Here is a 144,179-nt window from a genome sequence, read left to right as displayed (position 1 = left end):
GCAGGTGCATACATGAGGAAATGTAATTCTGTAATGTTTACTTCTTCTGCTTGGGCTCTCTCTCCCTCACTCGCACACTCGCGCTCTTTCTCCCTCGCACACTCAACATTTATTTATTTTTTATTTTATATATATATAGCACATTTTCATACAAACAGTAGCTCAAAGTGCTTTACATATTAAAGAATAGAAAAATGAAAGACATAATTATAAAACAAAATAAATCAACATTAACATCGAATAAGAGTAAGGTTCAATGGCCAGGGGGGACAGAAAAAACAAAAAAACTCCAGACGGCTGGAGAAAAATAAAATCTGTAGGGATTCCAGACCATGATACCGCCCAGTCCCTCTGGGCATTCTACCTAACATAAATGAAACAGTCCTCTTTGGATTTAGGATTCTCACGGAAGGGCTTGATGATGATGATGGTCACGTAGACTTCTGCCTTTTAATCCGTCCATCATTGTTGGAGCATCATGAAGCTTTGAGTAGGTGGAGGTGGCGCAGACCACCACAAAGAAACCGGAAAAAGAAACAGAAAAGAGAGTAGGGGTCAGTACCGATTTTAGAGCCACCATGAATAGTTGTTATGATGAATTGAACATACAGAGTATCAGGATTAAGTTAAATTACGATTAAAATGAAGTTATAAAAGGCCATGTTAAAGTAATGTGTTTTCAGCAGTGTTTTAAAGTGCTCTACTGTATCAGCCTGGCGAATTCCTATTGGCAGGCTATTCCAGATTTTAGGTGCATAACAGCAGAAGGCCGCCTCACCACTTCTTTTAAGTTTTGTTCTTGGAATTCTAAGGAGACACTCATTTGAGGATCTGAGGTTACGATTTGGAATATAAGGTGTCAGACATTCCGATATATAAGATGGGGCGAGATTATTTAAGGCTTTATAAACCATAAGCAGAATTTTAAAGTCAATTCTGAATGACACAGGTAACCAGTGTAGTGACGCTAAGACTGGCGTGATGTGTTCTGATTTTCTTTTCCTAGTTAGGATTCTAGCAGCTGCATTCTGCACTAGTTGCAAACGATTTATATCTTTTTTGGGTAGTCCAGAGAGGAGTACATTACAGTAATCTAGTCGACTGAAAACAAACGCGTGAACTAATTTCTCAGCATCTTTCGGTGATATAAGAGGTCTAATTTTACTTATGTTTCTTAAGTGAAAAAATGCTGTCCTAATGATCTGATTAATATGGGATTTAAAATTCAGATTACAGTCAACAATCACCCCTAAGCTTTTTACCTCCGTCTTGACTTTTAATCCTAATGTATCCAGTTTATTTCTAATAGCCTCATTGTATCCATTATTGCTGATCACTAAAATTTCAGTTTTCTCTTTATTTAACTTGAGAAAATTACTATTCATCCATTCTGAGATACTAGTCAGACATTGTGTTAGTGAATCAATAGAATCAGGGTCATCAGGTGCTATTGATAAATACAGCTGTGTGTCATCAGCACTCGCGCTTTCTCTCCCTCGCGCTCTCTCTCCCTCACTCGTGCACTCATGCTCTCTCTCTCTCTCTCTCGCGCACTCACACTCCCTTGCTCACACTCTCTCTCGATTGCTCTCTCTCTCTCTCTCTCTCTCTCGCGCACTCACACTCCCTTGCTCACACTCTCTCTCGATTGCTCTCTCTCTCTCTCTCTCTCTCTCTAAATGCTTCCTATATAATCACAATGCACGTCATACACGGGGCAAAACGATTTTCATGAATTTCTTTGTAAAAATTAGGGTTTTGCGTCTTACACAAGGGCGCGTGATACACGAGTAAATACAGTATTTTAGACTCTTGAATTTTCTTTGTGAACCTTCTGATATTTAAATCAACTGCTGTTTTTTCGTTATGCTCCTGTTTGTCCTTTTTGGTTCAATCAATTTCTTTGACTTTAGATTAGTATTCCTTCTGTTACATCTTGATTTCCAAAATTCTTTACAGCTATGCAGCATGTGTGATGAATCACAAAGTCAAGAGTTGTTAACGGCCGTTGCATGCGTTCACATTGCTCACATAATTAGTCATGTGGCTATTGTGGTGTAGCGCCATAGCACTTCACCACAATATCAGCCAAATTGAAGGTTTTATATACGTATAATGGTAACTATATATAGCCTACACTTTTTGTAAATAGCTAAAGGGTACACCTACCCTTTGTTTTTTGAGTTCTTGCAGCAACGGCTTTGCTGCATGGGGCATGCATTTCAACACAGCGTTGCATTTCTATAGCTGCAATGTAGCTACTGCCAAAGTGGTAGTCTGTGCTGGAAAGGGAGCTAGGAGAGGCCTATCTTAACACAAACTACTGGGCTTGCAACCATCATCCTTACAATGCTCCACTATGGGAGAAAGGGCCGTGTTAAATTTGCTGGAAGACACGTACTGGCTGCGAAGGTTGTCGGAGGGAGAGAGTGAACCACGGTGACAGACAGTGCTGCAGAGGCCTAAGAGAGCTCATGAGACTGCATGTGGAAACTTTGGGAGCTTTTAGTAAGCAGTAGGTATGCACGCAGTTGTGGCTTGTGTCGTTATGCATGATGGGAATTAGAGGAGCTCACATCATGTTTGCAGAGATTGGTTCCCTAGAACCATGAATTGATATAAAATGCTGTCGTAGACGCAAGAAGGCGTCTTGTCTTCAGGTGAATCTAGACTACAGATCATTTAGAAGTGGAATGTGGACAGAAACAAGGTTTTGGAGAGAACCTCTAAATTTAAATCAATGTAAAGGCAATCTGGGAAGGAAAAGTGGTGAGCTGAAAGGAGGAGCACTGTTAATTCACTTTACTTTGTAACTAGTTTATACATATATTTTTTCTTGTCCTTGAAGAAAGAGCTTCTTGGACTGGGTTATTTGTAGAATAAAGAATCCTTTATTTCTTTTTGTGTTTTATTTTTGGGTTCATAACATACAGTGCAAGGCTTGTAAATATCTGTAATAGTCCTTTATTTTCCTCCTTTGAGTTTTTGCATATACACATTTTTTTTTAGTGTGTTAAATACCTTTTCCAAGTGTCTATGTACATTTCTCACTCACTACTGGTTTGTGTTTGGTTATGAACTACCAGGAACCCAGAGTGCCAGATCGTGCTAAGGGTCCAGGAGCACAGGGTTCCACAGTCATGACTCCATCTTGTGGATACATTCAGTGTACTTCCATCTTTATCTTGAAATCCATCCAATGTGAGGTAAAATATTAAAGATCAGAGACCATCTGATCTGATCTGACCATCTATTGTTTTATGTTGTCATTAAAAACGAATGCATTTAATGAACCAAATTAATTAGTTAAATTAGCTTTATCTAATGAAACATTTTTAAAGGTTTAAAGACATGGCTACTGTAGTGCATGCTGTTTATTATCAGGTTTTTACTTTTTACTAAACTGAAAAAAAAAATAAAATGCAGCCTGTTTGAGAAGCAAGGCACAGATAATATTAACTGGAAAAATCATAACTTGCAATTTGAAAATGTTCATTTAAAGTAATTATAAATCATGCATTATACTTATCAGCATTAGCACCAAAATATAACACATTTGGGCAGTAGAGTTAGCAATGGAGAAAAACACTCTTATTCTTTTCTTTTTCAGGGATTTCAGGGTACAATAGAAGACAGGCAGAAATGACAGCTTTAATATGCCTATATGAGCCAGCAATCTGTTGTAAAGATTAACAACTGAACATTGTTTCCATCTATTTGCATCACCATGGGATCCATAGCCTCAGACGACTTCGTCATTGCTTTGACTCGTTCATCATTAGACAAAAACGTAGACATCACTTGCTGATTGGCATACCAATGTTGCCTGCTGTGTGGAAGTACAATTTGACATGTCTTGCCAGAAAATCCGAAAAGCCCTGATGATATCAGTTACAAAACCCATTCTTGGGGAAATAGATATATATGAAGCTTGGATTCAGACTTAATTTATGTGGTTAACCATGTCACTTTCATTTAAATGTGAAATGAATTAAAACAGGAATGTCACTGCCACCTCCACGAGCAACTAGAAGATCGGGCCACCTTGTCACCTTTAATTTATCCAAAGCAGCCCGTGGAGGGCCTTACATGCAACTGCAAACTGTTCCATAACTTTCTATAGCTTGGAAAACACTTGGCTTAATTTTAATGATAATTTATAATTTATTAGCAGGAAATCATTCTATTAAAGTTTAAATGTGCTTTGACTGACTTTAAAGAACAGGCAAGCATGGGCCTAATGAATATTAAGAGGGCTTTTAAATAAAGAGAAAATGAAAACTCTGGGCCCAACAGCTCCATTTACCAGTGGACAAATTGATGAGGTAAAATAAATTGAGCAGACACTCTCCTGGTAAATTGTAAGCAAAGGACGATTGTGTTTAATTAAGTTATGACATGAATGATGTGATAAGGGTGATTTAAAAGAAGGGAGGTGGAAATGTACAAAGAAATAAATGACTAATAAAAAAATGAAAGGGGACTGTTGTAGCTGTTCTTTGCACATGTGTATTTTATCATCGAGATGAAAACACAATCAGTTGCTTTATGCATAATCACATTCTAGAAAAGAAAAGAAGATAAATTGATTTACCACAGCCAGTGCTGGTAAATGCCTGCCACTTCATGCCTTTAAGATAGGGAAAGTGTGACATAACCAAGGCCTGGTGAGATTTGGGGCCCTGGTTAAAGCACTGTTATAGGGCGTAGGGAGATTTCAAGCATGGGTTTAGATCTTGTGAGACAGTCTGTGGGAAGTAAAATTAAAATTTAGAGAATTTAGAGCCAAGTGTTTAATGATATCTAGTGCTAGCTAATCTGGAATTTTTGAAGGCACTAATCTACATAGTGCCAAAATAATGTATTTGCCAATCTTGGATTCTGTTGGGGAGCAATAAGGAATCCTCACATATTTAATTGGGATATTTAGCAATTCCTCAACATGAACACATTGTTAGGTCACTGACAAGTGGGGTTACTCTGGGTTGAGTCACCACCACTAAGAACTGGCATTCTATCATGTAAATGAGCAGCTTCAGAGCCAGCTGCAGGGGTACCTATAAAAATGGTAAACCTGCAAAGTCACAACTTAATTAGGTTTAGTGTTGCAAACAGTAATGTAAAGAAGAAAGCATACACATTGGCTCTCTGTGTTGGTACTACATTGGTGTAAGAAGTGGGATGAAGATAAAACTTACTGTGCAATTTACCAAACCACTGAGTGCACAGAAACCTACAATAGAATTTCTGGGCTCTTCTGAGGAGATCCAGACTTGAAATGTGTTTTACAGCATTGGTTCAGTGAAGGAGAACAGCCAAGAAAATTCTATATCTGAAGCTTCACACAAGAAGGTTTGCCTTCCCATATTAAAAACATATCTCTGTACAGATGTGCTTTGTTTCACATTTGCTCCATCACATGACAGCACAGCACTCAACATCCCTGCTGCACCCACTGACAACACAGAATTTACATCCTTCCTGTGCCACAATGTGACAATGAAGACCCCTGCTGATATGACTTTGTCCACAATAGTAAACAAAGAACATTCTCCTGTTTCAAACAGTTTTGTGCTGCTGGTTGAAGGAGTTACAAGTGATCACTGGGGACAGCATCTTCAAAGTGAAGGCTATATAAAGGTGTCGTCAAAAGGCATCAGCCTAGGGATGAGTCACTACTGCTATGAGCTAGCATTCTGCCATGCAAATGAGCAGCTTCAGAGAGCCAATAAAAAAGGCAAGCCTGAAAAGTTACATATAAATTCCATCTAGTGCAACAAAAGAGACAGGACAAAGATCTACCTAAAACAGCCACGCAAAGTGCAAAGAATCAACACAGGTAAATAAAAAAATGTAACTGAGTTTGTAAGTATTGATACCCTATCACCCCCTGTATTTGATAGATGTGTATGTACCAGAAATCAGAGATAAAAGATATTATTATCATTTGTGTACATCTGGACCCCAGAATGTTTTACATGAGGCCTCTGATCTGCTTTGTGGCTTATTTTGGAGGCTTTATTCCCTGTTTTGCCATGTCTGTGACTCATAAACATAACATGCTCCTTGTGCTATGTACTGTATGTTCAGCCTAGGAGGGCAGAGCCGTGTGATGTGTCAGCTGGAGGCCAGCCCCAGCTCTGCTTAACTGAGGCATCGACTACTGCAGATGATTGTTCAGCTCACTTTGGGTTTGGGATTTGACAATTCAATTTTTTTTTCCAATTGTTTAAATGATGTTCTGTTATTGTTTGTTTTATGTTCTCTGCTATTGTGTTTGTTGTGTTTTGACTTTGCTAACTTTTTTTCTAACCTCTTATAGGCAAAACACTTTTATATTTATTAATTTTTATTCTTATTTTTGAATTCTCGATTAATAAATGTATAAATGTAACAAATCTTTGGAGGAAAGTTCTGCGAAGCTCAAGGAAGACGTAGTTGCAAGGGTGCTATAAAGCTCTACAGCCAGAGCTAAGTGCTGTTGGCGTAGATTTTGCTTTGCTAGAAGCAAAAAAGGGAGAAAAGAGAAGTAGAGGAGGAATGGCATCCTGAGTGTCCCCTACTTAGTTTCAACACTAGCACAGCTCAGTTAAAGGGTCCCCCACAGACAGAACAGACAGGGGGTAGGCACTGTACACCATTCACAATTAAATTTCTTTTCACCTGTTCTTTCCTAGACAATCCTTGTTTCTCTCCTGTTTTGAGCCTCAATTCTTCATACAGCCTTCTTCCTTTGGTTGTCTATATTAGCAACTCGTGTGTCTTCTTTACCCATGAAGAGATCACTACAAGACAACCAGAGGGAGAAAACAACCCCAGAATTTAAAATGTTTAATTCATTGCAGGAACAGTGTATATGTTCATCCTGTAAACGTTTCCATTGTTTGTAGTAAAGTAAATTAAAGTCATGTAATGTGCCATTGTCTTTTGCAATGATGGTCAACAAAACAAAACTCAGTAAGAAAAGCAGGAATGGATCTATGACAGCAATGTTTTACTGAGCAACTGTTTGTAACATGTTCAATAGTAAGGAGTTCCATGTGGACTAATAATATTAGTCCCTGGGAAAAAAACAATACAACTATTGTACACAGAAAAGCACTTACTTAGTTACATAGTACATCTGATACCCCCAAACAGAAGCTCATTGTCTTCGAAAATTTCCCTATGCTAGTTACACAGCTAGTAAATAAGAAAATGTTTAAGTAAATTTTACAAAATAAAAAGGATTAGCTGCTGTGGGCTGGTGCCATGCCTGGGGTTTGTTTCATGCCTTGTGCCCTGTGTTGGCTGAGATTGGCTCCAGCAGACCCCAGTGACCCTGTAGTTAGGATAGAGCAGGTTGGATAATGGATGGATGGATGGAAAAAGGATTAGCTTTAAAAACAATAAAACACACAAAAAAGCCATGAAAAACAATTCACTGCCTCTGTATGACTTAGATATTGATTTTTATTGAGTGTTGCAACAAACAAATTGCATGCGAAACGAAACTCGCCTGCTTTGCTTATTTTCCACGGCCCTCTAAATATCCTGGCAGTTTCAAAAATCCTGAAAAGTAAAAGGCACCCGGTCTTTTTTTACTAAACATGCACACTGCAAACTGAAGAAGCATTTAAAAGATATTGTACCTGTGTCTGACATCTCAGTAACATTCCAAAAATTAACAAAATTGTTCAAAATTAGGGTTAGAGTATTACTGACATGTAGCTTTGAAAAGCAGATGTATTGTTTTGATGCCCTGAGGCTCACAGAGCGATGAAGAAGTGTAAATTACAGTTCTGTGAAATATGCAACTTTTTTAAAAAAAATATTTCTTATAGTTTTGCAACGCAGTATAAATGTTAGGCATTTAATATGTACTGAACGTCATTTTTACAGCTCATGCTTAAACTCTCAGTTTTGGTGTTATCATTTTGCAATGTTAAAAAATACTCTTGCATGAAAATGTTGCCCTTACAAAAGTGTTGTCTTAGGTGATCACCACCTCACCACACAAGCCAGCAGAGGAAGCATATTTACACAGATTTTAATACTTTAACACAGTTTTTGAAGACAGGAAGGAAGGTGCAGTAAATACCCACTGTTAGTACAAAATAAGTTAATCAGTATGAACATGAGGGCACAGATGGGAGCTGGGCAAAGGTAAAATTCTGCCCTTACCAAAGTGCTGCCTGAGACGTTTACCATCTCAACCCAACCCAGGCGGCAGTGTTGGCAGCACTTTAACACAAACTACAGTTCAGAGTAAGGAATGTAAATACTTTCTGTAAATTAAAAATGAGTTAATTAATATGAACATAAGGGCAAGGGTAAATTTCCTGGAAAGTTTGGAAATGTTGCTTCACACAGAGAACTATAGCTTTGTGTAAACAGCTGCTAACTAGTGTTGTTGAAATAAGTACTTTGGGAATCTTCACATCTGCATATGTGCAAAAATGAGCTGAAGAGGAGTTGACAGGTTATACAATATAAGCTATTCCAGTCAATTTTTTTGTATGTTCTTATTTACAGTTGTTAACTAACCTAAATGAGTGTCTTTAAAATGTGAAAGCATATGTATGTGGCAATTCTACAACAAAGAGAACTTAAACTGAAAACAAGCAAAAATACCCAATTTTTCCAAATCAAAGTTATTTGACAATTTTTTACCTGACAAGTAATAATGAATAAAACACATACACATACACAACCCCTGCAATCTTCTTCACTTCACTTCATACCCTGTTGTAATAAACAGAGAGCTGCACTCACTGCTTATTGCGTGAGTTTAGTAACAAAGCCATAAGCTGTAATAGATGCAGAACCTTTAGATAATTTCAGTGACTGATGCTTTTAATAATTAAACCAAGCAACAATTACAGTATAATTAGAATATTGTAACCAATAAAGAACATGCAATAAAAATGTTATGAAAGTCTCCAGGTAGCCTTTATGTGGTTAAGCATAAATTCTTTGCTGTTGATCCTATCACAGTACAAGGTTCATCGCAGTTTTCAGCAGCACTAAATATGCTTTTGAAGAAAGCATCATATGACTCACCTATCTTTTATAAGATTATAATTTTTTCTTTATTTTTAATCTTCTGTTTTACTGAAGGAAAATATTAACTCAAGCAAACAGTTATTTTGGACCTTATGTTCATGACCAGAATCTGCACATTTATGTATTATGACCATTATTTATATGCAGCATATTTTATCCATGTTTCTGTTTTCCAGATAAAGATAAGAACTAATATTAGTAAAGCAGTTTGTTTCTTAATATACAAGACACATATTCCAGAATGTGGACTGTCTATTTTTTTTTGGAGTTATTAGAGTGTACAAAATGTCAGTACAGTCCTTGGGGTTTTCTTCACCCTAGGAAGAGTATCAGCAAATTCTTTGCAAAATACAAACAACAATGAAATGACTATGAATTAGAGCAGGGAAGGAAAATTTTAAAAATCAAAGATCACAGGTTGCTTAAAGATCACTTCAAGACAATAGATGAGACACTGCTGTGATTTGATTGATTGGTCAACTGACTCTTCCTTCTCATCTTCTTCCTTTGTCAAACCAATACCACCATCATCTCACTACACATTACATGACTTTTTAAGTGAGTCTCAGTTTAAGGGTGCATTTTCATAATCTTAGCAAGTTGGAGACAATTTCGGCCCACATCAGTCATGAAGTCTGACATAACCAGCAGCTTAGAACAACCAGTCTGCAACTCACATTGCCAAACTCAATCAGGCTTAATTTTGTGTTAGTCACAGGGTTGGGCTTTTGTGCACTGGGGCTGTCAACCAATGAATGCTTATTATATAATTCATATAATGCAGCAACAAGAAATAAGGAACACAGGTGTTTTAAACTTGACGAACAGAAGGGAAGCTCTGAATCTGTCTGATGTGTCAAGTTTTACATACCACAATAGAATGGAAAAAAGTAAAAGGGGCAGAGACTTTGTCTGAACTTGCCATCCTGGAAATCATTCATACAGCACTGGCTCTATCAGGTAGCACCATAACAGACTGTCAAAAAAGGGGCAAATACTATATATGAAACTGTGCTGGAAAAACATCATAGAGTCGTGTAATCTGTATTTGTCAGGCCACAAGATTAGCAACCACAGTCATCAAGTTTGATATCTACTCTGAATAGAAGTCATGTAATGTGCCACCGGTTTAATGTAACTTGTGTCTTTCACCTAACTGGTAGCACAATGCACAGCTTTCCAACAGAACCTGACAGTGTTTTTTATCTTTATGGGTTTCAGTGCCCATGTTTTAAAAATTTCTTCTTCTTTTTTTCCTCTTCATCTCTTCCCACTTCTATTTGGGGTTGATGTGCTTGATCAATCTTCTCCAATCAGCTAATTTCTGCACCTCCTCGTATCCTTCCACCTCTGCTTTGGTCTCCCTCATTTTCTCTTCCCATGTACTTCCAATCCCATTGTATTCATTGTCTCCATTCATCACATGTCCATACCACTTCAACCTGCTTTCCTGTACTTTCTTAGATATCTCTCCCAGTTTTGTTGTACCTCTGATTGTATCATTTCTTATTTGGTCCTTTTTTTGTAACTCCATGCATACATCTACACATTCTTAATTACTTAATTATAACAATTGTATTCAATCTTCCCTTTTTATAGGATGACCAGATTTTAATACGCCAAATCAAGGTTTAGTTGGCATAATGGCATAGTCAGATAATGGACATGGCTGTGACCACCAAATCTGACTGTAGTCACATGCTTCTCCCAAATGATTTGTTCCCTAAAAATTACTGCTATGTCCTTCTCCAGCATTTTAATGCTCCTGGACCTGCAAACTTGCATGCTAGAACTGCTGCAAGTAAATACTTAATCTAGATTAGACAAGAGGAGACCATGGTGTCCATTAAGCTTTTCGTTTACATAATATCTATAAGAACCAATGTTAGAAAGTTAATGCTTAAGGTTAAATTTATATAGGGTTTGCTTGACTCCTATAGAAGTATACTATTAGAATACGGTATACAGTTGACCCCTGAAATTCGCGGTGGTTATGTTCCTAGAGCACCAGCGAATTGTGAAAAACTGCAAATTTTGGATGTGGTCAAAAAATGTATATGAATGCCTATTTTTATAGTTCAAACCCTAAATATGCCCCTAAAACACTTTAATTTAATTTCAAACTCAGCTTAATACATTACTCTAAAAAAAGAATGTAAAGGTAAACCCGTATACTGTATAGTACTGTGCTGCTATGTCTCCCACAGTGCTAGAAAGTAAAATACCGATGTTACCCTTATACAGTGCATCTAGAAAGTATTCACAGCGCATCACTTTACCACATTTAGTTATGTTACAGCCTTATTCCAAAATGGATTAAATTCATTTATTTCCTCAGAATTCTACACACAACACCCCATAATGACAACGTGAAAAAAGTTTACTTGAGATTTTTGCACATTTATTAAAAACTAGCAAAATACCGGTGCTTCGCAGCGGAGAAGTAGTGTGTTAAAGAAGTAATGAAAAAGAAAATGAAACATTTTAAAAATAACGTAACATGATTGCCGTTAGGTTAGAAGAAGCAGATCTCAGTCGGCCATGAGCGGCCACCCATCCCTCAGAAGACTCCAAGTTCCAAGAGCCTTTACGCGACCCAGCAGAACACGTGCCCCGGAGAGGACGTGCTTATTGACTTCCGGCCGGCAGGTAAGGAGTAGGCGGAAGCAAAATTACCTCCGGCCGAGTTAAATAACTTTGTGGACATGCAAGATCTCAAGAAGTACCTCGAGCCCGTATACAGTTTCTTTAAGGGCTTAAAGGAGCTGAAGGATCAAGTGGAAGAGTTGGGAGCAATGGCTGAGGCGGTCTAATAAAATATCTACGGTGACTGGGTCGAGAAGCTCCGGTGATGATCGATGCGGGAATACAGGTGAGTCCGGCCCATATGGTACAGTATAAAGGGACACAGTGCGAACCGTCACTGCGGTTAATAAGTGGCAGGTGCCAAAGCACAGTGTGCCTGACAGTAGAGTGGGGAACGATAACCGAGTGGTCGTGGGAGGAAACAAACAAGCCGGGGCAAGCATATGATGCGGCCTCCCGGAGCAAGTTGGACCTCAAGAACCCGACCTATGTTATGAGTGATGTAGTTGGAGGGGCGGGGGAAACGCCGTTCGAACCGGTAGAGCTGAAAAGTACTGTTACCCAGAGTGATGTGGTGCTGATGACGCCGCCTCCTAAGAAGCATAGATCAACGGGCATGCAAACAGCAAAGGGGCTCTCTTTTCCCAATAGAGAGACTCAAGCTGTGCACCGGCCCCAGAGTAAGCAGGAGATCCCCAAAATAAACAGTAGGTCTCCTGACAAGGTGGAAAAAAGGGAGGAATATATAGAGACGGCCAGTAAACCTCTTTTGGCGGAGAAAAGGGTGGAGATGACGGAGTTCCTGCTGTGTTTTCAGTCTCATGGAGGAAGACTACCAGGAGGGCAACGTCGGTGCTACAAATGTCGTTGTCCGGGTCACGTGTGGTGATGCTGTCCTCAGAGGACAGGAGATCGGTGGGACAGAAGATTCACTGGTACCCCAAGGTTCCCTGGGGGGCCTAGACACTAGACAACATAGCCAAGGTCCGGCTGAAGTGTCCTCCTGGAGGAGTATGTCCCTCGCGGGGCTGGACGATCTGCCCCAGTTGGGCTCGCTAAGGGGGTATTGTGATGGATGTCCGGCAAGAGTTTCTGGCCCTCATCCCGAGGCTGCCAGGAGGAGCTCTCCCAACCTCATGGACTGTAGTTTTTATACACAGCCCTGCTGGATACATTGGGGACCACAGGGAGTCGCTGTAGGGAGGCTCGTTGACTCTTATGTGCCCTATAACCTGGAAGTACGTCCTAGTCACGTGTACAAAAGAAATTACGTACTTCCAGGTTGAAGAGAAAGACTTTTACCCTGATAGTGATAAGGACTTGTGGACTGTGGGGCAGGAACACCTCCGGGTCAGGGGGTATAAAAGGACTCTGGGAAAGCCCAGACACTGAGCTGAGCTGGGAGGAAGGGTGGCTTAGTGTCTGGGAGTTGGAGGATTGATTGCTTAATTGTATTGATTGTTTATTGAGAATAGTGGAGTGGTGGTGCTTGGTGCACATTATTATTATAATAAATAATAATTATTGACTTTTAACCTGGTGTTTGGCGTGGTACCTGAGGGTTTAAGAGGTGGAAAAGAACCTCTACTGCTACAATATATATACCAATGTAATAGTTTTGTCGCTGATATGAGTGTTGCTGTCATCAAGGATTTGATTATCATTATTTATTTCAATCAGGTTCGTATTTGGAGGATGTGTTGTGTTCAAGTCATATTCCATGTTTGTCAACCGTTGTAAAAATAACAGGTTTCATTCATCGAAGTGTTCACTACCCAAATCGGTACTCGTGAATCTAAGATGTTTAACAGGCATTACCGGTATTAAGTTGTGGATTTTCCTGCGAATATTTAGCGGTAGTGTGTCTATGAACTTAATTTAACCTTTCCCAGTCCTGCAAAGTCAGTTCACGTGAGCCGCTTGGAGTATATGCATCGAAGCTTGTCCACGGCTTTATTTAATGTTAGCTCAGACCTGAAATACCAGCAATTTAAACTCCGTTACAGCAATTTTAACTCTGTTACAAAGTGATCAAAAGTCTTGTTTAAATCCTGCGTCTTCTCATTAAACTTATATCTCGCGAATATTGTATTCGTCATGGGCATGACAAACGCCAGCAACAGCCTGTCTATGAACTTAATTTAAACTTTAGGTTTACACTGTGCTTTGTTTCCGAAGTAGCTGCACTCATGAATATGCCTTCTCAATTGTGTAATGCGTTTTTTGTTCAGCGCTCTTTGGAGCTCTTCCTTGTTCTGTACATACTGCGTTCACAGTCAGTTCACTTGAGCCGCTAGTCCTTCACCCGCGAATATTTACCTTATATGTACAGGCACTCAATTACGTGGCAGGCGTGATGATGCGGTATGCAACTCTGCCTCACACGGTGACCGATCTGCAGGCTATGGCTATGGCTGTACATATGGACGAAAGTAGGTTCCAGTTATGACCGTTACGCGTAGAATTTTGAAATGAAACCTGCCTAACTTTTGTAAGTAAGCTGTAAGGAATGAGTCTGCCAAATTTCAGCCTTCCACCTACACGGGAAGTTGGTGAATTAGTGATGAGTCAGTGAGTGAGTGAGCTGTGCAGTACGATGAAGGTATGTAATGAAGATAATGAGTGCACAGCAAAGCAGAGGATTTATAGCTCCTCGGGTGGCAACACTGCTTCAGGCACTTGGGCTGCATCTTAGGGCTTTAAGAAGAACAAAACAAAAAACACAAGAACACTCCGCGAAAAACTCGAGATAGCTACACGCGGTAAACTGTTATGATTCGGGAATGCTGGGCTGCATCTGCCGGAGATACGTCACAGGGCAGCAGCAAGGAAAAATGAATAATGCTCTCGGATTGGCTACTTTCAAACCTCCCGCCTCTGTGTACAGGGGTATTTCACCATCCTGTTTTCCTCTATGGTTGCTTTGTGTTCTCTTTACAGTACAGTATTGCCATGAAAAAAGCCATAAAAAATTGCAGAGAATATTTGCGGTTTCCGCAAGCAATTATTAGTTAGGTTCTAAGGAAAAATCTGTGAACGACTGTGGCCGCGTATTCTGAACTGTGACTTTGCGAGGGTCGACTGTAGTCTTATACCCCTTGTAAAGTAAAATGAGATAGAACTTTCATGCTAAATCTGAGATACAGTATGTTAATTAAGTCAGTTGTAGTTGTTGCTTAGAACAGGTCCCATAGCTAGCAGGGAACGAAAGACCAATTTTCAGCATGAAAATGGGATAAGCATACAGTTTTCTGACTGTTTACAATTAGTCCAGCTGTATAAGCAAACTTAAAGGAATGATACAAGATTTATAAGCTTTGAACTGAACTTTTTTTAAACAAAAACATTTCTTTTCTTTGCCATATCATTTTCTTTTCTATTTTTGTGTTAACTGTTTTACTAGAGTTTTTAAAACAAAGATAATTTGTCTTTTGGAATCATTTTAACGAGTCAAGCTTTTACCAGAATCCCATGAAGCATGCTGAAGCTGCAGAACTGTGGTAATTTTGGGTTAACACAACTACAAAACCTAAGCTGACCCAATATTTAATTTGTATATTTATAAAAATAACTTTCAAGGTTTCTAATTCCAGCACAGCATCTTAAATAGTTTTACCCTTCAGGTTTACATATGATAATAGCTTGTTGCTACCTGTAGCATTCTTACCCACTAATAAAAATTAGATTTTTTTATATTTAAAAGAATAGATATAAATAGATATCAGGCACACAATGTTTTATCTCACTGAAGCAATAAATAAAAGTTGCAATAGATGAAACTCGATTAATTCTGGATGAAAAATTCTGCCATCTGTGTACTGGCGAAGCTGAAAGTGATGTTTACGGACTTCCTAGTGGTAGCATGTAAAGTGTGAAGAGTAACGGACGAGAACTGAACACTTGATAACACCATGTCTAAGAACAGATGGCCTTTAAATAAATGTGTGATATTTTTAGGCTATTTATATCTCAATATTTTGAAATCTCCTCTACATGCTTGATTTAACCCCTTGATTCATACAACCAAGATCCTGAAGTCTGCAACATGTTTGTGCCTGATATCATTCTTCTTTATATTCATTAGTGGTTTCTATTGGAAAAATGTTAAGCTTGCATGCAAAACTGGAAAATCACAATCACATTAAATTTAACAAAGCAGTATGTATTCAAATCGTGTACTTGCACACAACAAGAAACATTTCAAAACATAAATTTAGGTGAACTTTTTGTGCATGATGTTTGTCACAACAGGTCATTTCACTGTGACAAATAGCTCTGCAAAACAATAACAGTCCTACCACATACATATGTATCAATTGTTTTGTGCTTTTTTTTCACAACCAATTCGTGGGGTGCCATCATAAGAAACTTGACAAAAAACTCACTTTCGCACTTCACTTCTTTCTCATTCTCCAGACTCTTTCACACTGCAGATACCAAAACACTCACCTATATGCGTCACACACATTTGCATAGGAGAGTGATCTGGATGGGCGGTCGAGTATGTGTGACGTATATATATATATGTACATTTTTTCAATTATGTTTCTGTGAGAAGGAGGGAGAAGTGAAATGCCAAAGTGAGTCTCATGACAGCATCTTCAAAAAATTACAAATTTGTATTTGATATGTGTGATATAGTCATTTAGTATATCCCACGTAGAATAAATCATGATATATCTTTATATATAATACGCTACCTTGGCTGTCCGTTTGTCTGTCCAGGATTTTAAATCACCTGTAGCTCGCAAACCGTTTGACCTATTGACCTGAAATATGGTACAAATATACTACGTGATATCTACTATCTGCTTACGGGGTGTTGATTGACATCCAAGGTTATTCTTCTTTTTATTTTTTTATTGTAGAATCAACTCTCGGCAGCGGTCAGCAGGGTGGCCGTGTGGCACATGCATACGGGCGCCATTCTCATCCTTACCACCTTCACTGTCACTTCCCCCACCTCTTCCTAGATTAAATCATTCTTGAGGCAGATTGAAGACTTAAGTGCCAACTTAAGTGAAAAATTAAAGAAAACATACTAAGTAATTGCAACACAAACACTGACTTAATCAGTTTAAATGCAATAAGATGCAGATGAAAGAAGAGATGAAGCGGGCCACTAGGTGGAGAAAAGAAGAGCTGCTCAGGAAGCAGCAATCGCATCAACCTCTGAGCAAATGAATACTAAACATACAGAGAAAGAGTATTAAAACTGAGAATGCTCAAGTCAAGTGTATTCACTGCACATTATCGTGCAGTGCGCCGTTACCGGTCTAGTATATTCTATGTATTCCCCAGCACTATTTCCATACATACTGTAATAAGACATAACTTTATCAAATTGATTTTTAAATAGTAAGAACAAAATCAGACAGGAGTGCCTGAAAACCAGTATAGTAGAACAATATGGTCAATGGTGTCATAAGCTTTGCATAAAGTTAACATTATATTAACTGTAGCATTCCCACCAACAGAAGATGTTAGGATATCCTGGACAACTGGAATTAATTCTGTGTCTTCAGCAAAACACTGATATAATAGGTTGTATTGAGATATACTCTGTGAGGTTACTAATTTTTCTGGCACATTAAGAAGAAAAGGTGTATTTGAAAACAGTCCATAAATTGGCTTAAATTAAAATTGGTGTATAAATACCAAAATGCATATTTCTGTTTCGATCAGATTTCATTATTGCTTTTATTATAGCCATAATTACTGTGTCAAACTTTTTGCCAGTCAATTATAATTTTAAAAATAGTTATAGCAAGAATGGTAGTCAAGTATTACCGTAATTTGTATGAATTGGTTTGAGAGACTAGTGGCTTGGTTTAATTTAGAAATCAGTTTTCTGTCATATATGGTAGGTGAATATTTAGCAGTGCACATTTTGTTTTCATCCTAATTCTAATAATCACGGAACTCTTTGAAATTTAAAGTTGAATGTTATGTATATATCATTGAAGAAGTTCATGTAATCACTGCTACTAATATAAGAATGGATTTCCATCACAATACAGATTTTCCATTTGTTAAATACAGCCCTATTTCAAACAGTACCTGAAGGTGGTTTCCATTTTTTATCTACTATTCATTTATTAACTATTATCTTTGTTTACCAAAAATCATTAGTGTTATTATGAGCTTCCCTTCTAATTCACTGATCATAATAAAACATCAACAGAAAACATAAAGTAGTAAAATATAGTCTTGCTTGAATAAAAGCAAGATTTGTTTGGATCAGACTATAAATATGTGTTAAAATATACAGTACATACAGTATACTATGCCAATAATTATCTCAGCAGTCACTTACTCATTGTTGCATGATACATCTCAGCCAAAAGCTTAAATTGTAAAGGTTCTTGATTTTCTACAAATCTGAATATTAACTGGATTTGTAGTTAAAACTGAAACTTGTAACTGAACTTTTATTTCTATTTGTTCCAATTCTGTATGGCACAGTGGCACAGGGAAAGATGGGTTGACTTCAGTAATCCTGGAACCTGCCTTAATTCCATTACTCATTTTAAATGAATACATATTTTTTTCTAGTTAAATTACAAAATGGACGTGGGGATACCAGTTGAATATAATAGAAAGCTGAGTCAAGACAAACACCTAGAAGGATGTCTTTGTATGCAGGTGTAATATAAGAGAACAGCAGTAGATAAAGAGTTGTTTGTGGTAAACTCTGTTGTTTTATTATGGTAAGGTCTTTGGATGACCTTATTTACCTTTATAATCTTTATTTTCCAGACCATAACAGAATACCCCAAATACCATATTTTTACAACACCATCAGGATTAACTGCTGCTGTAGTTCAATACTTCCCTATTCATTTTACATCTGTAACCTCAGGAACCAAGATAGAAAACCAGAATAGGCAGGTGAAGAATCCATCCATCCATCCATCCATTGTCTAACCCGCTGAATCCGAATAGGGTCACGGGGGTCTGCTGGAGCCAATCCCAGCCAACACAGGGCACAAGGCAGGAACCAATCCTGGGCAGGGTGCCAACCCACCACAGGACACACACAAACACACCCACACACCCAGCACACACCAGGGCCAATTTAGAATCACCAATCCACCTAACCTGCATGTCTTTGGATTGTGGGAGGAAACCGGAGCGCCCGGAGGAAACCCACGCAGACACGGGGAGAACATGCAAACTCCACGCAGGGAGGACCCGGGAAGCGAACCCGGGTCTCCTAACTGCGAGGCACAGGTGAAGAATGTATACATCTATTCATTATGTATTATTGATAATATGCTCAATAAATAAGCAAGCAGAGTACAAATGTGACTGCTGGCAAAATTATATTAATACAATCTAGTAATAGACTGTTAATCTTGCTTAAACTCCAGCAGGGCCTTTGAATGTAGACACTAATGACTTGGCCACTTCTCAGAATGGAAAATAGCAGAAAGACTTAGTAGCTTTTTCTGGCGAATTTACATGTGCTTAAATAGCCTGCTTATTCACGGAAACCTGATTTCTAAAATGCCACGTAAACCCTTATTCCAAATAAAAAAATTGGGTTATTGGCCTTGGAGAAACCTGATTATGCTATGTAAACCCCTAACTGGGTTACAGTTATGGATTTTGTATTCTGCACATGTCTATTGCACTCTTTCAGCCTGCACATGTACAGTATTTACTTTGTACACACTTTTAGCAACACAGGTAGGTGTTCCTAAAATAAATTTCCAGAAGCAAATATTTGGATGGTCACTTTATTCCTTCTCCTGGCTGAAATAATCTGTTTCTAAATTTTAGAAATAGCTACATTTGAGTTGATGGGCTGAATGTTCATCCATCCATATCCATTTCCTGCAAGGCAGGAAACAAACCTTAGGCAGGGCACCAGCCCACCACAGTAAGCTGAATGTACAGCTACATAATCTTGAGAGCAGTAGTTATGTTACTGAAGTAAACAATATCTGTGTTATTATTATTCCAGCGGCACTGAGTGTAAAGCAAAAAAGAACACATACCAGGAAATTTGTAGGAGTCAATCACACAGCCAAGTAGAAAAGCATGCGCTGCAAGCATTACAGTAGCAGAAACCTATAAATATACCATCAATTTGACTAAACATTTATAAAACGAAGGAAAATAATCACAGTCGTCACACTTATTTTCTGATTCACGGTGGCCATTGATGACGTTGAACTCTTATTGCCCGGATTAATGGCGTTGGTGCGTTCTGCCAATGGAGAACTACAGAAAATTACTTATACATGTAAACTAGGACTAATGAGAAAGCAGGCTACTGACTTAATTATTCACATTAACCTAATTATGTATGTGTATGTAAATGCACCATTTGTTACCATCCATCCATTCTCTTCCGCTTATCCGAGGTCGGGTCGCGGGGGTAGCAGCTTAAGCAGAGAGGCCCAGACTTCCCTCTCCCCGGCCACTTCTTCCAGCTCTTCCGGAGAATCCCAAATGCGTTCCCAGGCCAGCCGGAGACATAGTCCCTCCAGCGTGTCCTGGGTCTCCCCGGGGCCACCTCCGGTTGGACGTGCCCGGAACACCTCACCAGGGAGGCGTCCAGGAGGCATCCTGATCAGATGCCCGAGCCACCTCATCTGACTCCTCTCGATGCGGAGGAGCAGCGGCTCTACTCTGAGCCCTCCCGGATGACTGAGCTTCTCACCCTATCTTTAAGGGAAAGCCCAGACACCCTGCGGAGGAAACTCATTTCAGCCGCTTGTATTAGCGATCTTGTTCTTTCGGTCACTACCCATAGCTCATGACCATAGGTGAGGGTAGGAGCGTAGATCGACTGGTAAATTGAGAGCTTTGCCTTACGGCTCAGCTCCTTTTTCACCACGACAGACCGATGCAGAGCCCGCATCACTGCGGATGCCGCACCGATCCGCCTGTCGATCTCACGCTCCATTCTTCCCTCACTCGTGAACAAGACCCCGAGATACTTGAACTCCTCCACTTGGGGCAGGATCTCTCCCCCAACCCTGAGAGGGCACTCCACCCTTTTCCGGCTGCTCTCGGATTTGGAGGTGCTGATTCTCATCCCAGCCGCTTCACTCTCAGCTGCGAACCGATCCAGAGAGAGCTGAAGATCACGGCCTGATGAAGCAAACAGGACAACATCATCTGCAAAAGCAGTGACCCAATCCTGAGTCCACCAAACCGACCCCTTCAACACCCTGGTTGCGCCTAGAAATTCTATCCATAAAAGTTATGAACAGAATCGGCGACAAAGGGCAGCCCTGGCGGAGTCCAACTCTCACTGGAAACGGGCTCGACTTACTGCGGCAATGCGGACCAAGCTCTGACACGGTTGTACAGAGACCGAACAGCTCTTATCAGGGGTCCGTACCCCATACTCCCGAGCACCCCCACAGGATTCCCGAGGGACACGGTCGAATGCCTTTTCCAAGTCCACAAAACACATGTAGACCGGTCGGGCAAACTCCCATGCACCCTCCAGGACTCTGCTAAGGGTGAAGAGCTGGTCCACTGTTCCGACCAGGACTAAAACCACACTGTTCCTCCTGAATCCGAGGTTGACTATCCGACGGACCCTCCTCTCCAGAACCCCGAATAGACTTTTCCAGGGAGGCTGAGGAGTGTGATCCCTCTATAGTTGGAACACACCCTCCGGTCCCCCTTTTTAAAGAGGGGGACCACCACCCCGGTCTGCCAATCCAGAGGCACTGTCCCGATGTCCATGCGATGTTGCAGAGACGTGTCAACCAAGACAGTCCTACAACATCCAGAGCCTTAAGGAACTCCGGCGATCTCATCCACCCCGGGCCCTGCCACCAAGGAGTTTTTTGACCACCTCGGTGACTTCAGTCCCAGAGATGGGAGAGCCCACCTCAGAGTCCCCAGGCTCTGCTTCCTCATTGGAAGGCATGTTAGTGGGATTGAGGAGGTCTTCAAGTACTCCTCCCACCGACCCTAACGCCCGAAGTGAGGTCAGCAGCGCACCATCCCCACCATATACGGTGTTGACACTGCACTGCTTCCCTCCTGAGACGCCGGACGGTGGACCAGAATCTCCTCGGCCGTCCAAAGTCGCTCTCCATGGCCTCCAAACTCCTCCCATGCCCGAGTTTTGCCTCAGCAACAACGAAGCAGCGTTCGCTTGGCCTGCGGTACCTATCAGCTGCCTCCAGAGACCCACAGGACAAAAAGTCCTATAGGACTCCTTCTTCAGCTTGACGGCATCCTCACCGCGGTGTCCACCAACGGGTTCGGGATTGCCGCCACGACAGGCACCGACCACCTTGCGGCCACAGCTCCGTCAGCCGCCTCAACAATAGAGGCACGGAACATGGCCCATTTGGACTCAATGTCCCCACCTCCCTCGGGACGTGGTTGAAGTTCTGCCGGAGGTGGGAGTTGAAGCTACTTCTGACAGGGGACTCTGCCAGCCGTTCCCAGCAGACCCTCACAACACGCTTGGGCCTACCAGGTCTGACCGGCATCTTCCCCCACCATCGAAGCCAACTCACCACCAGGTGGTGATCAGTTGACAGCTCCGCCCCTCTCTTCACCCGAGTGTCCAAGACATATGGCCGCAAGTCCACGACACACCACAAAGTCGATCATCGACCTGAGGCCTAGGGTGTCCTGGTGCCAAGTGCACATATGAACACCCTTATGCTTGAACATGGTGTTCGTTATGGACAATCCATGACGAGCACAGAAGTCCAATAACAAAACACCGCTCGGGTTCAGATCGGGGGGGCCATTCCTCCCAATCACGCCCTTCCAGGTCTCACTGTCATTGCCCACGTGAGCATTGAAGTCTCCCAGCAAAACGAGGGAATCCCCAGAAGGTATGCCCTCTAGCAACCCTCCAGAGACTCCAAAAGGGTGGATACTCCAAACTGCTGTTCGCGCATACGCACAAACAACAGTCAGGACCCTTCCCCACCCGGCGGAGGGAGGCCACCCTCTCGCCCACCGGGTAAACCCCAATGCACAGGCTCCAGTGGGGGCAATAAGTATGCCCACACCTGCTCGGCGCCTCTCACCGGGGGCAACTCCAGAGTGGTAGAGAGTCCAGCCCCTCTCAAGGAGATTGGTTCCAGAGTCCAAGCTGTGCGTCGAGGTGAGTCCGACTATATCTAGCTGGAACTCTCCTGACCTCGCGCACTAGCTCAGGCTCCTTCCCTTCAGAGAGGTGACATTCCACGTCCCAAGAGCCAGTTTCTGTAGCCGAGGATCAGACCGCCAAGGTCCCGCCTTCGGCCACCACCCAACTCACACTGCACCCAACCTCCTTGGCCCCTCCCATAGGTGGTGAGCCCATGGGGAGGAGGACCCACGTTACCTCTTCGGGCTGTGCCCGGCCGAGCCCCATGGGTGCAGGCCCGGCCACCAGGCGCCGCCATCGAGCCCCACCTCCAGGCCTGGCTCCAGAGGGGGGCCCCGGTGACCGCGTCCGGGCAAGGGAAAACGTCGTCCAAGGTTTCACTCATCATTGGTTTGTTGAACCGCTCTTTGTCTCATCCCTCACCTAGGACCAGTTTGCCTTGGGTGGCCCTACCAGGGGCATAAAGCCCCGGACAACATAGCTCCTAGGATCATTGGGACACGCAAACCCCTCCACCACGATAAGGTGACGGTTCAAGGAGGAGACCATTTGTTACCTCTTTCTTTATTTTGATGTACTTCCCAGACCAATGGGATAAGCTGACTCTGTGCATTAAACCAATCCTATTCAGCCACAACTCCAATCATAGCTCCATTCTAGCCCAGGCTCTCTCCTCTGAACATGGTGAGCAATGTCTCAGTGAGCGAGACATTCTGTTTACAAATTCGGTCTGTAGTTAATGGGTGCCTGTGAGGTGACACTCCTCTGGTCATGGGTGACTTCAATACGACCACTGGCCTTGACAAGGCTGGCTATATGTGTCGGTCTCCATGGATCTGGCAACTGTGGTAAAAGTGGCTCCATGTTCCTAGACTTTGCAAATGGTCAGGGGCTGTGAATTGCTGGATCCTGGTTCCAGTGCCCCGAGCTGCATTGTTGGACTTGGTACTCCAATACTGGTGGTGCGGTGAAGGATTTTGATCACATCCTAGTGGGAAGTTGCTGGTCACTCTTATAAAACTGCAAGGTCTACAGAAATGCCCAGTTTTTGAATTCTGACTACAGACTTGTTCTTGCTACTCTGAAGATCCAGCTTAGGTCCAGTAGGCTACAACCTAAAAAGAAAATGAGGATGGACCTGGCCCGACTCCAAGATCAGGCTGTCTCTAACTAGTTTGCATGCAGTTTATGTGAGGAACATACGGACTTGGGTACTGCTGATCCTAATGTGATGTGGGAGACCTTCCATGACAAGGTTGCTGAGGGTTTTGTTGGTGTTACCTGTGTTCCCATAAGAATATGTTTCATTTTGCAGGGCACTCTGGATATCATCGACAGGAGTCACAGCGCATGGCTTGATGGCAACTCCGGTCTGTATCAGGAACTAAGAAGGATAGCTGCGAGGGCTCTGAGGGCAGATAAAGAGGCCTTTATTAAGCATTATGAACATCCAAATCTGTTCCTCAGAGAGTTGAAGTCAGGGTGGCTGATGGAACGGTCCTTACGGATGACACTGCACTTGTAACCCAGTGTGCTGGCTTATCAGCTGTTTAAAGCTGATCCTCCAGCTAGGATGTTGGATATCTCCGGGTCCACGGTTCTTGAGGCTGAACCTCCAATTAGCTGTGAACCGCCCAGTCTCAATGAGATTGCACAGGTGGTGAACCAGCTGAGGGTAGGGTTCTGTAGTATCTGGGATGAACTTCTCCAGGCTGGTGGTAAGGTTGTCCTCCTAGCATTGCAAGGAATCTTTGCTTCCATTTCGGAGATGGGCGTTATCCCAACTGACTAGAAAACGGAACTTGTCATCACTATCTGGAAAGGGAAGGGTGATCTCCTGAATTGCGGCAACTACAAGGGGATAACACCGCTTTAGGTGCTGAGTAAGGTTGAAGTGGTATTACAGCTTGATTCAGAGCATTGAAGAGGCTCCTTAAGCACACATGGCTGAGAGAGGGTAATAGAAATGTAGCAAACTGCTCGTCCATACAGTTGAAGCAGATGTCCTTACATTACTTTTGAGGTAATTGTACAACATACAGTACTTTGCTATTGGCTAATCCAGTGAGTCAGATGGAGTGAATGGCATCCTTTCATTTGTAAAATTGTCTAGGTTCCTACATACAAAGCATACCTTAGATAACTTAGAAAATGTATTGAATCTTAAGTATGACTACAAAAAAGAAACATGGAGTCTAATGTAATATTGGCTTCAGAGTTTTAACCACATTTTATTAATATAATCAAAAAATAAATATGTAATAAGTATGTCAACATGTAAGAAATAATCAACCCAGTAGGCACCTAAAACTCACCCTAGCCACCCTGTCCCACGTTCTACACCTTATCACCATGAACAAAGATGACATGTTCACTACACCACCACACCTTTAATGTTTTGTTAATTTCTGGCTGCTTTAACAGTCAATGCCAAAGTAATGAAATAAGCAACACCAATCTAGAAGCACCCCATGGTGCACACACACAAACACATCCATCAGGCAGAAATAAGTAGGAATCTCACCCACACCTGCCTAAATATTTTTTCCATCAACAGAAAGATTCTTTATCTTAGCACTGTGAGTCATTCTTTCTTTCAATAGCAAACACAAGACACACAAGAGGAAGTGCTTACTTAATACATTTTAGATGTGATGTACACATAAGAAATATTGGGATTCTTACAGCAACTTCGTCCAGTGCCCATTCTCATCCAACCTACAGTGCTGCACTGACTTTGGTTCCCTTAAACTATAATATGAGAGCAGTGGCCTGGCCATGAAAAACACATCTTTGTTACAATAAGTTAACATCCATGGCTAAAATAAACAATTGCATGTATGAATAATCTGTCCTGCCCTAAGTCAAAGGCAGTAGTTTTTATTAGGAGTTGAAGTCTTCTACAGTGGATACTGCAGGGATGTTGAACTACTTGGCAGCCACTCCAGTCAGGTTATAAACAAGAAACTTCGGTCAGGTTCTATGTGTGTGCTTAGATGGTTGGGATAGTGTGGGCAGGTGGTTCACTAAAGATATTTCCACTCGAACATACAAAGCAGTCTGATGATTACCAATGGTCATGAACAAAAGACCATCAGGTACAGGCCCTGAAATAAAATCATTATAATTTGTCATTAAAAGAACTTCATATATAACATTCTTCTCTTAGATTTCTGCTACAGTTCAAAAATGTGGAGCAAAACTGTCATCATAGATAAAAAAATGTTCACCTTTTTAAATAAAAACATATATATGTGAGCATAAACCACATAGAGTTTGACCTTACTTTTACCATTCAATGTTGAAGAAACATCATTAATCTTTTCTTTTTGCTTTGAATGCAAACTAGCTAAGCTGTTAAAATTCAGTTCCTTACCATTGAGTGTAGCCTGAGCATGTCATCCCAACTCTTATTAATCCAGCACTGAAGAGAGCAGCATCAAGAATACATCATGACATGAAGTCGCGAAGACAGTTTAATATCCGGATCTCAAACCAAAATGTGGATTTTGTTTTGTTGAGATGTTATGTCAAAGTGGCAGTTGTAAGAGAAATCTGCTGTTCTCTGTAACCAAGAATTTGAATGCCCATCGCCTCCAGCGAGTTCACCATGAAGATAATGAGATCATATAACTCTTTACTATTAACTGAAGTACTTACAGTATATATAAGACACTAACTGTGCTACCAGTCTAAGATGGGTTGAAATCTAAGTAATCAACACAGACCTCAGCATTAACGTTTGCAGTGCATATTTTTCTGTAATGTGCCATTTAGTATGGTGTTTGTAAAAGTAGTGTTAATGTTTGTGATGCACCATCCTTTGGAATGAAAGAGACATAACAACTGGGCCGACACACAGACAGGAATGTATCCTTTCATTAAGATGGACTCTTGTTTAATTGTAAGATGTTTGATATACTTTTAATTTATCTTGATAATGTTGTTACCCTTCTATTTTAATAAAACACTGAATGTTACTGTAGATGAGATAAAGCTTTCTTTTAATCAAGATTGGTGTAGAAATGTGCATTTTATAGCTATGTTTTGCAAAATATCCTATTCCCCAGAAGCTAAAAATCCCCCAGATTTCTTTAGCGCTTTCACCATATTTCTTCAGACTTGTCATAGTGAAATGAGGCTCCCTCAGGATTGTTGTAATAAGGGATGTTTATTCAAACTATTGCAGTGGTGATCTCAGCCGTTATTTAAGGACATATTTCCAGACAATGGCATTGACAAAATATTTAGAATAATGGAACAAATATTATTACTTAGATCATAACACACAATGACTTATAACAGATGCAAGGCATCACTGTCTGCTTTCGTTCATAAATAAAAATCAGATAGGATAATTTTATGTGTATATCATATAAAACCAGTAAGTAAAAACAAAAATAGATACGAGTGAGTCAAAAAAAAAAAAAAAACTGAATCAGCATTGTGTTTGTCATTCATTTCTTCATTGTATGAATGAATATAAAAAAGCGAGTGAAATGTCTTTATATTACAATTTCTGCACTCTTAATATTTATAATAAAAAAATGAAATGCATGAGTTGCTCGTGGGATCTTTCTCCTGGGATCTCATTTCTTCACTTTTTTTATAAATGATTCATGACTACAACATTAGATGATGGCAATTTGTTAGAGAATATTGCCAGAAACATGGAAAAATAAAACAGATTTATGAAAAAGACTTCAATTACAGCAACAAGTATTGTAGTCCTAGCAAGACTACCAAAATAAATGAATAAAATAAACATACTTTATAGGGTGATGTTACAGATGACAATATTGGGATCATAATAACACTGGTGATTTGGTAATTTGCTCTTCAATGTGGAGAGTGCAAGAAAAAGAATTTGGGGGCAACTAGCTAACCAGAGTAAAGTTGGAAAGTGGCAAATAAATTGGTAACGATCATCGTGAAAGAAATTTACTTTTGTGCAATAGGACTCAGCAAGTTCTGGTAACGAAACTTGACCGCAACTATACATCCGTCCTTGGGGCTCGAATATTATTTTCATTTTTTACAAGCACTTTCTTGTACTCTTTCTTGTACTTTAGATCTGACGTCTGTACCTTTAGAGCTTTATCTGCTAATATAGCTACTACGCTGATAGCGCTGTGCTTTCTGCGTCTACAAAGACGCAATTTAATGTATTTTCTAATTTGATGTCAGAACAGGCACGGTGCTCTTCTCCCTGCATCAGATGTCCCCTTTAAATCTTGTTATTTATATTGAATATTACAAAGCACCTTATGATGCTTTCTGTAAAGGTTACAGTGTAAAAATACAGTTTCATAATTCTATTCACGGCTCTCATTAAAATGCTGAAAGCGCTATATAAAACATTTGACTCCCAGGCAGCTTTAGTGTTACATTTGCGCATTACATCTCTTGTAATTAAAATGCATGATGGCGTTTCTTTGGAAGTCGATTACAATTTCTTGAATTATCTTTTCATGAATATAAAGTGCAGCTTTGGAGACAATTCGAAGGGCATTAAAAGAACGGCCGTGCGTAAGGAGAACTGACAAAACAGTGCCGGGCTATCAGAGAGGAAATCACGCCGCCCCCGAAAGCGAGGGGGCGGCAGCTAATATAAGCTCCAGTCCGCTCAGCCAACAAATCGTCAGGCTCTAATGAAACAGCTTTAGGTGGACGAGAGCGATTGAACTGAAACGTAAGTTCAAACTTACTTCATTATCACCATTTTTAAAATACATATTACAGATCGAGTGGTTTTAACAAGAGTTGTTTTCTCAAACAGATAAAGTTAAAAAGCGTATCCTGGATAGTAGGAACGAGTCGTAACTTATCATGCCCGTTGTTACAACGTCAACCTGAATGCTGCGGTATGTGGCCGCTCGCTAATTTCAGTTTTACTTCTGTCCAGAGTCACCGCCACGTTATTCCCTTTTTCACAATCGGTATGAAAACGAACGAGCACATAAATACCCCTAATGGCCAAGTGCACACACGCCTAATGCCAGTACTGAAACAATGAGGCCGCTTTCCAGTTAGCAGTTCTTTCCCCTCAATAAGTTAAACGTCTCCATGACAACGAGATCTCCTTCATTACGTGCCGTGTCATCCGTATAGTGAAACTGACTTATTGAACCTCTTCGACAGGTTTTTGCTAATTTCAGTAGCTTTGGAAACGCTGACAATTTCATTAGTTCACAGATTTATTGTTGCGACCGTCTAAAATGTTCCGCATCTGTCTACTAGCCAATCGCCTCCTTAAACTCGTTGCCAAAATGCTAAGCTGAAAGATAAAACATCGTCTGAACGTAGTCAGAAGTGTACAGCTGCGCAGCAGTTAGTGATATTAAAACATAAGCTATAGAGCTGCCAACTGTCCTCATTTTTAACGCGCCTGAAGTGTCCGGGAGGAATGTATACAATTTTGAAAATGTCCGGAATGTTGGCTACTAAAATTTGAAAAATCATATTCATATCATTGTAAAAAATTGAAAGCCGTACACCAATCAGCACTTGCGGAAGTAGTGCAGACACTTTTTCCCAACATAATTTTCACTTCCATTCCGGTAGTAAACAACGCAGATATTGACAAGAGAAGTCTGTCCAAATTGGCTTTTTCACTTCCTCTTTTGAATTCGGCTTTATCTTCTTGGCGACAGTGGACAGTTAATTATAAATGTTGTTCCTTTATTTGTAATCCTAATTCACCGTAACAAAGTGAATGAATTCAAAATCGAAATTACAATTTCACGTTTTCTATGTGAGATCTTCGATTCTTTCAGCAGTTTGGCTAATCTAAAAATTTCATAATCCAGGTACAGTCCGTCATATTTAAGTGCGAGTAATTACTGCTTTGTAATATTTTAATGGAAAATATTATTACCACCCGTTGTTCCAAAATGGATTTGTATTTCTAAATGAACGAGTCAACTATTAAAGTTCCAGGTAATTAAAAATAAAATCACAGGTTTATTATGTCATATAAATGCAATATGTTTAGTTGTTATTTGATCAAGTAATAAGTCACTTCTTCCTGTAATTTAATATTTTCATAATTCTTTCATTTACATAAATTCAGGAATACCCATTATGCCGAAAAGAATGTAAAAGTACACAGATTACTTGAACAACAAATATCCTTGTTTTTGACAGGGTAAAACGGATTCAATTAGGGGGCTAATGCTCACAAGATTCAATTTCAGTAGCATGCCATGTAAAGATTTCTATTCATATTTATCCAAGAACCCAGATTTACTGAGAAAAATAACTTTAGTGGAAAAATATAAAAGAATGCAGATAAATGCATATAATTTTTCTTTTTCAGTTTAGTTTATTTTTATTTTACTAGAAGTGAATTTACCATGTGTTTTCATTTTTACAGACTTATGACAGTTAAGCTATCCAAATAAGAATGGAAGGAATTAAAGTCTGTTAATTTAAGGGGCTTGACAAATTCAAAATATTTAATGGGTTATTAGTTTGTCAGTGACTGTGCTTGTGGGCATCATATCATAATTTATAAAGGTGTACAGTATATCATTTTAAAAGACCCTAAGACAGTATAAAGGCGTATTATGATATCATAGGGAAAGGAGTCCTCTAAAGTCCTCATTTTTCAACCCAGATTTCCTCCTTTCCAGAGAAAGAGAGTTGGCAGTCATACACATGACAATAAAGGTTATAGCTAAATAAGTATCATTTGGTTTAAATAATAAATTAGTTGAATGTCATCAGGATATCAGAGATGGTGTTATTTTCCTGGATTATGTTGCCAAATGTCAATATCCGAAAGAGAAAAAACAAAATGAATTACACCTCAAAATATTGAGGCACCACAAGTTTAAAACGCATCCAGTCCACATTGTTAATTAAATCAAAATTAACTTTCACATAAACTAATCTAAAGAAAATAATTTGAATAATTCTAAATTTCCCCTAATCTAAGATAATCAGGAGCCAATGCCAAAATTATTATTTACTTATTTAACTGAAGCCTTTCTCCCAACAACTTACACCATTTGAGATACACTTGGTTACTTTTGTTATTCATGTTGGAGCACAAGAAGGTGAAGTGTCTTGCTCATAGTCACAAAGTGTTAGGGGCAAGATTTGAACCCACAACCTCAGGGTTTGCAGTCCAAAGTCTTAACCACTTCACAGTCTAAACAGTTTCCTCATTTTAGAAAAAAAAAACTTGAATTTTAAAGTTCCACGTGAATTTAGGACTGTGTTGGTGGACAGGTAACATACTTCATGGGTATGTGTGTGTTGTTTTTGCTTTGCGCCCTCCTCCACTATAATCTCTCATCTGTGGGGGATGGACAAAAGCTTTATCTTTGTCAAAAATTTCGATCTCCAGTTATTTGACGGATCTCAACATTTTAGGGTCCCTCGATACCAAAAACATGAATATCACAACGATAAATGTGTGTCTGTGTGTGTCTACCAAACTTGAACCTTAAGCCTGTTATAATATGATGATATGCTGATTAGTTTTTGAGCCAAATCGTGCAAGAGAAAGAGGCACTTTAGAGGAACACTCAAATACCGTAACTCTGCAATTATGAAGTTTTCTTGTCGATTGCTATTGTAATGACCTATTTTATGATCAAAAAGATCTGCATCAGAGCAGTGTGTAAATACTGAAATGTTATAGAATAGTTCAGGTGACTTGGTTTCTAGTGTGCTACTGATGCTCAAGTCCAAATTATTTAAAGCAAAATTAGAGCATCGAATTACAGCACCTGCATTGGAAAAATGTAATCAGTTAGTAGCATTTGAATTATTTGTTTCAAAAATAAGCAGGCGATATCTATACTAATAAAAGGCAAAGCCCTCACTCACTCGTCACTAATTCTCCAACTTCCCGTGTAGGTAGAAGGCTGAAATTTGGCTGGCTTATTCCTTACAGCTTACTTACAAGTTAAGCAGGTTTCATTTCGAAATTCTACATGTAACGGTCATAATGGTCGACAATGTCTGCCATGTTGAACTTTCTTATATATGGCCCCATCTTCACGAAATTTGGTAGGCAGCTTCCTGTGCTAACCGAAACCGATGTACGTACTTATTTCGATGGTATGACTCCACTGTCGGCCGCCATATTGAACTTTCCAACGTCACTAATTTTCAAACTTCCGTGTAGGTAGAAGGCTGAAATTTGGTACTTCTTTCGGGGTATGATGCCACTGTCGGCCGCCATATTGAACTTTTTATAACGGTCTTTGTTACTTATGGGCCCATCATCAAGAAATTTGGTATGCGGGTTTCCAACGCTAACTGAATCCTACTTACGTACATATATACGTCCATAGCCTGCAGCTCGGTCACCGTGTGAGACAGTGTTGGGTCCCCCATCCCAACGCCCCCCACGTTGTTGGCTGCCTGCCTATATAAGGCCGCCCGTCGATCCAGTCTCTACATTCCCTTCCTTGCTTCGCCACAGGATTCACGTCTCCCTGCTGATAACTATAGCCAATTTGCTGACTTTAGTGATGGATTTGCTACCAAAAGTACTACTGAGTTTGCTGGAAAATCTACAACCACCATCAACCGTCAAATGTCAAAGGATTGGCCGTGTCACGTATTTGTCTAATATACACAAGCCACAAAGGCAATCAGTATTAAAGTTTCTGACTTCTGTTCTAGTTGTTAAGGCACAGAGCCTTTGAGTCATGGATACAACAGATAACTGCATGCAATTTGAAACATGGGATATCAAAAAATCTGAATTTGGCTTTTTTTTAATATCCTAATTGAGGGCAGATGCACACAAGTATTCAGAGACTGGAAATATACAAATCAGGTATTCATACACAAATTGCAAGGAATAGTACAACGGTATCTCATCTCTTTGCGGTTATATAATTCTGTTCTGGTTAAAATTGTAATGGATATCATTTGGGTGTTTGTACCTCACGTTGGGCTGGTATGTGTTTTCAAAAGAGAGGCAGTTAGTTTATCTTCTACATTTGTAAGCAGATGTGTATTAGTGTTAGCAAAAAACATGTCAATAGACATAAATGCTATTTGCAGTTTACGTTGATATAACTGGAGTTCTATTTTTTTTTATTTTTAACAAATGAATATTTAAAAAATAAAAGTTACGTTAGGCCCACTGGTGACAAATTCAGGCCCACCCTTTTATTTAAATCCAGGCGCTGCAACTGTTTTGAAGCCAGATGAATCTTTGACTCGCTTCAATATCAAAGTAAGCAATAAAGGGGAGTCAAAAAAAACTGCTGGCTTTACTTGAAAAAGATGTTCATAAAATTGTCGAAGTTGAGCAATTTGTGAGCAAACTTAAAACATAATGTCCCCGATGTTTAGCTCAGTTGATACCCTCCTTTCCTTTGTCACGACCTCGCTATCCACAACTACACACATTACGTCTTTAAAATATCCAGTTGTGCTTTCGGTATGATTCAATTGTATAAGCAAATAGAACCTGTAGCCTTTTTTTTGCCATTTGTTATTTGCAGGCTAAGTTTTTGTTTAAATAAAAATCACAACTTGCTTAAATGGAAAAAAGTCCCTTATTCTTCAAGAGGTTCTATAGGCGGCTTTTTGTATTGAAGCAATTTGTATTGTTTACAAAAAAATGCAGACTTTAAAGAAAAATGACAACATCTTTATATAAGATGAATTTAAACTGTTTAAATGTAAAAAATCAACAGTTGGCACCCTCACCACCTGCAAACAATGCAGATATAACTCTTTACCATTTGTATTGTGTTGTTAGTTATTTGACTGAGATAAATTACTTTATATAAAACTGTGCATGATGTGAAGCACAGGCCAGTGCCTAATGCTGATTCTGCACATTAATTGGTGATTCATGTTAAACAAAGCCAGAAACTCGCATTTAATATTCGCACAGTGTATAAACCAGTGTACACTGCAACTAACTTTTATAGCTTTGTGGTCCTGCATAAAAAGCAGAGTCTACAGCACTGGGTTTCAGCCAACAGTTTCCTGGATAGTGCGTGTCATTTGCCAAGGATACCAACATGCATGTAACACAAGGTAACACTGAGCTAGTTTACTTTTACAGGTCAGCCTAACTTCATTTCCATGGTCTATTGAAGAAAACTAGAGTACAAGGAGGAAATGCAGGCAATCCAGAGTTAGGTCATTCAGGCTATAGACAGAAGGCAACTGAATCACCATTTGTACTTGTTCAACTCCTGGCTGCTGCACCTATAGCTGTGCTTGATTTTATCCAAAGCTAGAATCGTAATACTAAGTGCAGGTTGGACCACTGCTGTGCGACTAGTTGAATGTGTTTGTTCAGGTTTTGACACACACTCTTTTTAGCTCAATTGAGAACAATCAAATATTTTTGACTTAAACCTATGATTTAATTGTTTATTGACATAGCAACTACAAGCATACTATATTAATATTTTCATGTAAAAGTAGGTCAAAAAGGTAATGTCAAAGTGTTGCTTTTATCAGAAGCAGTATAAGAGCAGGTCTTGGAGTGTTCCAAGCATGTGGCAATAAAATATTGATTTGTTTTCCTCCAGACTGAGCACAGAGACATATTCTGGTCCAGCAGAAGTAACTGCACATCCCGGCAGGGCTATAAAGTAAATACCACACAAAAAGAATAATAAAGAAATATGAGGGCAAACTGGGAAACTAAAGGACATAAAACTGGAGATGAAAAGAAGAAAATCGCATTGTATAGCAGGATTGGCCCAGTGTATTGATTTCAAGAGCCTGAAAGTACTAGCCATATGGGTAAAATAATCATGTTGGTTGCTTCTTATTATACAGTAATAGCCAAAAGCTAGTGAAACATCTGCAAAAAATGTGATTGTACCATCTCAAAATAGTTTCTAAAATGCCTTTTTTTCTTCTCAAATTGCTGAAGGACTGACTTGCAAATAAGTGGGCGAACACGATTTGTGGCACTGAAGTCTTCAGGCCGTTAAACACAGCAAACGGCTTATAAATATAAATTATGTAATTATCATTTATGCAGCACTTCAGTTTCTATTCATACATAATTAAGTAAACCTTATTACAATTTGCCTTTTATTTTTGGTTGTGAATTGTCCTAACTTACATGATTCCTCAAATAATTAGAGTTGCCCTAAATTCAAGCCAGGGCTTGGAGCCCTGTTACTTATGAAACAACAACATTTATTTATATAGCACATTTTCATACAAAAAAAATGTAGCTCAAAGTGCTTTACATAATAAAGAATAGAAAAATAGAAGACACAATAAGAAAACAAAATAAATCAACATTAATTAACATCGAATAAGAGTAAGGTTCAATGGCCAGGGGGGACAGAAAAAAAAAAAACTCCAGACGGCTGGAGAAAAAATAAAATCTGTAGGGATTCCAGACCATGAGACCGCCCAGTCCCCTCTGGGCATTCTACCTAACATAAATGAAACAGTCCTCTTTGGATTTAGGGTTCTCACGGAAGGGCTTGATGAAGATGGTCACGTAGAGTTCTGCCTTTTAATCCATCCATCATTGTTGGAGCATCATGAAGCTTTGAGTAGGTGGAGGTGGTGCAGGCCACCACCACAAAGAAACCGGAAAAAGAAACAGAAAAGAGAGTAGGGGTCAGTACGGATTTTAGAGCCACCATGAATAGTTATTATGATGAATTGAACATATAGAGTATCAGGATAAAGTTAAATTGAAGTTATAGAAAGGCCATGTTAAAGTAATGTGTTTTCAGCAGTGTTTTAAATTTCTCTACTGTACTAGCCTGGCAAATTCCTATTGGCTGGCTATTCCAGATTTTAGGTGCATAGCAGCAGAAGGCCGCCTCACCACTTCTTTTAAATTTTGTTCTTGGCATTCTAAGGAGACACTCATTTGAGGATCTAAGGTTACGATTTGGAATATAAGGTGTCAGACATTCCAATATATACGATGGGGCGAGATTATTTATTTAAGGCTTTATAAACCATAAGCAGAATTTTAAAGTCAATCCTGAATGACACAGGTAACCAGTGTAGTGACATTAAAACTGGAGAAATGTGTTCGGATTTTCTTTTCCTAGTTGCAAACGATTTGTCTTTTTTGGGTAGTCCTGAGAGGAGTGCGTTACAGTAATCTAGTCGACTGAAAACAAACGCGTGAACTAATTTCTCAGCATCTTTCAGTGATATAAGAGGTCTAACTTTACTTATGTTTCTTAAGTGAAAAAATGCTGTCCTAGTGATCTGATTAATATGTGATTTAAAATTCAGATTACAGTCAACAATTACCCCTAAGCTTTTTACCTCCGTCTTGACTTTTAATCCTAATGTATCCAGTTTATTTCTAATAGCCTCATTGTATCCATTATTGCTAATCACTAAGATTTCAGTTTTCTCTTTATTTAACTTGAGAAAGTTACTATTCATCCATTCTGAGATACAAGTCAGACATTGTGTTAGTGAATCAAGAGAATCAGGGTCATCAGGTGCTATTGATAAGTACAGCTGTGTGTCATCAGCATATCTGTGGTATCTTACGTTGTGCCCTGAGATAATCTGACCTAACGGAAGCATGTAGATTGAGAATAACAGCAGACCCAGGATAGAGCCTTGTGGAACACCATATTGGATATCATGTGTCTTCGAGTTGTAATTCCCACAACTAACAAAAATTTTCTCCTGTCAGGTAGGATTCAAACCAATTTAAGACCTGCCAGAGAGGCCCACCCATTGACTAAGGCGATTTCTAAGAATATTATGATCAATGGTGTCAAATGCAGCACTCAGATCTAAGAGGATGAGAACAGATAAATGGCCTCTGTCTGCATTCACTTGCAACTCATTTACTACTTTAACGAGTGCAGTTTCTGTGCTGTGATTTGTTCTAAAACCCGACTGAAATTTATCAAAAATAGCATGTTTATTAAGGTGGTCATTTAAATGCATAATGACTGCCTTCTCTAGAACTTTACTTAAGAAAGGCAGGTTAGAGATGGGTCTAAAATTTTCAAGAGCCGAGGGGTCAAGATTATGTTTCTTAAGAAGGGGTTTAACTACAGCAGTCTTAAGACAGTCTGGGAAGACCCCCGTATCTAATGACGAATTTACTATGTCCAGAACATTATCAATTAGCACGCCTGATACTTCTTTGAAAAACCTTGTTGGTATTGGATCAAGGACGCAGGTGGAGGATTTTAATTGAGAGATTATTTTTTGTAAATCAGGTAAATCTATCCTAGTGAAAGAGTTTAATTTGTTTATAACAGAATGCTGGGGTTTAGGAGGATCCTTAGTGTTGGAGGGATATACTATGTTATTTCTAATATCATTAATTTTTTGATTGAAAAATACAGCGATAGCCTCACAGGTTTTACTGGAAGAACTTTGGAGGCATTCCTTTGAGTTACCTGGGTTTAGTAGGCGATCAATTGTAGAAAATAAGACTCTGGGATTACTAGCATTGTTATTTATAATCTTGGAGAAATAACAGCGTCTCTCAAGACGGACAGTGTTATTGTATTCTGTTATTTTGACTTTTAATATTTCATGGTGGATAGTAAGTTTAGTCTTCCTCCATTGACGCTCAGCTCTGTGGCATGTTCTCTTTAAATCAGACACTCTTTGGGTCTTCCATGGTATAACAATGCTAGAAGATTTTTTCACTGTCTTTTCAGGTGCAACTCTGTCAACAGCAGCTCTCACTTTAGTATTAAATCTTTCCACCTTACTATTTACATTATCCTCGCTATTATAGTTGGCACTATAAACGGACTGATTGCTTAGAATGTTTGTAAGTTTTAAAGCTGCTGCCGAGTCAAAGAAGCGTTTTTTAACAATATGCTTCTCATGAGTGTTTTTTATCATTATTTCTATATTAAAAAGTAGAAGAAAATGGTCTGATAGACCAATATCAATGATCTGTTTTATATCAACTTTCAGTCCTTTAGTAATCACTAAGTCTAACGTATGACCTGCTTTATGTGTAGGCTGATTAACGAGCTGTCTCAAATCAAAAGAATCCAGGAGGTTCATAAATTCTTTTACTTTTAGATCACACTGATTATCTATATGAAAATTAGTCGCCAACTATTAGGAGTGTGTCATAGTAAGTAATTAAAATTGACATTAAGTCAGAGAATTCCTCAAAAAAAGACGCGTTATATTTAGGAGGTCTATACATGGATAATACTAGAATACAAGAGACCTACAGCTCTGTCTTTCACACTGGTTTTTTAATGATAAACTTAGAAATGCCTTAATTTGAAGGTTGACTTGATAACAAAATCTTTGTGTTTACTTGAGAGGTGGTAGCTATGATTCAATGGATAGAGACAAACTTGACATGGTGCTTCTATTCACAGAAGTACGTTTACTGAAGAAGATGTAAATGTGAGAGCTATTTATTAGTTATTTTATGTTAAAGTGATAGAAGTATATTCCTAGTTATGTTAAAATGTTTGTGTGTGTGTATATATTGGTGCATAGTCAATGCAAGATTATATCCCCGACAATCTAAATTGTCGGTGGAATATTCTGATTACTTCTTGTCATTCTGACTAGAGGCAAGTTCAGTCTATGATCTGCCTTGCAGGTGGTAAGCCAAGGAGGACAAACTGATTCAAACCGTACTGAACATGCAAACCGTACTGAAGTGAAGCCTATGCAGATTTGCCACAATCTTTAAGTAGTGAAAGTAATTGAAGTTTAACATGAAAAGCTAAGATTGTAATGAAACAGAGGAGAAAACTTTTTTCCCTTTTTGCCTTTTATTCTGCATGTATAATAACGTTTTCTTGATTTTTTTTTTTTTTTGTGATTTTGTTCTTTTTCAAATCTTCACTTAACTTCTTTAAAAATGAACTTTATTATTATTTAACCCAGAAGCTTCAGTTTGCATCAATTACATTTGCTCAGACTACTTTAAACTAGAACGTGGCACAAGACAAGGATGCCCTTTGTCACCACTGCTGTTTGCAATTGCCATTGAACCACTGGCAATACATTGTCGAAATACCGATCAGATAAAGGGGATTAGCAGAGAAGGACTGGAACAGAAAATCTCATTATATGCAGATGACATGGTACTGTATATATCGGACCCAGAAAATTCTGTGCCTGCAGTCTTAGCAGCACTCACAGAATTTCAAAAGCTCTCTGGTCTCAGAATTAATCTGAATAAAAGTGTACTCTTTCCGGTGAATTCGCAAGCATATAATATTAGATTAGACACCCTTCCTTTTATCATTGCAGAACAGTTTAAATACCTCGGGTAAACATCACAAGTAAACATAAAGCTCTTTATCAACAAAATTTATCGTCTGCATGGAAAAAATTAAACTTGCATAGATGGTCAACCCTTCATCTCACACTAGCTGGAAGAATTAACACTGTTAAGATGAATATTCTTCCTAAGCTCCTTTTTTTATTTCAAAACATACCAATATACATTAATAAATCATTTTTTAAGCAATTAGATTCAACAATAACCTCATTTATTTGGAATTCTAAACATCCACGCATCAAAAGAGCGACTCTACAAAGACAAAAGGTAGAAGGCGGCATGGCTCTACCTAACTTCCAGTTTTATTACTGGCGGCAAATATACAGTCGATAAGAACCTGGACACAAATAGAAGAACATACACAGGCATGGACCGCAATAGAAGTAAAATCCTGCAGTACTTCTTTGTATTCCTTGCTTTGTGCACCAATAAACACACGTTATCGGCAATACACTAATAACCCAATTGTGCTCCACTCACTTAGAATCTGGAACCAATGTAGAAAGCATTTTAAGACGGAGAAGCTTCTTTCTGTGGCACCCTGCAAAAGAACCACCTCTTTCAACCCTCACAAACATGTGCAGTTTTTAATATCTGGAAAAATTTGGAATTAACTTGCTTAGGGATCTTTATATAGACAACGTCTTTGCATCCTATGAACAATTACATTCCAAATTTAACATTCCAGCTACAAATTTCTTTTACTATCTTCAAATCAGGAACTTTGTTAAACAGAACCTTCCAGATTTTCCTCATCTTGCACCCTCATCCACGCTGGAAAATTTATTGCTCAATTTCAAGGAGTTAGACTCCATCTCTACAATATATAAAATCCTTTTACAATCCCTTCCTTTCAAAGATCCAAGAGGACACTGGGAAAATGATCTCTCAATTAATATATCAGAAAAGGAGTGGAAAGTAGCAATGCAGAGAATTCACTCGAGCTCCATTTGTGCAAAGCATACAATTATACAGCTCAAAATTATATATCGAGCACATCTGTCTCGACTAAAACTCTCCAAAATGTTTCCAGGACATGATCCAACCTGTGAACGCTGCAAATTAGCTCCAGCCTCACTAGGTCACATGTTCTGGGCCTGCACCAAATTAACATTATTCTGGACAAAAATTTTTAATTACCTCTCAGACAGTCTTGGACTCACAATCCCTCCTAACCCATTAACAGCTGTGTTTGGGGTTCTTCCAGAGGGTCTTAAAGTGGAGAAAGACAAACAAATTGTGATTGCATTCACTACACTTTTGGCACGCAGACTTATTCTGATAAACTGGAAGAACCCAAACTCTCCTCTTTTAAGTCAGTGGGAAACTGATGTGTTATATTATTTAAAATTGGAAAAAATCAAATACTCAGTTAGAGGATCTGTGCAGACTTTTTCAAAACATGGCAGGATCTAATCAGTAATATTTTGAAATAAGTTTATAAAGCACAGAGAATTTGTTGATTTAGGTATTTTTTAAAAGCCTTAAATTTTACACCGTTTGGCTTGCTCTCTCTCTCAAGGGTGGGGATCGATCTGTTCTTAGCATAATTTTTTTTTTTTTTTTTTTTAAAAATGTGATTGCTATGTTTTGATTGTAATAAAATTAATAAAAAAAAAAAAAAAAGAACTTTATTGGACTGAGGAATTTCTTTTGTTACACATATGATAGATCATACCTTGCCAACACAGTAGCTTCTCGGTTTTGGGAACCTGGAAAAGACGCATCTACAGTAGGTGATATATCACTGATAGTGAGATATGATAGCAAGACCGAGCTACAGTAGGTGATATATCACCGAAATACCTGATGAATTAAAATGGAGGTGAACTGTGTTATTTAGGTTGGGGAGGGAAAATGGTTGTGCTTGGGGAGGTTTCCACATGATCATTTGCATCCTTATGCAGACATGCAATAGGTGACTTGCTTCACATTAATGATAAGCAAAACAATGTGTATAAAGTGGAATTTGCAGAGAAACTTAGTGTTTGCTTTGCAAAAAAAATAAAATTGTGAAACGTTTCACTTCACTTCCAGTTAAATTCATGGTATTAATACAAGGAGAAAGGAATTTAGATCCTGTTTGGAAGTGTTTTCAGACATAAGTTTTACACGCATCTGCATGTCATTTAGTATTTATAAACTGATCTCCACTTAAAAGAAAACAAACTTCAAACTCATCTCTTGAAATATAAAGACATTTCGTTGAGCCATTCACAATGCTTTGTGGTGGTTTGTGTATGAGTAATGTTATGCTCACTTTGCTGTTTATGATAACATTCTGGATCAGAAAAAAAAAATAGTGGAGCTCAACAACACATGAAATGTAAGCATCCTCCACCAGGATAAGATGGGTGTTACGTAATGGTGGGACAGCTTTCCATGTTATTATTTAACATGCTGCTGCTGCCTGTGTTTCTGTTTAAGTTCTAGTGTTTTTATCAATATGAGAAGCTATAATATGATGATCTTTTTCATATCAAATCGCTCTTCTACTCACCTGAGTAAATCAGAAAAGTCCAAGTGAATAATGGGGTAGCCAACTGGACCACCCTATTTAATTTTATAACTGTAGAAAACCTGTGCTTGTTAGCACCACATAAACAAACAAATGTTGCCTTTCCACGACTGTCACTTTAAACCATAGTAGGCTGCACCTTTACAAAGTAGTTCAGATTTAGAGCAGGTCGGGTTGGGAGCTCTGTCCTGCTGCAAGTTTGGGTCGAAGAATGATGCCTCAAGGGGTGGGGCCTTCTCTTTCCACTTCATATGCTGTAATTGGGCGTCTTCTCGGGGCTACAGGTGCTGGCTGATGCATGACGCTCCATACTGGCAAAGGGAGAAGTTTCAAGTATTTAATATTATGATTGATGGATTTTAACTGTTTGAAATCTTACATTGGTTGTGTTTATAATTGCACTGTTTTCTCATATAGAAGTGAGGATGTGTTTGATTGTTTTGTTATAAAATAAATTTAATAATAGTGTTTTAAAATTCAAATAAACACATTTTCCATAGTTAAGAATACAGTTTATTCAAAAGTAAAAATCATCCTGTTTTTTCAGTACCAGGGTTCAAAACATTGTAGGAAACTTGTGGAGGTGGGGGCTTTAATTGTAATAGCATAGTTTGTGTATTTATTCAAAGAAAGCGCAACTTATATTGAACACAATATGTCAATATTTTTAACTGCATTATCTGTGCTCAAAAGGTCCGAAATGTATTGTGTTGACTGACAGTGAACTTTAAATTTATTCTTTCTTACTTTTTGCTTTTCTTGTATAACATGTTAAAACAAATAACATAATAATGAAAGTAATAATAGTAATCTTAGTTGGCTCTCTTAGCGATTGGGTGAGAGGCACAGACATCTGGAAGAGGCTTGGAGTAGAGCCTTTGATCCTCCACATCAAGAGGAGCCAATTGAGGTGGTTCGGGTATCTAAAATGGATGCCCCCTGGACTGCTCCCTGCAGAGGTTTTACAGGAACAGCCAGATGGCAGGAGATCACTGAGAGGATTATACCTCCCAGATGGCCTGGGAACGAACTCCTTGGTGTCCCACAGTCAGAGTTGGCAAGTGTGGCTTGGGAAAAGGATGTCCCTGCTGAGACTGTTACCCCCATGACCCGGTTTTGGATAAGCAGTGGAAAATAAATTAATGGGTATTATTTTTATTTATACAGCACTTTCTCAAAACCAAGAACACTTACCACAACATTTAAAAACCTAAGAAACCAGAAGCAAATTATAATAACAAAAAAAGAACAAGTAAACGGAACAAAAATATAGAAACACATTGTACAGAGGTTAAAAATTTAAGACTGAAGAAAGTGAAGAGCAGTTGGACAAATGTTGAGGTAAGAAGTTCCATGTTGGTGGGGGGAGCATGACTGAATGATCAGTCACCTCAAGAAAAATGTGTGATCTGCAAGATCATTAAGAGCCCAGTACCAGAGGACCTAAGAGAATGTGGAGGACTATATTTATGAAGGAGGTGGACAAGATATGTAAAAACTAGATAATATGTACTTGATACATAAAGAAACCAGTAAACCATGCAGATGGTGAAGGACAGGAGTGATGTTTTCTGTACACTTGGTGTGTGTGTGAGTACTCTAGCAGCTGAGTTCTGGATATATTGCAGTGTAGTGATTGTTTTAACATTAAGACCAGTAAAAATTTGCAATAGTGGAAGCAAGAAGTAATAAGGTATGCACAAGTATTTCAGCATCTCTCCTATTAAGTAATGGATAAAAACAGTGATATTGCAGAGGTGGCAATAAGCATTTTTGACAATTAAGCTTATATGAGACCCAAAGTTAAGTAATTAGTCAAAAAGGGCAACTAAATTACGTACAACTTCTAATAATTGAGTCAATATGCATAAATTTTAAAGCTGAAGTCTGGAATCTTAGAGGCAATCAGGATGGAGGCAATTAACAATTACTTAAACTTCTCAAAATTGAAATGAGCATCCAGCCAGATATGTAAATCTGAAATGTATTAAAGCAAACATTGGGGTGTCAGGTCAGTGGTGGACTTGATATAAAGTTAAATCTGAGTGTCTTCTGCATACAATGAAATAATAATTTGTCTTAAGGGGAGCACATATTAGAAAAAGAAGAGAACAGATCCCAGAATGTAAACAAGATTTACATTTACAAATTTTAACAAAATACTTTGTTTCAAGATGGATAAAAATTTTAACAATGATACAACTGTGCTAGAACTGATGAAAAGTGAGGCAGAGGACTATTATGATTTACAGTGTCAATGGTTGCACTAAGATCATCACACCATAAAGTGCTTGATCCAGCTGAGGGCTGTGCAGTTCCATATCTTATACTGGCAACTTACAGTAAGACAAAAGACATGACCCAAGTCTGGACAGGGTGCCTGTTGATCACTCCCATTCACATCAACATTCACATAGACCCAACATAAAATTGTGAATTGATCCAACATATATGTCTTGGGATGTGTGAGAAAAGCAAACAGCGACAGAGGGAGAAAGCCCAGACATAGGAATTGAAATGCAGGGTGGTAGATCTATGAAGAGTCAGAACTAACTCCAATGCCACTTTGCTAAAAGACCATAATAAATGATTTCATTAGAAACTCTGTTTTAATCAGTGCTTCTTTCGCAATCATTTTAGTTTAACTATTTTCAGTGCCCTAAATTGTGTTTAACTGAGGTATGATCTTGCATTTTATTCTTTAGTTAACCATCATTTAAGGTAAGTCACCTCTTTTAGGTCAAGTTCCTTTGAAGTGTATTAGGTGAACTTTGATAGGTACTATGTGTCTTTCAGATAATGAATTGCCAAGTTATGCAGGGGAAGTCACTACCAATAGTTTACTCTATACAATCTTGACTAATGTTTAATTCTATTTCAGAAAGGCAGTGATGGCATCACCTTTGAAGTGTTTGCTGGGCAGTGAAAGCAGTTACACAAAGTCTTTCCAGATTTTTTTGGATTACTCCACTGAGCATCAATGCATGTATGAATTTATCGACACAATTCTCTCAGACCACTTATCAAGGTAAAAGAAAATTAAAGGAACATGAAGTCAACTGTATATAAACTTAGTATTTACTGTTGATTTTTGGCTCTGTATTTGCTGTTATGGTATAGCATAGTATACCACGTTCCAAATTATTATGCAAATTGTATTTAAGTGTCATAAAGATTTAAATATTTTGTTTTTCAATTAAACTCATGGATGGTATTGTGTCTCGGGGCTCTTTTCATCACTGAAATCAATCTTGGACACCTGTGATAATTAGTTTGCCAGGTGAGCCCAATTAAAGGAAAAACTACTAAAGAAGGATGTTCCACATTATTAAGCAGACCACCATTTTCAAACAATATGGGAAAGAACAAGGATCTCTCTGCTGCCAAAAAGCGTGAAATAGTTTAATGCCTTGGACAAGGTATGAAAACCTTAGATATTTTACGAAAACTTAAGTGTGATCATAGTACTGTTAAGATTTGTGGCTGACTCAGAGCACAAACAGGTTCGTGCAGATAAAGGCAAAATGAGGAAGGTTTCTGCCAGAAGAATACATCGGATTAAGAGAGCAGCTGCTAAAATACCATTACAAAGCAGCAAACAGGTATTTGAAGCTGCTGGTGCCTCTGGAGTCCCGCGAACATCAAAGAGCAGGATCCTCCAGAGGACTGCAGTTATGCATAAACCTTCTATTCGGCCACCCCTAACCAATGCTCACAAACAGAAACGGCTGCAGTGGGCCCAGAACTACATGAAGATTAATTTTCAAACCGTCTTGTTTACAGATGCGTGCCGTGTAACCCTGGATGGTCCACATGGATGGAGTGGTGGATGGTTGGTGGATGGCCACCATGTCCCAACAAGGCTGCGATGTCAGCAAGGAGGTGGCGGAGTCATGTTTTGGGCCAGAATCCTGGGGATAGAGCTGGTCAGCCCCTGTAGGGTCCCTAAAGGTGTGAAAATGTCCTCTGAAAAATATGTGGAGTTTCTGACTGACCACTTTTTCCCATGGTACAAAAAGAACCACCATGCTTTCCATAACAAAATCATCTTCATGCATGACAATGCACTATCTCATACTGCAAGGAATACCTCTGCATCATTGGCCGCTTTCAGCATAAAAGGAGAGATGCTCATGGTGTGGCCCCCATCCTCCCCTGACCTCAGTCCTATTGAGAACCTTTGGAGCATCCTCAAGCAAAAGATCTATGAGGGCAGGAGGCAGTTTGCATCCAAACAGCAGCTTTGGGAGGCTATTCTGACATCCTGCAAAGAAATTCAAACAGAAACTCTCCAAAAACTCAAGTTCAATGGATACAAGAATTGTGAAGCTGCTATCAAATAAATGGTCCTATGTTAATATGTAACTTGACCTGTTAAGATGTTTTTGATTGAAAAAGCTTTTGATTTCAGTAAATATGACCTCCTAATGCTGCATATTCAACAAATGACCATTTTAAGTTCTTTACAACCTATAAAATGTTTTGAAACTCTGTTGTGCGTAATAATTTGGAACAGTGCATTTTAAGTTTTTTTATTTTTGAAAAACATACCGTTTTAGGAGGTTTGCTCAGTAACATTCAAATTGTAATGGTTGATGAGTCAAAAATGATGCTGACTGCCACTTGCATCAACTAACGTATTTAGGAAAATCAGAGAAAAAAAATGATTTACATAATTTGAACATGGTGTACTAGTCCTGAGGTCAATGTCTCTAATAACGAATCATTAAACTTTAAGTATTTCTGTTAAAAATTTTCTATTTCCTGTGGTGCACATTTTTGTGGTGTCGGCCTGTGCTGATTAGAAAAATGTCTAATTTGTACCTTACCCTTATTGCCAAGTCGTAGGCTGCCTAGAGCCATTATTCCTCATTTACAGTACCAGTACTTCTTCCTCCTTTAAATATCTGTAGGCTCTCAGTTATTCACTTAGCTGAACGCATTTTTATCTTAGTTAATATTAACTACCTCGGAGTCCATAGTCTAGTGAACGCATTTTTATCTTAGTTAATATTAACTACCTCGGAGTCCATAGTATATAACTGTTAATCAGTTTTAGACATTAGCTAAAATCTTTACATGGTTAAAGACATCATGATTATGCCTCTTATTTTAATGTAGTGTGGAACTTGACCCGGACACAGATTGACGGACATCGTTTTTGCACCCAACACACGTTTATTTACAATGATTATATTTACAACCAAGTTCAGTGCACGTCCCAGTGCCTCCAGCACCGATCCCCCAAAGTCCAGGCCTCACAGTCTAAATGCCTTTCTGGCCCCTTATATAGGAACCCGCATGGGCTCCAGCTGCTTCCCGGCATTCCTCCGCAGACACGCCCCAGTGTGGCGGAAGTGCTTGCTGCGCACTCGGAAGCCCTCCGGGTGTCCCCTGTCTTCTTCCCCCGCAACACTTCCTGGTGTGGCGGAAGTGCTGGGCTCCAGGTTTCTTCAGGCACCGGGGCGCCGCCTGGCGGTGGCCATGGGCCTCTACAGGGTTGGGCTTCCAAGCCCTCTACCCGTGGCGCCCAATACAACCAGGGCGGTTGCCCCCTCACGGTCTGGAGGAGGTACAAGCCCTCCTCCGGTCCTCCTGGGCGTCCCGGCTGAGCTCCACCCCAGCCTCATGCGACAGTAGCCATGTTCACACAAGAAAACATGGGATTTCCTTTCTATGGAATCTTAAGTAGACAAGAATAAAAATCACACAAAGGCAAAATATATCTTTCATTAACTTCAATCAATTGAACAGTAGCCTTTTTTGATGGTAAGGGGTAAGACTTGAAGTGGGCCGATACGCAGCACTACTGTGTGCTGGCTCTTTTTCATTTATTGCTGCACACCGGCATCTCTCTTTGAACTCCAAGGGACCCCCTCTCACTGTTGTCTGATCAAATGTACAAATATGATTCTAATCGAAACTCCTGGCATGCTGTAATGGTCTAGGTGGGTAGCTAGAAAAAAAAACAAAAAAAAAAAAACATTGTCATGCTGTAAAACATTTAATTCATCCAACTATATCATGACAAAACATACACCTACAGTAGACACTTATGATATTGTGAACACCAAAACAAACAAAAAAGAAAAAATACTCAAAATTGTACAAAACAAACAGTAAAATATTCCACAAACATTTTGAAAATGCAAGACCAGAAAGTTGTTGGTGTAGGCTCTGGCTCATCCTAACCACGTAATGAAAAACCATGCCTTTAAAATGGATATGTGTTTTGTTGATTAGTAACCAAAGTGTTAATATTAAGACAAGAGAAATAAAATACCAAAGAAATAAATATATTCAGGTTGCTTTAAAATGCAGCTTTCGCTTCTAATATTCATTGCAGTATAATCATACATACAAATACAGCTGAAGGGAAACTACTGAAAAAATGCATGTAGCAGTAGTTCTTCAGTTGGGTTTTTGATGACTGCACTTCCATCTTTTGGTAGGAGCGGAAGTATGGTTCTTGGCACAGAGTTGACGTCACATCTTGTCAATGGGGCTTTTGGCTTGAGACATCTTTTAGCATATTCAGTGAGCTATTTTGTGCCCAATACCATGTATGGATTAGGCTCTCTAAGACCCCAGTGTAGTACATTCTTTCAAAATCCATGAACATTGCATCTGCTCTAATCACATAAGGATCCTCTCTGAAAGAATTATATTTGCTTCAACTAAAAAGAATGTATGTATGGCAAACAAAATTAGGTTCACAAATCACAGTACCAAATATTTTTTTTTCCAAATCTGGTTACACCATTGTTCATAATTCGAGGGCATGTCAATCCCTGGTAACTATGTCAGTTACACATTCAGGAACTCCCTATTTAAGTCCATATTGTAAGGTAATCCTCATAACTAACTTGCCTAGTTAGTCAGTCATTCTCCAACCTGCTATATCCTAACACAGGGTCACGGGGGTCTGCTGGAGCCAATCCCAGCCAACACAGGAGTGCAAGGCAGGAACAAATCCTGGGCAGGGTGCCAGCCCACTGCAGGGCACACACACACCCACACTAGGGACAATTTTAGATCACCAATGCACCTAACCTGCTTGTCTTTGGACTGTGGGAGGAAACCCACGCAGACATGGGGAGAACATGCAAACTCCACGCAGGGAGGACCAGGGAAGCAAACCCAGGTCTCATTACTGCGAGGCAGCAGTGCTACCACTGTACCACCGTGCCACCTGCCTAGTTAGTAATTTCAAAATAATAACAAAATATGCTTTCTTTCTTTTTTCTTTCTACAAAACCGGGGAATCCCAACCTGGGGTACCCAAACCCCCAGGGGATGCAAGATGGTATTTCAGGGGGTGCGACAAAGAGGAAGGTGGTGCAATGAATGGCTGACTTTATAGTGTTCCATCATTTGTAGGTCATTTATTAGTTAGTCCTCCTGTCCTGTGATATGAAACTAATCAAGCATTGCACATGCAATTATCACCTGTGAATGAGCCACAGAAATGCTTGTTCTTGTAGGTTTCTTGCTTTAAGCGGAGTGTTCGTAAAGGCAAATAACTTTTTTTTCTAAGAGAGTGGAATTTGGCCATTGTAATGATCAGTAAAGAAAGGAGAGGTTTAGTATTGATGTTTGTGCAAGCCCTGATGTGAAATGTCAGTGATTTCAATGTTTGTTTGACATTTTTTGGGATAAGGGGGACTGATTGAATGTAAAACCTGCTGCTCATCTCTCATGCTGGCAGTCCTGGAAAAGTAGCACAACATTTTTAACTGTGCAGCGCATCTTTTTTGAACTGCAGTGTAGGTGTTATCGGGAGACCGCTTATAAACTGTGTTTTATTGGTTAGCAGGGTGCTTGCACCCATTGCTTCATGGGGTCTCCAATCCCCTAAACGTCTTGACCGTTGATCGTGTGTCATTTCCTTGTGGCACTTGATGCTTTGCAGGGTACCCCAACCCCCAGATCATCAATCCACTGTCTAAGCTTCACGGGGTACACATTTACAAGATGATTGAGATTTATAATGTTAAATTGCTTGGTTTATATTTTAATTTTATGCATTTTATATGTAAATTTTAAAGCTTATTTTTTTGAGTTAAATTTTTTCATCCTAAGTACTGTAAGTGGTCCACTTTGTGGTTCAAAAATAAGAAATTTGACTGTCATTAGAAATTAAAAATTTGATTAATCTTTAAATGTGATATTACATTTGTAGGGGTTGCAAACACGAGTAAAAACATTTTGTAGGAGTGCAGGGCATAAAGGTTGGGAACCACTGTTATAAACCATTGCCCCTCTTCACATTCTCACACTCAAAGTTGCTCTTGCAGTGAGTGACCTTTAAAACTCATTTGTGATTGCGTTGCATGGATTCTCCTCTAGTGGCCACTGAAAGTCAACATAATAGAGCCAACTTTGTTTAGGGATTTCTTTTGAAACAAGCACTACAAGATTAGGTTATGAAAATTGACAGAAAAAAGGGAAAAATGCTCAAGACGTTATAAGTGTGCATCCATTAATGCTAATAGTAATGCTAACAATAATAATACATTTTTAATTATATAGTACCTTTTCCATGGTCAAAGCACTTGTAATGGACAGCGCACATTGATGGGCATCCTGGTCCAGCTTGGAGCATGATGCCTTAACTGGACAGGAGACCAGCTACAAGAAACAGGGTGTCTCAACTAGTAGACGGGTGGAAGATACCAACACGACAGTAGGTACACTGTCACCCCAGCTGGGCTTGACTCAGGAATGATACCTGAATGGTAAGGCAGTATGATGGAAGGACGGGGGACTGATCCCGGCAAGACTTAGGCTTAGACAATAGGAGACAATTTCCTTGGGTGATGATACACGTAAGGCAATCTGGATATTGTAGGTCCATAGAACAGCCTTGTTGGGTTCCTCATCCCTTCTTTATGAGACTTCCATGTTGACCCAGAAGTACTTCCATTGGGCTATGCCCTTGCACCGGAAGTACTCCTGGGTCTGAGATAAAAGAAACCGCTCAACCACATCCAGGGAGTCCATGTCGGGTGGAAAGAGGACAAAGCTCACCTGGACATGTGGAGGAGAGAAAAGGGAGATTTAATAGAGAAATTGTGTGATTGAGAGCCATTGTGAAGGTATTCTTGTTACTAAATTACTTATTTGAACCTGGGACTTGTGTTTTGCATGGTGGTGTCTGAGATTTCTGAGGCTGGCGCATCTCACTTCACAGAAATTCAAGTGATCTTCAGGGAAATAAAGCAGATAAAAAGGTCAAATATGTAACATTAGATATAAAATAATACAGTATCTGCATAAAACACTCAGTAAAGATAAATACAGGTAACATAACACTTTGAAACAGAAATCGAGAGAATGAACCAGAAATAAAATACCGATATTACAAGAAAACCCTGAATAAAAAAACAAATTTTGTGCTACAAATGCAAGTCATCCTGAGCAGCCGGACAAAGAGGGTAAACTGAGAGAAAGGATTAGAATGTCAGGGTAAGTTTAATGCCTTCTTGAACAAATGACCTTTGAGTTGTCTTTCAAAAGAATTAATCGATTTGGCTGAACTTTATTAATTTAGGGAGGTCATACCAAAGTTTGGGCACTACAGAGCTAAAGGCTCTGTCACCCATAGAGCGCAGGTTAGTTTCAGTCAGTGGAATCGGTGGACCTTAGTAGGGGAACAGGAAAATAGTGATGAAGCAGGTAACTGATGTAGTCCAGTATAATGCCATTTAAAGCTTTATAGCTTAGAATTAAAATTTTATATTGAGTCCTAAGAGACACAGGGAGCCATGGCAGAGAAAGATGGGTGTTATGTACTTGCTGTTGTGGTTCTCTGTAAAACCTCTCACAGCAGAGGTTTGAACCAACTTTATCTATGATAAAAGATCAGAAGGACCACCAGCTAGTAGTGAGCTACAGTATTTGACGCAGTTGATATAATAAAAGCATGGACATATTCATCAGCCTCAGAAAAAAAGGAATGAGTGAACATGCAAAGTTGGAAGAAAGAAAGTTTCTTATTGTTATTTATTTTAAAAAGAGGAGGAATCAAAAGTGACACTAAGATTACTTGCAGAACAAAAAGATCTGATGATATCATCTCCATGAGCAAATTGAAAAGGAGTGCATTTTCTTAAGCTGAGCCTTAGTGCCAGTTAACATGACTTCAGTTTTTTTTAGTAAACCTTACCTTAACTACAGAAAGAACCTAGAATTAAAACAATTAGCAATTAGAAAGTTGATCTTGATGTGTTCTACTAAGAGGAGCCACTGGAGTGATCTGAGAACAGAAGTGACATGCACCCATTTTGACTGGTTGAAAACAATTGTGCTTTATAGTGCTAGTTATGATTGTGTTGTCATGTTTTGAATTTTCTGTATTATCAAAAAAAGAATGATTTGAACAGTCTGACAATAAAGCATTACAGTGATCCCTCCTCGATCACGGGGGTTGTGTTCCAGAACCCCACACGAAAGGTGAACATCCGCGAAGTAAAAAACATACGTTTCTATTGTTATTTTTATATTGTCACGCTTGGGTCACATATTTGCAAAGAAACACAGGAGGTTGTAGAGACAGGGACTTTAAAACACTGCAAACAAACGTGTCTCTTTTTCAAACGTTTAAACTGTGTTCCATGACAGTTCCGTCTCACAATTAAAGGAATGCAAACATATCTTCCTCTTCAAAGGAGTGCGAGTCAGAAGCGGAGAATGTCGAAGAGAGAGAGACAGAGAGAGAAAAGCAAACAATCAAAAATCAATAGGTGCCGTTTGGGCTTTTAAGTATGAGAAGCACCATGCAGGAAGCATATTGTATATCATTGAGGAGTTTTATTTAATATGTAATGTGTGCTGTGATTGGGTAGCTTCTCAGCTCTCTGCCAATAGCATCCCTTGTATGAAATCAACTGGACAAACCAACTGAGGAAGCATGTACCATAAATTAAAAGACTCATTGTCCGCAGAAATCCGCGAACCAGTGAAAAATCTGTGATATATATTTAGATATGCTTACATATAAAATCCGTGATGGAGTGAAGCTGCGAAAGTTGAAGCGCGATATAGCGAGGAATCACTGTACACCAATTCTTCTTGAGAAAAATGAATGAATCAATTTTTAAAGATCCTACAACTTAAGAAGCCACTATAATATTTCTTACCTGGGTAAAGGAGGTTTTAGAAAGCACAAAAACATGAATTCATCTAAACCAAATCTTAAAGCCTTTCATAAAGAGTACTATTGGTGTACTTGATGCTTCATGACATGACACCCACTCTATTAGACAAGGAACTTAACCTGTAGAGGCCAGGCCATTTCGTGGTGGGGTTTAATTTCTATTTTATATGTTTTTTTTATGTGTTTTCCCAATTAAATCTTCTCTGAGAGTTTTTAATATAATTAAATATATTTTTTAAATTGTTTAAAATTTAGCCATTTTTGTTCAGAGGCAGTTACTTAAGGTTACTCAAATTAGATTTACTAAATTTAATACATGAATAAAATGGAAGATACGTGTATTTAAAAATGAGTTTGTACTAATTTGTATATAAATATATATATTAGAGAGTGTGTGTGTGTGTGTGTGTGTATGTATGTGTGTATATATATAATAAATAAAATGTACAGGATAGCACGGTGACACAATGGTAGCACTGCTGCCTCATAGTAAGGAGACCCGGGCTTGCTTCCCGGGTCCTCCCTGCGTGGAGTTTGAATGTTCTCCCTGTGTCTGCATGGGTTTCCTCCGGATGTTCCAGTTATCTCCCACAGTCCAAAGACATGCAGGTTAGGTGCAGTGGCGATCCTAAATTGTCCCTAGTGTGTGATTGGTGGATGGGCGTGTGTGCCCTGTGGTGGGCTGGCCCCTGCCCGGATTTGTTCCTGCTTTGCACCTTGTGTTGGCTGGGATTGGCTCCAGAAGACCCCCGTAACCCTGTGTTGGGATATAGTGGGTTGGGAAATGACTGAAATCTCTCTACAGAGAGAGAGAGTGGGAGGGAGAGAGAGTGAGTAAATGAAACACAGCAGAATGATAAAGGTTTGGGAAACCTTTACGCAAATCCCATATATTAATTCACAAAATAATAAATGTGAATTTAACTTGTGTTGGGAGAAACTTCTTTCCAGACACATGTCTGTTATTTGACTGGAGAAAGAAGGGGGTGGTGCTGTTTGTGTAATCAGTGAGGTGGAAGAAGTGGGTCCAGGAGCCCTGGAATCAAAAGTGGTTTCAAGATGGTTTCTGGATCTGCTGAGGGAAGGAGAGCAGAAGCATTACAGGACAGCGCTACCATTTGCCTCGATGTGGAATTGCAAGTTGACAAGTCCTGAAGTTGCCTCCGAGGCACACATGTATGACAGTAATCTATACTAATAAAAGGCAAAGACCTCACTGACTGACTGACTCATCACTAATTCTCCAACTTCCCGTGTAGGTAGAAGGCTGAAATTTGGCAGGATCATTCCTTACAGGTTAATTACAAAAGCTAAGCAGGTTTAATTTCGGAATTTTAACGGTCATAACTGAATCCTACTTGTGTACATATATACGTCCATAGCCTGCAGCTCGGTCGCCATGTGAGGCAGAGTTGCGTCCCCCATCACCACGCCTCCCACATAGTTGGCTGCCTGCCTATATTGCATCCCCCATCCCCACACCTCCCATGTAATTGACTTCCTGCCCATATGAGGCCGTCCGTCAGCAGCAATCCAAGCTGTGAGAAAACAGTAAAAAGGAGGCGTGTCAGACATCGTGGTACATTTTCTGATGCAGCTAGATGAAAACAACTTTGTGATGCTGCTGCCAAATACTCGCAGAATAATCCACATGTTAATAGACACGCTGTCGCTAAATACTCGCAGGCAAATCCACAAGTTCATAGAGATGCTGTCGCTAAATACTCGCACAAATGTCCACAAGTTAATAGACATGCTGTCGCTAGATACTCTCCGGCAAATCCACAAGTTCATAGAGACGCTGCCGCTAAATATTCGCAGGCAAATCCACAAGTTAATACTGGAAATGCATGTTAAACATCTTAGATTCACGAGTAGCGATTTGGGTAGTGAGATGTCTATCGAGGTGATCACCATCGATCAAAGAACTGTCACTTACCGAGTGGTTTCCATGCCCGGAGATGCTGCTTGCCTTTTACATTCTCTGTGTTACATATTGCACGGCCATATCGTGCTCAATCTTGATATCCGGAGGAACATTGTGTCTTATGTATTGAATGACTGGGACAAGTTCAAGGTGTGGACTGATGACAGTACAGGAGATAATTATACTACACAGGGGCACTATAAGAGTGAAATGCTTAAGCCCTTCACCTATGCTTCTGCATGCGAGTTGATGGCGGCCGCTGAATTGTTCAGTTGTCGCTTTCAAGTGTACTGAAATGGCCAAATATTTTACACCTTTGGACAACCGCCAATGCCTCTTAAACATCTTAGATTCACAGGTGACAATTTCAGTAGTGGAGACTTTGATGTTTATGAATGTTTAAACTCTCAAATGCTGGATTAGAAGTTATCGATGAAGCCGGTTATATGCTTACAACGCTTGACAGATGCCGAATGTCACTTCAACACAAGTCCTACAAATAGTAACATACAGTGGTGTGAAAAACTATTTGCCCCCTTCCTGATTTCTTATTCTTTTGCATGTTTGTCACACAAAATGTTTCTGATCATCAAACACATTTAACCATTAGTCAAATATAACAAAAGTAAACACAAAATGCAGTTTTTAAATGATGATTTTTATTATTTAGGGAGAAAAAAAATCCAAACCTACATGGCCCTGTGTGAAAAAGTAATTGCCCCCTTGTTAAAAAATAACCTAACTGTGGTGTATCACACCTGAGTTCAATGTCCGTAGCCACCCCAGGCCTGATTACTGCCACACCTGTTTCAATCAAGAAATCACTTAAATAGGAGCTGCCTGACACAGAGAAGTAGACCAAAAGCACCTAAAAAGCTAGACATCATGCCAAGATCCAAAGAAATTCAGGAACAAATGAGAACAGAAGTAATTGAGATCTATCAGTCTGGTAAAGGTTATAAAGCCGTTTCTAAAGCTTTGGGACTCCAGCGAACCACAGTGAGAGCCATTATCCACAAATGACAAAAACATGGAACAGTGGTGAACCTTCCCAGGAGTGTCCGGCCGACCAAAATTACCCCAAGAGCGCAGAGACGACTCATTCGAGAGGTCACAAAAGACCCCAGGACAACGTCTAAAGAACTGCAGGCCTCACTTGCCTCAATTAAAGTCAGTGTTCACGACTTCACCATAAGTAAGAGACTGGGCAAAAACGGCCTACATGGCAGATTTCCAAGACGCAAACCACTGTTAAGCTAAAAGAACATTAGGGCTTGTCTCAATTTTGCTAAGAAACATCTCCATGATTGCCAAGACTTTTGGGAAAATACCTTGTGGACTAATGAGACAAAAGTTGAACTTTTTGGAAGGCAAATGTCCCGTTACATCTGGCGTAAAAGGAACACAGCATTTCAGAAAAAGAACATCATACCAACAGTAAAATATGGTGGTGGTAGTGTGATGGTCTGGGGTTGTTTTGCTGCTTCAGGACCTGGAAGGCTTGCTGTGATAGATGGAACCATGAATTCTACTGTCTACCAAAAAATCCTGAAGGAGAATGTCCGGCCATCTGTTCGGCAACTCAAGCTGAAGCGATCTTGGGTGCTGCAACAGGACAATGACCCAAAACACACCAGCAAATCCACCTCTGAATGGCTGAAGAAAAACAAAATGAAAAAAAAAAGTCCTGACCTGAATCCAATAGAGATGCTATGGCATGACCTTAAAAAAGCGGTTCATGCTAGAAAACCCTCAAATAAAGCTGAATTACAACAATTCCGCAAAGATGAGTGGGCCAAAATTCCTCCAGAGCGTGTAAAAGACTCATTGCAAGTTATCGCAAACGCTTTATTGCAGTTATTGCTGCTAAGGGTGGCCTAACCAGTTATTAGGTTCAGGGGGCAATTATTTTTTCACACAGGGCCATGTAGGTTTGGATTTTTTCTCCGTAAATAATAAAAACCATCATTTTAAAAGCTGCATTTTGTGTTTACTTGTGTTATATTTGACTAATGGTTAAATGTGTTTGATGATCAGAAACATTTTGTGTGACAAACATGCAAAAGAATAAGAAATCAAGAAGGGGGCAAATAGTTTTTCACACCACTGTAATTGAAACAAACCATGAAACTCAAACCGATTATGACAGCACCAATCCAAGCTGTGAGAAAACAGTAAAAAGGAGGCGTGTCAGACATCGTGGTACATTTTCTGATGCAGCTAGACGAAAACAACTTTGTGATGCCGCCGCCAAATACTCGCAGAAAAATCCACAACTTCATAGAGACGCTGTCACTAAATACTCGCAGGCGATTCCACAAGTTCATAGACACGCTGCTGCTAAATATTCGCAGGCAAATCCACAAGTTAATACCGGGAATGCCTGTTAAACATCTTAGATTCACGAGTAGCGATTTGGGTAGTTAACACTTCGATGAATGAATATATATATATATATCTTTTCCTCAGAATTCTACACACAACACCCTATAATGACAATGTGAAAAAAGTTTACTTGAGGATTTTTCAAATTTATTAAAAATAAAAAAATTGAGAAAGCACATGTACATAAGTATTCACAGTCTTTGCCATGAAGCTCAAAATTGAGCTCAGGTGCATCCTGTTTCCCCTGATTTTCCTTGAGATGTTTCTGCAGCTTAATTGGAGTCCACCTGTGGTAAATTCAGTTGATCGGACATGATTTGGAAAGGCACACACCTGTCTATATAAGGTCCCACAGTTGACAGTTCATGTCAGAGTACAGACCAAGCATAAAGTCAAAGGAATTTTCTGTAGACCTACGAGACAGGATTGTCTCGAGGCACAAATCTGGGGAAGGTTACAGAAAAATTTCTGCTGCTTTGAAGGTCCCAATGAGCACAGTGGTCTCCATCATCTGTAAGTGGAAGAAGTTCGAAACCACCAGGACTCTTCCTAGAGCTGACCAGCCATCGGGGGAGAAGGGCCTTAGTCAGGGAGGAGACCAAGAACCAGATTGTCACTCTGTCAGAGCTCCAGAGGTCCTCTGTGGAGAGGGGAGAACCTTCCAGAAGGACAACCATCTCTGCAGCAATCCACCAATCAGGCTTGTATGGTAGAGTGGCCAGACGGAAGCCACTCCTTAGTAAAAGGCACATGGCAGCCCTCCTGGAGTTTGCCAAAAGGCACCTGAAGGACTCTCGGACCATGAGAAACAAAATTCTCTGGTCTGATGAGACAAAGATTGAACTCTTTGGTGTGAATGCCAGGCGTCACGTTTGGAGGAAACCAGGCGCCGCTCATCACCAGGCCAATACCATTCCTACAGTGTAGCATGGTGGTGGCAGCATCATGCTGTGGGGATGTTTTTCAGCGGCAGGAACTGGGAGACTATTCAGGATAAAGGGAAAGATAACTGCAGCAATGTACAGAGACATCCTGGATGAAAACATGCTCCAGAGCGCTCTTGACCTCAGACTGAGGCGACGGTTCATCTTTAAGCAGTACAACGACCCTAAGCACACAGCCAAGATATCAAAAGAGTGCCTTCAGAACAACTCTGTGAATGTCCTTGAGTGGCCCAGCCAAAGCCTAGACTTGAATCCGATTTGAATATCTCTGGAGAGATCTTAAAATGGCTGTGCACCGACACTTCCCATCCAACCTGATGGAGCTTGAGAGGTGCTGCAAAGAGGAATGGGTGAAACTAGCCAAGGATAGGTGTGCCAAGCTTGTGGCATCATATTGAAAAAGACTTGAGGCTGTAATTGCTGCCAAAGGTGCATCGACAAAGTATTGAGCAAAGGCTGTGAATACTTATGTACATGTGATTTCTCAGTTTTTTTATTTTTAATAAATTTGCAAAAATCTCAAACTTTTTCACGTTGTCATTATGGGGTGTTATGTGTAGAATTCTGAGGAAAAAAATTAATTTAATCCATTTTGGAATAAGGCTGTAACATAACAAAATGTGGAAAAAGTGATGCACTGTGAATACTTTCCAGATGCACTGTATTTATGTATATGTGTGTGTGTGTGTATATATAATATATATATGTATATACACATACACTATTCATGGCATTCGTAGTCTGAATCACAATCTGATTGTATGGGTGGTTACCAGCCAGGTAACGCTTGTGGTTGGTCAGCAAGTCGGCTAACATCCGCCACGGTGCCCTCTTTCAGTTGCGAGAAGCAGATCATAGAATGGTTGAACATAGTTTTACTGTCAAATAATGCAGAGTACGCGACACGTGTTTCGCTCATCTGGCTTACACACTCACTGCACCCCCTCTCGTGAATTGAACCTTGGACGTCAGCGGTGAAGCCTTATACGTTGCGCCACAGCGTGTGGTTCATTTATATATAAACGGCATGCAACAGCCATGTCCTGGATACGCATGCCACTTTCATATTTTTCAACAATCGATTCAAATTTACACGAAAAAACAAAATCACATTGTGACGATGCGGGTTTGCTGTATGCTCCCATCTGCTGTCAGGGAGCCCTTGAACCCTACACCGTTGGTAATGTTACCGATGAGCTTAGCAGTGAGACACAACAAAGCATGGGGATGGTGAAAAAGTGCTTTTATTAAAACAATCAACAAAACAAGGTTTTTAAATTAAAGTGCAGTGTCCAAAGTTCCAATAAATAATCCATAAAATCAGAAGTGAAACGTGGAGGTTAAAAACAATAGAAAAAAGTCTGCTTAAAAACAAGAAGGTTAAAATACAGCAGGATGCATTCTTTAACAAAAACCAAAAACAACAAGGAGCCCAGTGCCTTTTTACCTGGCGGTCCCCCTGCTTCCCAACAGAGGAGTCGCCCTACTTGCAGCTGACCTTCACTTTGCCTACTTCAGCTATTTAGTTCACCTCTCCGATCCCTGGCTCCGGTAGGCTCCTCCTGACAGCGACTTGGGATCCACAGCGACCAGGGTGCCTACGCTGGGGAATACACTTGCCCAAGTCCTGACTCCTGCGACTTTACGCAGAGAGTCATCCTCCTTCCGGTCAATCCCGCTCCATGATCACTCAGCGGGTAACCACTACTACTATTCCCCAGGTGTTGGCCCAACACCCTGGCTCCCTGTTCAGCTGCAACGCTCTCCTGCGCTTGCGCTCTCTGTCTCTCTCGCAACCTCCCATCCGTTCTTTCTTTTTCCTTCCCTTCTTGCCAACTCGTGCTTCTATTTATCAAAATAAGCAGCCTTAGGAACAATCACGAATGCGGATGGTCTCTCACCTGTGCACTTAGGTGAGAAACGCCCACATCGCGAATCACCCTGAGAACTGCTTCAGCCACACAATCTCCAAGCCGCGAGTGCGGTGATTATTTTAAAACTGGCCTTTGACAGGAGCTATGGACCCGCTATACCACACACGTGAAAATTCACAGAGAGTTATAGCACGGGTTGTTTACTGAATGCTAGCAACTGGCACACTGACGCTCGTGGGCAGTCGTGGCTTTGTCTTGAGAGAGGTAAACAAGGGTAGCACGCAAGTCCGTATTCCAAACAAAGGTCGTATACCAAGCAAAATTTTTCACGTCCAAACGGGACGTATACCAAATTTGACTTATTCCAACGCGGACGTATACCGAGGTATTACTATGTGTGCGTCAAGGTTATTATAGTTTTGCCTTTTTATATTAGTTTTTATTTCTATATTTTTTTCTGACCTTACTTGGAAATTCAGTTTAGTTTTAGTTTTCCTTCATGGTGTATTTTTAGTTTTAGTTTGGTTTTTATTTCACAAAGACATTTCTATTTTATTTTTATATCTATTGGTTTCATTTTTAATTTCAGTAATTATGGCATGGAGTGCCAACGGAGTTAGTTTTATGTCACAATCAGACAGAACTGTACACTTAGCAGATATGGATACGAGTTTAATGTTAGTGGAAGCTTACTATACTGCCTGGTTTACTATCTGGTTTTGTTTTTGTCTGATAAAAACAAGCATAATCAAAACTAGACACTGAATATGAAAAATTTTACACAATTTTATAATTTTTTAAATATTTTCTCATGAAAATCACAGGGGCTCAGGAAGAACAGGCCTCTTAGACTTGAATCAGTGTGCAGACCCCACTTAGCTGTATTGAGGGAAACAAAGAACAATAAGCGTGTAGTGTCAAGGTTAGGGGTAGTGAGTCTTGAATAGTCCACCATAAGAACAGTAAACCCATAATGAGCAGGGCAAGAGCAACTAATAACAACAACAACAACATTTATTTATATAGCACATTTTCATACAAATAATGTACCTCAAAGTACTTTACATGATGAAGAAAAGAAAAAAAGACAAAGTAAGAATTGAAATAAGACAACTCTAATTAACATAGAATAAGAGTAAGGTCCGATGGCCAGAGAGAACAGAAAAAACAACAAAACTCCAGACGGCTGGGAAATCTGCATGGGGTTCCAGGCCATGAGACTGCCCAGTCCCCTCTGGACATTCTACCTAATATAAATGATCAGTCCTCATTGTATTTAGGATTCTCTTGGAAGGACTTGATGATGATGGTCATGTGGACGTCTGGCCTTTAATCCATCAATGTAGGAACATCATGGTGCTTTGATTAGGTGGTGGTGGTGCAGGTCGCCACCACAGAAAACCGGGAAAAGAAACAGAAGAGAGAGCAGGGGTTAGTACGGATTTTGGAGCCACCGTGAATAGTTATGATAATTAATTGAATATACAGAGCATCGGGATTAAACTAAAATGAAGTTATGAGAAAGCCATGTTAAAGTAATTTGTTTTCAGCAGTGTCTTAAAGTGCTCCACCGTATCAGCCTGCCGAATTCCTATTGGCAGGCTATTCCAGATTTTAGGTGCATAACAGCAGAAGGCCGAATAACAGTATGAACAGGCACAAAACAACAGAGACGGTGTCTGAGATTAAGAACAGCATATACATTATCTAAACCTGTTTATCCAGAGTAGGATTGCAGATAACCTGGAGCCTACCGCAGCAGGTTTGGATGCAAGGCAGGAAAAATCCCTGGTATGTATGATAAGGCTGATGTTAACAACAAAAAGAATATGATATTTCCACTATCTATTTTGAGAGAGAGAGAGATAGAGAGAGAAAAACCTTGAAAAAAGGGAGAGAAATATTTTAAAATATAATTCTGCTCATGGATTACTTTCACAATATCAGGTATTTTGAGTTGTGAATATGAACTAAAAAAGATAAATTAATAAATATGGAATAAATACAAAAACCCATTAGTAGTTTTTCATCACTTGTCAGACTCTCTACCTTTGTTTGTATCGTTTTGTTGTTAAACAATGTTTTTAAAGCAAAAGTGATTGGTCAGTAACAATATGTTGATCTTGTATGATGACTTTGTCAGTATGTGTTCAGGTAAAGTACCACTTCCGGATGATGGATTTGTCCCAAAAGTTAATACAGATCTACAATTATGGTGTAACAACCACCTGCCGAATTTCACCCATCTATCTACTTGCGTTTTTGAGTTATCGTGTTTATATACACAGACAAACGCGTGCACGCGCGTACACGCACAATTCCAGAAAACAGTATTGTTGGAATCTGGGAGGTCTATGACGTCAAGATTCAAGAAAATATCGAGGTCGAATTTTTTCATGATTACTATACTTTCTCTATACTTTGTATATAAGAAAGTAAAAACTATTTCTCCTGTGCGAAGTGGCAGGTGAATTGCGGTCAACAAAAGGCACACACCTGAGAAATAAACTGAAACTTTACTCACTTGTGATTTTTCTGTCCATATGGTAAACATTTTGTTGACCAGCACATTCGGTTTTCAGCCGTTTGAATTACATCTTGATATACAACAAGCACAAAGAAAGGCGGCACGCAAATCGCTTTCTATTTCTCACGCTTTACGCACCCGCACTCAGCTTGTTCTGTCACCTCAAATTCTATGTGAACAGCCGCCCTCCGTCACCAGCCGCCGTTCGCTGGATGAATATGTGCGGGCGGCTCGTGGTGGATGACTTTCTGTTTTAGAGTTAAAACTTACAAGGGTTAAAGACTAACGGCAAGAATATTCTTTAAAAAACGAAGACTAAAAATATTTTAGTAAATTATTTTATTTCAGTTAGTCTTTCCAGCTACTTTAATAGTTTCGTTTAGTTTTTCGTTTTTCATTTCGGTTTTGTTAATTATTTTATTTCAGTTTACGAAAATTATTTTTTAATAATAGTTTCAGTTTTGATTTTAGTTTTTGTTAACTATAATCATGGTGTGTGTGTGTGTGTGTGTGTGTGTGTGTGTGTATGTATATGTGTGTGTGTATATCTATAATATACTGAATATATATATACTAGCAGAATACCCGCGCTTCGCAGCGGAGAAGTAGTGTTTTAAAGAAGGTACGAAAAAGAAAAGAAAAAATTTTAAAAATAACGTAACATGATTGTTAATGTAATTGTTTTGTCATTGATATGAGTGTTGTTCTCATATCTATCTATCTATGTTGTTCTCATATCTATCTATCTATCTATCTATCTATCTATCTATCTATCTATCTATATATATATATATATATATATATATATATCAAAATACCAGCTTGGCAGCGAGAAGTAGTGTGTTAAAGAAGGAAAGAGAAAGAAAAGGAAACATTTTGAAAATAACGTAACATGATTGTCAATGTAATTTTTTTGTCACTGTTATGAGTGTCGCTGTGAAATATATATATATATATATAGCAAAATACCAGCTTACGCAGCGATGTCATGTGTTAAAGAAGTTATGAAAAAGAAAAGGAAACATTTTAAAAATAATGTAACATGATTGTCAAAGTAATTGTTTTGTGTATTTGGTTGCAGCGTCACAAAGTTGTTTTCGGTAGCTGCATCAGAAAATGTACCACGACGTCTGACGCCTCCTTTTTACTGTTTTCTCACAGCTTGAATTGCTGCTGTCATATATACACATACACACATACATACATATATATAATATACATATATATATACACATACATATCTTCATATCTACATATCTATATACATATCTACACACACAAATTATATATATGTGTGTATGTATGTTGTGTGTGTGTGTGTGTGTGTGTGTATATATATATATATATAATCTAGATAGGGGTGTGTGTGTGTGTTATATATATATATATATATATATACATATACTTGTGTGTATGTTTGTATGTGTCTATATGTGTGTGTATAGCTTTGGTCACTGAGTGCAAGGGAAAAATAATGAAATATAGTCTATAAGTTATTAAACAGTAAAACATTAACGTTTTAAGAAGTACAGGTACATTGAGCACTACTGGAGTGGTTTGGGTAAACTACATTTTAAAGACTGTGTAACAAAACAGGTAAGTAACTAACAGCAGCTAAAATGTATATGGATCATCTCTCGGTAGTAGATCCCTTTTGAAAGCTACACGACGGCTGTGGTATAGAAATTACATTTTCTATGTGAACGTTCAAATTTGTGCCTCTGGTAATGTGCCTTACCGGCAATTAAAGAAAATTATTTTTGTGTCCTCTGCCGTGTTAAGAGAGAAAGGCTTTGGTTTGGGATAAAAGGAAAAAGGTGTAAAGAAAGGAAAGTTGCCTTTTTCTTTTATATAGTATAGAGAGATGTGTTCGCTGGCGTTATGATCGCCTTTTGGCGACAGTCGTGTGGGTCTTGTGTAGACTGGTGAGACGTCCCGCCATTAATCGGCTGTGATGGCACTGTGAGTCCTCCACTCGTATGCGTGTGTTCATAATCCGAGCTGAGGACCTGATAATCGTATACGTGCAAAAGAAAGTGTGAATCGCCTTAATATTATTTTGCCGTGGTGTAGAAAAGGGGTCCCGTGTTTGCACTTGTCTGGGCTATAGCTCAGGGGGCGGATGAAAAAAATTAAAAGTGCTCACTTTGACTTAAGGCAGAAGCGCAGTCAGCGTCTCAAAGGCCGGCACAGCTATAGCGCTGGCTGCTCGACTTTTGCTGGGCAGGAGACAACAGTTATTGCAGACACGTTCATGATATCAAAAGTCTCAGCGCTCTTTGGAGGTCATTCATATATTATATATATAGCAAAATACCCGCGCCTCACAGCGGAGAAGTAGTGTGTTAAAGAAGTAATGAAAAAGAAAAGGAAACATTTTAATAATAACGTAACATGATTGACATTGTCATGAGTGTTGCTATCATATATATTCCTGCCTAAATAAGTCACCTCGCTCGCTCTTACTTTTTACCGTTCATTTAATCATGGCTAGTGGCGGAAAAATTATAAAATGGAAGGAGGATGGCTTTACCAAAACAATTATTGATGGCGAATCGATTATTCATAAAGCTTGAATTGGTGATCTGTTTTTCTGTGTTAACCTCATATTTTTCATACTTCTTCTCAAACTAAGGTGGTGCGAGGGTAAAATGAATCGGGATGCGCTGATCAATGTAATCGGTGTACCAGGAAATCATGCATTGACAAAAGCTCCCCTTTGCTTGTAATGCAAAGTGTGATTAAATGCATTATTTTTTAACGCGTTATGGAGCACATGCATCGAAGCTTCTCAGCTGTGCTTGTGCTAAGAAAAGGAAAGATTTTAAAAATAGCGTAACACGCTTGTCAATGTGACCTTTTGTAAGTAGTGCCTGGAGGATTCAGTGTGTTGAAACTCTAGAGACAGCGTGTATTAACTTGAGGTAAATGGGAGGGGAGATGATGACGTGACTCCCCCACCCGCCTTAACTGTCAATCCCCCACAAACACAGTCTCTCGGAATTTGCATAAGCACACCCCTTCACCTACAATTTTAACTTAGTTACAAAGTGATCAAAACTCTCATTTATATCCTGCGTCCTCTCATTAAACTTGTATCCCGCATTACCTGTGGGCATGTGAAACGCCAGCGGTAGCCTGTCTATGAACTTAATTTAAAGTTTAGGTTTACACCTTGCTTTCTTTCGAGGTAGCAGCACTCATGAATATGGTAGTATATGTCACTCGCTCGCTTCTTATTGTTTCGCTGCCTTCTCAATTATATAATGCATGTTTTCTTAAGCGCTTTTGTAGGTCTTCCTGGTTTTCTACGTACTGCGTTGACAGTCAGTTCACGTGATTATGTGGGAGGCGTGATGATGTCACACGAAACTCCGCCCCCTACGTCTTTGCAGCTCTACTCCATTACAGTTAATGGAGAAAAATACCTTCCAGTTATGACCATTAGGCGTAGAATTTCGAAATGAAACCTGTCCAACTTTTGTAAGTAAGCTGTAAGGAATGAGCCTGCCAAATTTCAGCCTTCTACCTACACGGGAAGTTGGAGAATTAGTGATGAGTGAGTGAGTGAGTGAGTGAATGAGTGAGTGAGTGAGTGAGGGCTTTGCCTTTTATTAGTATAGATATATATATATATACACACACACACTGTACGTGTGTGTGTGTGTGTGTGTGTTTATGATCTAGGTTGTACTGAGGTCAAATCTAGAAATGAAATGGAAAATATATGGATGATATATTTATCATACAAATGTTTATATTTTGTAGGTGTGTATTAGACTTTATAAACAGTAGTATTCAATATTCTTTCTCAGAGAAACATTTAACATAATGATGATGATTGTTCTTATAAATCCATTTTTTCTTTGTGCAACAACTGTATGGGTAATTTGCTTTGCTGGGCACTTCATTATTTTGCTTTCATGTTATCCCACTTAATCTATAAGACTACACTTTGAAAAATGCCTTTGTTCAAAATCAGGTAATATATTTGCAGGAGACCTTGACCCAACCTTTGTAAAATGTAAATTACGGAGAAAAAACATTTATCAATGTTAAAATGCCTTCAAGATTTTAACAACTGATAATACGGAAGATGGGACCATCTTGGCATCTTACTCTGTAAAAGTTTGAAAAGAAATGAATGGAAAGCAATATCAATTTGAAAACAATCAAAGTGTTTGGAGTGGGACTGTGGTTTATAGTCTGGAGATGGTCATTGAGCGCATTCTTTTGTAAAAATGAAAATAAGGGATGTTACAATCCATGATGGCACATCCTACTCAGATACTGTAAAATACCAAGTTAATGTCTGGAAATGTATATCATCTAAGTTAGCACATCATGAGCTGTGAGGTGCAGTTAGCAGTGATCCAGCCCACTTGACCTAAGGCTTTCAGACACATTACTTCTGCTACACTGTTTTACCTAACATATGTTTTAGCTCCATAATTTTAATAACTTAATGTTGCTGAAAGCACCATTGAGACATGTTGAGGTATAGTTTGACCTAGACACCAGAATACTGCCGATTTTAAATATATGTGTATGATCTCTCTTCTAGCATTGGAAATGGCAAATCAGTACTGAATGTTTTAGGAATTGGAAGTGGGAAGGGTAAGTATTAAATTCTTTGAATTTTCCAGATATGCAAAAAAAAAATGTGTTTCTCTTATAATACATGGCAACATGATATCATTTTCACACGTACTTCAAAAGAAGTCTTTGAAATATAAAGTGTCATGTTTCTAAATCTGTAAACAAATCGGGATGTGTGTGAAATAATTTATTGGAAGTGCACAAAATAACAAGAAAGCTGTTCAGTATTTATTTAGTATCTCATACTCCCCTGTACTTTAAATTTGATTGAGAGTCTAGATGGTTCTTTTATAGTCGTCATTATTACAGAGTATTTTACGATACAAAGGAAGTCCCTAAAGATTGGAAAAAATATAAATTGGAAGAAAAGTTTCAAATGTCTGCCTAGTCCTTAAGCTTCATTAAAATTTGAAAGTGAAGACCTTTATTTTGTATAATGACTGCCTACCAAGATGTTTTACGACTACAGACCTATCATGCTTTTGTTTACAACTGTATTGTCAGTTTGACCACAGGTCAGTTAAGCAACATGCTGAAGGTCATAAAGTGAATCGGAGACAAACATCGAATCGGTAACCTTGTGATTTAAAGTCCAATGCATTATTCACAAGGCTTCATTCTGCAGCAGACACAGACCTAGATGTAAACATTTTCATTAAAAGCTCAAATAAATATGTTAGAATCTTTCATAGACGGACAATAATAGTACAGAGAATTTATTCAGAGAAACACGTATCAAGTAGGGCAGATAACTTAAAGTGGGTTATTTGTCACCAGTTTGGATCGTTTGAGGCATGAAGTGGTGCAGATGTTTTAGAAAGGCTGTCTCTCCACGATTCCTTAAATTGGCATAAATAAGATCTCAGTTCTTTGTCTAAGTGTTCTCAATTGATAATGAAGAAATGACAAAAAACATCAAATTGTTTCCTGCTACCAGATTCACTAAGCTGCAATTTGTTAGAAATAACATGCAATTGATCACAAAAAGTGTTTGTTTTTTCTCCAGAAAACGTTTTAATAATCTATAATTTTTTGTGTTATGATTATATACATTGGATTCATAAAATATTTAAATCTTTTCACTTTCTGCACACTTTTATTATTGTAGGTTTAATTTTAAATAGATAAAATTGCTATTTTTGCCCATCAATCTACACTCATTAAACCATAATGACAAAGTGACAACATGTTTTCAAAAAGGTTTACTTATGTAGTAAAAATCAAAATTGGAACTCTCTCATTCATTTGAGTATTAAGTCCCAAAATCTGGTCAGGTTCCTCCTGTTTGTTTTAATTATCTTTGAGATGTGTTCAAAACTTTATTGGAGTCTACCCATGTGCAAACTGAATTGATTGGACATCATTTAGAAAGGTGCACACCGGTGTATACTGTAGATGATCCCACAACTCACAAAGCCATAATGTCCAAGGAACTCTCTGTAGACATCTGTAGTGAAATTGTGATATGACATAGATCAGAGCAAGGGTATTAAACCATTTCTGTAGATCTGATTTTTCACAGGAGCATTGTTGCCTCAAAAAGTTTAACATTTGGACACACCATGAGTCTTCCTAGAGATGGCTGTCTGGGCAAACTGAGTAAATGGACAAGAGAGGCCTGAGTCAGGAAGGTGATCAAGAATACAGTGGTCACTCTAACAGAGCTCTGCTGAGATGGGAGAACCTGTCAGAAGGATAGTCATCTGAGAAGCATTCCTTCAATCAGGTGTTTATTGTTTAAATAAAGATAGTGTGGCTAAACAGAATCAAATATAGATTGATGGTCAAAAAAACAAAACAAGTTTTACCATTTAAAATTAAATCTGCAAAAAAATAAAGTTTGCTGAAAGTAAAGGGGTGTGAATACTTTCTGAATCCACTGTAAACATGCTTTGCTTTTGAACCATCAGAACAGAACATAATTGTGAGGCTTATTTTTCATAGCTGCTGGGCCAGTAAACAAATTCTCCTTTTCTACCAATAACCTTGACCACTACTTCACAAATGAAATTTACGAGGAATGTCATTGAGTCATTTTCCTGAAGATTGAATGATATTACTTCAGTACATACAGAGTTTGTAAGATTTGTTTTTAAAACATATTAAATTTCAATATGATCCATGATATGAAAGCTTTCATCTCATTGACAAACACACCTTTCAAATGAATTCAATTTAGACAAAATACAGATGTATCAGAATTTAATGATACTAAAATAATTAGGGAAGGATCCTGAATGCGACTGAGAGAATGAAAAGTGAATAAAAATAACCCAAAGCTAACCTTTACAAGTATCATAAATTTCACCGGCTGTTACAGACTGAAATCAAATGTATGTTTTTATTCTAAAATAGTAAGAATAAGATCAGTGTACTTCTCAAAACGAAGTTGTGAGGGCCTGAACTCATGACCTTTTGCTTCCCAGTCAGCAGCTGATACCATTACGCCACCGCGCCAGTTGTAATGAATATGCGTCAGTATGGCCTGCTAAGGCGGCTTTTTTTTCTGCAGTTACACTTTAGAATAAAAGCGCATTTGTTCTGTTATATTTGTACCTTTTGTGAAAGTGTTTCTTTGACACTTGAACTTCAGGCTTCATACTGTACATTATATAGTTTATGTCTACATTTTGTCATTTACTACTAGAATATGAAAAACGTTTCTGTTTTAAAAATGTGTTTACACAGATTACTGTAGAAAAGGAACACACATGAAATGCGTGTGTTCCAAATAAGGATCTATTATTTCCACTCTAAAACTCCACTTCACTCCCAGAAAATCAATCAAGGCATGAGCTGGGAGAAGTTTGTGCACGTTCTAAGTCGGGGGGTTGGGGGGCGGGTGGATGGAATAGCCAGCTGCTTGCAGCCTGATTTTATCGGCACATTTAGATGACAAAAGACGCTGGTGGAGAGCTGTGAACGATTTTAAGAAGCGATTTAATAATAATAAATAATAATAATACTTTATTATCTTTATCCGATTTAAGGTGGGACAAATCTACAAGTTTTTTCGTAGGCTCTGGTAATTCTAGTGTTAAACACTCCCAGTTTAGTGTGTAGCTGAGATTCTTGGTTGACTATACTGAGTTCAGGGCAGAAAATCTTGTTGTGATTCTGGACAGTATATCTTTGTCTTTTCCTCATATCTTACTCACTATGTTGCCAATGTTAGGTGAAACATTTCAACATCTTTTCTGGCCTGTCCATCACTGACACTAGGAGCCTGCTGGAAGACGTTAACACTTAAGCTCTTTGTCTTGATGATTCTGATCTCCAACCCTGTGGTTCAATGTTGTAAAGTCTGTTCGTCTTCATTTGGGCATGTTCCTAATAGTGTGGCAGCAGATTGATGTAATCTGGGGGGTCCAAGTCTTCTACCTTTTGGATGAATGTATACCCCATGGTTGGTCTATTGCTGTCTTCTCGATTACATGTGGGGAAACCTATGCAAACAAGGGAGAAACTTGCAAACTCTATTACAAATAATGACTATTTTGGATTTCAAGGTGCTGGATGTATGAGAAGCAACCGTTCATCCCCCAAAATGACTAATTTGCATGGCTTAAATTCAGATATTCTCAGTTTACCAGCATGCTTTTATTGAGAATGTGTAAATTGCACTTCAGACAAGGGAAACCATTTAATATGCTTATTTATTCTACACATTAAAACAAATGTCTGTTACCTATACCTAATTCTCAAAATATGAACCACTAATGAGTATTGCAGAAGTGAGCTTTCAGTTATCTCCCTCTTTTAAAGTAGACAAATAATGTTAAATGTACTTTATTATTATTATATCAGCATTTAAAATTATTTAAACATTGTGGACGAGGACCCGGACACAGGCAGACGGACATCGTTGTTGCACTCAACACACTTTTATTTACAACTATATTTACAATTTTCGTGCACTCAGAAACTCCAGTGCCTCCAGCACCGATTCCCCCCAATGTCCAGGCCTCACAGTCTCTGTGCCTCTCTCTCCTGGCCGCCTCCAGTCCTCACTCTAGCTCCGTCCTCTTCCACCCGACATCCGCCAATGACTGGAGGGAGGCGGCCCCTTAAATAGGAACCCGGATGGGCTCCAGCTGCTTCCCGGCACTCCTCCGCAGACACGCCCCAGTGTGGCAGAAGTGCCGGCTGCGCACCAGGAAGCCGTCCGGGTGTCCCCTGTCGTCTTCCCCACACCAGGAAGTGCTGGGTTCCCGGGATATTCAGGCACCGGGGCGCCGCCTGGCGGTGGCCACGGGTCCCTACAGGGCTGGGCTTCAAAGCCCTTTACCCAAGGCCCCCAACATAACTAGGGCGGACGCCCCCTCGCAGTCTGGAGGAGGCACAAGCCCTCCTCCGGTCCTCCTGGGCGTGAGCCCGGCCGGATACCACAACATGTAACCATTCCAATGATGTGCAGTAGTATTAAATTCATATCCTCAAAATATAGAAATAGTCAGTTAGGAAAAAATTAATATTAACACCCAATCCGTTTTACAAACCAGGCTTAGGGTAGTTTATAGAGTCATGGGGAGATGGGTGAGGCTAGGTTGACCTTTGGACAGGATGACCTCACACACATACTTGGTTCACAGCAACAGTTAAGAGTTACCAACCACAGATAAACTGGAACATATGGTAGAAGCCCATTCAGGTCAGCGAGTCTGTAAAAACTGTACACAGACAGAGATGAATGTGTGATTTGAATCCTGTCTCCTGAAGAGTCGAGGTAGCGGTGGTAACCATTCTGCCACCCTTTTATTTTTCTCACATAATTAAGCAGTCATAGTTTTTGATCAAGAAACATTTTAAATGTTTAAATTTTGGCACATTAAATTTATTGTTTATTTGGCATGTGATTCAAGTAAAGATATATCACAGTACCAAAGTCATATTCTCCTTTTTCTGATTATCGAACTACTGTACAGTAAATATAACTTCTGTCTCCAGTGCTAAAAAAAGAAACATTACTCAAATAGGACCCAGAAATTCAGTAAGATCAACAAATCTGATCTCATCTTGCCCTTCCTGTCAAAGCTGCAATGACTTTGATATCACTGTTAAAGTATGTAATGTTGTCTTTTTCATCCCATATGATAAGACATGCCTATTGTGTTTATATAGCTGTGTTTACTTTGATGATCTTTACTTATCTGTTCCAATCTTTCGGGTCTGACTGTTTATTCTTCTAATTGTATGCAATCCATATCAGATCTTTAAGTTTACACAGACAAAACGGTGAAATACCCAGCATTTGGTAAATGACTGACAGTCTAGACATGCAACATCATGTTTATATGATGAGCATCTAGGGTCATAACATGGAAGAAGCAAGGGCATTTTTGTCATTTTAAATGTTTCTTCAAATATGTTATTTCTTTAAGCTTCACCTGGTTTTGGAAAAAAGATGTTTTGCCTTCCAAAGACATGAACTTTAATACATTTTGAGAAGCAGAGTTGTATTGAAAGTAAGAATATACCAATATGGATCTCGATTCATTTTTATTTATTTATTTTCTTATTGCTTGATTTGTTGAAAATCTCAGTGTTTTCAGGGTCCAAGATTGCTACTGTTTTGTGACATCTTGGACCATGGACACACCACAAGATGCATTGGCGAACATGTGTCACAAGGGATGTATTTTTTGGTGCATATTTTTTGGATACTATATGAGCAGGACTCTTGATCGTTTTAGAGAATCCAGACTCTGACCTTCTAATCTTCAATTGTGTAAATATTATATCTAATATGTTATTTGTTCACGGTTTTCTTGTTTTATTCTGGTTTATTGTGTCTTATTCTATTTCATTGCTTTTTATATCCTGCATTTATTTTTATTTAGTGTTTTATGCAGATATTATTTGTATCTAATGTTGCATATGCTGTGTTGTTTTTTTGTGAATTTCTGAGAATCCTTTTGAGCATAGGAAAGGTGTAACATCAATAAAATGCATAATTATGATTTATATGTAAATATTTGTGGCACTTAGCCCTTCTGTACCTGTATACTTGGCATATTGTTTGAACTTACAATTATATATTGTTGCTTTTTAACTTGAACTTTTTTACCATAGCTGTTAGGAATTTCTTTTGGTGTTCTATTCATACTCATAATAAGGTAAATATAATTTAACAACACAATAATCAACATAAAAACATAACAATAACAGCTCTAAAAAACTATATTGGAACAAGTTAACATTTTTAGGTTGATGGAGGGAAAAAAAATCCACTGCTGAACATTTTTGATAAGGGCAGTTACGCTTTCATCTCATTTCAGACTCTGAGTGATATTTTTGCCAAGAAATATTAATGATTACACCCTGTTCACAGTGATACCATTTTTAATTAGGGGAGTAGTAGGTGAGGAGTGTTTCCTAAAATCTCCAATCATTGCTTCTGCTTTCAAGGAATTCAAATTAAGATTGTTGAGGTTGTAGCAAACTGCCCAGCCAATCCACCTCCATCCGCTTTGGCACCTCATCATCGTGGATCAGGCCAGACAGGGTGGTGTCATCAGTAAACTTCAGCAGTTTAACAGATGTGTCACTCACGGTGCAGTCACTGGTATAGAGATGGAAAAGGAGAGGAGGCGGAACACAAACAGCCCTGAGGGAATCCTGTGCTCAGGGTAAGGGGATCTGACTGATACTCGCCCATCTTAACTGTCTGTTCCTCAGAAGGTCAGAGACATAGTCCATATTCATACTGAGAAGTTTGCATTGGAGAAGCTCTGGTATGCCTGTATTAAATGCAGAACTGAAATCTATAAATAAAATCCAAGCATAAGTAGCTGTTTAGTCTAAATACAGTAATCCCTCCTCGATCACGGGGGTTGCGTTCCAGAACCCCCTGCGATAGATGAAAATCCGCAAAGTATGTTTGTATGGTTATTTTTATATATTTTAAGCCCTTATAAACTCTCCTACACTGTTAACATTATTAGGACCCTCTAGACATGAAATAACACCCTTTAGTCAAAATTTTAAACTGTGCTCCATGACAAGACAGATGACAGTTCTTTCTCACAATTAAAAGAATGCAAACATATGTTCTCTTCAAAGGAGCGTCGTCAGGAGCAGAGAATGTCAGAGAGAGAGAGCGAGATAAAAGCAAACAATCAAAAAATCAATCCGTGCTTTTAAGTATGCCGAAGCACTGCGATAAAGCGGCATTTTGTAGAGGAGTATCCGTATCCTCTAGGCAAACAGGCCCTCTGCTCACACCCCCTCTGTCAGGTGCAGAGAATGTCAGAGAGGGTGAGAGAGAGAGAAAAGCAAACAATCAAGCACCGCACGGGAAGCATATCTTATATCATTGAGGTGTTTTAGTTAATATGTAATACATGCTCTGATTGGGTAGCTTCTAAGCCATCTGCCAATAGCGTCCCTTGTATGAAATCAACTGGGCAAACAAACTGAGGAAGCATGTACCATAAATTAAAAGACCCATTGTCCGCAGAAATCCACGAACCAGCGAAAAATCTGTGATATATATTTAGATGTGCTTACATTTAAAATCTGCGATGGAGTGAAGCCGCGAAAGTCGAAGCGCGATATAGCGAGAGATTACTGTACTGCAATATGAAGTAGAGGGTCGTATTTACTGCATCGTCAACTGACCTGTGAGTACTGTGGTGGGTCAAGGAGATAATTTGTAACAGATCTCAAATGCTGAAGATTCAGACGTTCAAATGTTCTCATTATTACAGAGGTCAATGCCACTGTCCTGTGATCATGTTTGCTTTGTGGATGTTGGGTGTTTACAGGCTAGTGATCAGGTGGTTGTGTAACCATAACCTTTTCTTACCTGGACATTCATAATTGTTAGAACTGCTCCTGCATATATTATTGGACCACTGGGAAGACACAGATGCACAAACTGTTTAGGGACATCAATGAGCTGAGACAAAGTTTGTGGCCAACTTGTGTGGTTTTATAGTATGGCAGGACTCTTGTCCTATGTCCTGACACCAGCACTAGAAACATTCTTGGTGATTTGTTTTGAAGAAAATTTGGAGAAATTCTCCAAGTAGAGTTTTAAAGTCTGTGCAATTTTTTTGAGCAGGGGAGTGGAGCATGCTTGCACTGCCAAAAGACATTTTGTATAGTTTTTCACATGCATCTGTCACAGACCACTGAACAGAAGACATCAAACCATTTGTCAGGTTACTGACCCATTCAGATAAATATATAATGTATAAAATATTGTTCACCTCCTGCTCTGCGCTCCAATAAACACACGTTATCGGCAATACACTAATAACCCAATTGTGCTCCACTCACTTAGAATCTGGAACCAATGTAGAAAGCATTTTAAGACGGAGAAGCTTCTTTCTGTGGCACCCCTGCAAAAGAACCACCTCTTTCAACCCTCACAAACATATGCAGTTTTTAATATCTGGAAAAAATTTGGACTTAACTTGTTAAGAGATCTTTATATAGACAACGTCTTTGCATCCTATGAACAATTACAGTCCAAATTTAACATTCCAGCTACAAATTTCTTTCACTATCTTCAAATCAGGAACTTTGTTAAACAGAACCTTCCAGATTTTCCTCATCTTGCACCCTCATCCACGCTGGAAAAAGTATTGCTCAATTTCAAGGAGTTAGACTCCATCTCTACAATATATAAAATCCTTTTACAATCCCTTCCTTTCAAAGATCCAAGAGGACACTGGGAAAATGACCTCTCAATTAATATATCAGAAAAGGAGTGGAAAGTAGCAATGCAGAGAATTCACTCAAGCTCCATATGCGCAAAGCATACAATTATACAACTCAAAATTATATATCGAGCACATCTGTCTCGACTAAAACTCTCCAAAATGTTTCCAGGGCATGATCCAACCTGCGAACGTTGCAACCAAGCCCCAGCCTCACTGGGTCACATGTTCTGGGCCTGCACCAAATTAACATTATTCTGGACAAAAATTTTTAATTACCTCTCAGACAGTCTTGGACTCACAATCCCTCCTAACCCATTAACAGCTGTGTTTGGGGTTCTTCCAGAGGGTCTTAAGGTGGAGAAAGACAAACAAATTGTGATTGCATTCACTACACTGTTGGCACGCAGACTTATTCTGATAAACTGGAAGAACCCAAACTCTCCTCTTTAAGTCAGTGGGAAACCGATGTGTTATACTATTTGAAATTGGAAAAAATCAAATACTCAGTTAGAGGATCTGTGCAGACTTTTTTCAAAACATGGCAGGATCTAATCAGTAATATTTTGAAATGAGTTTATAAAGCACAGAGAATTTGTTGATTTAGGTATTTTTTACAAGCCTTAAATTTTACACCATTTGGCTTGCTCTCTCTCTCAAGGGTGGGGATCGATCTGTGCTTAGCATAATTCTTTTTTTTGTAAAAACTTGATTACTATGTATTGATTATAATAAAATTAATAAAAAATAAATAAATAAATAAATATTGTTCACCTAATATCACATTTTGGTAGTTGTCTAGACTCCTACTAAATGATCTGTACCACAGACAAAAACTCAGTTCTTGATCAAAAATCTAGAAGTTGTGGGTATTCTGTTATCCAGCATTTATCACCGTATTCACAATGAAAACAAATTCCACCAAGTAAATTATTGGGCAAAAACAAACTTCCTGGGATTTGCCCTCACTAAAATTAAAGTCCATCAGTCTTTGGCCATGAAGCAGGTAGTGTTCAGTTAGCCATTCTTACCGAAAAGATAACCATGTACATCCATGTGCTTAAAAAGGTACTAATAATTTGTGGAGTAATGAAGCATGTCAGGCACATTTTAGTTAATACTTTAAGCGATAATTTGATGTAGCTTCAGCTGTGCATGTTAGATATTTTGCATTGTGAGAGCTGCTATACAATCAGGCACAGTATCCGTTAAATGTAAATATATTGAGCTCACGAAGTAAAACAACCTTTCATAATGAATAGGTAAATCGGAAAAGATAATTTGCCAAACTCAATTAGAAATGAGGAGCATGATCTGCCAGGTCTGTAAATTAATAATATAATAGCACACAATTTGTGTAACATCTATAGATAAATTACATGGAACCCAGAGCTGAGCTTCTGTAGTACTGTAGCAACTGAAGGCTAATATGTTTGATAAAATGATGATTCAAACCTTATTACTTTTTTTTTTTTCCCTTAGGAAAAAACAGTAAACAATATACATACTGTTCTAATGAGATTGTGTTTTGGTGTCTCCTTAGGTCAGATTGATCTTCGCATTTTATCTTATCTAAAGCTGAAACATCCTGGGGTTTCAATTAATAATGAGGTCATGGATCCAAATGAAGAGCACCTCAAAAGTTACAGAGGTATTTTTATTTTTCTGACAGAAGTGATTTTTGTCCCAATGTGAAATAAAATTTAAATCTTCAAGCTATACATATTCCTGCTCTCTAAATGCTTATTTCTAGTTAATCATTTTCTCAATGCTTTCTTCTGTGCCTTTCTTCTATGTAAAATTCCAGTTAATAGTGGTATATTTTTACCATGTAAGTTGAGATATTCTACCAATGTAATTGAATTGTTGTGGTTTAACCCTCAGGACAAAATACAGATTCAGTTCAGCTGCGTAGACTGACGTTATCCACTTTTGCTATGGCTAAAACACATGCACTGGTTGAAATAGCTGTTCCCTTAAACTCTTATTCTCAACTTAAAAGTCTGTTTCAATGATGAGGTCCCTTGTGGTAATGCAGCCTTTACACCTTATCTGATAAGATGATTGATACAAGACCATGTTATGTCACATGGACTGCCCTCAGATGCACAAGCTGGACACCTAAGTTCGAACAAAGGACCATAACTCAAGAATGAGTATTATTGATGGACAGAACTTTGCGCAAATAGTCAAAAACAAAAGGATAGGCTTGCTTATATACACCCAAGAATCAAATGGCAAGACCTCTGTTCCTTCCTTTAAAAACACTGGTAAGACCTTGATCATCTCTCATCTTATCAAGCTTACAGCTCTCAACCTGGCCTTAACTTTGGCTGTCCATAGCCAGAACCCATAGCTGATAGGGTGTTGCTGTTAGAGAGGCTGAAACCTTCCTTTTACTTCTGAAGAGCAACTGTATTGAACTGAAAGGGTGGCAGACTTGTCTGTTTTTGGGTTGAATGAGGATGCCATTAGTCCAAAGCTTGCTGAGGAACATTAAGTGCACAAGCAGAGAGAGACTGTATATGAAATGCCACACATTTCTCTTGCTGAAACCAAACTGCCTCTGCAACAATTGCTTGGAAGACATGAATTTGCTAGTAACAAGAGGAGACTGGCAAAAGGTATTTAAACCTCAACAAGAAAATTCAGTTTCGACTGCTACCAGAAAGTGCAACCAAGGTGAAGAAGGATATAAGCTCCTAAATTAAAAGAAAGCACACTGGAAAGTCTTCCATGTGTCTGGAGAAAGCTGACCAGGAAAGGAACACAGCTATGCTTACACCATAAGTACAAGTACAACTACTTTGATTCTGAGAACTATAAATTGTAACTTTTGTGAAGGCTGCGGGGTGCCACAGATCCCCAAACACGAACACACAAACACAGTCCCTGGTTCAAGTCAAGTAAGGGGTATTTATTTAAAAAAAAACTCATGTCAGCAATTAAACTCTGTGTTTCTTCTTCTTTCTCTTGCCCTTTCTCTCCACTGCACTGCTACTCCTCCAGTTGACTGTTGCCTGTCTCTGCTCCCAGCTTCGACTCGCATGGAAAAGGCAGTGCAGTCTCTCTTATTGGAGACCCTGGAGTACTTCTGGTCATGTTCTGTAGCCAGTATGAAGCACTTCTGGGTTATGTGAAAGTCAGGGAGAACCTTCCCCAGCAGCACCCTCTATTATCTTGCCATCTACAGAAATTTTCAGATGACTCATCTATCGTAGACTACATTAATAATAGAGACGTGTCAGAACAGGGTGGTTGTAGAGGACTTTGTCTTGTGGTTCAGGGACAACAACATGCAACACAACATTAGCTACTCAAAAGAGTAGGTGGTGGACTTTTGGCATGCCAAGAAACCTCTGAGACCAGTCACCATTCAGGAAAAGGATTTAGAAGTGGTGAAGATCTACAAATATTTGAGAGGTTCACAAGAACAACAAACTAGACTGGTCTGACAACACAGTGGCACTGTTCAAGAAGAGCCAGAGCAGACTGCACTTGCTAAAGAGACTCCGATCTTTTGATGTGTGCAGAAAGTTGTTGTAAATGTTCTACCAGCACATGGTAGTCAGTGTGGTGTTCTATGCTGCAGTCTCCTGAGGAAGCAACTTAAGCTCAAAAGGAGAACAATGCCTGAACAAAATTATCATGGAAGCCTGTTCCATCACAGGGTGAGCCCTTGCCACACTGGAAGCTGTTGTGGAAAAGAGGATGACAGCAAAATTGGATGACATCATGAAAAATCCCCTCCGTAAGGTGTTCTCTTTGAGCTCTTTCAGCCACAGTCTCATTCCACCACGGTGTGATAAGAAGTGCCAGTGGGGGTCTTTTGTGCCCAACAATTCGATGCTTCCACCCAATGTACTTGTTAAGTTTATTTTTTATTTATTTTTGATTGTTTGACTGTATTTGTCCTGTGAGTCTGTGTCTTTATTTTTTGTATTTCTTTTGCTGTATGTATTTCCACATGGGATTAATAAAGTTTATCTATTCTAATGATTTACTTTTTAGAATATTAAGTTAACTTGAGATGCACATTTATTGTGTAGATAGAAGCAATAGTTACCAGAGAAAACCCTTGTAGTCTCATAAAGAACAGGCCAACTGCATACAGGATGGTCCAGATCTAATCATGCAGATCCAGATTGTCTGGATGACTTTGATTTATGCGTGGATGATTCCAGTTCAGCGCGAAGATGATTCTTCATGTCGTCAGTTTGTACACTTCTCGATTGTCCGGATTTTTTCGGGTGATTTTCTATGTAATAAACTTAAGTTATAGCGTAAGGAAAATTGCATAATTAGATCTGGACCACCCTATACAGATAGTGATGGAGCTGGAAGTCTAACACAGGTCCATGAAGTGAAATATGCTTTATTTAGGAATAATTTCAAACACTTAAATTAACATTTCCATAATTAAATGATAAAAAAGGTTCTTTATAGTTCTGTGCCTTGCTTAAAGTAGAATACACATGCCACAAATGTTTCCTTGGTTACCAATATCAAAATACTGAAAATTTATTAAACAGAATGACGACTATGCTTTAGAGGATATTTTAGTGTAAATTGTTAAATTATTTCTTCTCTTGGATTCCTATAACATGCCCTTTATCATGTGAAAAAGAATGAATGAAGCATGTGAAAATGAAATGCAAAGGTCATTGTGTTCATGCTGTTATGCTTTCAGCACCATCTACACATTATAAAGCATTCCTTTTGTATCCTAGATACTGTGATACAAAAGTGTTTAGAAAAAAAGGAATATAGGTCAGATTATTAATTTGGATTTTTTGTCCCAGTGTATTCCATGCTTATTCAATTCTGTCATTAAATAGATGCAAGGCACTAATTGAGTTGTTTTTTGTACTTCCCTAAACCATTTAAGGGCCATCGGTAGGTACTCTCTGTCCTATAAGCAATGGGCATAAGCCTGCAGTCGGCTATGAAGAAGACCACAAGCTACAGGGCACACTCACATACAACAGCAATTTAACATTTTCAGTCTACAAAACAATACACATTTAGGCTGAGGTGTTAAGTCCACACAAAGAATAGGAATCAAGCAAAGAGTCAAGCACTCTGAAGACTGTGCTACTGTGTTGCCCAAATCAATTCTAGCAAAGTTCTCCTGACATTTACAAGTGTCTCCTGTATATACAGTAGTTGTATTGACTTGACCCTGCTGACTGTGTAAGTGCAGTCTGCTGTGCTTCTGGTATTTCCGTGGTTTTGCTCTGTTGAGAATCTGTGGGGAGGTGATGACACTGAGCTACTAACTTCCTGAAATGAGTGTGGTGCAAGAGGCAACACTGTTAATACCAATTCAAAATATTAAGTTCCAATTAAAATAATAAAATGAACTTAAATGTATAGATGTTAAATAAATAAGCTTATCTTTTGTGTTCAGTGTGAAAATCATTTGCATTAAATAAAACTTAATATCTATAGTAAAATATACGGTATTTTTTGTTATCAGTTGGCTCACATCCCAAAATATACATATAAATGAGTATTATTGTCCATTTTGAAATTCCCACAGAGTTAGTGGCAAAGACTCCACATCTTGAGAATATCAGCTTTACCTGGAACAGGATGACAGCATCTGAATATAAAGACAAATTAGACAAGGAAACGGAGGCAAGAAAATTTGACTTCATTCATATGATTCAGGTACAGTAGTAAAGGAGAAAATTATTATTTGTATTGCATCTTAGTTAAAATTCTGTTGGATTCCAGTTAGCCATTATTTTATATCCTATAGAAAACTATAACAGTTCATGTTCAATAATGTTGCAGTACTGTAATAGCAACATTTTATTTGTTGCTATTAAAGTAATTATCATTTTCAATTAATTAATTAATATACTTGTGAAAGTTCAGCCCACGTGCACAGACAGACAGACAGACACCAGAAAACAAACACATTTATTACTCTTCTGTAATGTACAACACCACGCAATGCTCAAACCAGCCAAATACTCAGTCCCTTCTTTCTTTCTCTCTTTTTCTTTTTCTGCCGCCCTCACTCCTCCACACACAAGCTCCGTCCTCTTCCACAGCCTCAGCCTCTTTTACACTGCCTCAAATGTGCTCCAAGTGCTCTGTAATGCTCTTCCAGCTGCACTTACTGGTGTGGCAAAACTGAAAGCACTCAAGCTGTGCCTGGATTCACATCCAGCAGTACCTCCGGGTGTGGCGGAAGTGCTGCAGTCCATGGCTCTAATTATCTGGGCTTCTAAGCTCTGATCCTGTGGCCCAGATGCAGACCAGGGAGGCTGCCTTCTCGTGGTCCAGGGGAGGTATTGTCCCTCTCCTGGTCCTTCCAGGCGTCACGGCTAAGCAGGATCCCCAGCCATCCGCCACAGTATTGTACAGTATATACAACTAAACAAATAATGCCTATATATATAAAATAATAAAACATTGCCTAACCCATTTAACCTAATTCAGGGTGGGCAGCAGAGACAGGAAATATTCTAGCAGCACTCGGTCAATGAAGGGCCCACTTTTATATACACCACACAGGACTAATTTGACTTTAAGACTAAATCCATAAAGTTTCTCTTGAGCTCAAATCACTGCATAAACATGAACCCTCACCATCTATTGAATAGACTTTAGCTGCACAGTTTGAACCCAGGGCACTGAATTTATCAGATCAAAGCACTAACCACTGCACTGCCATGTAACTCAATGCCTGTTAATGTAATATAGTGTTATATGTATCGTAGTCATCCATCCATATCCTATATCCTAACTACATGGTCACGGGGGTCTCCTGGAGCCAATCCCAGCCAACACAGGGCGCAAGGCAGGAAACAAACCCTGGGCAGGGCGCCAGCCCACCACAGGGTGCGCACACACACACACCAAGCACACACTAGGAACAATTTGGAATTGCCAATGCACCTAACCTGCATGTCTTTGGACTGTGGGTGGAAACCGGAGCACCCAGTGGAAACCCACACAGACACGGGGAGAACATGCAAACTCCATGCAGGGAGGACCCGGGAAGCGAACCCAGGTCTCCTAACTTAAAGATGTATTATAAAATATTTAATAGCAATTTTTAATTTGATGCTTTACAAATGTCTAATTTTAGAGCATATTAAACATTATTATATTTATTAATATTTTATGCAATACCTGCACCCCTATAGAAATGGGTTCACTGACAAAAGCGCGATAAACATATGAGCCCCGACTAAACCACTACGGACAAATGAGCGGCAACAAACCCACTAACTGGTTTTCGACAAATGCGCGCCGACAAAATCGCGAGAGAGGCCAAGAGAGTGGGACGCGTACGTGCGCATTATGTACACATTATGTGCTAGGTTATAACTGTTATAACTGCTGATGGCATGCCACGAACAAATAACTCGGTCAAGGGTTGGCATAGTGTGTCGTATACAAAGCGGAATTACCAGCAGTCAGGCAGCCAGCAAGTCTAAATACGCTCAACTATCAAGACGTCTTGCTGCAATTCTTCCTACATATGCAGGGCGTGATCTTATGGACTATCTGCATGCCGTGCTGATGGCATGCTGCGTCTCATAATATTGACTTCTAAAATAAAAATTATTATATATGCTTTAAACTAGTAATTCATATTTAATGAAACTTTCGCGATTTTGTTTTAATCTGCGCTTTTTTGTCGAGGCTCATATGTCTATCGTGCAAATGTCGGGTCACAATAGAAATGTATACATGTCCCACATAAAGTAAATAAACTAAGAAAAAAGTAATCTGCTTTATTAATTTAAAAATATTTGCATGCTATCATGAAATGAAATTAAAACAGAAAAACAAATTACCTTGCATGTTAAGGTTTCAGCTGAGGTGCTCAGTTATTACTCTTTCATGAACTGGATTTTCTCTTCTGGACTGCTTATGGATTGTATATTTAGGGACTTATAGTATCCAATGAGTAGGTCTGAGTATCAAGCATCATTCTTGATTTCATGAACAGAAATTATGGAGTGATTGACAACCCTTTAATTTGGGTATCTTTTATAAGCAGCAATTAGTTGTCTATAATGCTTTCAGAATGTTAATAGGTGCTAATAAAGGATACTTTAACTAAAGTGTAGTCATTTATAAATATCTAGAACATAGATTAATGAAATTGATTATGCATGCACTACCATTCAGAAGTTGGGATTGGCCTGAAAGTTTCATATTTTTGATAGAAATTTTTACCTTGAGACCACAACTGAGCTTTTTGGGCATATGACTAAACACCATGTTTGGTGTAATCCAAACACAGTTTATGAAAGCCACATCATTCCCTTCATGAAGCATGGCGATGGCATGCTTCTCTGTAGTAGGCCCTCAAAGGCATGTGAGGGTAAAGGGTAAAATGAATGCAGCAAAATTCAGTAATTGAGGAAAACCTAATGAGGTCTACCAAAAAAGTTAGTCTTGGAAGATTTTTTTTCAGAATGACAATGACCCTACGCATAAAGCCAAAGCTAAATAAGAATTTCTTAAAACAACAATGTTTATATTCTGGAGTGACCAAGTCAGAGGCCAGATCTCAATCCAATTGAGAATTTGTGGCTGGATTTGAAAAAGGCTTTTCATTCACAATCCCCATACAACCTAACAGAGCTTGAGCAGTTTTGCAAAGGCAAATGTGGAACAATTGCAGTGTCCAGATATGTAAAGCTGTGTATGATTCAAGGCTGTCATTGCTGACAAAGGTGTATCTATTCAATACTGACATGAAGGGGGCGAATACCTATGTGATGAGTTATTTTATATTTGTAACTAATTTTGACCACTTTGCAGAGATCTGTTTCACTTTCACATTAAAGAATGTAAAAAAATCTAGAGTAAATACACTAAGATTCAATTTTGTATAACAATGAATTATGAACATTTCCAAGTGGCATGAATACCTCTATAGGCATGGTATGTTGGGGCCAACAGTTGTAAGGTGCTGATTTTCTTAACAAAGTTTTGTTACTAGTGTTTTGTAAAGCTTTCATCAGTAGGCTGTAGGTTTTAGAGGATTTGCACATCTTTATGGGACCAGTTTTTAATGAGAAGCTCTGGCACTGGCCATAGCTGCTCTTAATTCTGTATTATGTCAAAGGGATCTAAAGCCTATGCTCTGTTATTGGAAAGTGAAAGACAAGAAGATTTGAAATCTGCAGAGGACACACTGTACTGGGTGTCTCTAGGAGTCGCAACCCTTTAATGTGCAGTTGGGGTGAAGTTGCAGCTGAGACCACAGGGAAACAACAGTGCACAGCAGAATAAGCAATTTTACCATAACTACTCACCTTAGAAGGTTGTATAAATTGACTGGCACCAAGCAGAGAGCTCAATGAGCTAGGAATAGAAAGTAGAGTACAGGACAAAGCGTCATTGACACGGATGAGAAGAAGCCCAATGTGAGGAAAAACCTGTGTTTATTATTATCCCAGTGGGAATTATTTGTTCTGTCTTTTTTAACCTGACTTCAGATAATGTTAGCCTGTAATGAAAATAAAATGAAAACTACAGGTAGAGCATTGTATGGATGGGCTGTGGGGTCAGATGGGCAGCACCAAGTAATGATCCTCAAAATGAACAGTCATTGTAATATGAAGTGTGAGGATGAAATATATAATTATGTTCTTGAGCATGAAAGCATTGGTAAATTTCAAATCAAAACAAGAGTTAATTAGAAAGTGTAAATCTGAGTACCATGTTTTTAGAAAGTTTTGCAAAACAAGATGCCTGCCTCCAGGTGTAGTTACGATATGTCATCTTTCGACATGACAGATTCATTTATACTGACATGAAGAACCATTCTCACTTTAGAAAGTACATCAAGTAAACCCATTATTTGACTTTGTCCATAGATGCTGTATTATGTGGAAGATCCTGATGAAGTAATAAAATATTTTCATGGACTCCTGGCACAGAATGGAAAGCTTCTGATTATCATTGTGTCAGGTAAGATATTACTGAATGGAAAATTATTGACCATTTAATTCTCTGGGGAGAACTAAGCTTCCCTTGTTTTTACTAAAAATGTGTTCAAAGCTTAACCTTCATAGATGACATACTGTGCAAAGTGTTTCATACTGGGTCTTCCTATAAAATGTTTCAAATGCAATAAGATTTAAATACAAGCAAATATGTGACCTTAAAGTTAAGCGCTAGACTGTAAACCATACAGATGCTTGTTTAAGTACGATCAGCTGTCATACCAATTCTCGAAATATTAAAATATGCAAATTGTGTTCCCCAAAGTGCAGGTTGCTTTTAATGAATATGCTAATTAAGTGGGCATTTTGCTATTAAGATGTCTTTGCTACCTTACTTTCACCCAAACTGCATGAGTGAATCTATCCCTACATTCTTTAAGTCTTCTTATGCCATCACATGGTCAGAGAAACGCAAAGTCCAAAGTTAGGAATATTGGACGCAGGACAGGAAGCAGCCCTGGATGGGGAGCAAATCTGCCATTGGGCACATACATTTATATACAGATATTGCACACACCCAGAAAAAGAAACCATGCCATGTGGAAAAAACATGCCAGCTCCATGCACACAATAAACAGGCTAGAGGTTGAACATAAGTGAAGGGTTCGTAAAACCTAGAATAAGTACCAGCGTAAAGGCAAATAAAATATAAATGCTTGTTTTTGTTGAATTACTTGTTTGTGTGTTCGTTTACTCCCACACTTACTCGCCTTTGTGCATGTGAAAGGCCTGCTGTCAAGGGTAGACATGCAGGTTAGGTGGTATTAATTTATCCCTAGAATTTGGGATGTGTGTGTGTGTGTGTGTGTTCACCCAGCAATGGACTGGCGCCCTGTCCAGGGTTAGTTCCTGTCTTGTGCCCTATGCTAACTGTATAGGCTCCAGCACTCCCCATGACCCTGTTTAGGACCATATATACTATATATACAATATACACGTATAGTTATATTGCTCTATCTATCCATCTTCTTTCAGGACTCTCGGATAAATACTTTTTGCTCCCAGTGATTTGTTTCTTTTCATTCTTTTAATTCTGGTAGCATTTTCCTCTTTCTTTCTAATCTCCAAGTTGTTTCATACTACTCTCTATGTAGTATGGAAGGTATTTCTCTTTCTGTATATTTGATTTTCCCTCTATTGTTTTTTTTATACACTTCACCTTTTTCTTGACTGATCACTTATTGTTAAAAATAATAAACAGGCTGCTTAGCATAGATTTTTCAGAGAATTGGCATTTTCAGAGATACTCTTCTCTGACTGCATTTTGGTAACTCCAATCTTTTGACTATTGCTTTCCTGCTCTCCGAAAACCTTTGGTTATTACTGGAGTGATTTGTGTTGCGAGATGTAAAACAGCTAAATACTTTCCTTGTTTTCATCAATTGAGAAGCTCCTTTAAATGTCCTTAAATTCATTAAGTACTGTTAAAAAAAGACTTTTTTTTTTCACTGGAGCCCTATTCCATATTTATTTGAGAGAGTTTATACAGTATCTGTAGCAACCTTTAGTGAGAGCACTGCATTATCCAAGTTGTATGTCTTTGGCCATGGCCATATAAGCATATTCCCAGTAATTGGGGTTGGTAATGTAGTATTCCTATTATGGCCATACAATTCTTGATTTTGAAAATTTAAGAAAGGAACTCTAAGGGTTTAAACATATTCAAATAGAAAAAGTACTAATAAAGTATATGTCTTCAATTTACTGATACGAGGGACATTCAAAAAGTGTCTGCACTTTTATATTTTCTTCGGAAACGGTGAAGGCAAAAACATTTTTTTCCGATTGCATTAAAAAGTTGATATGATGCTGGGAAAATTGCATCGCAAAGCAATGTGACTATGTAGAAAAGTGATGTGATTTGTTTTTGAAATCCTTAATAAGTAGAGTTAAAAAAAAGCTTTTGAACATCCTTCGTGTCATAGGCATTGAGATATACTTTTCTGTTGTAAATTGACGTCTTTACCAAGGCTGTTATTATAATATTTATTATTTTTTATCTGCATATACTTTGATGTTGCACTATACTATATTTAGATGGTTACACTACATAGCCAAAAGTACGCAGACACCCCTCCAAATTGTTGAGTTCAGGTTTTTTTTTAGCCACACCTGATGTTAACTGCTCCATAAAATTAAGCACATAGCCATGCAATCTCCATTGACAAACATTGGCTATAGAATGGGCCATACTGAAGAGCTCATTGCCTTTAATTTTGACATCTTTGCCACAAGTCAATAAGTGAAATTTCTGCTCTGCCATTTCCTCTCCCGTCAACTGTAAGTGGTATTGTTGTGGAGTAGAAGTGTCAAGAAGTAACAGCAGCTCAATCACAAAATGGTAGACTATACAAACTTGCAGAGCAGGGCCGACCCCTGAGTGCTGAAGGGAATATCATGTAAAAGTCATCAATCCTCTGTTGCTTCACTCACAAACTGCCTCTGGAAGCAACATCAGCACAAAAGCTGTGTTTTGGACATTTTGTGAAATGGGTTCTTATGGCCTAAGATCACTATGCACAATTCCAAATGTTGGATGACGTGGCATAAAGCACACAGTTTTTGAACTCTGGAGCAGTAGAAATGTGTTCTTTGGTGAATTTGATGAATTACATTTCACTATCTGGCAGTCTGAATGAATCAGGGTTTGGCGGATGCCAGAAGAATAATACCTTCTGAACTGCATAGTCCCTATTGTAAAGATCAGAGGAGGAGGAATGGTCTGGTCTGACAGTTATGAAATGCTTGTAATTATAATTCAGTATACCATAGAAAAAACTGACAAAAAGATCTAAAAGCATTGAAGCAGAAAACTTTATGAAAACCAATACTTGTGTCATTCTCAGGACTCTTGGCCACAACTGTACTGTATCATACTGTAGGTGTTTTGGATAGGTGTCCACAGACGTTTGACCGTATATTGTATATAACTGTATACTTAGTGCCTAGTTTATATTTTACCCCTTTTAGTATCAGGTAAGACCTCATTTAGCCTCCAGAACAGCTTCAGTTTTACAAGGTGTAGATTCAATAATGTGCTGGAAACAATTGTTAAGAATGTTGGTCCATGCTGTAAAGGTAGGATCATGCTGTTCCAGCAGATCTTCCCAACTCATCTCAAGGGTACTCTTTTGGACTGAGATCTGTGGATTATGCAGATTATCAAAGTAAAATGAACTCGCTGTAAGGAAAGCAGGTTGAAATATTACATTTTTTGATATCATACATTATCCTGTTTGAAGTATCAATTTGAATAAAGTGTGGACCCTGACCATAAAGGGATGCACATGGTTAGCAATGATGTCTAGTTATGACGTGGCATTCAAAACTCCCTCAGTTGATATTAAGAGGCCAAGAATTTTTCAAACCAGGCACCAGTTTTTCAGTTTTTAGTCATTTAGTTTTGCTTTATGTCCACTGTTGCTTAATCTTTGCTTAAAAAAATCTAACCTGCCATGGTGTTCAGTTAATGTAGCAGATACTCTTCAAGGTCTTTCGTGTTGTGCATTTAGAGATACTCTTCTGAACATGACTATTTTGATTGTAGCCTTTTTTATGTTAAACACATACTGCACTTCTAGATTGACCTGTCTCATTAACAAGTAGCTTTGTATATGGAACTGCGGTTTACTGGATTTTGATGTTTATTGGTCTAGAGATTGGAGGAGGAGGTTAGGAGCATGCGCTGATACGGCATGTTAGGGCACCCACCACATGACAAACCACCTCAGGATCCCAGAATAGGACCCAAGTGCAGCCATGCAAGTGGTGACACCTCAGCACCACACTAGTTCAGATGAAATGGGACAGTGTGAGGTTTTTTTTATGATGGCTGGAGTACCAATTCTGCCACCAACTCCTAAGATTTCTTTGCAGGTTGGAGGGCCTGCTTGCAGGGCTGGATGCAGATTAACGTCATACCCAGGATGGAGCAATTTCAGGTTAAGAGCCTTGCTCAAGCGCCCAATGAAGTAGAGTTATTTCTGGCATTTATTAGATTTGAACCAGGAACCTTCCGATTGTCAGCACAGATCCCTAGCCTCAGAGCCACTACTCCTCTCTAGATATTGTAGTGCATAAAATCCCTGGAGGACAGCTGTTTTTGAGATGTTGGAACCACCATGTTTAACACAGTTAAATCACTTAGATCAGATGTCTCTCCCATTAACTTCATACTTTATATATTGATTTGCAACCACATGACTGGCTCTTTCTGCCAGGTTTATCTAATGAAGTTGGCACTAAGTGTATGCCTTTCTTAGTTACTTTGAGATTATTATCTTAATTTTAGTCCAGTCAGGTTCAATGGAAAAACATATCACAGACAGGCTTCACCCTCCAGTCTTGTGCATGGCCTAACACTTCAAACAGAAAGCTGAAATTCAGAAATGTATTTTTACAAATGACAAACACTATGTTAATTTTACCAATAACTATATAGAAACATAATAATGTCATTTTATCTTCAGATTGGTGACTCTTTGGCCTCCTTTCATTATTACCAGATATTGGAATATATTGTAGATGCTCTTGATATCTGTTACATATTTGTGATGGAGATGACAAGATTTAAAAAAAGAACAATTTTGAGAGAAAAAGATACTGGATCTGTCCATGGTTTGAATACATATACCGAGCAAACAAACCTGTAGGCTGACTAATAAGGTCAGTGTGCAGCAGGTAGATGCTTGTCCAAGTCAAAAGCTTAATTGTGTGATCTATTCATTTCCAGACCCTTGTATTTGATGATCTATTTTTTAAATTTAGTACCATGTGTTTAGTTACTGTAGAATCACTTTGTGAGTTTGTGAGTTACTGAAACCATGTCGGAGAAACACATTCAACTCTAATGGTTTTAACCTATCGAATAAAATGTCAGTAGTTATGTTTTATGCTTTTTGGCACAAAGGTTACTTTTTTATTTTGATCGATCACTGAAACAATGCAGCAAAGTCACTGTTCAAATAACAACACATCATGGCAAAAAAACATATTGATTAACCATGAATATCTTTAAAATTATGTAGTGATCTTAGATTATGACATACATAAATGTCATGTACATAATATAAATTACATCACTCTTGATTAAGATGAATGATGGAAAGTCTGGGATTACCAGCGTATAGATCCTCAGCCTCTGGTGGCTCACAGACTATTGGGGAAACATGACAGCAGACAGGTACATATGACAATATTAGCAATAATTTGATTGCTTTAAATTTATTTTATTGTATCAATCATGTCATTTACTAACCCACTTAATCCAGACCAGGGTCACCTTGGTGACTGGAGCCTATCCCAGCTAGCATAGGAACAAATCCTGGGCCGACACAACAGTTCATCGCAGGGTGAACACCAAACACCCCCTAGGGCTAATTTATTGACGCTAATTCCCCTAACATATATGTCTTTTGGACAGTGGGAGAAAAACGGAGCACCCGGAGGAAACCTATGCAGACACAGGGAGGACATGCAAGCTTTGTGTGAATGCAATGCAAAGCTTCGTCTCCTTACTACGAGGCTGTACCACCATGATATCCTGATATGTTAATTCATGCTTAGTTCATTTTTTGGTTTAGTTTTGTTCACTGAATAGTTCCTTTTAGGATAACGAATAGTAAATAACCTGCATGTCTTTGGACTGTGGGAGGAAACCAGAGCACCCAGAGAAAACCCACGCACACACAGGGAGAACATGCAAATTCCACGCAAGGAGAAGCCGGGAAGCAAACCCGTGTCTAACTACCACTCCACCACCATGCCACCCCTGTGATGATATTATTATTATTATTAGAAAAATATATTCGCTAATTTAAAAGCATGCAAACATTGTCCAGTTGAGTACACAAAAGTCATGCAGTGACACAGTGAGTGGATTCAAACCTCAGCCCCTACTGTTACCGCTTTAAGCCTCACTTATTATTTTTTAAATGGTCTATATTTGATACCCCTCCATATGCAAGCAATGTTTTTCCATTGCTTTCCATCCACAATAAAGCAGCCATTAGTTGTGAATCTTGAAATAACTTCTAATTACGAGATAATGATTTGTTTGTTCATGATAATACAGGAAAGCAGTAGGAGGTGTTCCGCCAGCCACTTTTCTCATTGGCCCACCCTGTTTTGTTGCTTAGCTCCCTGAACAAGGGTCTTAACCTACAATTGCTCCATCCTGGGTATGACGTTAACCTGCAAGTAGACACTGCAACTTGCAGGGAAAACTTGGGGGTTGGTGGCAGGATTGGCACTCCAGCCACTGTAGAAAACCTAAGTAGTGTGCTGAGGTGTCACCCATTGCATGGCTTCACTTGGGTCCTAATTGAGTGGTTTGTCGCATGGTGAGTGTGGCAATGCGCTGTATCAGTGTGTGCTCTCAACCTTATTCTTTTCTGTTTTTGTTTTTTTTTTATTTAAATGAAAATTACACTTGGCCTATATTGAAAATTTTAATGGATAATGATTTTACCTCATAGTCTACCTAACAATTTTTAGAAAATAAAACTGGTTTTACATTTTACCAATTACAGCCAATCAAAACATGTGACGCTAACAGGAGGCTGTCAACTGGCAAATTACTGAATTTTACTAGTGATGTTCTCCTTGTTGAGAAAAACGTGAATAATATCTCTACAAAAAAAAAAAAACATTTTAGGTTCTATTAGCGAAAGGAAACAAGCAGAACTGCAAAGCATGGCAGAGTCTGATTAAAAATTTCAGTGCTGCCCCAGTGGCAACTGAAAACCCCGTATCTAGATGTGCCAAATTTTGCAATGCGCTTGCTACCAAGGTAACTACTGAATGTGCTGGAAAATCTACAACCACTCAGTGTGAAAGGATCGACCAAGTTATGTCTTTGATAGTCACAAGCCATTATCTCAATTGGTAACAAAGTTCCCAACTTCTGCTTCATCCAGTAAGGTGCGCAGTTCTATGGTTCATTGGTACAACAGGCACAGCACATGGTTGTAATGCAAAATGTCATTCTGATGATAACATAACTGAGGATAGATTCATTTGCAGATTCTGAGAGTGGAAATGCAAACATGAGGTATGCATACACAACTTGCAAGGAATGGCAAAAACAGTATTCAGTCTGTTTACTGTTATAAAATGCAACTGGCCAAAATTATATTTGAGCATTTGTGCTTTGCAATGTCTGGTATTGTTAAGTTTATGTTGCTGCAACATTTTTTAAATGAATGTATTTTTACCATAATAAAAATAACATTAGGCTCACTCATGAGATATTTAGGTTCATCCTTTTATGTAATCCTCGCACAACTATTAGGCGGTAGTAGGATTTTAGCTGTTAGCGATTGGGTTTTCTTGTCAAGTTCTACATTCTTTAGATCACGATTGTCGAGCGGCACAGTGTTTGCAGATGTTTGTTTCTGAATTAGTAACCAATTCCTGGAATGGAACATAATACTTTTGCCTTCATTTTAATTAACTTGCTTTTTAAGATTGTTTCTTTTTTCCCATAACCAGCAGAAAACCAATAATGAGATGCTATGGTCACAATAGTTGTCAGCTAACTCAGGTCTGAATCTCAGTTCCTGAAACGCCACCATTGTTGCTGTAACCAATGTCTTAATTAGACAAAATTGACAGCAGTGTTTTTTTTCCAATTCCATTCCATGAGCACCATCAAAATGTTCTGTGGACCAAAGCAGAATAATATTTCTCAGGCCTTTACTTTTTTCTTTTCAAATATTTTATTGAAACAGATATTGTATAATGTATACACAGATGTAAAATGAGTAAAGTAAAATCTGTTAATTAATACATTGAATTTTTCATTACAAATAGTAGCACTGCTGTTGACAATCCTTAACTAAATGGCAGACAGAGTGACACTAACTTAATAAAGGAAAATTTAAATAGAAAAAAAATGCAGGAAAAAGAGGATGAAAAAAGGAGTTTGATAAACTATAAATATTTTAATATAAATATTCTGGTTATCTGCTCTCATTAATGTACCAAAATAACAGGAATAATAAATCATGTAAACAAATAACAAAACCTAATAACAGTTATAAAAAATGCATACTGGCCTCCCAGAACTGGAGTATGGAGACCCTCTCAAACTCTAGTCAAAGCATCAGCTTCTTCCCTATGTGTGACAGTCAGTGGACACCAATGGAGTTAGTACTTCCTCTTTTAGCCTTTTTATTCCATTTAAAATTTCCTTTATTAGGTTGTAGCATCAATTATATACACCATCTGTTGAATTAAAAAATTAATTGCATTTTATTAATAAACGTAACAAACACCTTGATATGGGTGTGTTGAGAATGTGCAGAATGCAGTTAAACTATGTTGAATTATTTTCAATTAGATAATAGTAGTAGTGGTAATAATTCATTACATTTATATAGTTCTTTTCTTGCTATTTAAAGCACTACCACACAGGGAGGACCCTTAGAATTAAACGCTAGGCTCATGGTCTGAGCTAGCTAGTTAATGATAAATCTGATGAGTTTAAATGGTCACTGCTGTGCAGTTGTACAGATGTGGACATATTTGCTGGTTCCCTTACAACTCATTTGTAAAGTGCTATGTGCCTTCTGAAATGTAATTAAATGAAAAGCAATTGTCTCACGTATGCCTTTAAACTACATGAAAAAAAAGAGATAAAGTATTACTTATTCTACAAAAATATTCTAAAATCCCCTGGACACATTTGTTTGTGCCTAGAAAATATAATCAATAATTAGATTACAGTAATTTTTCAAAAATAGTCCCTCTCTGGTTTGGTTTCATCTTGTGTCCCACATTGAACATGGTCCTGAAAAAGCCAAGGAGATCGATAGTTATCTGAGGAGATCAGAAAGAAAATTATAGAAAAGCATGTTAAAGGCAGAGCTATAAGACCATCTCCAAGCAGCCTCATGTTCCTGAGGCAACAACTGGAAATTTTATTGTGCAGTTTAAGGTCCATAGGGACTGAAGCCAAACCCCTGGACATGGCCAGAAAAGGAAAATCAACTCAAGAATGGAAAGAAGGATGGGGAGAATGGTAAACAAAAAGCCAAGGACAACATCCAAAGAGATAAAAGTTGAACTACTAGGTTAAGTGTCTGATCACACCATCCGTCGATTTTTTGAAGACCCAAATAGGCTCCACAGTTGAAAGAAAAACATAAAAAAGCCAGACTGGAATTTGCTGAAATGCATGTTGACAACCACAATGCTTCTGAAAGAATGTCCTTTGGACAGTTGAGACAAAACTGGACCTTAGAGCTGATGTGACTTGCCAATATGTCCACAGATGAAAAAATGAAACCTTCAAAGAAAAGAACACCATACCTACTGTGAAACATGGAGGATGATCGGTTATGTTTTGGCACTGCTTTGCTGCTTCTGGCACAGAGTGCCTTGAGTCTGTGCAGGGAACAATGAACTCTCAAGACTATTAAGACATTCTGGAGCGAAACGCGCTGCTCAGTGTGAGAAAGCTATGTGTCAGTTTAATGTCTTAGATCGTCTAACACAGCTAAAAGCACCCATGAATGGCTAGGAACAAAAGATTAGACTATTCTGAAGTGGCATTCTATGAGCTCTGATTTGAATCCTATCACACATCTATGGAAAGAACTGAAACAAGCAGTCTTTAGAAGGCCTCCTTCAAACCTGACACAGCTGGAGCAGTTCACTCAAGAAGAGTGTGATGTGAAACTGGGGAACCCCGAAAGCACATGCACAAAAACACTTTCAAATGTTGCTGACTAAAGGGGGAAGAAACACCATCAAAAACTCAGGCTAGAAACCCAATAGGCTGAGAACACATCTTTGTAAAAATAAAAGATTTATTTTCAAGAAGGCTCTGCAATACACAAAGCTCTGTATAGCACAAGGAATTGCCTGAATAGGCAAAGCAATCTACAGTGAACAAAGTCCCAATACAGTATCCAAAACCTGTCATCAAAGAACAGAGCAGAGGTTCAAAAATTCAATAAACACATTCCCAATCTCAAATCCAAAGATGTAGTCGAATGAAACAGCACATTGAAAGCAACAGGAGAAATTCTTGTTTGCCATGATTGTCTCTAAAGGTTGAGCAACAAAATATTAGGTATAGGGTCCCATTAGTTTTGTCCATGCTATTTTCATTTGTGTGTGCCCTGCGGTGGGCTGGCGCCCTGCCCGGGATTTTTTCCTGCCTTGCACCCTGTGCTGGCTGGGATTGGCTCCAGCAGACCCTTGTGACCCTTTTAGTATATAGCGGGTTGGAAAATGACTGACTGATTATCTTAAGCAAAACTCTAAGGCAGTGTCTGATTTCTGTTAAATATGGAACAAAGTGATGGGTGCCAATTACTTATGTCAAGTTTGTCAGAGACAATTGTGAGTTTTTCTTTATTTTTTTCATGGAGGAGTACCAACAATTTGTTCACTATTTATGATCACAGACCAATGTGGGAGGCATGACAAAGACACAGGGAGGTATGACCAAAGACATGGTGTAACATTTTAGTACCTCTGTAATGAATGGCTTAGAAATGGGCAACAACTTTTTCCAGAGAACAGCCATGGCAATAGAGAGGCAATAAAAACTGGGAAACCATAAAATATCATGTTAAAAGAGCCCTTTAAATACCCTTAAGTCACCAGAAATTATGTACAGTGGATTATCTTCTAACAGTGTGGCATGAACATGCTCACCAATAGGCAACAAAGGAAACCGGACCTGACTAGAACAGACACAAGGCATGAGGCATGACAAGTTAAACCAGAAAATACAGATAGCTCTTTTAAAAAAAAAAAAAGCACACAATTTGGAGCAAATGATAATGATTTAATGCATAAGTAAGGAACTGTAAAAATCTGGAGAAAAAAAAACCTATTGGGTCATTGTGATGCTGCGGGTTCTCTTTAGGCTTCCAACGTCCTTATGTAGGGGCCCTGAACTCAACACCGTCGGTAATGTCAACGAGATGAGCTGACAAATGAGGACAATTCTCAAATGAAGCCAGGGCCAAAGTGCTTTTATTATAATAATAATCAAAACAAAAAGTGCAGTGCATCAGTTTCAATAAATATTCCATGAAACCAAGTCTCCAGTGGGGATAAAAATTACCAATAAATAAATCCTTTAAAATCCCAGGTTAAAATGCAAAAGTTAAAGTGCAGTCTATCTCTCTGTTTACTTTCCGGCGCCCACCTCCGTCTCACCCATTGCTCCCTCAGTCGGCGGAGACTCAACATCAATGAGCACCTTCAGCCACCCTCCGTCTTGGCTTCCCTACAGACATCACTGCCAGACCATCGAGGGCGGCTTTCCTCACTTCGTCCTAAGCGCTCCTGTACTTTCTCTTCAGATCCCTCTGAAGGACACCTGCCTTGCTCACCCCACTCACTCGAACATTCAGTGGGGCGAACTAGCCCCCAGAGTGCAACCGACTAAATGCTCCTTCAAACGTCCCAGCTCGTTCTGTCTCCTGCTATAGGTGGTCAGCTTATCCTGCTAGGACTGCTCTTTCCTGTCCATTAACCTCATATTTCTTCACCTCCATCCTTGATGCATCTATTCATCTCTCTTTTCCTTCCATTTCTATCTCCCCCTTTCTCTGGTGTCGACCCGTATATATATATATATATATATATATATATATATATATATATATATATATATACACATACCTCTGCGCACCTCCGTGGGCACAGCGCCTTAATCACACACTACAGGAAGCCAATGAGGCAATTGAGAATGACCGCATCCACACATGAAGGTGCGACTCGCTCCCATTACCTCATTAACTCCCCACGGTCGTGCAATTGCGCCCACAGAGACCAACACGGCTATACGGATTTAAAACCTGGCCTTTTTTTTTTTTTTTTTGAAGCTACGGACCCGCTATACCACAGTCATGTTTTTGTGTTAACCAAAGATGGAACAAGAATTTTCCAAACACAGGAATGGATAATTAAAGGGAGAATATAAGCAGAGACATACTTCCTTCAAGATAAGAATTTGGCTTGCAATGAATTTCTCTCTCCTAGAAACACCTATGCTTAAATGGAGGCAATTTCTTGTTTAATTAAGTAGATCAAACTATTAATAATAAAATAAAACCAAAAAATAATAGTATAAGATACACCAGCAGACTAACACAAATGCAAATTATTTGCCTTAGTCAATTATGCCAGTTTACTGTATATTTATTCCAGGATATTCTGGGTTTTCTTGATGCAAGGCTCAGCTGCTTCTAAAGTAGTCACTGGAACTAATCCAGTCAGGAATGTGCTTTAGAGGCCCTGAGAGTCCTCTTGTCAGAGCTCTTTCTAGTGCCCCTAGGCACCTCTGCAGTCCTGATCCCAAGCGAACAGTCAAACAAAGCAGGCAACCCCCAAGTAACATGACCTAACTTATGGATGGTAGGCAGTGCCAGTCAAAGCCCATATGGAACCCTAGGCCATGTCCAGAGTGCCTGCCCCTTGAGTTTCATATTGGTCTATAGCGTGCATTCTGTATCCTTGTTAGATTACTGGAGGGGTGCCCCTTGGTAACTGGAGCGTGAGCCTCTTGAATTACCACAATGTCTAGAGCATGCACTGCTTGAGTTACATAAATGATGTCCCTAGTGCACCTTGCATATTAGACTTTGAGGTTGGGAGGTGGGGGGTTCCACCTTGACTATGTACTCCTTAAATTACCCAAATGGCACCCTGAGGTGTCCGTAGCATAGCAGTTGGCTGTGGGGGTTGGGGGATATTGGTAGTGGTTCCAGAGTGCACAGCACGATGACCCTCCATGTCAAGAACTTGCTCCCCTTAACCATCATAAATGGTGCCCTTTGCCTGAGTTGCCTAATAGATTGACTGGCTCTGATGAAAGGAGCTAATATATAGCACAGAGAACCACCTATGTGCACTGTAGCCAATTTGGGACCTTTTAATAAGCTAATTATCACTGCCCCATCCCCAAGATCAGGCATGGTAATGAATGCTGTCACTGTAAGAGTGATTCTTTCCCAGTTGTTAAGTCAAGATCCTTTTTTCTAGCTGTCCCTTTGGCCTGTATTTTTAACCCTATCCAGGGAAGAACTCTATAGAACATACATTAACAAAATCAGAATATACTGTAGATAGAATTCTTTATTGTCATTATGCATATGCATAATTAAATTTTTTGTTGGTAGGACTCGGCTTCAAGGCAGAATACTTAAATATCAGTACAAATACATGTTTTCAGGCCTTCTAAATTTAAAATTCAGAACTGAGGTGCAAGGTGTAAAAAATTACTGAAAACGTTTGGCTAAAATGACTCTTCTCTAAAGAAGGCTAATGCAGTGTCAAAGGATTTTCACAGATTCAAGGTTCAAGAGTATTTATTGTAATTTCATCCATATACAGTAGTACAGCATACAGTGAAATGAAACAACATTCCTCCAGGACCATGGTGCTTCATAGAATACAGGACAATGAAGAATCCACAACACATAACATAAAGGCACATGATATATAACAAAGTGCAACATTGCAGAGCAAAACACATATATCAAATATCAGACCGGTCCATGAGTGTTCAGGAATCTGACTGCTTGGGGTGGGGGGGAAACTGTTACACATTCTGGTGGTAAGGGCCCGAATGCTTCAGTACATTTTTCCCAATGGCAGGAGTGTAAACGGTGAGTGTGAAGGGTGTGTTGTGTCATTCACAATGCTGGTGGCTTTGCGGATGCAGCGTATGGTGTAAATGCCCATGATGGAAGGAAGAGAGTACACACTCACTGCATCCTATTTTAACTGAAATCATATTAAAACAGGATGTAATCATGGGACATTAAAGGTTTTTTTTTTATTTAAAAGCCAGTTCTCCTTTTGGCCTGTGTTGGCCAAAGCCAGTCTGTGGAGTTTGTGGTGAGGCATACCTCTACAGAGGCCAGTGAAGGTCCTGGCCTAGTTTGGGGGTCGTTTTGGAGGGATTTTTTACTATTTTGAAAGCACTAATTCACAACACAGGCACATTTCTAGAATGGAATATATGGGATGATACAATCCTTCTAATAGGACAAACAGCTGGGGAGCTGTCTTGGAGGACTGTCAATTTTAGGAAATCTGACATATTAGGGATTGAGGTACACAATGAGCCACCAGAAGAAGTTCTACCATGGCATGCCTGCAGAAAATGGAAGGCCTTTAAAGGCTAAATGAGCAATTCTAGGAATTGAGCAGAAATGATTTCAGGAAGGATTACAAAGTTTCCTCACTCATAAACACCAGTTGAGTGTGGACTCAGGAGGAGGGTGGGGACAGGGCCAGGGTCACAGCGAGTGAAAGCAGGGGGACAGAAGGGGACTGTATGGGTGCTGCACTGTCTGAACAGTTATTGTTCTTTTGTTCTTTGTATTTCTCCCTTCAATTATCCATTCCTGATATATTATTTTTGTTAAAAACAGAGCCTTCCCTGTCCTTTTCTTTGTTACTCTGGGTATGGATAGTGCCAGAAGGGCCACTACTATCACTTTTGCCATATTTTAAACTCTTTGATTTGCATTGTTATGTATTTAAAATCATATTTGTACTATATAGGTGAACCTTCTAGATATATTTTATTATATAGGTATAGAACGATTTTATATTTCAACAATTTCATTGGTAATTTGTATAAAAATATGATTCAATAGTAATACTTTTGGAATTGGTTTATATTAATTTTGTTATTACATATTTGTAATGAACAAAAGTTTAAATACTAGTAGAAATACTGCTTTTTTATCTTTGTAATGTTATATTTCATAAAGTTTATTTATATTAGAACTTAAGCTTGTATCAAGTATTTTTAATCTTTGTTTCTATTAAATGTAAAGTAATTAGTTATTAGACATCAACCCAAATGATACAATTGCCTGACTTAAAAGACAAATATTAAATCAATGACATGCCAATACTGAGTAGCAAAGGGAAAACACATATAATAAGAAATCACTTTGGTACAATGTATCTAATTAGAGCTAATTAGCTATAAACTGCCAGACAAGGCATATATTAGAGTGGCAAACCTAAATTACCATTCTCAGTTGCAGTAAATCGACTTTCTAACATCAGTTTTAACAAACTTGGAAAAGTTGCAACAAGTAAGACTAATAGAAGATTGCAAGCTGCTTACATTAGTTACTGATATATGGACTTCAATACGTTTTGCACCTTCTCATTTGTGTAATCAATATTACCTTGTTAATTATAGTCCATAGTGACTATTATTACATGCATTTTCAAACACACTAAAATAAATTTAGGGTCAAGAGGGGCCAAAGCAGTTTGGGACCACTTTATAGTTTTTCGAATGGCGAGAACAAGTCACTCTTTTCTCAGAAAGCACCATTATCCCACACTTTCTCGTTCCATTTTCATAACTCTCTGCTGTGTACCCTTTCTGTGTGTTGGTCAGTTTGATGAAGCCGAGAGGACAATGCCATCCACTCCTGTGGTCCTGAAATTGGATAGTCTTGACTGTGGCTTGAAACTCTCCCCAAGGACATCAAAAATAGAAGAGGAGATAACACACTGTTGATGTATTCTTAGAGGTACAGGGACTCTGGGAGTCTTTAAGGGGAGTTTTGCCTAGTGACTCATTAGTTAAAGTAGGCTGCTCTTAACCTTTGAAGTGATAATGGTATGTGACCTTTATTGTACCTTGGGATGGAGTTTAAAACATTTAAAGGCCTCCAAAAGACCTACAAAGCAAGCTAGGACCTTCACTGGCCTGCCCAGAAGAGGCTCACTCTAAGTCAGCTAACCCCAAATTCTAACCATCAGGTTGCAGCCTAACTTGCTCAAAAATGAGAAATGGCTTTAAAAGAAATATTCAAAAATATATATCAGCATGCCTTATAAATGAGGGAACTATCAAACTGTGGATTACCTGTATACAGACGAGTCAAGCAAAGTACTGCCATATACAAGTACAAGAATATGTATTTAATAAAATATTCGAAAAAGCAAAAAAAGTGTTGCCAACAAGTTATTCCAAAGACAAACAAGTCCCAATACAGAATCAGATATGAACAATTCAAAGACAGGGCAGGAAGTATCATAAAAGAAACAATAAATCCATACAAAAACAAACTCTTTCTTACCTCACTACTGAGAATCCTTTACTGGCTCAGTAAATAGCCCAGAGGGAGATCTTGGCAGCACTGATGTCAGAGTGGTCCCACCTCCCATGGCTCACCTTTTCAAAGCAAGTGGAAGAGCAGCACAAATTATTCAGGAGAAGTATGTCAAGAAACACTACCACAGCTTCTTTATACCAACTACGAAATGCCTTTATAGTGCCTCACTGTGATGTCTCTTGTATCTATAGCTAAGTCAGAACTTTTTTTTCTTTTTATGGATAACTAGCAAAATACTCGTGCTTCGCAGTGGAGAAGTAGTGTGTTAAAGAAGTTATGAAAAAGAAAAGGAAACATTTTAATAATAATGTAACATGATTGACATTGTCATGAGTGTTGCTGTCATATATATGCCTGCCTGAATAAGTCACCCTCGCTTCGCTCTTACTTTTTTACCGTTCATTTAATCATGGCTATTGGCGGAAAAATTATAAAATGGAAGGAGGATTACACTGAGTATGGCTTTACCAAAACAATTATTGATGGCAAATCGATTATTCATAAAGCTTGAATTGGTGATCTGTTTTTCTGTGTTAACCTTATATTTTTTCATACTTCTTCTCAAACCAAGGGGGTGCGAGGGTAAAATGAATCGAGAAGAAAAGGAAACATTTTAAAAATAACTTAACACGATTGTCAATGTAACCTTTTGTAAGTAGTGCCTGGAGGATTCAGTGTGGAGAAACTCTAGAGACAGCGTGTGTATTAACTTGTGGATTTTTCTGTGAGTATTTGGTGGCAGTGTGACAAAGTTGCTTCTGAAGACGGCGTTAGCCGCGGAGCTTATTTCAGAGCGAAATGAGGTGAATGGGAGGGGAGAGGATGACGTCACTCCTCCACCCGCCTTAACTGTCAATCCCCCCACAAACACAGTCTCTCAGAATTTGCATAAGCACAGCCTTTGACCAGCAATTTGAACTTAGTTAGAAAGTGATCAAAACTGTCATTTATACCCTGATTCCTCTCATTAAACTTGTATCCCGCATTAGCCGTGTGCATGACAAACGCCAGCGGCAGCCTGTCTATGAACTTAATTTAAACTTTAGTTTTACACCATGCTTTGTTTCTGAAGTAGCTACAGGCATGAATATGCTTGTACAGTATGTCACTCGCTCGCTTCTTATTGTTTCGCTGCCTTCTCAATTGTATAATGCATGTTTTCTTCAGCGCTTTTTGGAGCTCTTCCTGATTTTCTACGTAATGCATTGACAGTCAGTTCATGTGATTACGTGGGAGGCGTGATGATGTCACATGAAACTCCGCCCCCACGGCCATCGAGCTCAACTCCATTACATTATATGGAGAAAAATAGCTTCCAGTTATGACCATTATGCGTAGAATTTTGAAATGAAACCTGCCCAACTTTTGTAAGTAAGCTGTAAGGAATGAGCCTGCCAAATTTCAGCCTTCTACCTACACGGGAAGTTGGAGAATTAGTGATGAGTCAGTCAGTCAGTCAGTGAGGGCTTTTTTATATATATATATATATATATATATATATATATATATATATATATATATATATATATATATATATATATATATATATATATATATATATATATATATATATATATATATATATATATTTATATATATATATTAATATATATGTGTGTGTGTGTATAGCAAAATCCCCGCACTTCGTAGCTACGAAGGACTGCTTTTAAATTTTTATTAAGAAGAAAAGAAAACCTTTTTAAACTGAGGGAAAATATACCAATAACTATCTGTTAAGGATCTCTTTGTATACCACGTTGTCAGTTCAGCACTCTGTAATATGACCAAGCTGTGCACTGAGATTACTCTTGAGAATGCAATGTATAGTTGTCCAGGAGAAAAGCAATGTTGGCTCAAATCAATGGCAACTTTTTGTAGGATCTGTCCCTTAGACTTATTTGTTATCGCGAAGCAGAGCCTTACTGGAAATTTGAGGCATTTGAATTGAAATGGGAGATCAGAGGGTATAACGGTGATGCGAGGAATACATTTAGAGTGTGGCACTCTGCTGTGATTTTGTGTAGCTACCTTCACACAGCTTCTCTGCTGCTTTATAAACGAACACCATATAAGCCCATCGTTTCTCCTTGCTTCGTGGTTCTGTACTATTTTATTGTTCGTTTATTACGATTGTTATAGTTATTGTGTAGCTATTTGAGACTTACTTTGCTTTTCAGGTACCCATTTCCTTTATTTAATCCGTGGCATGTATGCTATTTTTTGTTCGTTTTTTACTATTATAGATATTTATTGATTCCCTTCTTTAGCTGACTGCCTGTTCATATAAGGCGCTCCGCTGGTTTTTTGTGAAGCAGCCTTTACACAGCTTCTCCACTGTTTTATAAACGAACAACATATAAGGCATCCTTTTTCCTTGCTTCACCAAGGAAGCTGCCTTTTTATTTAATCCACGGGTTCTCCGCTGTTTTATTGATCATTTATTACGATTGTTATAGTTCTCTTTATATAGCACGTTGTCAGTTCAGCACTCCAGTTGTAATATGACAAAGCTGCACGAGCTCACTCTTGAGAATGCAACGTATAGTTGTCCGGGAGAAAAGCAATCTTGCCTGAAATCAATGGCAACCTTTTGTAGGGTTTGTCCCTGAGACTTATTACTTGTCATCGCGCAGCAGAGCCTTATTGGAAATTGGAGGCATCTGAATTGAAATGGGAGATCAGAGGGTACAACGGGGATGCGAGGAATACATTGAGTGTGGAGAAACTCTAGAGACAGCGTGTGTATTAGCTTGTGGATTTTTCTGTGAGTATTTGGTGGCAGCATGACGAAGTTGCTTCTGCAAGACCGCGTTAGCTGTGGAGCTCAGCTCGGAACATATTCTTTTCCTACCTTGTCAATTGTGTAATTCGTTTTTTGAACAGGTTTGATGCATGGAAGTGATCACTCGTACTGCGTTCAGTCAATTCACATGAGCTGCTCTTTTGTGTGATGTTGCGATGTCCACAGCTTTATTTAATGTTAGCTAAGATCCGGCACTTAAGTTTCTCGCTACAGCAATTTTAACTCCGTTACAAAGTGATCCAAAGTCTTGTTTATACCTCGTGTCTTCTCATTAAACTTGTATCTCGCGAATAAAGTATTCGACGAAAGCATGACAAACGTCAGCGGGAGCGTGGCCATAAACTTAATTTAAACTTACGGTTTACACCGTGCTTTGTTTCCGCAGTAGCTGCACTTATGAATAAGCTTGTATGCGTTTTTCTTCAACGCTCTTTGGGAGCTCTTCCTACTTTTCTACGTACTGCGTTCACAGTCAGTTCACATGATTATGTTGGTGGCGTGATGATGTGACACGCAGGTCCGCCCCCCACGACCATTGAGCTGCAGTCCATTACAGTATATGAAGAAAAATAGGTTCCAGTTATGACCATTACGCATAGAATTTCGAAATGAAACCTGCCCAATTTTTGTAAGGAAAAGTTACACGGGAAGTTGGAGAATTAGTGATGAGTGAGTCAGTGAGGGCTTTGCCTTTTATTAGTATAGATGATGTGTATCTCAGAGGAGAGCTGTTGTTTATTATAATTTTTATTTATTTTATCTATCCATTTATCCATTATCCACCACTTATCTGAGGTCGGGTCGCGGGGGCAGTAGCCTAAGCAGGAAAGCCCAGACCTTCCTTTCCCCGGTCACCTCCTCCTGCTCCTCTGGGAAGACCCCAAGGCGTTCCCAGGCTAGCCAGGAGATGTAATCCTTCCAGCGTGTCCTGGGTCTGCCCCGTGGCCTTCTCCCAGTGGGGACATCCTAACCAGATGCCCGAACCACCTCAACTGACTCCTGTCAATATGGAAGAGCAGCGACTCTACTCCGAGTCTCTCCCGAATAACTGAACTCCCCACCCTGTCTCTAAGGAAAAGTCCAGTCACCCTGTGGAGAAAACTCATTTTGGCCACTTGTATCCGCAATCTTGCACTTTCGGTCACTACCCAAAGCTCGTGGCCATAGGTGAGCATAGGAACGTAGATCGACTGGTAAATTGCCAGCCTCGCCTTTTGGCTCAGGTCTCTCTTCACCACAATGGACTGTTGCAGAGCCTGCATTACTGCGGTTGCCGCATCAATCCGTTTGTCAACCTCCCGCTTCATTCTTCCCTTACTTGTGAACAAGACCCCGAGATACTTGAACTCCTCCACTTGACGCAGTAATGTACTCCCAACCCGGAGGGAGCATTCCACCCTTTTCCGGCGGAGGACCATGACCTCGGATTTAGAGGTGCTGACTCTCATCCCCGCTGCTTCATACGCAAATAGCAGAGATGAGATTCTGAGGTCACCGAACCAGACCCCCTCCGCTCCTTGGCTGCGCCTAGAAATTCTGTCCATATAACTTATGAACAGAATTGGTGACAAAGGGCAGCCCTGGCGGAGTCCAACCTCAACAGGAAATGAGTCTGATTTATTACCGGCAGTGTGGACTAAGCTCCTGCTCCTCCTGTACAGGGACTGAATGGCTCGTATCAACGAGCCTTGTACCCCGTACTCTTGGAGCCCACCCCACAGGATGCTTCGAGGGACATGGTCGAATGCCTTCTCCAAATCCACAAAACACATTTGGACTGGTTGGGCAAGCACCCATGCCCCCTCTAGGATCCTGGCCAGGGTATAGAGCTGGTCCGGTTTTCCATGGCCGGGACAGAATCCGTATTGTTCCTGCTGAACCTGAGATTAGACCATCGACCGAACTCTCTTCTCCAGCACCCCTGAATAGACCTTACCAGGGAGACTGAGGAGTATGATCCCCCTATAGTTGGAGCACATCCTCTGGTCACCCCAGTTTGCCAATCCAGAGGCACTGCCCCCGATGTCCATGCGATGTTGCAGAGACATGTCAACCAGGACAACCCCACAACATCCAGAGCCTTGAGGAACCCAGGGTGAACCTCGTCCAGCCCAGGGGCCCTGCCACCTCTGAGCTTTTTAACTACCTCGGCCCCCTGTTATGGACAAGCCCCCCCGGAGTCCTCCAGCTCTGCTTCCTCTATGGAAGACATGCTGGTGGGATTCAGAAGATCCTCGAAGTATTCCTTCCAACGGTCTGCAGTTGACGTCAGCAGGGCCCCATTTCCACTGTACACAGTGTTGGTGGAGCACCGCTTTTCCCTCCTGAGGCGATTGATGGTTTGCCAGAACCTTCTCATTTTCCATGGCTTCCCCAAACTCTTCCCATGCCCGAGTTTTTGCCTCTGTGACAGCCGATGCCACCACACGCTTGGCCCGCCAGTACCCCTCAGCTGCTTCTGGAGTCCCACTATGTCAACCAGACCCAATAGGACTCTTTCTTCAACTTGACCGCCTCTTGAACCTTAGGTGTCCACCACCGGGTTCATGGATTGCCACCACGAGAGGCACTGACAACCTTGCATCCACAGCTCCGTTCTGCTACTTCGACAATTGAGGTTTTATTTTATTTATTTATGGAACTCCTGTAAAAAGCTGGAGATAAAGTACTATCTACCTAAACTTACTATGAATTAGTAATTCATAAACATACCTAACAGAAATTACATTATTAAAATATACAAAAAAAATCTAAAACCATAACAAAAACAGTAAAACAAAATACATATAATCTCAGGCTGACACATAACATTGAGAGAATGGCTTGGTCATGCTTTATAAGCAGCAAATGGATGAGGCCCTGTAGATTTAGGGGGCTTGGGTACCAAGGGACATTAGGCATGATTTTGCTGTACTTTTGTGTTTTCCCTTTTTCCATCAGAAGAAACATGACAGGACTAAACATTTATACATCATGCAATAAATATTTGCTTATGAAAGAGACAAAATTAAAAAAGAGACAACTTTCTGTTGGGCAGACACATGTTTCTATTTCACTGCTAAGAGTCTTCTCTTCATATATCATTTGTACTGCGTGCCTAAGACATTAATATCTAGTGGGTATTTTGGGACTTGTAACTTTGCCTTCAATGTGTTGTTGGACAATATGGCCCCTCATCGATGTGTCTCCTCAGTGCACTTCATCCATCTGAAGACGCTGCAACAGTAAAGAGGAGTTTCTGCCTTCATAATCATCATAATCCTTTACACCTCTCTTTGAACTTGTGTCTTCAATGCAGATGTTCCTCAGACAAGTTTGCTAATTTACCTGATTCTTTACTTTGGTGTTCTCCCTGGAATAACCTTTACTGTCGAATTCCCTATGAAGTTTTCTCTGTCCTCCTAGGGGTGGCGAGTAATTGCATTTGCTTTAGTAATACAGCACTTAATGTTAAAGATACTAAATTATTGTTAATTTCTTTTAGGAAACAGTGGATGGGAAAGGCTTTGGACAGAATACAAAAGTCAACTGTGTTGTACAAATTCTAGCATCTACATTACCTCAGATTATATAATGAAGACTCTGGACACATTTGGCTTAAAATATCAGCACTTTGATATTCCATCCACTTTCAATATCACAGAATGTTTTGGTGCAAATAATGAAATTGGAGACCTCATGCTCGACTTCCTCACTGAAATTGTTAATTTCAGAGCTACAGCACCCCCTGACTTGAGAGACCACGTATTGGCATTGCTGCGGCACCCAGACTGCACCCTGGAAAAGGATGGAAAGTTTCTTTTTAATAACACCTTGACTGCCATTATAGTTGAATCCTGACAGCCTCTGCTTTATTCGTTTAACACTTAATAAAATATACATTTCTTCACATGATTTTCTGTGTTTACCCGAGAGGCTTAAGTAATATACTGTATGTTATTTGCCTCTAAGTACAAATCATTATAGTTTTAATACAAAAGATAAAAGTAAAAGTACTATTTCCATGATCATATTTTAAAAATGAAACAGTGCACTTACAATATGAGTTTTGATATTATAATAGCCTTTTTTGATTACCTTGGATTCAGATCATATCTTAAAAATAAACATATTAAAAGCAAACACGTTTTTGTGTAATAATTACCCACTACTCTTTCTTTTTACAAAAGTAAAATGTAATAAATATGTACAATTTTACAAATCAAACAAACCAGTTAAGTCTTGTTTAGTTATATAGTTTTCTTCTTTTTTTAAAATGTTATTTTCAATAAACTTATATATATATAACCTCTGCTTTGCTGCTGGGTTAGGGGCTTTTACAGTTTCCTTCTCCCATTTGAGATTATGAGCTTTGGCTTGTTTTTGGTGTGCAAATCACTAACCTCCTTCTCAGAGTTGGAGCCCAGGCTTAGTTAGAACTTCTGAGTCCTGCCTCATATTTTTCAGACATGTTTGGAGTTTCAGGCCTAATTTTGAGTTTTGGGAGCCCTACAGTCAGAACAGGAACATTATTTTCTGTCTGTAATGTGGTAGTGAGACTGAATCAGGAATGATGTTTGAACTGAAAAAAGAAGTTGTGCAGAGAAGAGCAACAAAGTCCTTGACAGGTTAAGTGGATTGAACTTCATTAGTTTGGAACATACCATAGAACACTACATGTGCAACTAAGACAGATGCCACGCTACACCATTTCAATTTGGAAAGTATGCCACAATTAACAGTTTGTAGTTTGCCAGATCATTTATTGCCTTGAGAATGTCAGATTAACATGACTAGGAATTGCAGCGGAGGACATCTTCACAACTTCTCAGAACAGCTTAAATCTTTCACAGTTTCATAAGCTCATCTCATTTTGATGGCAAGTTCTCATCCTTCCTGACAGATTTGTATTCCAGTGTTAGTGAGCAGAGGCTGGTCAGGAGAAAAGAGGTGGTCAGGTTGTAGCAAAAAACAGTCAAAAACTGGGAGATTGTTAGCACATGCAATTAAAAATAAAATGTTAGGTAAAAATGAAAGTTAAAATGTTCATGAACAGACTCGTACCCGCGGTCGCCACCACATGTTCTGAGGGAGGCGTGAGCCCTCCTTCAGTCCTCCTGGGCATCCCGGCCGGGTCATATCTGCGACAACGGATAGTGAAGCACTGCATCAGATGACCTATTAACCCAGCACAAAATAGTTTTCGGATCGGGATCGCTGTAATCCTACATCCCTAGAGACAGGAAGACAATATACCGGCACCTTTGATAACCAAAATGGCTGTGAAAATGGTTAAAAATTAAATTAGAATATCTAAACAAGGAACGTATGCTTAATTCCAGTATGAAGAACAGATTCTCTGACCTCAAAAACCTATGTTAAGAGATAGAAATTCACCCAGGAAAAGAGCAACTGTTCCCAAAATACAGTAATCCTTTTCATAACGCACTGGTGGCTATAAAGATACTTTTTTACATATGATCATTTTAGCTACTAGCTTAGTTCTTGTTTTCTCCTTTTTCTATCTGGCGTTGTGTCGCAAATAGGAGACATTGAAAAGAAAAAACTTTCTTCTGTTTGCGCAGTCCTAAACAGCCATATTGTTTCTTTCATTTCAATTACAATGCATGCATTGTACTTCTGGCTGAGTGATGATTGGTTGGGAACTCTTGCACACATAGGAGTCTACTCTGAAGACTTAATGACAAAATCGGATCAGTTTGATTGGCATGAATAAAGATGGCCCAGCAGAATTCTTTCTTTTAAACAGTGAAACGTGGACTTGAGAGCACAGGTGAAATTTAAGGGGAAGTACATTTAAAACAAGAGTCAGACTGCGCTTGTTTAAACCGATTCATTAAAATCTGGAACAAGCTGCTGAATCAGGTGGTTGAAGTGGAAAATTTGACTAGTGTAGCAATAATCAAAATACCTGCACCCTCAAACAGACTTGTCTTTGAAACTCAAAACATGAAGTTATAGTTCTTAATATAGCTAAGGTAATGTTCACTTCACTGTTTTTTCTACCTTTGTGCTCTCGGTGATCCCCCAGTTTTTTTTGTAAACTCACTTCAATCAAAAATGGTAATTGCAAATATTAAGAGGAACAGAGAGATTCACTCGAAAGAGGCCCTGAATATTCTGTAATAACTCTCGTTAGGATGAAGCAATCTGAATGAAACAACGTGCAATGTGCTCTTCAGTATATGGAGCTTAGAACAAGCCACGATGCACCTGCATCGGAGCAATGAGGTAGGCGCTGGACAGCCGTCATGACGTTTAACCTCCAATTGCATCCTCTGGGTACTTACCGCATGTACCCCTTCACTCAGTCACTCGACTTCTCATCAGGATAGTGGTGTATAGCATTGCATAGTGCATCTTCATGGTGTGAACCTATTTGGTCACCAGTTTGTTTAAGCAATGTCAGAACTGGATGATTGCGAGTTAACGGAAGGTTATTTACAGCAAGATAGAGCAACGTGTCACACATCGGCAAAGAGCATGGCAGAAACCGAGTCCTTCTTCGGTAACTGGGTAATTTCAAAGGGGCTTTGGCCAACACGGTCACCGGATCTGACTCCACCAGACTGCTTCCTTTGGGGTATAACACTGTGGAAGATTTGAAGGAAAATATCCAACGTGAAATTGCTGTTGTACCCCACCAAGACGCTTGCCAATACATTCAGGAAGATGGAACGCTGTGTTGAAATGTGCCTGGCAGAAAACAGAAACCACTTCCAGCATGGCATGTAATGCAATCGATTACACATACACTATATACCTTGACATACTGTATTTCTTGGTTCAGATTGCGTCATCCTAACGGGAGTTACAACAGAATATTTGGGGCTTCTTTCGAGTGAATCTCTCTCTATTTTTCAAAGCTAACAGATGAAGGTGGCATACAGTAAGGTAGTGAGAGAACCCTGTCAGTAAACAGGAAGAATTGTGGATACTTGTAAATGTAAGGAGACCATTTTTGGTTCCCAAAGGGACCATCCACATGAAGGTTCCAGAAAAGCCTCCATAACTAATAATATAATAAACAGATGATAACAGATATATGAAATACAAAAATGTTGCTGATTTTAAATAGACTGTTGCTATGCAACAACACAGGCTTGATTTAGGTTTTCTTGATCTGTTGGTTTCTTGTAAGGTGGCCTACTACAAATCAAATATTTCTTTTCTGTCCAGATTTTAGGAATCTTTTTAAAGCCCAAAGAACCAATTTAATATGCAAACAACTGTTCCTAGAATGAAATGGTCTTTTGTCAAGCAGTGGCTCTAACAGGAACCACACAGCTCAGAAAAATGAAAGGATGGACCTTAAAGTTGGGCTAAATGGTCTGCTCTCTTTTTTGTAAAGTTCACTGAATGTTAGTTATTTCAGGATTGGGCATTGTTTAATCATAGAGCCCACTCAGATAAACATCGACACTGACATGGGGTCAAATTAAAATCACCATTGAAGCTAACACATGCGTCTTTGGGATATGCAAGAAAAAAATGTAAGTATTGGAAGGAAAAAGTTATTCACACATGAGATAAATGTGGAGATATAACATAGACAGTCACTTGCACAACTTCATGACAGTCTTTGCAGTTGAAAAGCTGTTTAAAGGTGTACATGTTTCTAAAACTATTGCAAACACTGTTAAAAATGTTAATCGTTTAATGTTGGATCCGTTTTGTAGGCTGCTTTCGCCCTGCAGCTCTACGAAATTATAGCTGTGATCAAAGGTAAGAAAGTGTTGGAATAAATGACGGTCAAATGTTTAGAATTAAACCACAGTACTACAACATTGTCCCTGCTAGGTGGCGTGCTCAAAACGAGATCTGAGAATTGTTTATTTGAGATTTGAAAATAAATGGACAAGGTGGTGATGAAACACATTTAAGTCATTTTGGTATTATATTTTCCAGAAGACAGATCCCTAAGTGACTAAAAAGAATGTAACTCGATCATTTCTGGTGCAGTGCTGAGAAGCTGAAGCAAAGCAGACTGATGATTTATGTAGCCTAGGACAGACAATGGCCTATGGCATTATTTATTTCTGGATGATGGAAAAACACTTTGAAAATGTAGTATTTGGATTGATTATTCTTTGTAATTCCTACAAAGGGACAATTCTAAACTAGGCAAATTCCAGCAGTTTACAAGAAAAATGTCTTCTTTTGATAAATGAAAGCATGCTTTCAGAAAGAATTTTAAATACTTTGCTTACGGTACTTGAGTGGAGAACATGGGACATTTTCAAGGCCAAATATGTTTTACTTTTCCGAGTCAGCTGATAGCAGTTTGCCAAAGCAAGTGACTGTCAGATGATCCGCTAAACTGAACTGAACTAGGAAAGGGAAGTAAATGATGAGGAATCTGCACCTTGTTAAACTGTGGGCTGTAAGTCAATCAAGCTTTATTTTACATATAACAAGGCTTGATGTGTAGTGAGTGCTGTCAGATGCATGTAATAAAATGGTCTTAATCTGTTTATTCCCTTGTAAGTTTGATTTTTTTAGAATGTTTACCAAAGGAATATTCAATTAAGGTTTTAACAGCTAAAATGTCACATTTATGATTTATTTCTGATGTGCTTATTCAGTTATAGCCGTGCCCCATGCTGATACTGGTTTTACAATATTTATTTAAAAAATGTCTAACACTTAAATGTGCCATTTGGAGAGTGATTTTGCTTTTATCTAGATGATAGTTTGCTTTTAATGTCAACTTTGCCAGTAGGTGCCATTATCCACACTGCCTTTTATCTTTTGAATCTCAGATGACCTGAAGAATTGATTTGACTGACAAATATCCTCTGTTTATTCTGCTGCTTTTTTTTAACATAATGGGAGACACTGTGGCACAGTGGTTAGCACTTCTACCTCAACGATCCAAAATATTGCATTAGAATCCCGGTTATTTTCTGTGTGGAGTTTACATGTTCTAACTAGATGTATTCAAATCTCTTGTTGTTCTAAATACAATCCAAGGTTTGTTAATACTTTCACATATTCATTTTGGGCGGCATTCTGAGGGAGCTTTATAATGGACCTTCCTGCACATTTTTAGTTTTTGTGGATTGTGTTTTTTTTATGGATACACTTTAATTTCTAATACACTTGTTTAAAAGAGTTGGTGGTATAATTAAATTATGCTGCTCTGATTTTTACTTCTCTTCATTTTGAGAGGTGCCACCATATGTGAAGTCAGTTTCACATGTAAGTTGTAATGAGGATGGACTTTCAGGCTTTAAACAATTGTTTGGCATATCTGCTTTCTTATTAAAGTGGGCTGTTTTAATGGTATTTTTTTGTACTTAAAAAAATTTTCACCATAACTTTTGAGTTAACGTGTGATAAAAATGTTCTTACTTGCTCTGCTTACTACATAGCAGGTGAGAAACAGCTAAAAGATTTTGGGGTCATTTGAATAAAGGTATTAGCCATAGGTTGGGGTCTGTAAGAGCTGGCCCCTAAAGTACGATGGCCTAGTGGTGCAAGGGGTACAGTAAGGAAGCTCAAGACTGTAATAAAATATGAGGCTTGCCAGAAGCTCTAGATCTCTCTCCTTCCATCAACGTCATCCAAAGGCCACGCCAGATCAAGAATGGATTAACTCAACCACAAGACAAGTTTGAATAAGCTGTCTGACCCACAAGGTTCATTGGGTGCCTATACTTCTAGTAAAAGGAGCTGCTATCCATCCAGGATATAATGCAATGAAATTTCTCACTTCTGCTTTTTGCACTTTAGAATATTTTAAGAATAGTTTAGAGAATTTTGTTTTAGCAAAATTAAGTACAGTAAACCTTTTGAACATGTGTATTGCCATGGACTCACACCCTGAGCCATTTCAGGCCACAGATTTGTACTGTGGTAAGCGCTAGTGGCTAGCTGCAGACCCACAACATCCGGGTTACAACAGCCTTTAGAAACAGACCCTTCTCAGTCTGAGCTAATAGGGGCCTTCTAGACTCGGCTGGGCAGATACTGCGAGCAGAGCGGTGATGTTAGCTGAGCTGTCTACTCAGCACCCACTTTACCTCTCAGAACCTTTACACCGCAGACTGGTTGTTTGCTCATTCTGAACTCTTTTTTAATAAACTGTCTGTGGTCTAGAGATAGAGAAGAGAGCAATTCTTTTAACCACAGACGCTGTATTCTTCAAACAGACCACAAGTGGAGCTGCAGACTGCACTTGTATCATCTGCATAGCCGTGGTAATTATATTTCAAAATGATCAGGCCTAATTGGTGCATGTAGATTGCAAATAATAATGGACCCAAGATCTTTCTGGCACTCTGTACATAATATCTTGGATGATCACCACATTTGACAATGAATTTTCTTCTTGTGATATAGCAGTGAAACCCTTAGTGTTCTCAGTATACACTATTGGAAGACACTTTGCTCATCAAGAAAAGCGATGTTTGTTTTATGCTTTAGTTATTCCCAATTATGTTTGATATCTACTCAAAAGCAGTTTAAAAATTCAAGAAGTTTACTTGTTTTATCTTCAATGGCCTTAAAAATGGATTAAGAAAATTGATTGATAGATAGACACATTCACTAATCTTGACACAAAATTACAAATGTCAACTCAACACCCAAACAAAAATTGAGCTCATTCCAATACACAGTAGCCAAAAACAAACTTATCACTAATAAAATAAAACCAGTGACATCCACTGTAAACCTAAGGCTACATATTTTTATTGTACATTTATCACACAAAAATAGGTTATCACAGACAAGAAATGTGAAGTGATAGATTGATAAAAGGAGTGAATCTTCATTTAAATGCAAAATGCTTAAATGTTTTAAGTTTTAGTGCTTTTATTTCTATAATGTGTTAGTTGCTGCCTCTATTTTACTTCTTCATCCCTAATTATGTAATTTTCTTAGTATGTATTAGAAGGCCATTTGCCAACCCAACTGCAGAAAATGGATGAATGAAATGGATAGAATTTTTTTCCATAATACTACTCAATAGCTACCATTTTGAGTCACAGGTTATAAGAGAATTGTGTCAAGGAGCTCCAGTAGTTTTATATAAAGCATGACTGCACGTTCCACTCCCAAGTGTATCTTTGTGCTTCAATGCTATGTATTTGGCTAAATGCATTAGTTATACTTTGTTGAAAAATATTACCACCTTTTTGACGTTTTCCGATGGTGAGCCCATTTTGTTAGTTTTTATTGTACAGTACATTAGTAGTGCTGTATGAAGAAAGGCCTTAGAATAATATTTACTAGAATTAAACAATTATTCTTTCTCTTATAATAACTAATGTTCTGTTTCCATGCTTTATTTCTAATATTGTATAGCTTCCAGGGTACAGAATGGTTAATATGAAAAAATGAATTGAATGGACTTTAATTGAACTAAACAAATGAACTTTAGTCATTTATTCATTCTAATATTTCTATACGTTTTCTACATTTTACAGATAGCTTCATAAGAACAAGTCTAAAAAGTTAAATAGTTTAAGGTGATAATGTAGATAAATATTTAATATTAAAACATCTTTCTGAAAGTAATCTGCCAGAGTTTCAGGACTGCCTCACCCTTAAATTGATTTTGATAAGAAGTGCGCCATCTTTGATTGAGGTTTGAGGGAGGTGGATTGACCAGAGTGAGTGCAAGGCTGTATGGACACATCAGAAGCATTGCTTTAAGAGATTTTATAATCCTTTAACCCGGGAAGAAAGCCTGAACTGGAAGGCAGGTTTGACAAAGCAGTTTACAGCTTAATTACCTGTATATCCTTTCTTTTTTGTTTGCCTGAAACTTCATTTGTGCATACTTTGAAACTTAAAGAAAATGTTGAAGTAAACAAGCATGGCCTGGACTAAGTAGATTGAATCTGCCCTAGCTGTTTAATTGATGTATGCACCCTACACTAATTAGAGAAGGTGTGTCAAGAAGATGCAGGATTACTTTAAATTAAAGCTGATACAATGGCTTAATCTCTCTCTCTCTCTCTCTCTGCTGTTTTCCATTCTAGGGTTCAGATCCCTATTTTATGACTCTTCATTTTAGATTAATTTGTCTATGCTAATATTGTTACTTTTGTTAATTATTTGCATTGTATTGTGTTTTTATTATATATATATATATATATATATATATATATATATATATATATATATATATATATATATAATTTTTTTGTATATTATTTAATTTCTACTCTATGTGTCTCTGCTTGTTCAGTTATGTTCCAAATATTTTGAGGGTGGTTACCACTTCCCATTTGTCAAGGGACTTCCATCAAATCTATAAAGGTTGAAAAAACAAGCAGTCCCTTCTGGTACATTGTATTTACTGATGTCAGTGAGTTTGTGAAATTATGGAATATTGATTATTATAGACTTTTTAGATTTTAACCTCTTCCTCTTTTTCTACTTTTCTTTGGCAATCCAGTAGCATGGAAGTCCCAAAAAACATTTTCAGGCAACTCCTTCTGGGCTTTTTTTTGTGCTTCTCAAGGGTCATTTTTGGAAGTTAAATATTTATATTTATAGAGATTCTTTGTTTGCCCATTTTTTTGCTCCAAGCCAAAGATTGATGGACCTTTCACCTGTGGAATTACTTGTTACCATTTATTAGGAAGTTTTACTTAAGAACACCCAAGTTCATGACAAGAGACAAATCAAGACATTAACACAGAGAGCCACATGGTAGACAATTATGAGGTTGTATTATCTTAATCAACACATTTGTGCTTATAGTTTGGGAATATTATCTATAATATATAATAAATACATGTAGAACTTTCTCTCCTGTCTATCATAGAACTCTAATTATCCAAGGTTACAAATTTAAAAGAAAGGGGTCAAAAAGTATAAATATTAGATTGGGGCATTGGGCTAAGATCTACAAAGGACAATCAAAATGTTTCCACACTTTTTTTAAGTCTATTTATCACATCACTTTTCTACATAGTCATCTTCATTTACAATGCAATTTTCCTAGCATCAAACCAACTTTTTAATGCCCAATTACTACTCCTACTGCCTTCACTGTTTCCAACGAAAATATAAAAGTGCGGAAACTTTTCGATCTCCCCTCGTACATAAAAAAGAGTATAAAGGAGAAGAGTGTTACCCTAAGACTCTACCACAATAAAACAAAGGTAATTATTGACACTAATACAGTACACTATACCCTGTTATAAACCGGAGTCTCCTCAAGTGTTAAGTTTTTGAATGGCAAAATTAATATTACAGTGATTTCACAACATTCATGAATCCATTACTGAACCTGTATTATCACAGGAACCGGAGTCTGTACATTAGAGTAAAACGGAGAAGGTTTAGAAAGGTAATAATTATGACATGGTTCACATGTGCAAAGCCTTTGCAAACCTGTAATATTTTGGAAGAATATTCCCAGAATTTTGCCATTTCCCCCACAGGACTCTCTCTCTTATTTTGGTACCCTTGGAGTAACCAGTATACCCTTTAAAAAAAGTAGAGTATCCTGCTTCGTGGCAGCCATATAATCAGTAACCTCTCCAGTTACCTATGAGGAATTATTTTTTTTTAATATGGATAATGCCGGGTCTGCATTCTGACAAGTGATATCTCTTATACCCATTGCATCCTCTTCTCATCCATGGAACCTGTCACCTTAGTATACTCTTTAAGTTGAAATGACAGGTCACACGCTCAGAAATATCTTGTATCGGTTACAGTTCTTATTGTAAGAATCTTTATCAATCAGCATAGTAGTCCTATTTTAGAACTGGATCTGTATAAAATAAAATAAGTAATCAAACTTTAGGAGAGTTGATTATCAACAGGTTTCTTTGAGTAATTCAGACATGTCAATGCAAAATTGTTGAATTTGCAAATTAGTATTATTAAAAAAGTGATTATATTGACATTTTATAATATTAAATAAAGTACTGTACTTCTTTTTAGGGGTTATTTAAAAAGTACCTGTTTATAGCAGACCTAAACTGAAGGTATGAACACTTAACACTTTTACAGTTGTAATAAAAATGTCCCTGTTGTAATCTTCTTATGTGCTATGATTTTCAATAGGATCTGTGAGTTGGCATTAAAGAATGATTACAGCCATTTCACAGTATTAGACATGGCAAGCTGGTAAAGTAGAGGAAAATTCAATTAGATGAAATGACATGTTTAATATTTCAGATTTATTGTTTAACCTGATCTGTGCCAAAGGCCATTCAGTTGACAGGGTCTGATTCTTCTTATATTTATGGGGTGACACTCTTGATATGAAACTATATTCAGAATGGCAGACAGTATATTAATTTATATTTTAAGCTGCAAACCGCATATATGCACTTTCAAAGTATAGTTTTTAAGGTTTTATTTTAATGCAATTGATATTTTAAGGTATTTTCCTTATTTTTGGATTTTATGAATTTAACAGCCTGCTAAATGATGCAGTCATGGTTGTTTAAACATTCTCTTCTCATATATTGCCTTTCTCTGTGTTTAAGAAAATTATTTTAAAACTACATTCATTCTGAGACATGGCCAGGCACTTCTTGTTTGCACATTTCTCCCATTTGAATATGGTTTCTCTAGTTTATGTAATTTCTCTCCCATCTTAAAGGTTAGATTGATATGTTAATTCAAAGTGGTCTTGTATGTGTGTGGGTCAGGGCATAAACGTACCCTGTGATGAACTAGCTTCTTGTCCCGGGTTCTTACCTTGTGCCTCATAATTATTGCAGAATACATTCTGGCCCTCTATGACCCTACGATCAGTAGGTTTAGAAAATGAATTAATGAATAAATTAGCTGTGGAAAACACAATCTGTCTAGTAATAAAATGCTAAATCATACAGTTACTACAGTAACATAGTTCCTGCCTGGCAGAGGACTGTTCAGGCTTGAAAAGGCCTTTGAATTACACCTGACATGGGTCATTACTTCTAAAAAAGGACTATCCTTGTATCTGTGTGAACATTCTGCTTGTTACTAGGGTACCTGAGATTATAACAACATGGGCAGGTAAATGGGCATGGTGACCTAATGTTTAGACATCATGTAGTCATGAACGAAGATGGGCCAGGGTAAGTGAGACAGACAAAGTCTCACAAAGCTTTCTTTTTAAAAGTGTAGCAAAGGTTTAAAAAATATAAAAGATTACAGTGACAAACTGCCACAGTGGTATAAAGAATAAATACTTATGTAAAAACTAGTTCATATAAATATTGTCTTTGGTTGTGTATGTTCCTAGAATTAATTAAATAAATTATTTAAAAATCCACACAGAGTTCATCGAGTGGTATTCCATCAGGAATCCCGGGTAAGTAACCCACCACATCCCAGGCTGCCACCTCAGTTCGTGCTCTGCACACCCAAACTGCCACCTTGATTGGTAACAAAAGCTCAACATGGCACATTGCCTTCAATAAAGGATGCTGTTACACTGTGGATCATCCCATCTTTCATAAGTTCCTGTAATCTCTCAACTGTTCTCCTGAGTCAGAACCATACTCAATAACAACCACAGCACAGAACCTCTGCAAAAGCTCTCTCTTTTTGAAACCAACAGAGCCAATGCTGACCACACTTTCCTCCCTTTTGCTCTCCACCACAAACATCTCTCCAAATGATTAGTGCTCACTTTTCCACTCTGCATTTCGAACGCTTTCCTTTTATTCTTCTTGAATCCAGCTGACATTCCATAATTACCATGCTGCTGCTTAATTACTGCATCAAGCATGAGTGCGTATTCATTCTCACCAATGCAAGTTAAGCCATCAGGCCACGCATAAAAATCAATTAATAAATTAAAGCTTTAAACCATTCCTGGACTCAACTTATCATAGGCCACTGACCTCAGGAATAGGTCAATGGGACTGACTAGCAGAAAGGCAAAAAATAGCTCTTAGCAGATAGGCGGTGTTATGTTGCAGCCAGGCTTATGTTTATTTTCCTATCTTATGTTTATTGCTATTTCTATATTTTTAAATACAGGATCATTTTATTTAAATGTTATTTAGTAATTATTTACTGTGTTGTTTTTGTTGGTTTAAAAACATTCCTTATGTTCTGTGTGTGGACCCTTAAGGGGCTGAGCCACTATTACACCCTCCTCCATAATTCAGGTTGAGTTGTAGGTCCCTCGGGATTCATTAAGAGGTTTGGAGGTACATTTTCAGTGACTTTTGAATATGATTATCTAGTTTATTATGGTTTTTGCTTGTTTTTTGGTTTCTGTTTACTGGATTACAGACAGAACTTTTTTCCTTTGGTTGACTGTTTTGGCATACCAATTTTGCCTTATTTATGCATTTTTTTGTTTTTTTTTCCTGCTTCTTCCATTATAAAGATTAATTGTTTATCTTGTCCTCCTAAGCTTGAGGTTTTATAGTTTTCCTTCTCTATTGAAGAGTATTTTTGTATATTTTTGAGATTTTTTGAACTTTTGAGCTTGAGGAGGCCTTGAAGACTACTTTTTGAGTTTGATGTCAGGCTGCCTGGGGTGAGGCCTGTTTCTGTAGCTAATCAATGAAATCTCTGGTCTGGCTGTCCTGGTATTTTTGAGACATGTGCCCATTTTGCCTTTTTCTGTTGCTGCTTTACAAGAGGAGGCAGCAGGGATTTTCTGCTACTGAGGACAACAGGCCTTTTAAACAGGAACTGGTTCTCAGGTATATAGAGATGCCTAGCCTATTCTGATGGAACAACCACCACATTTTAAAAAGATTTTCCTGAACTTACAAGCAGTTGCAGGAATTCTCCCAGCTGTAACCCCTAGGTATCATTTAAAGGCCCCTGATCAATTGAACCTGTATTATGGGAGGCCAGTGAGAGCAAAGTCTTCATTGGCAGAATGGCTAAAGACCGAGATGGAGTAAGAGTGAGAGAAAACAGAAGGTAGGGAGAATAAAGTTAGAGTCCAGGCCTGTTTTGTGATTTTGTTTAGATTGATAAAAGTTTGGTCACAAATCTTGTTTTCATAAATACAGAAACAATTCTTGTTATGACATTAAGTGTTGCTTGACAAGAAAGACATGGTTCTCTGTGTGGTCCAAAATCCATCCAAAACATCTGAAAAATTTGATCTTCTATGTGGTGTGGTGCTGCACAGGAGTGTCAGGATTGAGTGAGATATAGAGCTCAGCTGATATCACCCAGGAGTGCTTCTCTTGTCGTTTTCAAAAACCAGAATCTGTTCAACCAAGGACGAGAGACTCCTATTTAGCTGAAGTTGATAAGAGAGTTCTTCTGAGGGCCACTGTAATTCAAAAGTTACAGAACTAAGAATAGCTAATGGCAGTTACCACAGTGCAATCTGCAAACTGAGATTACTCGTTTTGAGAGTCCACAGCAATACACTTGGAGCAGTCAGTTGGCTTTGCAACTGTAAACCAGAGCAGTGTGGTGTGGTGCTGAGAAAGAGAGAGCTCAGCTGGTGTTACCCAGAAGAGCTCTGGTCATAGTGGTCATGGAGAGACTGACATTCTAGCAGCATATTCATGTAAGTTCTAAATTTGGCAGTATACAATATCAGGTGTTTTGCATTTAAATGTTTTATTAATAACAAAATTTCTGAAGCTCTTTATCCTCTAGTTTTACAAATTTTTTTATTTCAAGTATTATCCTCTAATGCAGAACATTTACCGTCAAGCCTTGTGGGCACTTACTGGTATCACCGCAAGAGACTGAAACAAGACGATGAGCATTTTCCATTACAAATATATCCTTCACTTGCCCTAAAATGTCTGATTCTGAATTTCTAAAAATCTGTAGGAGTCACGATATTTAAACTAAGAATATCTTGTTTAAAGTTAATGCACAAAACAGAAAAGATCATTAGAGCTTTGTCTGTTTCCTGTACATTCATCCACTTGAATGAAAATGCTGAATGCTTTCATTGACAAAATATAAGAAAAAAACAAACTGTCCTGAAATAACAATATCTTGGAAGATAGCATTTAAACATTTTGTGATTATTTTCAGATATACAGTAGGCGACACAGGGCACATTTTGGTTAAATTGGAGATATCCAAAGAAAACTGAAGTCATTCGAGCACAGCTGAAGATGAACCTTTAGAGACAGAGCATGCTGTTCAAACACTTTTTTTAGGACATGACCATTTTATGTAGGCATATCTAACAGAAATATTAGATTTGCAAATTATACTTGTGCAGCATTGGGTAGTTCTGATATAACCTAAAAAGAAATTAGCAGTTATTTTACCTAAATTTTTCATTTCTTAAAATATTTATCTAGGTTCTGTTTCCAACTTTTATATACAAAGTAAAATATTTTACCACCAGATGAGAATTGCTTTACTGTGAAGTTTATTGTAATGTGTATTTTCACTAGTACAATGAAATTCTTAGTCATTTGCTCAGAAAAAGAAACACACAAAAATATAAGCAATACAGTATTCATGCAACTTAAAATGTATATACAGTATCCCTTAAATATTAAAAAACAATTATGCAGTTTTAAGTATGAGCAGTTGTTGAATAGCCTGAATGAAGTGGTGCGCAGGTTAAACATTTAGTACGGTTTACCAGAATAGAGGAGGGGCAGTGAAAGATAGTCTTTAATAACATATTTTGCCTTTTTAACCATTGTGTGTTATATACTCCAGTTCCTGGATATGAGAAAGTTGAGTGCCATTAATAGTCTGTGCCACCATCTATGGTGCTTTACTGAAATTAAAAACTGGAGCCCTCATTAATACGACTCTAAAATGTGAAGCCCAAATTACTTTGTAACAGATTCAAATTAATGATTAATATTCTGTAGTAATCCGCCTACCAGGCATTACTACTTTAAAGGAAAAGTCCTATGAATAGTGTAAAGTCAATTTTTCAAAATAAACATTAAAGCACTGCGGTGGGCTGGCACCCTGCTCAGGGTTTGTTTCCTGCCTTGCGCCCTGTGTTGGCTGGGAATGGCTCCAGCAGACCCCTGTGACCCAGTAGTTAGGATATAGCAGGTTGGATAATGGATGGATGGACGTAACAGCACTTACCTGTTTAAGGCCAGGTTTATACTTCACACAACACAACGCATGCTCCAGCGGACGCAACTGCTAGGCAAGCGTTTTACTGTTTATACTTGTGCGTGTACCTTACGTAAATCTGGAAGATTCCACCAGGTGGCAGTGCTAGATATCGTTCTAGTGAGAACAGGTTCCGCTTCACTGTATTGTGAATTGCCTGCAACATCCATTAAATACCGAGGACACCTTGCTGCAATATCTCTGAAAAGGATGGATGTTTAATGATTAAATCCATCAATCCTGGGATGTGCCCATTCCAGCCAGCACTGGGCACGTGGCAGTAACAATTCCTGAATGAGGCATCAGCGCATTGCAAGGTGAATACAAGCACTCACATACTCTAGCATCATTTTAACGTCACCAAATCCCTAAATCTGCATATCTTTGGAAGGAAACCAGAGCACACTGTGGAAACCAAGCAGGAAAACATGTAAACTCCAGGCAGGGAACACCAGAGACATGACTCCCTACAAAACCGCAGCGCTACCCCACTGCCACAGTGTCATCTCCATGTGTGTAATTATTAACAGTATTCATTATTTAAACAAAATTAACAATTTATCTGTAAAATGTAATATACATACTTTAATGCATTTCATCAAGTATAAATCTAAGGATTCTAAATGTGCAGAGAGTTGGAATATCATACATGTAATGAGTTCTGTGTGGTAATCTATTGCTGTTTGCCGCTGCTGTCAGGTCAGGAGGAAGCCCCTGAAAAAAAAAGACGACACAGAAGATAGCATGTGAGACTTTTAAAATGTATTGTGTCGTTATGATCGGGAATATGCAACGCTTGAATATAAAAGCACCACGAATGCATCTGTATGTCGGCATTTTGCTTCACTAAATCAAACCATTCATCAAACATCGAAGCGTGCACAAAAATCCCGTAGTATCCTAAAAGAGATTTTCTGTCACATGCAGACGGTAAACAAAGACTCTGATGTCACATTCTGACTTTTATCACACTGCGCCCCCTGACTTTTTGCTGGTAGTGCAACTCGCGCACGCGTGGTGTTAATTTCTGAGTATCTGCTCAGAGAATGCGTCAAATGAACGCTGGGCACGCGTGGCTGCCATGAGCGGGTGCGCTTTCGCAGTCATTTTAACTTTGTTTTGGCAGGTTCACGCAGCGGGACGTTGGTGACGGGTTGGGTTCACCTCCAGGTCAGGCCTGCTGAAGACGCTGTGCGTATCCGGTCATAAAGGCATTAGTCTCTTTAGTCTTGCTGTTGGCAAAGAAAGGCGCGAAGCATTTTAGTTAAGAGCATTTATGCATGTATTAGTGTAAGGAGGGAATTCCCAAAGAAAAGAAGTACAGTACTTACTTTTGTAGTGCATGTCAGGATTCGCTCCAGTTCACGCTCGTGCTCGATCGCGCGCATGCGAGGCAGGTAGCCCTATTTATTACATGCCTTGCCAAGGGTGAGAGGAGCACCTGTGCAGAAAGCACCTGCGTCTGTCGCGATTGGTGAAAGGCAGCAACGTGTCGCGGGATTGGTCAAAGGTGTGTGCCCTGACTATTGACACTTCCTGTCTCTTGAGGGTTGTCTTTAGACTTGGTGGTGTCGTTTGCGTGGTTGGTATACGGTAGCTCTTTCAAGTAGTATACCAAATAATGGCTTGTACATTATTTTGTAAATTTATTGTATATATTATAGATCTCTCCTAGTGTAGCATTATTTTGGTGGAGGTATTTATATTTATATAGATTTTGGGTTTTGGTGCATTTTGTTTTTGTTCTTGTATAAGTACTGTTTTTCTTTTTCCTTGTAAATATTTTTGTCATTCGTTGGACTTTGTGTGCAGTTTCTTCCTGAACTACTTTTCTTTATTTAGGAAGACTACCATTTTTGTGTATATACATTATTTGTGTTTATTTTTTATTTTTGGGGACTGGAAACTTCACTGTATATATTGCACACTATTTTTGATTGGGATATTATTTTTGTTGTTTTGTTGCACCTGTACATAAACCCACTCTTGTTTTGGAAATAGCACCTGTTTGTGTCTGTGTCTCTGTGAATGACTTCTCACAAATCTGATCCCGGTCAGTCCTGCATTACACAACACCCACTCTGTGGTCTGGTGCCAACCTTGCCACTACATGGGGTGTCACATATTCTCCATTACATAAGGTGACTGTAATAACTGTAAAGTTTACTTTAGAAAACATTTTTATTCCCAGGATACTTTACATTCCAATAGAACTTTCATTCAAGTTTAAAAGACTGTAATTTCTAAATAAATAACGTTCTCTAATGAGCATAAATGAAGCTCAGGGCTAAAATATACTTATATTTGGAATAGATTTGAGAAATCCCAATCTATTTAGCAGTTGCTTTAATATATGTAATGAAAAGAGTTTGTTTGAATGGACAAAGTAAAATTTTGTAATTATGTATTTTAAATTGATTTATATGTTTTCTTCTCTTCATCATTTTTATCTTTCCTAATGATTAACATAAATCTAAAATTTTCAAATTCACCCATTGTTAGTTAATTCTGCTATTTTTTTCAATAATGGGACTAACAGGGCTCAGTACTTTTCCCCATGATTTTAACATAAGTTGATTTGGTCCTCCAAGACTTACGGTTCTTTACTTTTCAATGTTGGAAAGAAACATTCAAAACATACCACAGTGGAGCTAGTCACATAACTTTTGGCTAGAACAAATGCATCTATCATATCAATAGGCTTATTTACAACTTCAAAGTGTCTTTTTGAATAATAATAATGGCTTCATTACTTGTATACAGCTCCTAGTTTCCTGCAACGACTTGAGTGTAGATTGATTTCAGGCTGTCATTAGCAAGTTTCTCTTAACATATCACACTCTTTGCTTGAAGTTTGTCAATTACTTCAAAAAAAAAAAAAAGTCGATAAATCTATCTTAGTGACTAAGGGGTTTTAGTGCAATGGAAGATTGTGTTAGTAGATCACCACAAGCCATCAGAACACCTTCAGTACATTTTGGTATGGATTAGATTAGCATCCAAGACTGTGTTGAAGGGTTGTAACACCATTCTTCCATATAAAGTGTAGTCTTTTTTTAATTAAGGGTGCTTAAAAACACTTAATCAGGTGCCACATCAGAACTAAGTGTAATTGCTCACTTTGTTTGAGATCTGGTGATGGGGCAAACTTACTTACTGACATAAATTTCATGATCTTAAAACTATTCGTTTAGCACAAGAGTTCCCAAAGTGGTCGATATCGACCCCCTGGGGTCGATTTGAACTTTCTAGGGGTTGATAGTTTAATAAAAAAAAATTGGTGGTCGGCGATAGCAAAAATAGACCCCCTTACTACTGCTATTTGTTTGTTACTTCAAAATATCTATGCTTCCAATGAGTACCTAATTAAGAAGTAAAATAATTAAAAAAAAAACACTTTTTTGATAAAAAAAAATTACATACCAAACTTGCAAACGAAAAGGTAAAATGTGTCATTAAAAGAGTCACACGTAAGAATGCATGAAAATACATGTAGCACAAACATGTCTGTGCATTGTCTTATCAAACATATCAAAGCAAGTGCGGACATGAAAAACCGTTGCATGTCCGCACTTGCTCGTGGTGGGACGAGACGACGGATATTCGATATTAGCAGAATCTATCAGTCTTGTGCGGTCATGCTTCCATAAAACACTATAAATTGGTTTGTTTAATGTGACATGTACTTATTTGTGATTTGAACTTTGAATATAATTATTTATTGAGGAGCAGTACTATGAAAAAGAAAATCAGAGGACACAGTTTATTTATTCAAGTTTGAACAAAAATCTTCTGCTTCAAGTAAGTACATACTTTATTGTTTTTTTCTTATCACAGAGGCTGTCGAAATTGTTTGTTAATAAAAGTTTTTATTTCTTCAGCTAATAATATGACTGAACCAAAAAAGAAATGCAGACAGTACAGCTTGGACTATTTGTACTTATTTTTATACTGTATTAAGGATTTGTTCTGTTCTGTGTATTGTGTTGTATTGACCCCCTTCTTTTGACACCCACTGCACGCCCAACCTACCTGGAAAGGGGTCTCTCTTTGAACTGCCTTTCCTGAGGTTTCTTCCATTTTTCCCTACAAGGTTTTTTTGGGAGTTTTTCCTTGTCATCTTAGAGAGTCAAGGCTGGGGGGCTGTCAAGAGGCAGGGCCTGTTAAAGACCATTGCGGCACTTCCTGTGTGATTTGGGGCTATACAAAAATAAAATGTATTGTATTGTATTTCAAAAATGTCAAAAAAAACTCTGCTCGTATGTTTTTACTTTAAATTTCATTAATGCAGGTTTCAATATTAAATGTTGAAGAAGATAATGCCATATTCCGTAGTCCTTTTATCTTTTTCAATCATTAATTACAAGTGATTAAAATGAAAAGTTTGATATCTAGTCAAATATTTAATATTGAGTACTGTACAAATGTATTAATTTGAGTAAGTAAAGTAAATGACTAGGGGGTTGACAGTTTTAAAAGTTTTTGGTAAATGTGTCTGCGGTCGAAAAAAGTTTGGGAACTCTTGATTTAGCACTTGTGCCCTGTAGTTGAAGGCATTGTATATCCATCAGAATAGATGAGTGTGATTAGTATGGATTTCTTTTTCAATTTAAATTTGCTCATAGGCTGTACCCTACTATCTGGAGATGTTAACTAATGGGACTAGAATTAGATCCCCTATGTTGCCTTGGTCCTCTTAAAGCCTGTTCTGGAAATGTCCTCTGACTGCACCTCTCTAGTGCTATGTGGCTGAATCCCCCTCTATGCTTCTTTCTTTCCCCATTCCTTTGTCCCCTTAACTTCTTCTCCTTCTAGACCTTTCTTCTCATTTTCCCTTTCTCTCTCCCAGTGGAGGTTTATCATGACTGCAACCCTGGCAGCTAAGTTGCTTTTAGCCTCTTGTTGAAAATCTCCTGCCTTTGTCTCTCCTGCAAACTGGAAGTCTTTCGTTTTACAGTCTTACACTTCTTGAACTTTCTCTATCTTGGATCGACAACTCTTCTGTCTCTGCTATCCACAACTGGCTTCATGCTGCTCAGTTAGTAAAGAGCTGGATGGGGATTGCTCCGTGTGGCAGTTTCTATTGTCCACTTTTCTTTGTTTTTTTGTTTCCCTTACTTGTGAATTTCCCTTGAGATTAATAAAGTATCTATCTATCTATCTATCTATCTATCTATCTATCTATCTATCTATCTATCTATCTATCTATCTATCTATCTATCTATCTTCTGCTTTTTTTTTTCCTTTTTCTTCACTTTAATTAGCCATCTCACGTGAGGTGGAGCAGGTTGGGTTTGGTCAGGTTGGGCCAGCGCCAGTGGGATGGTAATTTTGTTTTTAAATAGCCCACAAATCAGTTATTACTGTTGGTTTACTTTAACTTTATTTAAAGTTTGATCACAACAAAAAAAGTTTTTGTTGCATTTTTCTCACCAGTGAACTTGAGCCATGCATGGCAAATGCATTCCACACTGTAAGATATACATCTGAACGATTCAATTCTGCATCTGCTTGCAAAGGTCGACAGATAGTTAAGCAAGGTGACAAAAGAAGAGTCAACCACTGAAGCAAAAGGAATTAACTTTACTTTTACGAAACTGTAAAAACATACCTAAAATAAAATGAGCTTGAAGTACTACAGATATTACAAATGAAGCACAATCACTGGAGATGTTTTAAATATATAAATCAAAAGAATTAATCATTATCTGTTTCCTTAACCAGTTGCATCATTTAGAACCACCTAACAGAAGTTTCAATTTGCATAGGCTTTTATACCACAACAGATATGTGCAAAGATATAAATATATACAGTATGACAGTGTTCCAAGATTGATAATAATAATAATAATAATAGTACTTATCAAACTATTAAATCTTATAAGCAATAAATAAACTTACAAGCAATGCTTTCTGAGGTTCACCGTGGGTGGCTGAATTGAGACTACATCACATTGTGACAAGCTACTGCTTTTAAAGGCTTATTGTAAGAGGATGTAATGAGATCACATCATTAGGGATGGAATGCGATTGCACAGCTGAGGACATCATTACAAAAGGGGCCACCGTGACAATTTTATTCTGGGATGTAAATGTTTGCGACTAATTTTCAATGGTTTTGAATTTCAGCTTTTATTTGGGATTTGGTTTCTAATTTGGAAAAAGATTCTCTGTTTATGAACTTTGCTTCATTACTGACTTATTTGTTTCTTCTTCTGGTTCTAATTTTATGCCCTATCTAAAAAGACATCAAAGAAAGGTTTGGGGCAGCCACCTGTATATTATGTCCTGGCTGCAAAAGGTAAATATATTGCACAGATCTTTACAAATTGGAGTCCAAAGCTGAACCACCGGTATGGAGGCAAATTAGTAGCTTTAAAAGCCAGTGTAGGAAATGATGTCATCGGGGCCAGAACCAGAAGTGACATCATTAGAGGCAGGGCCGGAAGTGAACTCATCAGAGACATCCCCCAGAACTGGAAGTGATGCTGTCGCAGGGACCGGAATAGAGAGTGACGTCATTGGAGGCGCTGGAACCTGCGGGATTTCCTGAGAATGGCCTGCAAGGGATCAAGAATGACAGTTAGTGCACCCCACTGCCCCCTGGTCAGATGCGGAATTACCATTATTCAGGCCCTTTAGTTGTCTCCTACTCGCATGTGTGTGACACTAACTTGTGGGACAATGAGTTTAAGCAACATTTAGCATGTGAGTGTTGGAAGAAGGGCAGTGGAATTCTCTTTCTATATATGTTTTTTGTTATTTAAAGAGTAGTCAATTTATGGTAATTTAAATTTGTATAACCAGAAATATAAATATCAAAAAAAACGTGATACGCACAAATTTAATAATTTTGGTAGTCAACAAGTTCAGATAAAAGCTCAAAAATAAAGTGCAACAATCCAGATATTTTAAGACCAAATAAGTAATCAATTTATATTACTTCAGGTAGGGTGCAAGAGCACTAAATGCACTGTGGAAATAGCGATTAGGTTTTCCAATCTGGTAACCATATTCAAGATCCAATGATTGCATCTGATATTAGAAAACGATGCTCTACGGCCACAGGCCCTTTCAATCTATTTCTGTAAAGCATCGCTTAGCAAAAAAGGTTAAACAATAAAAGTGAATGCAGACCACTACATAAGAATTTTCAATCAGTTATTGTAGACGTCCTCCTCAGACTGTCTTCTCATTTTGGATTGTGGTGTGGTTTTGTTGGATAACGGCCAACAATATTTATTGGCAAAAGCTAATTATTTTGCTACAGGAGGGATTGTAAAGCAAATCCATGCTGTTTTCTTTTGGTACTAAAAGTCTCTAAATGTGTGATTTTTGAATTAGAAAACTGTGAGTCAACTGTGAGTCTCTTTGAAATGCTAACCTTCTTTAAGCCTTTGCTCACTTTTGCCATTGAATAAAATGTTGTGTCTTTCACACTATAATCGTTCTTTTATCCCTTCTTTTATCTCACAATGGAAATGCACAATTAAGGCCAATATATGCCTTATGTTGAATGTATTCTTTTATTGGCTTATGTGATGTTCCCACAAGGACCATAAGTTAGTTTAAAACCCCTCATGCTCATATCTTGGCTGATGTATAGTAATATTTAGACACAGGTGAACTCGTCATTACAACCCAATGTGCTCAATATAATAAAACTTTTTAATTGGATAAAGTAAGGTTTTGAGATGTTCAGGTATGGTCACAATTTAGGATAAGAGTGTCAAACGCAGCTCCTGCCAGACACCACTGACCTGCATTTTAATCAGGAGCTGATCCATTCTTGCACTGCAATATCGTATTTCATTTTATGGATCTACTAGGATATAAAACAGAACTGATATATTCAGCTACTTGAGGGCTGCAAATTCTATCTGTGAATTTTATCACAGCCTCATTTCTTGCCAGATTCTCTTTCTTGCCTTTAATTAAAATGCATTGTTAATTAGATTTCACATTTCATCGCTTGGATCAGTGCCCTGGCCAGAGATGACTCTTGTCTTCTGTCTAGAGCTGTAAGGACAGGCTCAAGCCTTTCTCTGCAATGAATTGAATAAAGTGATGGACCTATCAGTTAACCGTGCATTGGTGGAAATACATACATACATACATAAATAAATGTAGCTGTGCATGTCCATGGTGAGGCTTTTGCTGTGGTGAAAAAGTGGCACAGTAGTTAGTGCTGTCTCACAGCTCCAGGGATTTGGGCTTGGCATTTGACCCAGTAACTGAGCACACTTTGTCCAGTCTGGACAATGGTGTTGGCATCATTTTTATCTAACTGCTTCAGAGAACATTGGTTTTGTGCAGTATGTTAATTAGTATTGCTTCATTTGTCAGGTTTGAGTGAATGTAGGTGTAACTGTATGATCATGCCCTGTGACAGGCCGGCATCCTAATAGTGTTGCTTTCTGCTTTGCTGCCATAATGGCCTCTGACCCCCTAAAAAAATGATTCAGAAAATGCATGGGTAGAGGGGGGGAAATGTAGAACTTGGGAATGAATTTCATTCAAGTTGATGTAAACTTTGTTAAAGTTTGTGATGGATTATTTTCCTTCCCGCTATATTATGTAGATTACCATTTTTTGTTTAGAGCTGCCAGCGAAGAGGAAAAGAGGAAGGCATAAGAGGTGGTTTATGAATGTTGTGAGAAAGGACATGCAGGTGATGAGTGTAACAGAACAATATGTAGAGGACAGAAAGATATGGAAGAAGATGATCTCCTGTGGCAACCCCTAATGGGAACAGCCGAATAAAGAAGAAGAAGAAGAAGAAGACCATTTTTGCATTCATTGTGAATTTTATATATATGTGGATTAAGCATCTCACTGGACATCAAAGGTTTTGTCTCCTGAACATTTCTGGGTGTGTGTTATGGGTTGTGTCCTGCTGATCACAAAAATCATTCTTAAATTGCCTTATCATTGACTATTTTATTGCAATTGCCTATTTTTGTCAATACCTTTCATATTATACATATAAATATACTGTACAACATCTACAACCGGAACATTTGTGGTGATCTAAAAGTAATGGCAGTGCTACTAGAAATGAAGTACAGTTAAAAGCATAATATGAGTATTACAATAATTATGAACCATTACTAACCCTGCTGCTGCTGTGTCAAGGGGGTTTCTTCTCACTTACATTATACAATAGCTCATTAATCATTGTGTTACACTTATTGTGATATAGTATTTTGTTGCAAATTTTCAGTTGCTTGGCACTGATGTCCAGACGGGGTCCTGCTTTACCTGAGCTGACCTGCACTCTTGGGTCCGTCACCACTAAACTGGTAATTGATGTTTTCTTCTGCTGCTGCATCAATGACTGCCAATATTTACTACCATTCAGTGACCTAACTTTATGACAGAGGTTGTTCTCTGAAGGAGTGAATGACATACAGTATGTTAATGTTATACTTGATGGAAAATAATTCTAATTTAACAAAGCAGTAAAGATATTCATTTGTTATTTACTGAGTGGCAATAGATTCAAGTAAGAATAGGTATGTGTTATTTGGGGGAAAAAAAAAATCTAAAAAATCGGAAAGAAAAATATGTGTGAAAACTTGGAGGAAATCCCAAAAGTGAATCTTCATGGACCATTAGTTTTCTTTTCCATTTGGGATGAAGAGTGGCCTTCCTTTCTGCAGATAAGACAATGCATTTTATAGAGTAATAAATGGACATTTAATGACAAGTAACATGTGTCAAGAAATGAATCACTGTAAAACTATTGGTTCTGAAAGGCTTATTTATGGCTAATTTTCATTCGCTGAGATGAAAGGATACATATGTTATATAAGATGGCCTTCTGCTGACAGCTTGGAGATATAGCTCACCTCCTACTTACCTTGCCACTGTAGATTTAATAACTGCCATTGCTGCCAGCTCGCTACCTCTGCTTCAGCAAGGCAACAATCTGAATGTGTAATTTCATAGGACTATTGTTTGTACATACTAATTACATAAAAGTGCTATTAATATTTTTATGACAAATTTTAGAGCTCTAAGCTCACAAATGCTTTTTTTTTTTTAAAAAAAACCAAAATAATAAAGAGAATCTGTTTTGAACATGTTGGTGTAAAAATGTACACTCTGAGCAAAGAGTTTATATATATATATATAAAATATATATATAATACAAATAATAATTAAAACACAAACATGCTAATATTTTAATTCCACAAGTGTGTTCTATTGGTGACCTTCAAATTTAAGAAAGCTGTGTACAAGTAACAGCCCATGTTTGCCACGGTATTTCCTGCAAGAGGTCATTTCAACTGAAGAATCATAACGGAAAACTGAAAATGTTACCTTGGGTCATAAATTTAATATGCAGTGTTGTGAAGGATTAGATTTTCCTTCCACTCACTGCTTGAGCTGCTGTTAGACAAGGCGACTGTGCATGCTAAATGATATTATGTTTACTGGCATACAGGTCTTAATTTTAATTATAAATGGAGTCTTTCTGTTGATCAGTGTCAAAAAAGCCAAATTAAATCCATTGTGATTCAATGTTGCATAATAATAAAAATGTGAAAACTTCCAAGGGGAGAAAACTTTTAATTGGCACTCTATCTAGCATTAGCATTAGTGAACTAATTACTAGTGAAACCTAATTTGTCTTATATTTTGTTTTATAGGGTAAAATTTCTACAGATTTGATGTTTTTTTTTAACGAAATTTCCTTACAGAACCCAGCCGCAGGGGATACACAAACCAGTGTGGTTCTTCGTGCCGGTCTCAAGCCTGGATAGATGGGGAGGGTTACGTCAGGAGGGCATCCGGTGTAAAATTTTGTCAAATCAATATATGGCCAACAATACAAATTTCCATACTAGATCGGTCAAACCCCGGGTTAACAACGACCGCCACCAGTACTGTTAGCCAACAGGGTGCTGGCGGAAATTAGGCTACTGTTGGCTGATAAAAGGAGAAGAAGAGGGGGGAGACGTGCCAGGAGGCAGGAGGAGAGGAGGAAAGTAAAGAGAATGGAACCAAGGGTAGGAACTTTGAATGTTGGCAGTATGACTGGTAAGGGGAGAGAGTTAGCCGATATGATGGAGAGAAGGAAGGTTGATATATTGTGCGTGCAAGAGACTAAATCGAAGGGGAGTAAGGCCAGGTGGATCGGAGGTGGATTCAAAATATTCTATCATGGTGTGGATGGGAGGAGAAATGGGGTAGGAGTTATTCTGAAGGAACAGTATGTCAAGAGTGTTTTGGAGGTGAAAAAAGTGTCAAGCCGAGTAATGATTATGAAGCTGGAAATTGGAGGTGTGATGATGAATGTTGTTAGTGCATTTGCCCTGCAAGTTGGGTGTGCAATGGGTGAGAAAGAAGATTTTTGGAGTGAGGTGGATGGAGTGATAAACAGTGTACCCAAGGGACAGAAAGTGGTGATTGGAGCATTTTTCAATGGGGATGTTGGTGAAGGGAACACTGGAGATGAGGAGGTGATGGGTAGGTATGGTGTCAAGGAGAGGAATGAAGAAGGTCAGAGGATAGTGGATTTTGCCAAAAGGATGGACATGGCTATGGTGAATACATATTTTAAGAAGAGGGAAGAACATAGGGTGACGTACAAGAGTGGAGGAAGATGCACACAGGTAGATTACATCCTATGCAGAAGACTCAATCTGAAGGAGACTGTAGACTGCAAAGTGGTGGCAGGGGAAAGTGTAGTTAAGCAGCATAGGATGGTGGTCTGTAAGATGATGTTGGAGATCAAGAAGAGGAAGCAAGTGAGGGCAGAGCCAAGGATCAAATGTGGAAGTTGAAAAAGGACGACTGCAAGGTTGAGTTTAGTGAGGAGGTAAGACAGGCACTGGGTGGCAGTGAAGAGTTACCAGACAGCTGGGAAACTATAGCAGATGTAGTAAGGGTGACAGCAAGAAGGCTGCTTGGCGTGACATCTGGAAAGAGGAAGGAGGAAAAGGAAACCTGGTGGTGGAATGAGGAAATACAGGAGAGTATACAGAGGGAAGAGGATGGCAAAGATGAAGTGGGATAGTCAGAGAGATGCAGAAAGTAGACAAGAGTACAAGGAGATAAGGCACAAGGTGAAGAGAGAGGTGGCGAAGGTTAAAGAAAAGGTGTATGATGAGTTGTACGAGAGGTTAGACACTAAGGAGGGAGACAAGGACCTGTACGATTGGTTAGACAGAGGGACCAAGCTGGGAAAGATGTGCAGCAGGTTAGAGTGATAAAGGATACAGATGGAAACGTACTCACAAGTGAGGAGAGTGTGTTGAGCAGAATGGAAAAAGTACTTTGAGAGGCTGATGAATGAAGAGAACGAGAGAGAAGAGGTTGGATGATGTGGAGATAGTGAATCAGGAAGTTTAACGAATTAGCAAGGCAGAAGTAAGGACAGCTTTGAAGAGGATGAAAAATGGAAAGGCCGTTGGTCCAAATGAAAAGGAGGTCAGTGGAATGGTGAGGATGCAGGGAGTAGAGTTGGCAAAGGTGGATGAGTTTAAATACTTGGGATCAACAGTACAGAGTAATGGGGATTGTGGAAGAGAGGTAAAAAAGAGAGTGCAGGCAGGGTGGAATGGGTGGAGAAGAGTGTCAGGAGTGATTTGTGACAGACCGGTATCAGCAAGAGTGAAAGGGAAGGTCTACAGGACAGTAGTGAGACCAGCTATGTTATATGGGTTGGAGATGGTGGCACTGACCAGAAAACAGGAGACAAAGTTGGAGGTGGCAGAGTTAAAGATGCTAAGATTTGCACTGGGTGTGACAAGGATGGATAGGATTAGAAATGAGTACATTAGAGGGTCAGTTCAAGTTGGACGGTTGGGAGACAAAGTCAGAGAGGCAAGATTGCATTGGTTTGGACATGTGCATAGGAGAGATGCTGGGTATAATAGGAGAAGGATGCTAAGGATAGAGCTACCAGGGAAGAGAAAAAGAGGAAGGCCTAAACAAAGGTTTATGGATGTGGTGAGAGAGGACATGCAGATGATGGGTGTAACAGAACAAGATGCAGAGGACAGAAAGATATGGAAGATGATCCGCTGTTGCAACTCCTAACGGGAGCAGCCAAAAAAAGAAGAAGAAGAATAAAATTTCCTTACAGAGCGCAATTTGCTGTTGGCAATAAACATGTGTTTTGCTTGCATCAATCACTACGTCCTTTGAAGCAGAAACATATGTTTATTTCAATTAGATAATATTTAGGCATACTAAAAGGATGAATACTGAACATGGGCACCAACCTATCATACACATTTGGAGAGGGAAAAAATCTAAAGGCTATAACATCAATCATAATAATTCAGTATAGCCACATTGAATAACCTATCATTAACAACAATAACTGCTGATTTTCAAAATTAATCATTAGTATGGAAAAATTCAGCAGCACAGGGCCATACTGATGATAATTCCTATGTTAATAGTAATGATATTATTTGTACCACCATTAACAGGTAAATCAGACACCCAAATGAGCAAACCAAGGAGAAAACCAAAACAAGCTGCCTCCCCCAATTGGCCATTCCACAGCTGAGATAGCGCTGGGCCAGCCAATCCGATGAAAGGACCCCTGTACCTGACGATTCCTATGATACTTCATCAGAGATGGCTTTACCTTAGGCAGGCAAAACAACTTGGCAGATGGGCTGTGGCACCGAGTGCCACATTTGAGTACAGAGAAGAGAAACAGAAAAGGTGAGGGTTAGTAGCAAATTATATATCATATTACTTATCTTTTAGTGCTAATGACTAACAACAGAGATGTAGTAGGTACCGCTACAGTAATCAGCAGCTCTAGTCAGGGTGTGCTATGATTTTGTATGCTTTTATTCTAAAATAGTAACACTAAGAGCAGTTTACTTCTCAAAACGGAATGGTACAGGATTGAACTCACAACCTTTTGATTCCAAGGCGAGAACTGATTCCACTGAACCACGGAGGCAGCCATAATAAACTGCTGTCGATGTCGCATGTTAAGGCGGCTTTTTGTTTTTGCAGTTATATTTTTAAATAAAAGCGCAATTGTTGTGTTATATATAAACCTTTTATGAAAATGTTTCTTTCCTATTTGGACTTCAGGCTTCATACATTATATAGTTTATGCCTACATTTTGTCATCTACTACTAGAATATAAAAAAACGTTTCTGTTTTAACAATGTGTGTACACAGATTACTGTAGAAACAGAACAGACATGAAATGCGTGTGTTCCAAATAACAATCTATTATTTCCACTCTAAAACTCCACTTCACTCCCAGATACTCAATCAAGGCATGAGCTGGGAGAAGTTCGTGCACATTCTAAATTGGTGGGGGGATGGAATAGCCGGCTTCTCCTAGCTTCTCTTTATCAGCACATTTAGAAGACAAAGGACGCTGGCGGAGAGGTGTGAAGGGATTTAAGAAGCAATTTAAGGTGGGACGGAATTATCAGTTTTTTCGTAGGCTCTGGTAATTCTAATGTTAACTCAGTTGGAATCACCATTAATTTTACTGAATCAGCCCCCAATTTAGGAGTTATCTTTGACTCTAGCATGTCATTTAAAGCGCACATTACAAAATTGTCCAAATCATGTTTCTTCCATCTTAAAAATGTTGGGAAATTAAGGAGCTGTCTAAATAAACAGGATTCTGAGAAATTAATTCATGCCTTTATTTCTAGTAGGATTGATTACTGCAATGCGGTGTTCACTGGATGTTCAAATTGTTGTTTATACAGCCTCCAGTTAATGTAAAATACTGCTGCAAGAATTATTACATGAACAAGAAAATACGATTACATAACTCTGGTTCTTAAATCCTTACACTGGTTCCTGGTTAAGTTTAGGGCAGATTTCAAAATCCTCCTTTTAACATATAAAGCGTTAAATGGCCAAGGTCTGGCTTACTTGTCTGAGCTTATCATGACTTACAAACCAGAGCGCACTTTAAGATCTCAAGATGCCGGTCTGCTTGTGATTCCAAGGATTAATAAACTAACAGTGGGAGGTTGAGCTTTTAGTTACAGGGTCCCTAAACTGTGGAATGGTGTGCCTGCTGCTATAAGAGATGCCCTTCAGTTTCAGCTTTCAAATCCCAGCTGAAGACTCGCTACTTCAGTTTAGCACACCCTGACTAGAGCTGCTGATTACTGTAGCGGTACCTACTACATCTCTGTTGTTAGTCATTAGCACTAAAACATAAGTAATATGATATATAATTTACTACTAACCCTCACCTTTTCTGTTTCTCTTCTCTGTACTCAAATGTGGCACTCGGTGCCACAGCCCATCTGCCAAGTTGTTTTGCCTGCCTAAGGTAAAGCCATCTCTGATGAAGTATCATAGGAATCGTCAGGTAGAGGGGTCCTTTCATCGGATTGGCTGGCCCAGCGCTATCTCAGCTGTGGAATGGCCAATTGGGCGAGGCAGCTTGATGGCCATCTCTTTGAACTGCCTTTCCCAAGGTTTCTTCCATTTTTTTCCCTACAAGTGTTTTTTTTGGGAGTTTTTCCTTTTCTTCTTAGAGACAAGGCTGGGGAGCTGTCAGAAGGCGGGTCCTGTTCAAGCCCATTGCAGCACTTCTTCTGTGATTTTGGGCTATACAAAAATAAATTGTATTGTACTGTATTGTATAATGATATATGATTTTGATGTCACCATCTCTGTAAGCTGCCTTTTAGGCTGGCAATTTAAGCACAGAAATGTCTTTAAAATGGTATGTTTGCATTGTAGCTCAATTTGCATATATATTTACTCATATGTCACAAAGATCTGATCATTTTAGGAATGCTTGAATTGGAATTGTCTGAACATCCCAACAATGGGGCTGCCTGGTACATCATTACAGTATAGTGTTGTTTTGCGTGCTGCACTTGGAAAATGCTGTCAGTCCAATTTCTGTATGTTTTCTGACAAAAATAGTGCATCTCAAATATGTCTTTGTTAGGGAGATCTTGCAGGTAGATGTTGCCATAAGTAGTCAAACATCCCCCTAGACCAGGGCTATTCAACTACAAATTCAGTTGGGCCAGATTGTCAAACGAAGAAGGTCAGCTGGGCCAGTCATTTTAGCGGCAAAGCAGCTCGTAATGACAAATTTTAAAACTAACACAAATTTTTTGAAAAATATAAGGTTTATTCATTGTTTCTCTTTTAACTTTAGTCAGTTTGCAGAGCAAAAGGTGCATACAAAAAGAGCTGAATTAACAGAATCTGAGGTAACCCCTATTTTTTCCCCACTTACAAAAGAAAAAAAACTGACCTATCTGATCACAAAGTGCATAAAACAAAATAGTGCACAGTAGTAGGCTACTAGAAATAACATTTTTTCCTTTTGAAACAAAACAAACAACTTGCACACATTTGACCCAGGAACATCTCAAAGTGCACAGTATTCACAACTATAACAACACTGAGGGAACATATTTTAAATCACCATGTGTGATTAGGCATGCCTCTGTTACGCATCCCACATTATATTGATGAATTGTAGGCTACAGTTACCCTGCTGACTTAGTGGGAGAAGTGACATTTTTTTGTTTTGAACGAGAGCAGTGACTTTAAGCTCGTAAGTTGTCAATGCAATTCGATGGCATTGGTGGAGAGTATGGTCAGTCAGGGAGCAACGAGAGTTGCTTTTTATGGAGTTCATGTGTGAAAAACTTGACTCACATGTATATGTTGATCCAAACATACTGAGCATGACGATCGCTACTTTCTTAATGTTAGGGAACTGATGTGCGTTGACATCAGTCCAAAACATTGCAGGCCCGTTAGTGGAAAGCTCCTGTGCCATGGTTACAGATGACTGCATGTCAACAAGTTCGAGCGTGAATTTCCCCTCGTCAATAGAAAGGACCAGTTTCTTAGCTCTGGCGGATAAGTCCCCTTCTATTGCAACAGTGAACGGTCTCTGACAAAACGGCCAACTCTGTGGGCAGATTAAATCCATCCAATCGACCAGCAAAGTTATTTTTCAACATCGCAATGAAATCTGTCATCACATCCGTGATTTATACGGGGAATGAGATGCATTTGCGGAGTGTCGGAAAATGCAGCATTCGGCCTGTGCTCAAATCATTTGCGAAAAGGTCCAGTTTAACTTGGAATGCGCATCTGTTCCACAAGGTCGATGACAGTTTTGTCTCTGCCTTGTAGTCCCAAATTGAGATCGTTCAGGTGTTTGAATATGTCGCTCAGAAAGCAGGCATCGGCCATGAAGTTGTCGTCCAGTATGCGAATCAAGTGCGTTTCTGCCTTTTTTTGCTTGCTGCCGCGGTGGAAAGTTATGATCTCTTCTCTGAGACCGCAGAAACGCTCCAGTGCTTTGCCTTTGGACAGCCACCTCACGTCATTATGCAAAAGAAGTTCGTGGTGCTCAGCAGCCATTTCTGACAGCAGCATGCGGAATAAGCAGTGTTGGAGGCTTGATGTGGAGCGAATAAAATTAATTATAGCCATAACGCTGTCCATTGTCGTTTGAGCCCGCTTAGTTTTCGCACAACACCGCCTGATGCACAATGCAGTGTAAGGAGATCAACTGAGGTGCAACAGCGGACCAACGTGCTGCCAAACCATTCACTTTCCCTGTCATGGACGGAGCCCCATCTGTCACAAGCATGCACACACGCTTCATATCAGACCACTGTCTTTAAAAAGGCGGAAATTTTCCCAAAGACTATATCGCCAGTTGTGTGTCCTTCTAACGGCAGTAGGCGAGCAGCTCCTCTCGGAAGCATTTGCCATCAAAAAAACGGACATATATGCACAACTGAGCAGTATCAGTTTTGTCTGTTGACTCATCTACTGCTATAGACATAGTATCAGCTTTCATCAGGTCTCCTAACAGCGTTTCATACACATCTGCAGCAAAAATTTCAACCCTACGAATGTTTGAAGTATCTGACAGGGGTACGTTTTTTATAGCAGATACCACGCTCATTTTAATTTTATCGTCATTTATCACCTCATCCACGACAGCCAGCATACAGTCCTTCACTGTTTCAGAGTCTGTGAATGGCCTTTTCTTTTTTGCCAGTATCCAGGAAACACGAAGGGATGCTGCAGTAGCTCTCTCTTGGGCTGTGAATGACCGCACCATGGTAGTACTGCTCGGTTGTAAGATGCAATCAAACTCTGCACTTTTGCAGCCCTCTCTTGAGATCCCTCTGGAAAATTGGTGCGAAAAGTGTGGTGTTTCTCAACATGATGCCTCCGCACATTGTAATCTTTAAATACTCCAACGCATTCATTACAAATTAAACACATCGGTTTGGCGTTTGGATGTGGCGGTAAAATAAACAAGTATTTGTCAGTCCAGGCAGGGTTAAACTTACGGTTTTCATTGGCAATTTTACATTTCAGTGTTGAGAAAGACATATTGATAGTAATCTAAGCTACTACCGGCACGCTCTGCATTGTTTGCGTGTTGCAGGCTATGTAATTTACATAGGAATGCGCGTTTTTGGCGGGACCATAGACATAAAAAATACTTTATATTAATATACTATATATTTATATTAAATTATATTAAATAACAATTTATGAATAATATATATTAATTTATTATCTAAGGGCGGAACCACGGGCTGGGCCACTCGGAGGTTGATTCTGGGCCGCATGTGGCCCGCGGGCCGCCAATTGAATAGCCCTGCCCTAGACATTCTGAAATTGTCAAAGCACAGTTTTGCAAATCCAAATCCTTGAACACACAAATCTCACTCCCACCTGATCTCTTGTGGGCACAAGTTCCCACGGTACGACAGTGATATCTGTGCTCAAAGCAACAGCTGCAATTTTTTGTTTGCATGATAAGCTGACAAGTTTGCAGTCATTCTGCAATGAAGACAACGTGAAGTACTGGAGCAGTCAACATGGTGTTTTTTCATGGTTGTCTAGTAGATTGCATTTGTTTTTATTAATTTTGTAAATGTAAGGCTTATTCAGGATTAATATTTGTGCACACTCTGATGTAGATTGCTTGCAAAATTCATTTGAACTGTCAAGTAAAAAATAATGATATGATCTAAAATTGGAATTATCTTACTTTTTACCCCACAGTCAGAAAGTAGCATTAGTAGTCTGTAGTAACTTATAGATAAAATCAAATACATCCATTTTGAACTTTATAATGCAATGATACAATCGCTACTTTTTTTCCAGCATCACTATGGGGGCAGCTGACTGCCTATGATTGAAAATTCACTTTTCAGTCTTTAAATAAATATATCAATATGCACAGTGTGAACGGCACCCGGGCACAGACAGGCGGACATGTTGTTGTAAAACCACCACACGTTTATTACAGAGACTATTTACAATAATTATGGTCACAAAGACCCCCAAATAATGGTCACAAAGACCCAGTTCAGTGCACAAACCCCAAATCACCCAAAGTCCTGGCCACAATGCCTTTCTTCGGGCCGCCTCCACTCTCCACTGCTTCGTCCTCCTTCCACCCGACTCCAGCCCTGACTGGAGGGAGGCGGCCCCTTTTATAGCTGACCCGGATGAGCACCTGGTGTTCCCGGCATACCTTCGTTGGCCACGCCCCAGCGTGGCGGAAGTGCCGGCTGTCCTCCCGGCTGCTCTCCGGGCGCCGTCATAAATCTTCCCCCCAGCACTTCCTGGTGTGGCAGGAGTGCTGGGGAAACAAGTCCCCAAGGCATTGGGGCGCCTCCTGGCGGTGACCACGGGCCCCTACAGGGAAGGGCTTCCATGCCCTTGACCCGTGGCCCCCAAAGCAACCCGGAAGGCAAACCCCACGTGGTCCAGGCAGGGCTCTGACCCTCTTCCGGTCCCTCCTGGCGTCCCGGCCGGGTCATGGCCCCTGGCATCCCTGACAGTGCCCCACAGCCAGCGAAGACCACTCGTGGGAAAGAGCGACCCGTCCCGCGAGGGCAGCAGAGCCCCGAAACGGGTCCCACTCGAGGATAGCCGGGGTCCGGCCCCGCACTCCTAGCAGGGACAGGGGCGGAGACACAATCTGAGCACCAACCCATGGTGCATCCCTGCGCCTCGCACAGGTTGTGCTCCCCCCTTTTACCGGCACCCCGGGGCCTCCTCGGTAGGCACCCCCTCCGAGACCTCCGCGCCCCTTTGTTCCGAGCCACTCGTTCCCCCGTAGGCTCCTCCAGCTGTGAGCGCAGCTGCGCACCGCAGAGAGATTATTCCGCAGACGGCCCGACATCAGAGGGCTGCTCCGCCGAAGGGGCTCCTTCAGCTCGCCGGGTCCGCCCCTACAAAGAGAACACAGGGGCAGAACCGCTGCCAAAGCACCCAGCTCGTGCACGCACGGGCAGCGTTCCCCCCAACCGGCACCCGGCACTTGCCTGATCGGCACCCTCTCCGCGGCTTCCGTGTCCCTCTCGATAGTGGAACTGTCGGCACCGCCTGCTCTCTCACCGCCGGCCTCAGGGATTCCCTCTGCTCCCTCAGAGGGCGGCCAGCCGTACGCGTGCACCCAGCAACGCGTCTCACTGTATTGGAGGAGGCGGCACCCAGCCGCTTAATCCTCCCTTCACTTTCGGACGCCTTGACGATATGCGACTCCGTATTAACCAACACGAGCCCCTTTCCCGTCTGCGTCCGCAACATATCGGAGGAATCGGCACCCAGCCCTTTATTCCTCCGTTCACTCTGGGACGCCATGACGGTTTGAGACTCCTTATGGAATAAAAGGCGCCTCTGTCCCGTCTGCGTCCCTATAGTGCGGCGCAAGACCGCAGCCGACTCGGGGCGGAGGGCGCTAGGAC

At 39.0% G+C, this 144,179-nt stretch overlaps 1 protein-coding gene across 3 annotated transcripts; it reads left to right on the top strand.

Annotated features, from left to right (window-relative positions):
• Nucleotides 1-28,264: 28,264 nt before the first annotated feature.
• Nucleotides 28,265-108,572, top strand: hnmt (histamine N-methyltransferase). 3 transcript variants are annotated; one of them, XM_039757377.1, is made up of 7 exons: nt 28,265-28,409; nt 44,346-44,488; nt 66,840-66,892; nt 77,084-77,191; nt 81,083-81,213; nt 85,398-85,491; nt 107,935-108,572. In XM_039757377.1, the coding sequence occupies exons 2-7, from the start codon at nt 44,352-44,354 to the stop codon at nt 108,288-108,290; spliced, it is 879 nt and encodes a 292-aa protein (XP_039613311.1). In that variant the 5' UTR covers nt 28,265-28,409; nt 44,346-44,351; the 3' UTR covers nt 108,291-108,572. The 3 variants fall into 3 exon arrangements, with proteins under 3 accessions (XP_039613311.1, XP_039613310.1, XP_039613312.1); XM_039757376.1 differs by having other exon boundaries at nt 28,269-28,409; nt 44,342-44,488; XM_039757378.1 differs by lacking the exons at nt 28,265-28,409; nt 66,840-66,892 and having other exon boundaries at nt 44,352-44,488.
• Nucleotides 108,573-144,179: the final 35,607 nt, after the last annotated feature.

The sequence above is a fragment of the Polypterus senegalus genome, chromosome 6 (genome assembly GCF_016835505.1).
Source record: "Polypterus senegalus isolate Bchr_013 chromosome 6, ASM1683550v1, whole genome shotgun sequence".
Taxonomy (NCBI): domain Eukaryota; kingdom Metazoa; phylum Chordata; class Cladistia; order Polypteriformes; family Polypteridae; genus Polypterus; species Polypterus senegalus.
Note: the sequence above shows the minus strand (reverse complement) of the source record. Positions and strands in the feature narration are given on the sequence as shown.

Excerpts from the sequence above, each read along its gene's own strand:
- hnmt (XM_039757377.1), top strand. The coding sequence starts at position 44,352 with ATGGCATCACCTTTGAAGTGTTTGCTGGGCAGTGAAAGCAGTTACACA. Across the intron at positions 77,192-81,082 it reads GCACCTCAAAAGTTACAGAG|AGTTAGTGGCAAAGACTCCA; the intron begins GTATTTTTATTT and ends AAATTCCCACAG. Across the intron at positions 81,214-85,397 it reads ACTTCATTCATATGATTCAG|ATGCTGTATTATGTGGAAGA; the intron begins GTACAGTAGTAA and ends CTTTGTCCATAG.